This window comes from Mugil cephalus, chromosome 14 (assembly GCF_022458985.1).
Source record: "Mugil cephalus isolate CIBA_MC_2020 chromosome 14, CIBA_Mcephalus_1.1, whole genome shotgun sequence".
NCBI lineage: Eukaryota > Metazoa > Chordata > Actinopteri > Mugiliformes > Mugilidae > Mugil > Mugil cephalus.
The window spans coordinates 6,729,097-6,873,275 of record NC_061783.1 but is presented as its reverse complement, the minus strand read 5'-3'; the positions used below and the strand labels follow the sequence as shown (position 1 = coordinate 6,873,275).

At 41.2% G+C, this 144,179-nt stretch overlaps 1 protein-coding gene across 3 annotated transcripts; it reads left to right on the top strand.

The window, feature by feature from the left end:
• The first annotated feature begins 72,194 nt into the window (after positions 1-72,194).
• Positions 72,195-138,851, top strand: phf14 (PHD finger protein 14). Of its 3 annotated transcripts, none has more exons than XM_047604954.1 (18): positions 72,195-72,306; positions 73,815-73,925; positions 74,382-75,121; positions 76,945-77,077; positions 86,255-86,414; positions 87,210-87,321; positions 87,762-87,899; positions 89,306-89,452; positions 89,599-89,869; positions 90,233-90,339; positions 92,609-92,704; positions 96,441-96,547; positions 98,306-98,437; positions 100,984-101,134; positions 106,925-106,987; positions 107,445-107,566; positions 120,442-120,559; positions 137,394-138,851. In XM_047604954.1, coding segments are annotated over exons 1-18 (2,790 nt in total). In that variant the 5' UTR covers positions 72,195-72,305; the 3' UTR covers positions 137,475-138,851. The 3 variants fall into 3 exon arrangements, with proteins under 3 accessions (XP_047460910.1, XP_047460909.1, XP_047460911.1); XM_047604953.1 differs by having other exon boundaries at positions 100,984-101,146; XM_047604955.1 differs by lacking the exons at positions 120,442-120,559; positions 137,394-138,851 and adding an exon at positions 109,168-111,386 and having other exon boundaries at positions 100,984-101,146.
• The last annotated feature ends 5,328 nt before the right edge of the window (positions 138,852-144,179 follow it).

Below are 144,179 nucleotides of genomic sequence, written 5' to 3'. Positions count from 1 at the left end.
GCTCAGTTGTGTGTGATGTCTTGTACCACGGAATTTATAATGCGTGTAACAGCCTCACAATTGAGTTCTGAGAGGTTGGGAGTTGGGAGACCTATTATGTTGCCAACACTGTTGTTTATGTGCACAGGTGTAGTTTACACTAATCGGACGTAACATTATGACCACCTTCCTAATGCTGTGTAGGTCTCCCTTGTGCCTTCTGAGGGCTTCTTGTGGTGTCTGGAAACAGGATGTTGTTAGTGGGGGTTGGGTCCTATGAGTTGAGGAGAGGGGCCTCTTTGGATCAGGCTTGTTCCAGGCCAGTTCCAGTTGTCAGTGCCACTGCTAGAGTGGGGGTACCTGGTGTAGGTGGGTGGTACATGTTTAAGTGACATCCACATGAATGGCAGTAAAACATTGTAATGTCACAAGATGGTCAATGTTATTTAATTCTCCTGTCTGTGGTCATAATGTTATGTCTGGTTGGTGTATACTAAGTGAACTCCTGAAAGACTTGGAAGCTAGTTGATTAAATGTTACTTGTTATTTTGTGTTATTTTGCTGTTTGTGTCCCAACCTTGCTAATGCTCTATATCAGACCAAAAAAATGAAGAAGGTCCCTTTTAGCTCTGGGAACCTGTAATGGGGATATTCAGTCATTTTTAATTCAACTTTATTTTCTCTCAACAGATTCATAGAAAATAAAATAAAAAATACTCAAACACACTATTAAGCCCTAACTATTCTTCTTCTGTGGGACTTGAGTCAATCAGAGTGGTCAGATCATTTATCACCGATCACTTACAGTGTATTTTAAAACTAGTTTTGGTCACAGTGAACTGTAGAATATAACTAGACACAAAGGAAAATGTGCGAATAAACAGTTGGACAATAGTTTGCTTTGGTTCAAAATAACTTTCCTTCTTCTTTGCTACGTGCAGACAGCTCATGGTATCATGACTTGGTTTCTAAATAAAATCTTCACCGTGAAAATGCGTGCTTCAAACCTGTGATTTATTCATACCAAACATTTTTTTTTTTCCTTTCAGGGGCTTGAAGCAGCGCTCCATTTGTTTATCAAAAGCTGATAGAAAAAGCGTAATTCATCCTGGAATGAAGCTGCTCATTGCAGTCAGTGAACATGAAAATTGGATTCAGGTAGATAAGTCAATCTGTGGGTTGGATCCTTTTACTGCTGACCTGAGAGAGCGAGAGTGAGAAAGTAGAGGGAGAATGCTGCTACAGCGTTTCCATACCGTATCAGTCCATAAATGTTTATTTACTTCACGAGAATTTGTTTTATAGTGAGAGATGCTTTCCCACATACTGAGTCTATGCTTGTGCTTTCCGTCTATACTGTCCCTTCAAATATATGGTAAATATTCTCTCCATTTAAAACCATGGCACAGTTTGATTTATGCTCTGAAATACATGCAGTCATTTTGTATAAGAGAGATGTATTTCTGATCAGATATGAGCATGATCTGTTGCATCCAAGTGGCCAAACTCCAGGTGTTAGAATTTGTTTATGGAAAAATGTCTTTTACCGAAAGCAACCCATTCTTTGTTATGTGTTAATAACACAAATGTGCTCCCAGGACACGTTCATACGCTCAATATTTATCTAAAAATACCTTCTAGAGATGTCTATGAAATACTTTGTTTAAAAGTAGAATTTTGATTTTGTGCATGTGTCTAATACAAATCACATATCAAACCTGTTACAGGAGAAACATAACATAGGCTCTCTGCAGAAAGATTAAAAACTCTCAAATGGAGAGATGAATGTAAAATTCAGCCACCGTCGCCGTCTTTATCTCACAGATGTGCTGCAACAGCAGTTCCTACCCAGACGGTGTGTTTTGACCCGCTGCAAGTGGAAAAATAAATTTAAAAAAAGAAGCTATCCAAATGAGACAGATTACAGAATTTATCACTTTGGTTGCACAGACAGATTTTAATAGGTATTATTTTTTTTTCTCGTGAGATTGTAAGTCTGCAGTAAAAATGGCATTGCATCCTGCATTGGCTGCGTTCCTTCATATAGCATCAGTGCTTGCATGTTAACCTGCAAAGCATTGGCGGTTTTACACAGGGGCCAGTGCCCCTGTAAAATTGCTCCTGGCCCCCGTTGTGGCCCCCACGCTGAACGGATAATAGATTTATTAATTTTTTACGACACATGCGGTGTCTCGAAGATCGGAACTGACGCGACGGAGCGTTCTACACGGACTCCATGAGGTGCTACACACACAGTGTTACACGCTTCTGAAAGACCGGCAGCGCGAATATGGAACTGTGGATGTGAAAGCGAACAGTCAGCAACCCTGCATGGACTACTGCAAAGAGGATAAGGTTGGAAAACGATTCAGTTTCGCAACGTCAGTGACGAAATAACGCCTCAAATTCGTGTTTTACTGTTGTTCACTACAATGATAAAATCCGTTTTATTGCACTTAATCACGGTTTGGTCTTGTTATGTTTGTAAATAAGGAAAGCTGTTGAAGTCAGTAAACATGATGTCATGCTTGGGAAATGGGTGAAATAACCAACAGAACATGTCTTTCTGGGAGTAGATGCTACAATCCTCTCCAGTTTCTATTTAGTATGCTATCATCATGAAACAGAGCAAGAAGGACATTATGTCCTTTTTTCTTTTTTCTTTCTATTTTTCCTCCTTAATGTACATAAAGAAAGAGTGAGATGATGAGTGAGATATAGATAAGGATGGTGTGATTGTACATTTAAGTCTCATGCTGTGAAAAATTACTGTTTGGCTAAATGCTTAGATTAAAGGTGTCATTGTGCAGAGAAGTTTTATTTTGAAAAAACACTGGCCCCACCTCGGCCCCCCTGGTAATTTTGGTCTAGAACTGCCAAAGTGATTTTGCGAATTGTAGCATTTCCAGTGGTTGGCAATTCAAGTATAGATTTCCAGTAACTTTCTAGCATGTCTGACCACCAGCAGTAGGATTGTGAGAGTACAGTTCTACATTGTTGTATTGTAATTACTACTGGACGAAGTTGCTATTTTGTTTTGAGCCTCATGTGGCATTTCCAGTAGCTCACTCGCTCGATGTCGGAGGTAACAAGCAGTCAGGTAGTGCAAATAATTACTGTAATTTCTATGGGAGAATCAACAAGTGTCCTTTAAAAGTTTAAAGCTATAATAGTTGGTATCTATTGGCTGCAGTCTGTAAACACGCATTTAAACTTGACCCAGATGCACAGGGAAAAAACAAATCTGAGATACAACGCATTACCTTCTGATTGTTTCATGTTGGTTGCATTGTAAAACACAAATAAACACACACATTTTATTTTTTATTCCCCATAAATACTTTGAATAAGTAGTGATTTACTATCATGGTTTGCTTGCCCAGGCTTCAATACTGACGCCTGGGTTATGACTTTATACCAGATCATTTTATTTTATTCAGTCACGGCAAATTCAGAAGTGTTAATTCAACTACCGGGGAGTTAAATTCAACACTTTGAAAGCGTCTATATTGGTCCATTGTGCCAATAGATGGCATGACACATGACATCCTAGGTCTTTTATCAGCCTGACGGTAGAAGAAACCACAAATCCTCCGCATCCCACTTCAGCGGGATAGATCTTTGCGTTCCATCCTCGTTGTTGTCCATCTTTTTTTTGTGCTCATAGGCTTCTTGAACTGAATTCTCCCACAGGACTGTGAGCTCTACGATGTAGACATCCTTCAGTGAAGGGGACCAGAGGTGGTAGCTGAAATCTCTGGTGGGACGATTAGCTGTTGGCCAATATCAATTAGCATCTTCCAGTCACGGGCCCTGTCCAATTGTCCAGTTTCTTGCTTGGAAAGAGGATATTTGGGCTTTTCCTGTCCCTCCCAGACAATTGTTGGTGCTTTGATGGAATTCGATGCTCTCAGGGGAAAGGAGTACGTCCTCTTGCTTTCAAGAGCTGCTGCCAGGCTCTTGAGGACCTGGTTATGCCTCCAGGTGTAGCGGCCTTGTGGGAAGTCATAATGTGTTTGAGAGACGCTGGCATTGAAAGTGTCTATACTGGTCCACTCTAGATCGAGATAAAATAGCACTTTTGAACACACTCAATAGTTGAAACACTATCAACACTATTAATGTGTTATTTTTAACACTGAATAAGGTTCAAATTATATTAACACTATGGAGAGTGTTAATGTTAAACAGAACTCGACATAGAAATCCTTTATAGTTGATTTCATTTAAAAAACAAATACTACTGGGAGTCAGTTACTAATGACAGATTTCACTCCCTAAAACAATACATGTCACTTGAATTTACAAAGAAAACCACACGAGTTGCAGTTTGAATCAACTTGTATTTCAAACGAGTACACCGCATAAAAGACAGCACTGGAATAACCACAACACAACATGACAATGTGGCACCATGTGTGTTTTTTCACACATCTCATTAGAAAACAGTTTGTCATAGGTTCTGCAATAAATCAACTCCTTCATTGGAAAAAAACAAACAAACAGAAAATGAATCTGCTCTCTCATTGACACAGTATGCTGTGAAATGATCATCAAAATAAAGAGTGTCCACTCTGAGAGTCAAAATGAAAGATTGCTCATCATGTATAATGATGCTGGTGACCTTTCAGAAAATAGGAACTTCCGTATTTGTTCCAGCACAAACAAACATACCAATTTGATACTCTGTTCTATAGTTCTTCACCCAATTAGTGGTTGACACTTCACAGCATGCATTTATATTAAAAACAGAACTCAAAACCTCGCCTCCCTCCAAGCCATCAATGATTTCTTTCTTCACTGGACCAAACTCAAATCCTCCAAATGGTAAACTAGCTATGTCTGGTGTTTTTTTACCAATGCTTTTGTCATATCTTTTTGAAATGTTTTACTGATCTTGAAAATAAATTACATTTGACCTCAAACCATACGTGCACCATACGTGAAGGGGTGGACCTATTTTTCTAATACAACGTGGATGATGTAGCACTTTGGATTTCATTTTTCATGTGAAAACAAATATCTAAATAGCTTTACATGATATGTCGTATCATTAGTTGCAATAGGTAAAAACAATATTCACAAACTGAATCAAGAGGAGGAGCAGATTCCAGTAACAGCTATTTCTGTCCAATACATCACCAAAAAATAAGAGGAGCATTTCCCACAAGACACCATGACTGAATTGGATTTAGTCAAAGATCCCTGCTAGCCTCATCCGTTGTCAACCCACTTGGCCTATTTTTTTTCCTCAATAACCGTAGCTGAAACTTTGGATCCTCTGTCACAGTGATTCCAAAGACTTATGGTTGACAAGGTTTTGAAAGACAAGTTTGAGTTCGTACTGTACTCTGTCTTCAAGTAAATTGTTCATTAGGTGAACTGCATAGCTGTCAGAGGTGTGGAAAAAAGGCAATGTATTGAGAAAGCATGTCTTTTTGTCACCAAATGTTGAACCCAACATAGGATTTTTCTGTAGCGGTGCAGGCAGGGATCATCTTCAGCAAAGACAGACTGTGACTCATCCTTACCTCTCAAACAAAATCTTCAGAAATATGTAGCGCTTAAAAACACAACAAAACAGGTGACAGCCATGATTGTGTGCTGAGAAACAATAGGTAATTGAGACTGTAGACTGTGTAATAGTTATTACATTTGTTTTTATTTTACTAAATTTACTCACATTTACTTCACTTCAAAATCACTGTATTTCTATGCACGTCCACACACACGTGAGCGTCCCTAACAGACGTATGTTTCCGCGCATAATACAAAAGTTTTCTGTTAACAGTTACTTAAAAACACAGACCACATTACAAACCCAAAACTATTTTTTCACTCACAGCACTTAGTTAAAACACACAACACAAATTAGTTTAAGTGCTGCTGTGCATTTTAGCATAGCCAGTTTTTACAATTACACATTAGCTAAGGTTCCGACTTGACTTGTTAGCTTGCTAACATGACTCACTTTGTCTGTGTATGAACACTTTCAAATTCAAGACAAATATTTCTTTTCATGTTTAATACTTAGATTTAATCCAATGGCGCTGAAACTTGACAGAAAATGAATAAACTCAAATTACAGAAACTCAAATGGCCGTCCTCTCTGTGGGGTTGCGTCTTTCACCTCAGGTGACCCGAGCAGCTCCACGCAGGCAGCACAGGAAACGGACGCAAACATTTCAAAATAAAAGCGCGTGGACACTTCCGGTGCAAGTGAGTTTGTCTTGATTTATATTTAATGTGGATGCCCAGAGGGCATTGTTATTCATTAATATTTTATTTAATATATTTAATTAATTAGTCAACAAAATTATTCATTCTTAACAATCAATATATTGATTTTCGCCTATTCACATGACACATGCCACATGCTATTGATTTGTTTGGTCAAAATAGGATATATATGATGTCAAAACTGAAAAGTAACTATGACGTTATCATTTTAAGTAGTTGTTACATTATCTGTGGAAAAGTTCACATTAGTCAAAAAATATCAGTTTAGTAGACTCAAAACAGGAAAAAAGTTACCAGCACTTGTTCAAGTCAACATGTTCAAGTTAGTATAACTTCTTAACAAATTTTAAGTAAGCATTTCTTAATACAATTAATTTGGGTTTACGGTGTAGGTTGTTGCTCTGACAGTGACTGTAATCTGTTCTAACCAACTGTGCTGGCCGGGCTGAATGAACGGTGTACACTGAAGCAAACGTGACTCTGAATAAGGCAACGTGGGATCAAAGTTGTCAACCACTGTATCTGTATTGTTGGATGAAATGAAGCAGTTAAGTGTTGAGTCTTCATAAAGGAGGATTATCATTCAACATTTGGCACACATTTTGGAAAAGTGCTGAGGAGTGGTAGTGGTGCTTGTAGTGGTGGAATTGCGATGGAAAACACTCGAGCCCGGGCTCACACAAAGACGATTTGTCCCAGCAGGGAGGAAAGCTTGTTTATCAAAGGCTTGACGCTGCATATTTTGTTATCAGCTCTATGCACCGACGCTTTCCCGTTGGTGGGAAGTTGCGGAAGAACTGGCAGCCCCTCCATTCCTCTCCACTGGAGAGCGGAGCTGCACACCAGCCTACAGCGGCTTTTCTTCTCATTCCAGCATGGGGCTTTACTGGGGGCTTCTCTGTCAATGCTGAGAATTAACTCATAAAGAAACCTAGTATAATGGCACAGAATAGCATTCTACTATAAAGAAACAAAAGCACTGAATGCAGTTATTACATCTCAGAAAACATTGTTTAGAAGCCAAATTAAATTGACTGTAGATATTTTATGCTAGAAGGACTGTATGCTCATTCTATTTTAGCTCTTCATCCTCTGATACTCGTGGACACTGACTTACACTGTACTTTATGTATTACAGTTTCTACAGACTCTATTAACATTTACAATATCATATTAAACACACAATAGGACAGTTCTATTGCTTAGGTGTAAGAAACATTCAGTGAGTAGAATTCCCATTCATGCCAATACACTGGGTTCACCTCATGGACTGCATATAAAGATGGATGCTGCATCACTACTTTCTCCCTCTGTACATACTGAAACCACAATATTGACCTACGGTGAATAAAACCATATTGAAAATTCAGATTTTAAAAACCCAGTTTCTGGGTAGTCCCATGTGAACTCAGATTTTTCTAACAGTTTGGTTGCACTCTTAGTTTGGTAGCTCAACATTAGCATTGATTTACAAAATAGGTAAGATTTCAAGATGCAAACTTAAACAAAGCCAGCATTCACTGCAGGATAACCCAATGATACATCACAGGAATCAGGAAGGGAACGGTCATTCACGATATGGACTGATTATTTCATACTAGCAATAATGACATTTCTGCAAAGATGTTGCCACAGATGCTCAGTTAGAGTGACATGGACCGTGGTCCTTGCACGTGCAGTATTCCTGTTTCTCACTAAAGTGCGTCCTAAACCTCTGCATCTCTCCGTTCGTCTCAGTTCTCAATGCTCACCCTGCCTATCTCCCTCTTTTGTTGTCTTCCTTTTCCACAATCTCATTAGGAACCAGGGGAAAAAGTTCCTGAGATGTGCCCCAACCCTCAATCCCTGGGTTCCTCTACCATCATCTGTTTTCAAGCAAGTTTCCAAGGATCTCAATTTTCTGAGACCCACCCTCACCCTACTTCTGATTGGCGAGTGATGTTAGTTTGGAGAAGGAAAGCTGCTACTCATTCCATTGGTAGGTGAACTCATTTGACTGCTCAAACCTGACACTATCCCGCATCAACACAGTTTTTTTTCTTAATGTTGATCACTTTTCATCTCAGCCCCTCTGACCCTTTCATCCCATCTCCAACACTTTTCATCCATCCTCAACCCTTTTCCATCCCATCCTCTCAACCCCCTTTTCATCCCATCTAACTGACCCCTTTAACCCCTTTTCATCCCATCCCCTCAACCCCCTTTTCATCCCATCTAACTGACCCCTTTAACCCCTTTTCATCCCATCCCCTCAACCCCTTTTCATCCCATCCCCTCAACCCCTTTGACCCCTTTTCATCCCATCCCTTCGAATCCCTTTAACCCCTTTTCATCCCATTCCCTTAACCATTTATATCTCATTCCCTCTACCCCTTCTCATCCCTCTAGCCGTTTATTTTACTGTCTACCAATAAAGGTATTTACATAAATTAAGGCATGATCTTCGTAGGTGTACATATATTTTCAGTAGGCCTGGTCAACTTTGTGTTACCTCTTGTAGTGTTAGATTATAATGACTTAATACTAAATGAAAATCTTTAAGATTGTGATCTGAATCTGACTGAGGCCATACCTTGGAACCTATATTCAAAGCTTGCAATGAATGGGGGACTTGAAATGGAGATATGCTGTAATCTGTGATATATCACCATTTTGACATCATCATAAATTGTTTTGAATAGTAAAGATTAGCGCAGCTATATTTATGTTTATGTCTGTGCAACTAGATGGTGAGATGTGCTTGGCGGGAGTCCTGTTGTCATCGTTCACACATATTGCATGATCTTGACCTTGTTTGAGCTTTCCCACCTGGTACATTAGTTTAGCTTGAGGAGAAAGGAGGAGAAAGGATGAGCGTGACTGCACTGGCATGCCATGTTCATCTGATAGTTATGTTACCACGAGAACAGAACTGTATGATGATGAACTATATAAGCACACGTAAATCCTGCTGAAACAGTGGATATCGTTCATTTTGTTTGCATTATACATAGAACAAATTGAAAAATCAACCAGTCATCGTGATTTTAAATACTAAACATTTGGCAATTTTTGCAAAACAGATTTCCAAGTAACAAAATATATCCTCAGAGAAAATTCATTGACGGGTTTCTTTCACATTATGACCATCTTAAACTTCAGATACAAAATGCCAACAGCAGCAGTAGCAGCAGCAGCAGCAGCAGCAGGGAAAATATCGCTTATTTGCAATCCTTTGATCAAATACCAGACTATCGAACATGGTGACGAGGACGTGTCAGTCTCCCTCTACCTCCTAAATGTCGACACGGCCGCTCAATGACAGACATCCCCTGCATGGAAGCATCTGTGGCCTAGCCTCACATTTGTCCAGCCCTCTATTTGGCAACGCCTTATTCCGGTTCCAGTTGAAGGGTTTATTCATTGCCAAGAGTTAATGGATCATGTGACGTAACCTCAAGACACCTGCTTTTCTTTCCATGAATCGCCCTCCTGGCTTTGACATTTCATCAAGCGGATCCTCTGTATGTATGTATTGAATCATTTCTTTAATGCTCCCATCGAGGGAGAAACCGCCAGCCAATTCTAACTTTTGCTATATTTACAGACTGTCCAATTGAATTCAAGAGCTGGCCTACATTTCCACACTTAATAGTGTCATTATAACACTAGCAACAGATGCACTAAGCTGATTGAACTAATTTCCTGCCTTCCTCTTTGTGCTGTTTTATTGTGCAGCTTAAGATAGCCGAGGGAATTTCCTACAGCAGGTCTAGAATGCAGATTTGTTCGTCATCCCTTCGCCAAACTGATCCCAGTGGCTTTGTCTACAGCCTTGTTGTGAACCACTGAAATTGCAGCGGTAGGATTGAGAACGATGTGGTTCTCCGTTTTAGCAGTTCGCCCCGTGACAAGCTTTTGAAAAAAAAACCTGTTCACAATAAGCAGCTGGCTGGAGACGTTCTCCGTCCGTGGCTGGCATACTCAGACGTTCCCAGGATGCGTCTCCTGGCCTTCCTCCCCATAAAACACTCTCGGTCACTTGTGTAAAAAGCCGCATTTAGCATAATGAAATGTAGGAAGCAATCAGTGAGAACACTGACCGAATGCAGGCTGACACCCAGGATATTTCCTGCTTGGGAGAAGTCTAATGTGGTTTATACTCACATCTACTCTCATAACTACATAAATAGAGGCAGGACAGCTATGCAGATGCTACCCATCCGCGCTGCTTCGCTTCACCGGCTGCTCTGACACACACACACACACACACACACACACACACACACACACACTGAGCGCTCACACACAGACACACACCACAAAGCAAATTAGCTTTATTTACATTTTCAAAGCTTACTCGGTCATGCATTCTGTCTATTCAGTCTTTTGCTTTGTTCTTCTTTGCTTCTTTGCTTTTTTCCCCTGTTTTCCTGTCTTATTTTGAAGGCTTTGATTATTTGTTTTAGAATAGGATTCTAGTATGCAGCGACTTAAAGGTAATTTACTTTATTTTCAGAGCTTACTCTTGGCCTCAGAAACAGCAGTGGACTATACAGTCTCAGCACTGGGGCCAGTTAGCTACTATTCTGATCCTTTTGATGTATCACACCTTATCCAGCAGATTGGCTTTAAAGTTTGGGGTCAATGTCACGGAAATGTACTTCAGATTTTGATATGCCCTTTAAAGACATATAAACTGTCTTTGGCACATAAGCACATATGGAATGATCTCTAAAACAGCAACTAAACTGATTGAAACAAATGTTGCTGACTTAGTCTCTCAAAATCAGATTTCACATTTCCGCAGTCATATCCTGTTTTGGCACATAGTACTAAGACGAGGATAATTTGACCTCATCCAGAGCTATCTCAGGGTAATTTCTGCTGCCCTAAACACTACAGAGGTAGCCTAAAGAGAAATCTGGATCAGGAGAGGAGATCAGACTACCTGAACACAAGCTGTGGCATGATGGGCTAGGTTGCCTGGGTGACGGTATCTGATTCTAAAAAAGTCAAAATATCCAATGCTCCCACGAAACACTGATGAGTAAGGTTAGATTAACCTTAGGAGTTGCTGGGCCCCTTGATTTAATGCCACATTTGTACTTGAAACTGCTACAATAGTATTACATCTTTTGCAAATGATTCACTCCAAAAATATTTAATAAATCCATTCAGTTCATTTGAGGTCTCGGTGACTCGTGAGTGAATATAAAGGAACACAAGGAGTGAGTGAGTGATTCAAGTCATTGATTCGAAGGTGAGAATATCACATTTACAGGCACACGCGTGTTCTCCATGTGATTCAAGTTATTCATTCTCAGGGATACCTGAAGGCCATTCTCTTCTCCCGGCTACCAACTAACGAAACACAACATGGCCTAATTACTCATATGATACGCTTACAGAAATGCATGAGAACAAACACAAACCTTCAAGTTCCCCGGTGGTTTTAACACACTATGACTTTTTAAAAGAAGACTGGAGCGTAGACACTCGCTGGAGCTGCTGCAGCCGACTCGAGGGAACGAAGCCAGCTCAGTGATTTATTCACTGAACTGACTGAACGACTCTGTGAATGAATCTTCTGAACGAATGTCTTTCATGAACGTTTTGTTGTGATTTCGGACACTGAAAGAAAATGCTTTGCACATAGTTCCTTGCAGTCAGACTTTGCTTGTACATAGCAGCTTCATTAAACACAGTTTTCAGGGACAGCCTCTTCAGCTTCACACTAAGGTCGCTTTCACACCTGTGTTATGACCCAGGGTCATTGTGTAATATTTGTTTTTGGATGTATGACTTGTCTGTGCTGTTTTTTTTTTTTTTTTTCCCTTTTCCATGTGCTGTTCCTCCCTGCCTGAGGGTGGTGCCACCTCTGTTGGTCTCCAGGTGCTGGCTGGCAATTGGTGAATGGGCGGGAGGAAACCCTATAAAATGGCCGTCATTTTGGAGTTCTTCCTCTCCTCTTGACCCTCCTCCCAACTGAACCAGGCATTTGTGTGTGATTTGGCAATTTGTATTTGTTAGCAGACCAGGTAGTGGTAAGGGTGAGTAGCTCTTTTTGTTGGGACCTTTTTCTCCTGTTTATTTTTATAGGGAGTCAGGTTAGAAACCTGTATTTTGATTTCCTTTATTTTTGATTAGGTAAGTCAGCTTGGGGGCGCAGTGTTTTTTTGTTTGTTGTTTTGGGCCATGCTCACCCTGAAGCCTATCACTACCATTGTTGATTAAATAAATAATTATTTGTTGGTCTGCAGCTCTGTTGTATGGTCTTCCTTGGGAGTGGGAGAGAGAGGGGGGCATCCTTTCCATGTTACATTCGGTTCCCCTAGGTCGGACGTAACACCTGACCAAGAGGACTCGGTTCGATTAGGGGGGATTTTGATTTCACAATCAAAAGAAAGTTGACAGTCGGCGGCGCTGAGCAGCATTTAAAGTTAACTGTTTGGGGGATTGTGTTTCTTTTCTTTATGGAATGGCCATGGCTCATCAAACCGCACAATATGACCATCATGTAAGGCAGCGTGGCAGAGAGCATTTTGCTCTTAATGCAATTAACGTTGCACGCATGAAAGAGAAACGGCACTGGAGGAAAAACATGGTGAGACTGGTGCATTTGGTTCTGTGTTTACTCCGGTGAGCATTCACACTGCCTATGAAGTACATCAGAGTCCAGTTGGAAGCAGGGCCGGCTCTGGGCATATATCATGTAGGCGGCCGCCTAGAGCGCCATCTGCTGGAGGGGCGCCGCCAGGCACCCTTGGCCTCGAGGAAAAAACAAAAAAAAATTAAAAACAATAAAAATTATTTTCTATGCCCAGTCGCCCTCCTTTGTGTGTTCTCTCTTGAAAATGATACATATTAACAAATAAATAAACAATGATGTTCCTTAAATGTGGTGCTGCTGAGTCACATGACCGGTGCGCACCTCAGGGTCAGAGGGATCAGAGCTCAGGTCACAGACAGGAGATGGTTTTGTTATTTACGAGATGAAAAGGTCGTCCAAGCCCTCGGGTGCGCACAACCGAAAGAGAAGAAAAGGGGGGGAGAGAGAAAGTTGCAATATAATGGTAACATTAGGCTGTACCGTTTTTTTTTTTGTTTTTTTTTTAATTGTGATGTTTTAGTTGTGCTAGCTTGCTAGCACATATTTCTGCTTCCCTGATATTGTGCTGAAATTCAGTAGCCAAGTGATGAAAATGCAAGTTGCAGCAGGTTGTTTTACTTTTTATTTTTTTCTTATTATTACTTGTTTTTGCTTGTAATGTAATACGTTTACTCTGTCGCACTCAGAAAATGTTTACAGACACCTCAAACAGCTTCTGGAGAGGGGCCTTCTGATCACACATCCACAGAAACATCACTCTCTGAAGCATGTAAATTTATCCAATTTTTTTGTGGGGTGCCAGAGAGTAACCTCGCCTAGGGCACTAAATTAGGTAGAGCCGGCCCTGCTTGGAAGCGAACCCAGACCCTCGTTTCCAAGTGGACCAGACCCCTGGCCAAACGAAGCGGAAGTGAACCAAACAGCTCTGGTGTGAAAGTGACCTAAGAGTGATGTGACCCATCACATCTTCTCCCTACTCCCTCACTACTTACTTTACTCATGGGCCAGTGTTCTGTATATGAATAACATGTTCAGTTTAATCATACCGCACCCCGTTCACCCAGCAATTTCTCCTCCAACAACGCATCAGGTAAATTGCTTGGTTATATAATTCAGAGCTTATAAAAAGTAGGTGGTATCGGTCTGCCTGTAATGTGTTCTCACTGCAAACGGAACGTTCCGGGTAGCGATTGCAGGCACCTTCCCGAACTGATTAGTTCTGGAACGAAGCAGGATTGTTATGTTGTTATGTTCGAGCCCAAATGAACCGATCTGAGTGGAAAATGCTCCCGGAACAACAAACTGGGTGTGAAAGCACCCTACGTAACACATTGTGTCTCGCTTAATCTGTACACAGCCGCATTGAACGATGAGTTTTATTTTTATAACAAGCCGTGCCGGAATGTTTCGTGCAGTGACAACGTGTTGCGTTGAAATCTCTTTAGGAAGCCAGCAATACCTGCCACAGTTTAGTTGCCTCCTGAGTAAGAAGAATCCTGTTTTATTATACATCTCCAGCTAATCGCTGTGTAAAATGGACAAATAGATTGTCTATCTATTACTGCTTGGGGTGCAATTCATGGGTTTCACGGTGACGTGACACCGTCTCAACAGCGCCATCTTTAGGACTGTTAGATACTGTAAGTACGCTGTCAATATGCCGTCTATCTGTTGTGCGGTCGGCTGTGATAGAGCTAAGGCTAAAAATACAGGACTTATGTTTTACAATATCCCCAAAAACAATGAAAGAAGACAGAGGTGGGTCGCTGCCATTAAAAGGGATCGCTGGACTCCCACAGACTCCAGACTCAGTGCTGAGCACTTCATCTCAGGTAAGTTATGTTTACGTACGTAGCTAAGCTTTAGCATGCTAACAATCGCAGTATTAGTCACAGAATAAAAATAGCCGCAATAAATCAACGCTTCAGTATTGTTTCAGATAAATAAGATTACTTCGTTGTGTTTAATTTTGATTGAATTACTAGTTAGTTACCCAAAAACAAGCGAACAAATGTAACGTACGTGGTAGTTTTAATCGGCCAGAAAGCTCGTAGTCATAAAGAAGTAAATAAATACATAACTTACCTTTCCCATGATCAAAAACATTTTTTGGTCCTCCAGGTGATAAAGTTTTACCTCAGTGACCCAACCTGAGGTGAAGTACCGGTAGGCTTCGGTGCTCTTGTAAGCCTTCAGGGACTCGCCGGTGTAGGGGGATGGATTATGAATTAGATACATATATATGTCAGCAAAGGACAAATTTGGCAAATTTAAGGCAGATTGAAGGGGAATTAGCATTTCAAGGGCAATTAAGTAGGGATCGAAACCCAAAATACCAATTTTCTTTAAATAGCGTTGTTTTTCGGGAGGTGAAAGATGCGCTTTTGCCTTTTCTCCATTTTTCTCCGGGACCGGGTGGTGGCCTAAATGGCCTTTTAATGGCAGAGACCCACCTCTGTCTTCTTTCATTGTTTTTGGAGATATTGTAAAATGTCCTGTATTTTTAGCCTTAGCTCTATCACAGCCGACCGCACAGCAGATAGACGGCATATTGACAGCATACTTCCGGTATCTGACGGTCCTAAAGATGGCGCCGTTGAGACGGTGTGACGTCACTGTGAAACCAATGAATATGTCGGTTCGCTGGACACCTGTGCGTCAACCTACGGAGGTAATACATCCCATTCCTGCATGTACAAAGCACTTCTAGCCGCTCCTTTGCCATTACCCCCCTCCACTACATCCCTGGTTACTGTGACCGCTCACAATAGTAACGATTTGCAACACGGCTACTGATTTTGGGGGGTGAATGGTACATCTGTCCTGGGAAGTCCTGGGAAGTGCGGGACAAAGAGCTGGTTTTGTCACAGATAGTCCTCCTCTCTATAGCTGTCTCCATATAGCCAGAGCCAAAGCAGTCCCCACTGGCAGGAGGGGGGTGGGGGGGGACGACACAATTGCAGCACCGGAGCTGTCAGTCAAAGCTCCGGGGAAGCAGAACCAAAGGAAGGTCTCATGTGGCCTGCAATTTTCTTGAGGCCATTAAACCCACCCTTTTTAATTCCCTTCCTACCACTCATGCTATTCTCACTGTAAAGTGGTCTTTCAGCGCTCAGCTTCCCATCCAGAGCTGAAAGACAGGGATGTGAAAGCACTTTGCAGAACAATGCTGAACACATCTGCTAATTTCTCAGGCTAAAAGGGAATGTAATGGAGGACATGCTCATTCAGTCGGGGCTCTGTGAAGATTCTCAGGCATTATAATGTAATTTGATTTCTAATCTTTCAGCAAAGACTCAAGGCAACACCACATCTTACACAACTCAGTATCAGTCATTTAACAATATGCTTGCATAAAACGTGTTTATGTGCTTCATCGTGAATTAATTAATGACTCCAGCTTGTCTAAAGCAAAGACAGAAGCAATGTAACGTTATACACCCGCTTAACCAGAAGGAGGATGTCGGGGTGGATAGATAGCTCAATAAGTGTGGTTACTTTTCACTTTCAGACTGCTTCTCCTTCTGTTGATTTCACTTTACTGAGACCACAAAGTATACCTAACATTAAACCAGATAATGTTGGTTGAAAGGGAAGTTTTTATTGCTCAAAGGCAAACAGCACTGAAACTAAACGATATTTGTTTCTCAAAAACGAAAACCCAAAAGAAAAACCGACTCCCGAACCATCAGCACCATCAAAAGCTATGAAAAGTGTGCATGTGTCTAATTGCGAGGCACAGCTCTTCAGGTCAGTATTGAATTAATTTTTTATTCTTCTGGACCTGGCATTCATGTGCATGATACTTAGACATGCACCACCCATCCAGACCATACCAGGAACCCCCACCCCATAGCAATGACAGAAGTCCTGATCCACAGAGGTTCCTACCTTCAGCCCATACGATCCAAAGGTCCCCACTAACAACAATCTGCTGCCACACACCATCCTCTGATGAGTCAAGGTAGTGTGTAGGTTTCCCTTGTGCCTCCCTTGGAAGGTCTATGCCTGTAGCTGGAGCATTGAGCATCAGGCGTAAACGCAAAAGCAAATAGTATTTATGCATTTGAGTTTATTGGTTTTCCAAATGAAGACAAAAAAATATTTGGACAGCCATACTTAATTCCAGATCACAGTTAAAAGGTTGTTGTTTTCACCTGACTCAGCTGCTTGACTCTGTATCAACTTCAATTCAACCAGATTCTCTTATAAGAGATATTTTTTCACGGAGCCATCCTAGGCGCCCTGTGAGATTTAAGGGGTGTTATGTTCACAAACAGCACTAGCCCTGTCCTTTACAACAAAAGTTGTAGTGAAGCATCGTGTCAATAAAACAACGGCTCTTTGGTACAAATGAAAATAACCGAGTTGTACTTGCTGAGAGCCTTTCCTTTTATTGTTGTGTACAAATGTCAACGATGTTTTGGGACTAGCGGGTCGCTGGATTGTATCACCTCTACATTTGTTGCTGAAGGGCCCTAGAGCAAAGTCGAAACCAATCACAAGGTTGACATTTACATGTATATTATTTACACGTCTATAAGTAAATGAAATGAAACCCTCTGTAATTTCAGAGAACTGGGTGAAATCGGGGTTTTTCCTCCCAAAACACGTGTTAAGACTTCTAAAGGCAGATGAGCAGAAAAAAAAAATCAGAAATCTCTATATGTCATCTCAAAAGTCATGGAAACTTTGTCTCCTTTGTATTTGTTACACTGCAGATTCATTTGCATCGCTGTGACAGCATAAATGCCAGTCTGAAAGCATAATGGGTGAAAAAAAAGAAAGAAGAAGAAGTTCAATCATGATCATATATTTTGTTCAGACTAGAGCTGCTGTCTGTATTGATCAGTTGTGGCAGGATGGTTTGGACCACATTCAGACAGATGACTACAGTCAGAAACAGTTCTGTCCATGCTCACAGAGAAGTTTCACACACTGCGTAAGTGTGTGTCTCATTTTGAGTCGCTTTAGTTACAAAAAAGAACAAATAGAACAGTAGGTTCAGCAGTGCCTAAAGGCTGTTGCATCCTAATGAAACCCTTAAGTGGTAGGAAGGATGTGGCCTTTTCTGTGGCATCGACCTTAAGGAGTTGACTTTTAATTTTACACATCTTTATCTCAGTACATTTACGTGCATATGAAAAAAACGCATTTGGGGGCAGTAGGTAAAGCGGGTTATCCACGAACTGAAGGGTTAGCAGTTCGATCCCTGCAATGTGCCACATGCCGAAGTGTCCTTAAGCAAAACACTGAACCCCAAGTTGCTCCCAGTGTGTGAGTGTGTGTGTGCTTGTGTGAGAGAATGGGTAGATGTGTCTGCGACTGTAAAAGCACTTTGAGTACCAGTAGGTAGAAAAGCGCTATATAAAAGCAAGACCATTTACCATTATTGCCTTAATCCGACTTTAACTGAACAATTTAAGCACATGTAAAGTAGTCTGACTAAACTCGTGTGAGCATGCGCCACAACCACTGCGCTGGCGTAGGCCCCCGGAACAAAAACGTCCAAGAAAGACGGTCGAAGAAGAAGAAGGTAAATAGAGCCAGTAGAAGAACCACCTGAGGGATAGCGCCATCTTATCTGCACCATAAGTAGCGCAGACATTACATACGAGATTAAAAAAGCTGTACTATTATCAATGTGGTTATTGTTTAAAAAGCTGGTCTGTCGCATGAATGACTCTTGTTTAATAGGTCAACAGGAAAGGGAGTCGTATTAACATGGTATTAACCCGCTGACAAGACACATAACACCACCTGGTGCGGAGGAGGAGGACATGTTCCTGTCAGTTATTTGATTTTCTCCATTGCATGTAAACTGGGACAATGACTAGTCAGAAAGTCAAATTTTGAGCATAGCTTGATTGAGCTCTGCATCTAAACACACTCCATTTCTATGACTTGATTGAATTTAGAGTAAAGTATAAGCCTTATGTAGCAAATACTATGACAATGGATCAGCACCTACAAGTAACACGTTACATTAAGTGGCTTAGTATGAGACCATCTTCATAGCTTATTATCAATGGGTATTGGGTATTATGTCCATAATATGGTTATTATCAATGGGTGTTTTAGTGGTCAGATTGTCTTGTCAAGTGCTGTTTGCATTTTCATTGTCAACATGTTTGCTTAGTAACCGACACTTTTCAGTAATGGGTTAATGATGGTACTAAGTATGGAGCGTGTTTCAACAATGTAGAGAAAAAAATACCTGCAATACGATCATACGGAAAAAATGGCCAGAGACATTTTATTGTAAACAAACTGAACCAAAATGAGATGACATAAAGCCCGTCAAAATGATTTGATCGGCCCAGCAGGTCTTTGATAGAGCATAGTCAGCTCCCAACGAAGGGACTCCAGACCAGCTTTCTGCTGTAGAAAAATATTGTGAGCCAGGGAAATTAATCTGGCTTCCGGGCTAACGTTCATAATGTCAGGCCTAAAAAGCCTTTTGGTGAAATTTAAACAAATGGGCAAAATGACTAATTACTGTTTTAATGTAAAGTCTTATTCAGTGTCCTCGTCTGTTGAATCTTGATAATGAGTATCCTGATGTTCAGAAGCGAATTTTGCCTTTTTTTGTGTGTGTTTTTCTGGCGCTCATGAGTTCAACTGTTTCCTTTGCCTCTTCCTATCCTTTCACGATGAAGGTCAATATCTTGGCTCGCGGGGTCCACTGTCTTGGTGTGACACGGCAGATATAAAAGCTTCCGTCCGACTCCGCTTACATTCATAGGCGTTTTAGTTGGAATGCTGCCCTGACCGTGACATTTTGACGACAGCTAGGCTAGCTAGGTAATTTATTCTGAATTCAACTGGACTGTCTGTTTGCGCAGAGAGCAGGTGTGCAGATGCCCCCTTGAATCGCGTTGTGTCTTGCCAGGTTGGGATGACAGATGGGTCGAAATTGTATGTGGATTTTGGGCGTAGACTGTGATTCATGCACAATCTGGCAACTTAGTTAACTGTCCTGCAGGGATTTAGCGTCTCCTCTTGAGCTGGAGACAAACCGTTCTTGAGTCTCATCGAGGCCGTGAAGAAGACGTTACCTAAATGAGACTAAAATAAGAAATTCCAAATTCTTTTAGTTTTTCTCGACTGTAACTGAGCTGTCGAGTTGATGGAACTTGACTTCCTGTGTCTTAATAGGAAGACAAACCCATGACCAAGTCCTGCAAAAAGAACAAACAACCGGCCTGCTCTGCCTGCATCAACATACAGGTAATGTAGACTGAATAAATAACTTGTTAAACTCCTGAAATGCGGCTTACCTTTTATTTCCCTCCCTCCCTCTCCACATAAGTGTGCCGTACTCAATTTCCAGCTTCAGTGAGAATGAAGAAAGATAGGGGGAGAAAATTGGAAGTTTGGTTTAAAATGCAGACAGCCCTGGCTTTCTGCTTGACAGCCTGTGACATCTCCCCGCACCACACTTTGCATGGCAGAATAGGAGCTTGTAATAGAATTTCCCCCACCGAGGAGGTTAATTACATTCTTTCTCCCCCCCGCCCCCCCACCCTCCTCCACCACCCGTCCCTCCCACCCTCGCTGCAAAATAAAATAAAATAAAATGCGCATGCACATCGCCCGTAAGACTCTCTGACAGCTGTAAATCCTTGTCGCCATCTCACTTTTAAGATTTAATTCCAGGTTAATGTCGACCGTCCTGTCACATTATAGCGGGAGCCTGGAGCGGGGCTCGAGGGGCCAAAATGACTGACATGACCGCTTATGGCAAAGAGGAGAGAAGTAAAGGGGGGAAAAAAAAACGTCTGTATGAAGAGAGTTCATCATCTAGTTTGAATAAGAGGGTTCGGAAAGGGCTGAGGCACTGGGGTTGCTGGCAGGAAACGTGGCTAAACAGAGGCTGTTTTACTACCATCGGGTTGAAATAAAGTCATCAAATAAGAAATGTTGCCAATGAAATTCCTTTAATTAATTTATAATCACATTATTATCCCGATCATTAAACAAAAGTGACACAGAGGTAGCGTCAAAGCTTGGGATGGGGAGGCAACAAACTCGCTAGAAGCCCCTGTTTGGCACCTCAGGAATAATGATGATCGACACTGTGTTCCAGCTCAGCCTGAAACGTATTCTTTTGTGCCCAAAAGTGTAAATTCAAAACGGGCCTTTCACGAAGACTGATGAGAGTTTTTCTTTAATGTTTGATCCCTCACAGTAATGACAGAAGTGACCCCCTCTTGATCAGTGTTTCCCATAAATTGTAGCATGAGTGGACATGCTCAGGTTGGACCTGAAGATTAATGTCATAACCATCATTAAAAAATAAAAAAATTAAATGTGCCTTCAAAAGTGGTTGCAAAGAGAAAAACCTCCGACCAAAGGTGGCTTGGATAGTATTTTGGAGCTCGTCCCTTTGAAGAAATAAACGTATCTCCAGTATCTATTTACTGATACAGGGATTAGAACAGGCATCCTGGTGCAGGAAAAAGACTTTGTGGGTGAGGGATCTGGGGGTAGAGATCTCTGAGGAGGCCTGGCAAGACAGTTTGACCCTCATACAGACACGGTCTAATTCAGTTTAAGGTGCGTCATCGCCTTCACTGCTCAGGGGATAAGCTGGCTAAAGTCCTTCCCTGCTTGTCTGAGATGTAAGCACAGTCGTTGTTGCTTTTGTTCTGTTTTGCTTTGTATCCTATGTTCACTAGACAATAAGTTGAAAACAGAAAAGTAAAGTTTTCAAAAGAGATCACAGCTCATAATTAACCTTAGTCAGTGTCAGTTTTGTTTACTTCCGTTTATATTTTCTTAGATTTTAAAGAAATAATAATGCATTGGTTTATATTGCGCTTTTCCATTTTTAGATGCTCAAAGCGATTACAATTGGTAAACTACCTGGTGCTGGTAAACTACCTCAGTAGTCAGTAACCTACTTTCTGTTTTGGTTATTATACAACCGCTCTACCTCCTGAGCTACTTCCGCCCCACATGTTGTATATTTGTAGGTGGAACCACTGCACTGTGACTTGAAAATATTTGCCAACTGTTTGCCTGGACCTGGTTGCAGCTATGAACATGACAATAGCACAGAAATCAATGAAAATCTCTCAGGAAAACTGTTCATTATTTGAACTCACAAGAGACTGATAAAATAAATAAATAAATAAAATACAGTTTATTCAGTTGATTCACTTTACCTGATGAAACGGATCGCACAATAGCCCTAAACAAGACCGCAATACTTGTACGACTTGACTGTGATTCATTTATTACTCTTACTCTGTTCCCCCGGCAAAACAGAAAATACACCTGACATTTAAAATTACTGATACCCAGACATGAGGATTCATTGTTAACGCAGCTTGAATACAATCGAGTGTTATGAACAGAACCCCTGGAGATTAAAGGGTTTTCACGCTTACATTTTCACACTTATATTTTCTTAAATAAGGGAGTAAGTGTAGCAATGTTGCATTTAACCGTGTTTTGGTTAAACTGAGATATATATATATATATAAAAAATCACTTGCATTTGTTGCTGTTATGTGGTTCGTGAACCAGTGTGCAATGAACATGTTCAGTTTGATCAAGCTTGTGCTATTCATAAATATATATTATTATTATTATTAACATTTTGCATTAAATATTAAGCTGTAAAAATAATTCACAGGTTTCAGATATTCACTTATATACTGTGTATATATATGTAGCTGCACTGTTAACTTCTCTTCTGCTAATATTGCAACTAAGGCTGGGCGTATCGATCTAAATATCGATAGTACCGATACGAAGGCCAGTATTGGTAACGGATTGATAATGGCGCGCTGAGATCGATACTTTTGTGAGGGTTTCTCTTCTGTAAGTCCAGTAAATTACTCCTCACACAGGTGCGAGCGCTGCTTCTCTCCGAGTCTGTGCGCTGCAGGAGCTTCTCCATCCTCGCATGTAGTGAAAGGTGGATATGGACAGAGTTTGACTTTCACATCCTAGCATCACAGCAGCATCACACACACACTGATGCCGTTATTGAAATGCGTCAGTACTCGGAAGAGAAGACAACTACACGGGATACAGACTCACTTCTGTGGTGGAAAGTTAATGAGCCAACATTTCCCTCTCTGAGCAGTTTTTATATTTATTATTACACTGTTGCTTTTGTTTACTTATGTTGCTCAAATGACTACTGTTACTGATGTTGTTTTCCATTATTGTTGTGCTGTTGAAAAATTGCTATATTTATATTTTTATTTTTATCTATATCTATCTTTATCTATCTCAATAGTCTTTTGGCCAATAACAGGGAACCTGACAGTCAGGGTGTATTATGTAATATGTGGCATATGATTGGCTCAACAGCAATAGGGGCGGAGCCTACTGTGTACAGGAGGCTTAGATTGGATCTGAACTAGTGCCGCGCCCTGTATCAAGCGGTGTCTGTTGAGACAGATCCTGTATCGCTGAATAAGCGAAGTGCTCACTGAAACATAACGTCTTCTGCCTCCATTTATCCCTTTACTAAGATATGTTGTATTCATGTTAATGTGTATTTAAAGAAAATTAAAAAATATATAAAAAATGTCTAATCAACCAAAGATTTTGTGACCCCCCTGCTTTACTCCCTGTTGAAGACCTATGCTCTAAAACATTTTTCAGACGTATCAATATAACAGTGTATCGCAAAAGTGCAACGGAAACACCTTTTTCGCATTTCCCCGTCACTGGAGATGACGCAGGGAATCACGTAACCAATTCATTTGAAGTCCATCTTCCTCAAAGTGAAGTCTCTTTGCAAGAATTTAAGTGAATTATGGGATATCACCAGACGAGACTTTACGAGAGTTACACCTCATCCGCAAAACACCTTTCAGTGGAAACATGAATAAAGTGAAATTTATTGAATTTTCAGAAATATCGCTTTTATTTTGTGGAAAAAACGAATGGAAGTGCAGCTGGTGATGAGAAAGTTTCTGCTGCTAGACAACACTGTCAGGTACACAGTTCTGCAGGGGGCGCACTCTTTCAAAGATGCATCATCTAAATTGCCTGGTTTTCTAATTACAAAACCAGGCAATTAATCTGGCATCTTGGGCCGCTAGGCTTCACGAATGAACTTGGGAGCACCTCTGTGCTGGACAGCTTGCAACAGCTGCGCATCCGACAGTTTCTCTTCCAAAGATGCATCAGGTAAAGTGCTTGCGGTGGTGACGTCCGTTTCCTCTGCGAATGCATCGCTGCGGGGAGCAGTTGCGAGAAGCAGACTGAGAGCACCCTCTTTAACCTGTCTCAGCTCAGTTGATTTGTTGTGGACCACGGAGCCACTGCTGTGTTCACACCAGACCAAAACCACCAACCCCGGAGGAGAAACGCTCACGGTTTTGGAACAACAACCTCGGTGTGAAAGCGCCCCAAGCTACGTGAGTTTAAAGGCACAACACTGGATAAACAACCTGAAATATTTATGTCATTTTCCGAGAAGAAACAGAAATGGAAACATGGACAGTATTTTATATATTGATCATAATGGTTGGTTTGTGTGCAGCCTGTCTACCTCTGAAATTTGTTTCCGCTTGATCAGAAGCAGTTCTAAATGCACTGTAGCAATGAGCATTTGTGGGGTTTAAGTACAAAGCATTGAATATGCATGGTTGATAAGTGATAAGTTAGTAAGTGTTAAGTACAAAGCCATTTTAGCAACCCGTGGAGCCTGGAGAATATTAATTTCACAACACTTAAGTGTAGGATGAAGCAAACACACATAATTATTCCAAGAGCCTTACCATTAGCCAGGCTAGAACTGGAAGCACTGACTGGGCCAATTTCAATAACTGCTTCCAAATGTAAAGTCTGGATCTTAAGCTAGTTAAGCTCCGAGTTACTCATGGGGTGACTCACAGTGATCGTCAGTTCGTCTTACTGAAATCAGAAGAGTTGTGTTCAGCACTGAGCCAGCAGAGATCAACATCTGAACAAATGTTGTAGACCACAGTGATATTGAGCTGCAACAAAACAGACAAATAAACTGGTGAGAACTGATCACAAACGATGTAGTCACAAAATGAAATGACCAGATTCAGAACGTGGAGGCACTGCTGGAAAAGTTGGTCAACATGCCTGGTCGTATTATCACTGTTGCAACTGCAACATACACCGATCATGCATAACATTATGACCTCCTGAGGGTGTCCTGTGGCCTTTGGGTCCTATGTTCCTAAACCGTTTTGTCAGCTGCTGCCATCAAGGAGTGTCATTGCTATGGGGTGGGGGTTCCTTTTCTGGTCTAGGTGGGTGATACATGTCTAAGTAATATCCACATAAATGCCTGGTCCAAACGTTTCCCAATAGAACATTATGTTGTCACAAGATCACCAATGTTATTTATTTCTCCTGTCAGTAGTTATAATGTTGTGGCTGATCGGAGTATATAACCAACATGGCAACGGTGAGAGCAGCAAATAAAACAGCCAGGTTCGGTTCAAAGTAGAGTTTGGCTTACACTCAGTTTTATTGGAAAGTTCCTAAACAATTCCTGTTGCTCAGCACAGAGACGACAGTTTCATCACTTTGACACAGATAATCAAGTCCCAGGGATTCCTGCCTTTGATCCTCTGCTCCTGCTGCTGTCGGAGGCGGCTGACACGCTGCCGCCAAACACACTGGTTCATGCATCAGCAAGGCAGGGTCAGAATCCCACCACAGGCCTCAGTGCTGCAGGAGGCTGGTGGCAACGAGTGGGAGTCTGTCACCTCCAGTTATATGGCCGACTGCCCATCCTCACATGGACACTTAGTGAGAATGCAGGTCCTGGACCGGTTCCTCTGTGGTGCACTCAATCCCGTTCATATTCACATCATATATCAGCGCTGTGTCGACCTTTTCCCAAATCTCTTTGTACAGCTCTGAGGAGAATCCTTAAGTAGTGAATATATTGTGTTTTCACACATCTAATCACAGAAATCATTGCAGCTTGTTGTTGGGGGATTTATCCCAAAACTCTTTGTCTAGAAATTCATAAGTTGGGCTTTTAGTGGAACATTATATTGTCCCGTGATAGTTTTAAACACAGTTCCGGAGGCATTACACTCCCAAATAGCACTAAAAGTTATTACTGTATCCATAAAAACACAAAAATCTACAGACACAAATTGTGTACTTGGTATACTGACCAGCCACAGCTTCATCAAGGGGTGTTGTATAACCGCAGAACAGGATGCTCTGGGATGTTTGCTTAAAATAGTCCGCTTTATTGATATCCGCCCAAGCTTCCAGTTTTGCATAGCCACGCTTACCCTGGCATAAGGTTTTGTAATCATTCATGTGTTTTCAGTTTGAGGTGTTCCTGAAAGAGTTGTGCCCAGGAATCCCGTAGACCCCTTTAAGGTGAGGCAAACGTGTTGCTTCATCATTGTTGTGTCGGACAGTAATAACTATGCAGTTGATCCACTGAGCTGTATTTTTCAAAATGCACATTTGAAGTAATTCCTTCATTCAAACAGGCAGACGAATTAAGTAGATTAGGCTCCACAGACTAAAGTCAGGAGGTAGTTTTCAGACACAATGAGTAGAAGAAGCTCAGAGGTCTTACCGTAAAGTGTGGAGTGACAGTGAGTGGTGTAAACTGTGGACATAAACAGAGTCAAAAAACTCACTGAGATGAACTGTTTGTACAGGAAGATGTTTCAGGAACTTCCTCTACAATCAGAAGACTGATGCAAACTGATGCAAATACAAGTAGCTTCTTTTTGGCTTCTTACAGGCTGTTGGCACCCTCACCTGACCTGAAAGCAAAACCAGCCAAGACACGCCAAAATTGGAAAAAAAACAAAACAAAACCCTCATATAGTATGCTCCTACAAAGATACTACAATTTGAAAGCCAAATGTTTTCTAAGTAAGGCACATGTTGCACCTATCAGCCACAACATTAAAATCACTGACAGGAGAAGTGAATAACTTTGTGATCATCTTGTAATAATTCAGATTTCTCTTGGGAAACAGGTTAGACATGTACCACCCACCTAGACCAGACCAGACGCCCCCACCCCATAGCAATGACACTCCTTGATGGCAGCAGACATCCCCAGCAGGAAGCAGCCTGACACAGACATACACACACACAAAAACTGTTTAGGAAAAACTCAAACAAAAACATGAAGAACAGTACAAGGTGTTGACCTGCCCTCCAAATTCATTAGATCCCAAACTGATCAAGTATCTGTGTATCCTCAGTGGCCTCTCACCTCAACCCACCTCAACAAAGACCACCACTAACAATATTCTGTTGCCAGACACCACAGGACACCCTCAGAAGACCCATGTCCATTCTGATGGACTCTGACAACTGTTTTGGAGACAAAAGGGAGACCTGCACAATATTAGGGTCATAATGTTATGTCCGATTGGTGTATTTTTGCAGTTGAGGTGGTAAACTTCATTTATCCCCTGAATGCGTTCAGTCACAGTAACGCTACACAACAAGGAGCCCTGGGACATATTCAGTAGTCCAGTCAGTCCGTGACAGATGTATGGCTACGTGTGCCTCATTCGGTTCCTCATCTTAAATACTGTGCAGAGCTTTGTGTAATCCACTGCAGATGATCACTGTTGGGGTCGTCAAATCCAGTGTTCCTGCTCTGACCACAGAGCAGCAAACAATGACAAGATTACATTTTATATTGAAATATTCAGTTGAGCTCAGACATAATCCCGCGATTAATCAAGCCTCTCTGAGAGCTTACATTGATGTTTAAAGAATAACATTTTTTTTTCTGGGGTAAGAAAAGCAATAATGCATCAAAATAAGGTTTTTCTGTAGGTTGGGAACATTTTATGCTAAGTCCACAGAGCTATTTATTATTTTGTTGATGTAGGTTCCTTGTAGATAAAGCTTTTCGATGAAGAAAATTGGAAAGAAAAGTCCCGGCTTTATTTTTTGGCTCGACTTAATTATATTTCTAAATGCTTCAGTGAGGTTTTCAAGAGCAGCTATCTGTAATGAGTAATATTTCATATTTATGAAGCATCTGCATAATAAAGATAAGGTATTCAATTAACCGAGCCATAAAAAGTCCATGTTATTAAATATTAATCATTCCGCGTATTGCTTTGATTTCTAACTACTTAATTACAAACACGCGGCATTGCTGTGGCACCGTGAGTTGGGCATTTTGTCTCTTTAAGCGGACTATAAAGTGTTTAGCAAAGCACTTCGCACTCAGTAATGAAAGCATTTGTGAGCTCAGCGAGGGCCACCCGGTCCCACTCACACCACCTGCTGCTTCACAGCCTCAGAATGTCGCCTTTTCGCTTTTTTTCTTTTTATTACTCCTTTGAAATATGAAAGCAACATGCAGCTGCTTTTGTCATTTCGTGAAGCAGCTCCCCTCCCCCACCTCTCTCACGTCCCTCCCGTTGCTGCAACATGATCCAGTCTAAATCCAGTGTTCTCAGGGGTCCTGGTATCACAATCAGATGTTTTATTATTGACTCGGTCCACCTTAAATTGCTCTCTTTTGTGTAGCGTCACTCCAAGGTTCCCTGCCAGTTTAACGCAACTCCATTGTTATGTTTCACTGTGAAGTGAAATCGCGTAGGTGGAAAGTCATTTATCGTGTCAGTACTTTGCAGTTAGGTGCTGTCCAGTGACTCATTTCAAGTCCTGTCATTCAAAAAATTCATGACACCGTCCATGACTAGTATTTGTCTGACTCAGATGCAGATTCAGAAAACCTTATTCGTCCCAGGGAAGGTGATTTAAGGCACATGTGAGAAACATGACATGGAAAACACATTTAAAGAAAAAAAAAAATAGAACACTGCACAGTATGTACAAAAACTGTTCTAGAAATGTTTGAAACTATTTAAACCGTCCATACTGGATGTAAACATGGATGTATGAATGAAGTGGACACAGTGCAGACAGGGTAAGTATCTGCAGGTGCGTAAAAAAGGTGTAAGACTGGAATAACCATAAAGAACTACAGTGCCACTTGGGTTAACTGGGAAACAGTGTTAGCATGCAGGAATTGTATCGCTAAATTGGGCTTGCAAAGTGACAAATCTTCTTTGGACTGAATACTTTTAGTTCCTGTAGGTTCTGAAATCAAGAACTTCAACTATACAGTTCATGTTATCTTGGCCCCTTAGTTCCAGTGACTCAGTGCATTTACATACACAGCTTAATGGAGCTGTGCTCAAAATCCAACTCTCTGAATGCGGTCCTTGTCCCAGTTTACATGCAGCAAAATTGAATAGCTTACGGGAACATGTCCTCCTCCTCCACACTAGGTGGCGATTTGTGTCTTTTCAGCAGGTTAACAGGCCACCTTTCCGGTTGACCTATTAAGTCAGTTGGACTTGTTCATGCAGCAGTGTCTGGGTGAGTATCCAGATGATGTCACAATGTACTGGATGTTGATGTCCTGTTTTATAATTAGTTGAACAACAGGCAGAAGCAGAAGAGAGGTTTTAGCGGTTAGCAGTTGTTATCAAGCAGAGCAACTTAATGTTCTTGTTTTGTCCTTTTATTCTTTGGATAAATTGACAAAAGCTGTATTTTTGTTAATTCTTTTTCTGGATAAAACAACTCGTGTTGTCTAACCACAAACCGATCTCGCAGTCCTAGCCGAATGAAGCCGAAATGATGAATATAGTCGACGTCATCTGGAAGTACCTACACCGGGATTTCAAACAATAAGATGAATAACAATAAAGCTTTTTTAATCGCCTACGTAATGTGTGCGCTACTTATGGTGCAGATAAAATGTGCGCTCTTCCTCGGGTGGTACTTCTACCGGCTTTGTTTACCTTCTTCTTCTGTGACTTCTGTTGGTCTGTTTTTATTCCGGGGACTTACGCCAGCGCAGCTGTTGTGGAGCATGCGCACACTTGTTGTCTAGTTTTACTCTGATTAACTCTGACATGCCAGAAAAAATCCATTTCCAATTGCATTATCTGTCTTAACTGGATAAGGAGAACTCCTTATTTAGTCGGAGTCACATGTTTACATGCACTTAAATTGTCCAGTTAAAGTTGGATTAAGGCAATAATTTGTTTTGTTTTTCCACATGCATGTAAACGTACTGTATGAGGACCAATAACGTTTGAGTATTATATGGGGAAAAAATTAATAGAGTTAAAATACTTTATTTTATGTGATTCCACTGGAGTTACATTTAAGGAAAGACCACCAAATCACTCTTGTGGTTATTTCTGTCCATATTCGGGTATGTTGTTGTTTGTTGAAGGCAGTAAAATGGTTGCTGGAGTTTTCTTAACCTTAAGAGAGTTGTAGGGCACATTCATATTACCCATTAGGTAATTTAGAAGCACTTGAAACGGCTGTGTGCGCATCGACGGACCTCCATTGGCAGCTTCCGTGAGCAGGTAGCAGCTGGTTGCTAATAATTTTTTAGTTTTTGACTGCTATCATTTTGTATGGTGATAGTCAGTTTGTCATGCCATTTACTTTGTGCATTTATCTAGAAAAACAGTATTTGTGTTTTGCTATAAATGCACTCTGAAAAAACTGCTGTGGAAGAAAGACCACCATTTCTCCTCATATTCAGGGATGTAACACATGAAAGCAAAGCGTTACACTGTCCAACATTAACAGCAAGCATTTCAAACTCCATGTATTTAGCCTGAACCGTTGGCTGAAGGTCTCATTAAATCAGAACAACAATTGTGACGTCTTTATATGAAAAAGCGTCCTATTAGAAATCCATCAAAGAGTTTAGATGGACACACCAATGGGAAATTTATGGAGAACATCTGTTCTTTATGATTATGACAATTTCTTTTAATCCATACACCTGTCAAGAGATCTTTTACTAAATAATACATGCATATTTTATAAAGTGTATTAATTTATTTTAATGTTTTTGACACTGAAATGGGTGCATCATGTTCTGCACTTCCTAATAAAACCCAAAGGTGACTGTACTGAAGGTAGACCGGTGTGTTCCTGTGAGACAACCTGCATATTTTCCGTAATCCATAAGAGTGCACACGCATGAGTTTGTGTGTGAGGAGGAGAGTGAGTGAAGGTCAGACGCCCACCAGATGCAGTAAAAGGTCACGACGAAAAGGCCTTGTAACATTTTAGCTGCTTGCCTGTTGATCAAAGGCATTAGCATATATAGACTGATGTCGATTAAGTATAAATTCATCATGCTCAATCAATCGAGGAGTCAGAAAGCGCTTTTGAAATAACCTTTTGCTTATGACACTGTGACCTCTTCAGGGCCTGCGCCTCAGCTGTTCCACTGGCTGCCTCATTGATAAATTCTATTGACAAATAAAAGGAGAGCCTCGAAAATTGCTGTTTTTTTCACACACACACACACGCACACACTCACACAGTCTCGTGAGCTGAATAGGTGTCGTCTCAGCCGTGTGTGTGTGTGTGTGTGTGTGTGTGTGTGTGTGTGTGTGTGTGTGTGTGTGTGTGTGTTTGAAACTACAATACACAAAAACAGGTCAGGCAGACTGGGGTAGGAATCAGCTCTTTAGCCTGCCAGCCATGGAGGTTGCAGACCAAGCCCCCCTCAACTCTGCAGCATGAAATCCAGGGCTGTAGAGGGGGATTTGGCTTCTTGGTCTAAAGCCAAGCAGGGAATTGCATGACTGACCATCACTGGCAGCTACACCCGCACCCGGCGACGCTTCCCTTCTTATCTGCCCCTCACCATCATGCTGCTGCAGCTCCCACCTCGTGGCGCATAAGCAATATTTCCTCCGGCGTCCTCCCCAAACCCTCCCGAGAGATTTATCTGGCTGTTGAAGTAGAAAATGAATATTTTACAGTTCACTTGCCTGATCAATTACCTACAAGCTGTTGCTGTATTTTGTGGCTGGTCGGAAGCAACGCTTCTAGGTAGTGATAGAGGGGTCCGTGGGGAGCCTTCTCCTCTTCCACAATAACAGCAAAACCAAAATAAAAAGCAGAGGAGTTGTGAATGGGAAGGTCTCTGGCGGGCCACTGCATTTTGTGTGCACACAGCTCTGGAATTGTTGCAAAACAAATTAAAGCTTTTTAGGCGATAATTAGCGCAGGCTAATTTCTAGAGGTTACAGACACACTGGGCTGATTAGAAGATGCCAAGTGCTCCTTGATTCACGGCCAATTTGAATATTTAATAAATAAATATTTAAAGTCATCAGTGTTCACTGATTAACATCTATCTGCGAGGAGCATCTTCAAGGGATTTCTCTCTGATATGCTGCTAACTGCTTGATGTTGACGGAGCTGCTCTCGTGTTATGCCATGCTCACAGGAGAACACAATATTGTGTTGTAATATTGTCGCAGCCTGTTAGGGCATGGTTAGCATGGAGTCCATACAACCTCGCTGAAAGGGTCAGCCGAAAGCGTGAGAGACTGTCTGAAGTGACTCGAGGCTTCAGTGGGCCAACATTAGTAATCATTTGTGCCATCTATTCACACTCCTCAACAGTAGGTGGCGATAATGCCCTGTAATGCTAACTGCCATTTCACAGCATAGAAGAAGATCCACAGTCCTCTGATACAGGGTCTTCACAGCCACAGTTACAATACATGGAATATTCTTGCAACCTGGTTCACCTAAGATGCACTTTTTAATTGCAATTAAAATGCAGCTAACTGAGTGTATCAGTGGAAGATTTCCATCTCTAGCATCGCCACTTGCTGCTTGTTTTGGTTTCACTTCGTTCAACTTGGTTTTATGTGTGTGTCGGCATACAGGGATATTCTGTCCCATCTCAAGTTCTAACTGCACCATGTTTTCATTAAGTACATTTGAGAAGTTGACTATTTTCCTCGATTTGGGCCGGTGGCAGTCCCGAAGCCAGACCAGCTGAGAACCACTGGGCTAAACTGCTGCGTTTACTGTGCATGCGATAATAACTATCTCGAATCTTACCGAGTACATCCGTTTTGACATATAATAAACTCAGTCCCAGCTTTCGACATTCGTTGAAGGCGACGTGGCACATTGTACAAAGAAGACACTTTCTATTGCTATGACTAAAATTAACACGGTGGTATAGTCGCAGTGGAGAACTTTCAGAATAAATCTAGAAACTTCAGTGTCTCAAAGCAGTCACTCAGTTGCTACAGTTTTGATTAGGAACAATTAGAAACAGGTGGAGATGGTCAGAGACATTTTAAGATACTTCAAGTGTATCTTGTACCTTTTGGCCAACAGTTGTGGACATCTTACTGTCTTCTATTTTTTTTTTTTTTTTTTAATGAGGCAAAAATACTCATAACAGGTAGACTGCAGATACCACCCATTTTGCTTTATATCATACTTGTCATCAGGAGCAAGTGAATGTATGACGTGTGTGCTATGTATGCCATGTTGTGTGGTATTGTGCACTGGTACTTGTACTCATTGTTTAGGCCTATGTTGAGTGTGTATGTAAGGATATGTTGTAGGCGTTTTGTTTTTATATGGTTTTGTCTATTTATTGTTTTATGTAGGACTACAGATGCTAAATCTTTCTCTTTTCTTTAGAAATATAATGCAGTTTAGTGGCCATTCTACACAGCTAACTTGTGTTTTTACCTACATTAAGATCCAAAACCAACATTAATTGATTGATTTGTGTTGACGAAACATTTTTTTTTTTGGAAGCTAAAATGACGTTCCATAATATGAGCTATTTTGTGTCACTCCTCATTTCCCTGAATGTCTGCAACACAGGTCGGGAGTGCAAAATCAGCATGGCCCATAGAGACACAATAGCCATATTAATGAGAAATACAGTACAGAGGGTTGAAGTAAACTGATTTGATTATTCAAGGACGCAAGTGTGCTCAGAAAGTTCCAGAAGCTGAACATGAAATGACACAAAAAGTCAAGTGTACACGGTATCAGGAACATGCTTCACCAATAACACACACACTCTGTCGGTTCACTTTTTAACTGCCCGTAAAGATCCCAGTGCATGTTGAGGCATAAAAGACAAAATTCCAGGTGAAGAAGCCCACATCTGTTTTTAAATGTTTTCTGAAATACCTTTTAGAAGCGTTGTCATCTTTAGAAAAAGCTTGCACTATGAACTAAACTTTGGGAGGTGTGACTTGACCACAGTTGCTTACAGACTGCTTTGACCTCATTAGAAGAAGGACCGCTGTGTGATTTTTACCTCATGTCTGCATGCTGCTGATTTTCCTTTGAAGTCGAATTAGTGAAGTGTCTGATTATGTCTCAATCAAACACATCCATTGTCCTGCAATCAATGCCCTGATTGCAACAGAGACAGAAAATGTGCTTGGTAGTTTTAATAATGGAGTACTATTCATCAGCCGTGGAAGTTGGCAAACCCTGCAATCCCTCCGAGCCGCAATCTCACACTGATCACAACCGCCGCATTTCGCAATACATGGACCAGCAGGATCAGTGTGAAGTCGGAATTGGCGAACAGCAAAAGCAGAGGAAATAAGCGAGGGGTTTGTCTGTGAACAGCATGGCGAAAGATAAAATCCAAATGCAAAGGCGCATGTAAATTGAAGTATAGATGTAAAATAAGAACAAGAACAAACACAATAATAAGGCTGATTTCATGTATTTTAAATTGGCTCCTGTTTTAATGGCAGCTGTTTCTTCGTCATTAAAGACATTCAGTGATGGAGTCGTTATCATTAAAGCCAAAAGACGACAAAAGGAGAGCACCCACTGTTTAATATGTCCAATACACAGATTATGCAGTGTTTCCAGATGAAAATGAGAATTGTTTTAGTCGTGGTAACAGGAAGAACAGAAGGGAACTAACAAATGAAATGTTACCAGAGGGCATGACACACTGAAGCACTATAGCATTATGACCACAGGATGTAATAATCGTGATAGTGGTACCAAGAAGTATTTGTGAATTCCAGTAAATAAGGGCAGCAAACACTGTAAGAGTTATTACAAATGGGTTAGATAATCTTCACCATTCACCCAATGCCTTGCCTGCTGATGAAATACCACAGAGTTACACAGTTATATCCTGTCTATGCAGTGACTTTAAGATGCTCAGGGACACATTGTACCTTTGCAAATTTAAAGTCTTTGCATGCAAAACTTCTATATTTTGTTAATAACCAAAACAAACCTGCCTCTAAACAGTGACTTAAAAACAATTAATAGTTATCTAAGCCAACTAAGAGCTTTTCCTTCCTGGCTTAACAATTCCAGATTTAGGCTGTCTTGACACAACAGTCAAAACAAAAATCTCAATTGTATTTTCAGCTCTGATTTGTCCTCTACAATCCTGCCTCTTTTTGCCTTCCCGGCAGAATTGCTGATCACAACCACTAGCTGTCAAACAGCCCCTAGTCAGACTGTTTCCACCTTCGATCTGAACAGTTGTCAAAGAGTTCTCTATTTTTCCAAACAGACATTTTAGATTTTTAGCCAGAAGTCTATCCACAGCTCTTGATCTAGATGTTGCTTTGCAGATTTAAGGTGCTGACCTTTGTTATCCAGTGATAGGGGAGGTTTCCTTTTGATGGCTCTTCCATATTCACCAGTGTATCACCATTCCAGTGGTCCTTCTGATCCTGGTCTTAACATCATTAACTTCCCTTAAAATATTCCTTTAGGACATTTCAGATGTGAAAGATAATAATATTGACAAAAGTATTCACTCATCCTTTCCATCCATAACTGAATTCCAATCATTTCCATGGCCGCAAGTGTATAAAATTAAGCACCTAGGCATGCAGGCTGCTTCTACAAACATTTGTGAAAGAAGGGGTGGCTCTCAGGAGCTCGTGAAGTCCAGCATGATACTGCGATAGGATGCCACCTGTGCAAGGAGTCAACTACTAATTATTCCACAGTCAACTGTCTGTGGTATTATAAGTGGAAGCGATTGAATTGTCAGGCCATGGCAGAACAGGGTCAGTGGATGCTGAAGCTCATAGTCCACAGAGGTCACCAACTTCCTGCAGAGTCAATCTCTACAGACCTCCAAACATTGTGTGGCCTTCAGATTAGCTCAAGAACAGTGTGTAGAGAGCTTCATGGAATGGGTTTCCATTGACAAGGAGCTGCATCAAAGCCAAATGTCACCAAGTGCAAAGTGATGGATGCAGTGGTGTAAAGCACAACACCACTGGACTCTAGAGCAGTGGGGACATTCTCTGGAGTGACCAATCACGCTTCTACATCTGGAAATCTGATGGACCAATCTGGGTTTGGTGGTTGCCATGAGAGTGGTATTTGTCTGACTGCATTGTGAAGTTTGGTGGAGGGATTATGGTGTGGGGTTGTTTTTCTGGAGTTGGGCTTGTCCCCTTAGTTCTAGTTAAAGGAACTCTGAATGCTTCAGCTTTGGACAACTCCATGCTCCCAACTTCATGCTCCCAAGGTCTCCCCCTACCCTCAGGTTAAGAGTCTGGGTGTCATCCTTGACAGCACTCTTTCATTCAAATCCCACATCAGTATGAGCTGCCTATCGACCAACTCCATCCCGCCCTCACCCTGAACACTGCCTCCATTCTTGTCCGCAGTCTCGTCACCTCCTGTCTTAATTACTGTAACTCTCTCCTGTTCGGTCTCCCTCATAAGTCCCTCCATACTGGTCCAGAACTCTTCACTGGCTCCCGATCAGAAAGAAAGAATTCAATTTAAAATCCTTATGTACACCTTCAAACCTTTCCACAACCTCGCCCCTCCATACCTGTCTGACCTCCTCCACATCGTCATTCCGGCACGCTCCCTCGGATCCTCATCCTCCCTCCTCCCCCCTCCACCTCACTGTGCCCCCTGTTCACCTCTGCACCATGGGGAGCAGAGGATTCAGCCACTCTGCTCCCAAGCTCTGGAACTCTTTACCCTCCGACATCCTTAATATTGACGACAAAATACTGGACTCCATATCCGCTAGTTTAGAATTGCTTACTCACTCCACCACCCTTAACTCCAACACTGCCCTACTTCTCCCTTCTGCATTCCCAAAGTTTTATTATATTCATGCTGTTGTATTAAATGCTCTCGTTTTTTGTTTGTCAGTGCTTGAATGTTGCTTATTGTGTTGCTATTATGTTTTTTGTATTGGGATGTTTGAATGCTGTTTTTATTTTTTGTGTCCATTGATGTTTCTGTCCATTGTTCTATTCGTCTGTTCCTTTCTGTAAAGTGTCCTTGGGTGACTTAAAAGGTGTTTCTTAAATTAATTATCATTATTATTATTGCTATCATTATTATAAAGACTGTGAGCCAGACCTTCTCATCAAACAACAGTGTCTGACCTCACAAATGCGCTTGTGGAAGAATGGTCAAAAATTCCCATAAACACACTCATAAACCTTGTGGAAAGCCTTCCCAGAAGAGTTGAAGCTGTTACAGCAGCCAAGGGTGGGCCAACGTCATATTGAACTCTATTGATTAAGAATGGGATGTCACTTAAGTTCATATGCGTGTAAAGGCAGGTGAGTCAATACTTTTAGCAATACAGTGTATAATACATATCATGGCCTTTATGCTAGTGGGACAAAGAGTTAAGCGAAATCCATTTGGCAAAAACTGGGGAATGAACCCAGAATCACAAATGATTTACTGGGGATGGAGTGATTATTTCTGGCACGGACGGTGTAAATGAAATCTCACATTTGCCTCTGTTTATCACGAGTCAGATGATAAAATAATCCGGATTGTGGAAATTGCTGGATTACACAGAAACTAATCACAATGGGACTGATTGAGACTTTGCAAAGCGCCCCTCTGTCTGGCAGAAAGTTGACGCAAGTACAGATCACCGCATCAGATATGTGGAGGGAAAAAAGTAATTTAGGCTTTTGTGAATTTCGCCAGTTATTCTCTGCTAAGAACTGCAACAAAGGTTTGGTAATCCTCAACCCTTCATTCAACATGCAATTCATACATGATTGAAAAGATTATGGTGGAAGTTATTTGATGAAAACTGCTGCCGTGTGTCTGTTGGAGAGCACCAAGTTTGCTCATGTACCGGCACAGGAAGTGAATGTGCTTTCACTAGAACCCAGAACCTTGAATTATGAACAGAAATCATCTCCATTATCAGCGCTCCTTTTATCTGTCAGCACCAACAGAATCCATTCCATCTCATGCTCATCAACTCATTTGTGAAATGCTGGAAATTAATTTCAGTCCGGTCTTGCTGACAGTGACAGGGAGCACATTCACTAATTATAATGTTACCATAGTGACAGTATGGGACAAAGCATTGCACCGCATTTTAAATTTCTAAAGACCTATTTTTCCTTTCTACTGATATCTTTACCATCTGATTCATTCAGCATTATTCAATTCTATGAGCTCCAGTGTCCATGTCTATGTCTCCGCATTGTTTGTATTGACATTTCAAGTCTCCACAAGGAAAACAGGTGAAAACTTGCTTCACATGCAATATATAAAAAGAAGTTAACCCCTATTGACTTTTGAAGACGCAAATAGTAAACAATACGCCCCCAACAAAGCATCCCCTGTGCTGTTTCATCACAGGGCGGTTTTCAATTTTAATCCTTGCTAAGAGTCTACAAGGTTCAAGGTGAAAGTGTGAATGTGAGTATCAGGAAGGAGGTGTGCGTATGTGGTGGGTAATGGTCATGATGTGGTATGTTAACCATCTACGTATAATGTGCTAACATTAGCTAATTATCTTTTAGTTTTGCAGATATTTGGAAATGAACTATAATAAGTTAGAGGATCTCCACTGATACATTTCAATCTAAAGGATGGGTAAAGAAGACTGTATATAAAGACAGCTGCTCAAAAGTGAAGCCAAAAGCAAGTAGAGCTCCGCCTGGTGACTGGCTCCAGTATAGGTCCTAAGCTTGGTGCCAAACTAAAACATTTAACTACATGAAAAATAATTAATGTCCAAGTGTCTGTTTTTCTGGAAAGTTTCGCTCTAGTTAAACATTACATTCGCTATGGAAACAGGATGTGACATCATGATGACGAACAGTTACCATGACAACCGCTTCGTAAAGTGGTCCCGTAGGACCGTGATAATAGGAAATTATAGAGAAATAAGTTTACATTTCTTTGTAACTCTCTTTGTGGAGGTAGATCAGAGCACAGGAATATTAAACAAAAATATCTAGCAAGTCTAGCCGGTGGTCTGGCTAATCGATAACACCCAAACTTGGACAGTACTGTGCGCAGACTTTGGCTCCAAACTCTCAAGATGGCATCGCCCATATCCCTGGAATTCTAACATCAGTTCAACCAGTGGAAGGAAGAGGGGATGTGTTGTCCATGTTTTATACAGTCTATACAACTATTATGCTCTGCTGTATAGTGCAAAAATAACCTATACCTGAGGTAGTCTGATGTTTAGTCAGAAGTATCTAAAGAAATATACTTGTGACCCTATATTCACACTCTCTTAAACATAGGGTAATGACACACTTCTGCTGCCTTTAAAATACTTAACAACAAACCTCATTTTCTCTCGCAAGTATTTTGAGTCTGAGTGATTTAACAGCTTCACCGGCTGACAAGGTTTAATACCGCTGATTAGCAGATCCTCCTACCATATCCCACTTTTCTAGACCAAAACATAATAGTTTAATAGTGGCATCATAAAATCATAATTACATTTCAGAAAATATACAAACTTCTTAGTTCTATATGGTCTATGGTCCAAATCTAAATCTACATTTAAGCGCTCCAGGTGTTGGTAAATTGACTAGCCTTGACTGAAGTGAGGTTTTGGTCAGGTCACTAGTATAAAATTTGGTCTGATAAGGTCAATAAGAATTAATTGACTGACTCCAAAACATGCAGCGGACATTTCTTATGGATTCATTTTTATCCTTACCATCCTACAATGTTTTACTCTAAAATTTTAATCAACAGTCAATAACAACCCGCTTGTTTTTTTAGTCCAGTGCTAAAGGTTATTCTTGTCTCCAGCTCATAGGAAATATCATTTTTATCCAACCCCTAACATACACACATACACAACATGACACTGAGTATTAAACTGGCGTAACGCCTCCTGTGTTTTCTTGGTGTTCATGTTAATCAGCAACAGTGAAGGCAACGGCTGTGGCGGTTAATCGATCGCGCTATCAGGTTGTGCTGTTGGTCAGATAATGATGTGATAAAATAAGATGATAAAATAAGATGATTAAGGACGGTGCACACAGGAGTTAAAACAAATACTGTGTTAAATACAATAGAAGTAATGCTCACAGATGGCAACTTACCTGATCACTGGAGCACTTTCCAGATTGTTTTACCGAACGCGAAGCTTGTGGTGTAACCCATAGATACGTACAGTCTTTCTTTTTCTCTGTTTGTCATAACACAGCAAAATTACTGGGACACTCGGCCAGAAGCATGCTTCAGTCTGTCCGTTTGCTCATCACTGATCTAGACATATAGTATGTAGATATAGGGTATGTACTGTCGGTCCATACACGCTTCATTACGACCTTTCCTACAATATTACTAGGTAAAGCCTCAGTTGCTCTCAAACTGCCTCAGTTAGTCGGTTTCACTGTTTTCTGTCTCTGTGCGTAATCCTGACTCCATGATGTGGAGGGAGGACATTATGTACAGAAATATTCAGGCCGTGGGGGGCACATTTTGAAGTCACAGCTAGCTATAGCCTTGTTTAATGGAAATTCCTCACTGTGGTATGTTCTGGGCCAGATATTTTTATTAAGTTTAATAATTACACTTGTTTCCTGATATACAGTAGCACGCCAAAACACCCTCCTGTTCCTATTTGTATTGCAACCACTATTGCCAGTTTTCACTTTAGAGGACAAATTCTGAATTGTTTTTAATTATTATCTTTTACTGAACTGAAAAAGCTACGGAACAGGACCTAATTAAAGCAGAGGGGCCCCTCCAGTTCGCACCAGCATCTGCGACGCATAAACTAGAATTTCACACTTATTCTCGCATTTTATGTTCAGTCATACGTCTGTTTTTTTGTGTCTGCAGCTGTGAATTCACTGAAGTCTCTCTCTCTATCTCTGAGGAAAGCAGACCTCTTTATTTTAATGACGAATGAGCACTAAGTATTAAAATTGCAATTATTTACAAGTCAGAGATTTATTTGTCAGAACACTTTTGACAGCCATGTAAGGCTGAAAACATTTTCTAAAATGTGCTCCCAGACAAATTTTTGCCATATTATACACATCTGCATGCATATTATCGCTCTTTTTTTATTTTTTTTATTTACACCCTGCCCTTTATCCAAAGCTTGATAAAATCTGCTAAGGTCTTCTTGTGTCATACCCTGGTGCAGAGAAGGAGGTTGCCCGGAAGCCCGACCAACTTCCACACCCACAAATTATTTGTGCGTAACGTTGGTCTGGATTCCTTCTGTTGAGAACTGATTATGTTCTGGCAAAGATCAAATCGTTCTTATGGACGGAAGAGTAACAGCAATGCAGTCATACATCATCCAAGCATGAAAGAGTTGGTGTTTTTTTTGCTGTCAGCATCCTGTCCCATGATGAAATTACCAGACTAGTGTCTTGCAACACCCAGCTCCTATGCCAGAGTGTCCTCCGTGAAAATATGACCACCTGAAACTAGCTTAAATGTGGACTGGTTCTTCATTCATTTTGTAACTGCTTGTCGTCTGGAGGGTCGCTGGGAAGCTGAATCCTGTCCCATCTGTCACTGGGCGAGAGGCACGGTACACTGGACAGGTCACCAGTCTATCACAGGGCTGACTGGACCGGTTCTTTGGTAGCGTTCTAAGATATTTGTAATTTTTCGTGTGTGAAGGACCAGGTTATGCCTGCTAGCTTAGCACACAGATGATCCATCTAATATCTAGTAGGAGTGGACCTTGCAGAGTGGAAGCTGAAATTGAAATGGGGTGTTTTTTTGGAACTAGCGCTTCTTAGGAAGCCCTCGTGGACAGCTTTTCTGGGGCAGCGAGGAGGGCAGATAAACAGAGCAGCCTGGGGCATGTTAGGGGGGGAAAAAAAAGCTTTGTAATAGCAGAGCATATCCTCCTGTCCTCAAGTGGAGCTTACCATATTTGCATCTCAGCTGCAAGTGCTTTGAAGATTCAAGGATTTTTCTGGGTCTGGACATGTAGCTGGATTTCTATTCCTTCGCTGTCAGACAGTGTAGCATGTACAGTACATGTCTACCATGATCTGTATGTGATATGTAGTAAAAGCATGAGTGATGACTCAGGAGTAAAAGCCTATTTTGCATAATCCTCCCTCCACCTTGTGTTTTTACTGTACATAGTCACACACCGTGTGCACTTGAGGATAATTGGAGCACTGTTTGTTTATTTGCTGTATCTGTGATAAATATAATGACAGCAGAGATTTAGCCATTGAGTAATTAGAATGATTAAGTGCTGAAAGGCTCATCGTGAGCCATTACAATGACAAATCTCTAAACTTGAGGAAAAAGCAAAATTTAAGTACCTTCATGAATAGTGCAAAAAAAAAAAAAAAAAAAATCAAAGCAGTAAAATGAAGAATGTTACCACCATGCAGAAAATGTGCACATTTCATGTGCGCAAGTTAATTATGCCACTTCAGAGGAGCTTGTGAAAGGATAAGGAAAGCTGCATAAATTTAGCTGTAATCCAGGCAGGCAGAACTCATTTGCAGGGATGGTCTTATCTGGGCACTGCAGCTTTCTCACAAAATTAACCTTGGATATTTGGGCCCAATTCAGCCAGCGTTTGATTCTCTCTCACTCTCTCCCTCCCTCTCTCTCTCCCTCTCTCTCTTTCTCCCCTTCGCTCACACACATTCTCTGCATACAACCCCTCCCCCTATAAGCCACTACATCCCCCCACCCCTTCACTCTCCTTCTGTTTGTCTAGCTCTCTGTGAGCATTACAATGTGTGACTTGAAAGTTTATCTTTGCAGTTGATGCAGCGATGAAGTAAATCCTCACATAAAAACAGATAGATAGATAGATAGATAGATAGATAGATAGATAGATAGATAGATAGATGTGTTTTTATATCTCTTATATAAAAGGGGGTCCCACTGCTTTAAATAGTATTAATATTCAGTCCATAATAAAACTACTATACTTACACAACAACATGCCACATGAAGCTGATACTGTAGTATTTTTTATTTTGATTCCCTCCCTCCCTTTTCTGAATATGTATTTAAAGACAAAATTAAAATATATATATATATAAAAAATATGTAATCAACCAAAGGTTTGTGACCCCCTGTTGAAGACCTATGATTAAATTCTTCCAGCTAGACTGAGCCTCGCTGAGGTTGTGTTGGGGGCAGTTGCAGTGTCCTGTATACTAGGGGGTTTATGGGGTTCATCACAATAGTATGTCCCCCCCCCCCATTATGTTGACCTTGCTTGTGACCACCACTGTATCAAAGTACAGTCCTCTCTCGTGCCTCAGGACTACTGGCTCCTGAACTGCCGCCGAGCAGTCCTCCTACTGTGTTGGATTCCTTTTTTTTTTTTATGACTTTAATTTTCCCTACATATCACCGCTCCTAAGTGAAGTGTTCAAACTTGCATTGGCAGCCACAGATAGAATTCCTTTCTGTCTTTGTTTTAGTGATTTGTGAATCATCATTTATGTCCTCCCGCTGACAGGAATAGTTTCCCGTTGGAATATATCTGCCCTGAGCTTTCAAACTGTCCTTTCACACAGTACTGTGCTGTATGGTGTCAACTGTATTTAGTGCCAAAGTGATAGTAATCATAAAGTATAATAGGCCATGAATAAGTCATAAGCTCCCATGATGCGATAAATCTTGTCAGCATCTGGGCATGTACCCAGTGAACTTATATTAGTTGCCTTTTTCACTGTAATTGAGTTCTGCAAGAGACAGACACTTTCAAGGCATTCAAAATTATTGAATTGTCATTTGTCTTGCTGCAGGAGTGTTTTTTTCCTCTGATGCTGACAAGGTAATCTTCCACTAGGTGCTCTGAAAGTGAGTAGTGCAGCTGCAAAAGCTTTTTTTTTTTCTCCCCCCAACTTTGACGCTACCCATAATCCTCACTGCCTCCTCCTTTCACATCATTTTGGCAGTGCGTCACCTGGAGACGGATGGTCCTGACAACGTCACCTGTCCCCATCTGTAACACTAATGTCCCTGTCAGGTGATGCCAACAGAAAACATAAATCAGCCCCTCTGCCGTGCCGCTAATGGGACAACTCCTAATGTATGTATATCCCCCCTCGGATTCGTTCTGTATGCTGGGAACATATGCTAATCGCGAACCCCAGTGTCCGTGAGGCATGAGTCTTCAAAGTCAGCCACAAATCTAAAATTAAGACATTTTCTCTTTTTTATTTGAATCTTTAATGTGGTAACATTCACTGTAAATTGCGGTACAGCTGAGGTTTGATGTGTGTTCGGACTGCACAGAAAGAACAAAGAGGTGAGCTCCACTGGCCTCGGTCAGGATGGGAAGGATTAAATGTTTGTTGAATGTCATAATCACTGACATCTCTAAAACCTTATAGCATACTTGCACAAACAGAACAAACCTGTATATATTCCATGTCACACATCAATTTGTAGATGGATTTTTCTTATTTGTTCTTCTAATATTAATTAAATGCCAAAGTGTGTGTTTAAGAAACTTATTTAGTAGGGCTGTCGCGGTATACTATGCATTGACGATAATCATGGTATTAAAAAATCTAATTTCAACATTGTGTTAAAAATGTGCATGTGTAAATGAGTTGTGTAAATGTGTTTTACATCTATCCATTTATCTGTTTTCTTCCATTCTACTGTTATTTTCAATATAACTCATCATCAAAACAACATAAAGTTAAAAATGCATATCCTGAATTTTGCAACTATTGTTCACATTTTTGTTGATATCGCGATAATATCGTTATCGTGACATTTTTTGCCCACGATAATCATGACGCGAAAATCTTATATGGTGACAGCCCTATTATTTAGTAAAATTAAGAGGATTTCTCCATTTTCCATGCTTTTATACCTTATATTGACATAACTATACTTCTACATTGGCCTGCAGTTGGAGCATGGCTTCTCACTAATCTGTGCTACACAAGATGTAACATGAAATTAAGTCATAAATGCAACCATGAATACAACAGAGGAATGAACCAAACAGTATCAGAATGGTGTTTTATTTATCCCACTCTGCAAATACAGTTATGTAATGATTCTTAATACCATGAGACATCTACTTGACTACATTTTTGGTCAGCTGCTAACGGACCAAGAAGTTAGATCATTAACATCAACATCCAGATGTTGTGTTACGACTGTAGCCGTATCCCCTGTGGTCTATGCTTGCTTTCCAATGATCTGTTTGCATTCTATGAATCGTCTGAACAAAGTGCAGGTAAAGCTCGCGATTGGTTGACAGATTCTATCTTAATTTTTGAATGTAGGAAGTGTGCAGGAAGGATATTGGAGGACCGGTCTACTCACAGCTGACTGGTTTCCCTCTCTGTGATCCGCCCCCTTATCAGGAGCCCGGATGGTGCTGCAGACGTGGGACTTATTTGTTGTTTTGACCTTTGCCCACCCTGAAGATAAGACTGACCCAGTAGATCTGCGTGACAAGCTGTCAGCAAATGATTCATGTCACGCCTTTTCGGAAAAATCAGGAAGATGAATTATTTCATGCTGTGTCACGGCCACCACTAGACAGGCACATTACGTTTGTCAGGAGGAGGTAATTCTTTGTACACCATAATAAAAAGCATCTGGAGAAAGCCACCTAGTTCTAACAGCATACTTTACTATTTAGAAATTTGCTTTGTAGTTTTCAGATATTGTATGCAATTCATAAAATAGTTGGAAATTGATAGAATCGTGTTAGATAGAAGAACGTGTTAGGTTATTAGATTTTTTGGAAATTTCAATTTCAGCTCTGTCTCTGTTTGCAATGTCACACGGGGTAGACAAGACTAACTATCATTACATCAAAGAATATGGACATCAAACCTCACAAACGTGTTTCCGATTTTTCAGATAATCAGACTGAACTGACATTTTAGTAACCCCTAATCAGCTCATTTGCGCTGTCTTTCAGCTTCACAATCATGCATCATTTTACACTCCATCAGTAGTTCTTAATGTAACATTGGTTGCTTGATTTGTCACAAAGCTGTAAGTAAGCTTTCGTTCGTAGACATGTTGACCTTTGACTTTGCCTTCCTGAAACAAATTGCTGACTTCATTAGCCTGCTGCCTAGCTAACTAATATCTGAATATCAAACTTTGTCTCTGGCTCAGTTTTGGATTTTTTTCTGCTGGTGTGATGACTTGACTCTCTGTGTGTCAATGATGTGTCCACAGCTTGGTCTTGTCTCCTCATAAAAAAAATCTATTCATGCTTCTTTAAAAATGTGCAATGCTACATATTATTAACAAAGATACACACAAATCATTTTCATTATTGGAAATAAGAACTGTCAAAATGCACCCATTAATAATACATTTAAGCTGTGGAAAGCAAAGAGAATCTGAAGTGCAATCATACTAAATCATTTTCCCCTGTGGAGGGCAGTACTACACTTTGTAGTGTCAAAACTCCCTAAAGTCCCAAAGAAAGAAGAAGAAGAAAAACAACTACAAACTAAGCAGAAACAAACAAGCAGAAATGGATAACAAATTTTGGTCTTTGACTGGCAAGTTTAGCTTCAAAGTCCTGCCAATGGGTTTACTTGAGAAGAATGATCAGTTACTGGCATTTTGTTGATGTGAGCTGATTTATGAACTGAGCAGTAGCTTTCTGAGCAGCTGAGATGTTTATAATAAGAGTAATGTGCATTTGGAAAATATCCCTGCCAGGTAAATTTGTAAACAAAATAATGAGATTAATTTGCTTTAACACATGCGAACTGAGTAAATCATGCGATTAATCGCAATTTATTTAATCGCGATTAATCTATTGACAACCACACTTAAAATTAATGTGTGGTTTTAAGGGGTTTTCTTACTTTGTCGTATTGCTTGGCTCAATAGTAAACAGTATAGCAAATATGAAGATACTGTCGTTTTGCTGGTAGACTTCTTCACACATATCTCATAGTGTTATACAGAAATCTGCTTGCAACTGCACTATATTCACTGCTACTGTCGACACAAGTCAGTCACCTTTAAGTGCTTTGACATTTCAGATTCCGGTTACGACAAAAAATGCAATGCACTGCTTTTGATCCTCTCAGACATTCCTACAGTAAACGTCATCCAAATAAGCAGAACTTAATTTGGCGGTACTTGAAAATTCACTGCCGAGAAAACGTGAAAGACGAAAAGTGTATTGTTTAGAACACAATTTTGCATTAAGAAACATTTGAACATCTCTGCGGAGCATGACTTCACGACACAATGAAAGCTTGACTGCAGATCCGCCCATTAAAGTTCTTTTCTACGGAGGTACGGCACGTGCATAGCAATGAAAGGAGGAAGACAGTTCCTCACTATTTTTTTCTCTAATTGGACTGAAATTAAGTGGAAGAAATTGCGAGACAATTAACTGTGCTTTTTTATCAGGGTTGCACAGTCTGAAGGAGGTTCAGTGGTGGCCCGCCTGCGCTGCCAGCCACAATCTTTCCCTCTGCTTTTCACAGCCTTTGTTTATCTCATTTTTCAATTAACCTCCACGATTTAACTCCCTTCATAAAGCCCGGCGCATGTTTGCTCCAAAGAACAAATAAAATGGTCTCTTTCCCTCTCCCTCTCCCTCTCCCTCTCTCTCACGCGTTATCTTTTCTTTTTCTGTTTCTCCGTCTATCCCTCTGACTCCCCTCTCTCTTGGCTGCGGTGTTCTTTCAGCCCAGGATGCTGAGCTTCACAGCGCCTTGCAGGGTTTTAGCAGGCATGAGGCTGTATGTGTCAGATTAAAGAGGGGAAATCTGTGGCGTGCAGGGAGAGCTTTGTAGATATGGCAATTTGGTGATAACTTCCTCTTCTCGGCACCCACCCTCCCACCTCCTCCACCCCTTCGTTGCTACCCCGTGCCTTCCATTTGGAAGAGACCACTGGAAGTAGGGAGGGAGGGGAAGAGGGAGAGCTGCCGCCGCCGCTGCTGCTGCTGGAAAGCCTGGACAATCTTTTCTCCAGATCTGGTCCATCATGCCAGTTATCAGAAGAGTTGGAATGTATGTTTGTTTTTTTGTTTTTTTTGTTTTTCTGACTTTACTTTCTAACTCAGCTGATCTTGTAGTTTAAATTTTAATTAAAACTCGCCTCCGAAAGACTGTCCTCAGGAAATGATTAAAAAGCGAAATTGGAACATGCCTCGTCTCCACACCTGAGAAACTTGTCAATGCCTTTAATCTAGCCTGTTTGTTTAAAGCGACTGCAAAAAAAAAAAAAAAAAAAATGGCTCGAGAGAGAAGAGATCACTCCGTGCTGTTCCACATTTCTCTAACACTAGTTAAAAGAAAAAAGACTAAACCCCAAGACATGCGTAGGCGACTCTGTGATTAATCATTACTAATGAGGAAGGAGGCCCAGGAAATACACAGCAAATCAAAATGAATTAACTGCCTGAAGAATATAGAGTAGTGGAGTAATTGCATTGCTTGTTTTCAGTGTCACAGGGGTGCCATTCCCTCTTCCCAATCAAAGGCCAGTTTCAAAAATCAAATACAATGCCATCTCGGGGCTGCTCTGCTTCTGACAAGGCTGATTGAATGAATGTATTACCCAGAGCCCAAAGAAAAGCGCATTATTTGCCAAAACCACCCCCCTCGCCTCCCTCTTCCTCTAGTGTTGGGGGAAGGTTTATCAGTGCCGCAGTTCCATGGTTATGGATGATCCAGGCGCGATGCAGTGAAGGTTGTCCCACCCCGAGGAGCCAGAGCCCTGCTTATATCAGCAGAAAGCTTCAGTGAGGAGCGGGCGTTTAGCAAGCATAAGCACGCGACATGGTGGATGCGATGTCAACACGGGGCCTCTAATAGATCAATCTGACCCTCCCAGATAAATCTGGGGTTTTATGATCTTGAACAGTGCACGAGTCCCGCTACCACTCAGCACTTCTGCGATTCTGGTGGAGATTGCTTCAAGAGTTAAATAAGAAGTGACTGGTGAACCTTGTCATATGAGCATTCATTCATTCTTGACAGAACCGTCTAATTTTACCAAAGAGAGTTTTACCAAATTCACCCGTAGCCGAGTGCCTACAATTGAGTTTTTTTTTTCTATCAAACCAAAGAATTTCATTGAGTAGCATAGCTGACATGTACTGAACTGATAGTAAGGAATGGTTGTGGAGACATCCCTGTAGACTAGGGATGGGCAGTATGATAAATTTTCCCATTCTGCCGCTAACAATAGAAATCACGATAAAAATATTCTAATTCCAATCCATGTTTTTGACTCTGTCTGTCACTGCATTCCGTCTTGAGAACTGTAAGATGATACTGACCAGTAATAGTCAAATAAGCTGCTTAACAACAGGATTAAGTAGGAAGTTGTGGAGAAAATTGTAGTGACTACAACCCCTTCGGTTCTATCTTTCCATTGCTGACTTTGCTTATTTATTTCTTTATTTTTAAATTTACCATAAGGTGACCAGATTTCTGGAATGAAATCCAAAGACATTTACAGTGGAACATAAAAAAGAATTAAATGTTATCGAGATGAAATGAAGAAACGGTTAATTATGGTTTATGTTGACATATTTAAAATGCTACGTCTGTAATGTCAATAGCAGCATGACCGACTACCGTAATAACTGTTGTTGTAGTCTGTGCGCAACTTTTTTTTTTTCTCATTCTTGAAACGTTAAAATCAGGGATATTTTTGGGGACAGCTTAAGTTACTAGAGGATTTACCTGACACTTTTGCTTGTTTTTGTAGCTCAGGTGGTGGAATAAATTTGTTGTGTTACTCTCCTTAGCTGTTATCTTTTTATTTATTTTTTTTTTGCAAACCTTGCATATAGGACAAGTGTGTTTCACATCCACCTTATGATATCTGAACCAGTGTTGAGACGTTTATCACATTTATCGTGAGATGACAAATTGTTTTGGGTGGTATCATGTGTGTTATCGCCCATTCCTAATGTGGACCACGGGTGTAGTGAGCCAAATGAATCCCAGTTTGTCCACTCCATTTTATTTGTATTCCTTTTAGTGTTTAATACCTGGCTTGGTGGTGGTGCTGACCAAGGAGTTAGTGCTTCGATCTCAAGTACGTGGACCACGTGCCAGAGCTGGTGTATGAATGTGAATGTGAACAAGTGGGTACGGCTGTAAAATGCTCTGAGTATCAATAGGTAGAAAAGACACTAGGTGCTAGTAACCATTGATATTAACAAAAAAGGCAGCATGTATAATTTGTTGTTGTTAGGCATGACTAACAAGTAAATCACAATTTAAAGTCAGTTTCGCAATTCCAAAGTAAAGTAAATCTAAATATGTTGCGAGTTTCTTCTCCCTTTAAACAACTTTTCGACAAAAATAATAGGAAATAAACCTGTAAAGGATGTTTTATGGGTCTGTAAGTAAGGTCGTGAGGTGTGCGGCGTGGTGCTAATTTCAAGAGAAACTCTGATAAAAATACAAATAGCACAAATTGCAGACGTTTACAGACTATATAGTTAGAAGCTGATAACACAGATCTTGACTTTGCAGGCTAAAGGTCCCCGGTTAAATGTGCTCCTCTTGACCCCTGTGATTAAAGTCATCACAGTCGTCCTCCTCTTTGTCCGCACAGATTCTGCTCACGCACAGCTGGGGGAAGAAAAAAAAATAGAAGTTAGAGACTGATTACCACTCAGGCATCATCCCTTTTCTCTGATCTCCCCCGATTTCTGGTTTAATATACATATATAACAGGAAGGAATTATTCAAATAAAACTGCTCAGTGGAAGTCTGTTCATACCTGCAGGCGCTGGAGAGAGGCAGGGGGAGAGAGACGAGGGAGATAAATTGGAGAAAAGTATTAAAATGGCCTCCAAGGTTTCTCTCCGTGATATTTTTTCCTCTCCCTCTCTTCTCTTACACGCTCCCTCTTGCCTTCCCTCTCTCAGCCTTTCGGTCGGTGGACATCTTAGCCGTAGCTCATATCCTAGCTAAGCCTGGTAATTGACTCTGGGCTGTTTGGGCTGATCTTTTAAATCAGAGGCTAGAGCAGAGACCTTCAGCTCGCCGAGCTCACGTCCCGGCTTTGAAGTAATAACTGATGGGTGGCTGATAGTCATTCAGTGAGGTTGGCATTCGTTTGTAGGCGCACTCAGCTGACAGTAAATATGTAGGTACGGGTACAGAAATAAATAAATGTTACATGTGACCACGAACAATACTGTCCTCCATTAAAAAAAAACCTCATAGGTATAGGTAATGGCAGCCTGAGGTGGGGGAGGATGGTGGGTCAATAAAACATTGGACATGGGAGACAACAGTGATTTCTTATTTTAGACCAAGAGTTCACATCAGTTTTAACCACATTGTTGATCCCATTATTTTAACAACAGATTTTTTATTGTAGCTGTAATTGTAAATGACAGTGAATGTGTCTCTACTTTAAGCCAGAACCCTCATCCTTCCCTTAACCCATGAAAGGGTTCTGGGCCTAATGCTAAATATATTTTTTTCATGTATTCTGCATATACATATGTACTAAATGTACAGTATCTGGTGTATGCAGTCATATGTTATGGTATGCATAGGTATGCAAGTAAAGTATGTATATTACCTCAGCCACAACATTAAAACCACTGACGTGAAGTGAATAACACTGACAATGTTGTGCCAATTCAAAGTTCTGCTGGGAAACTTTTGGACCTGACATTCATGTAGATGTTACTTAAACATGTACCACCCACCTAGACCAGACCAGGCACCCCCACCCCATCGCAATGACACTCCGTGATGGCAGCAGCCATCCACAGCAGGATGCAGCATCCTAGGTTTCTGATCTATTCTATCCAGCCATTCATCTCGATTCATTGATTAATTCTACTGTGTCTGTAGTTGCAAAGAAATCATGTCACTTGTTTGTTTTTTTAGTGAAACCTGCAGGCTGGTGGTATGTGGGTGCTGGTGATGATACTGGCAGACAGGTATAGTGATGGTACACTGGAGACTTTCATAATCCCTCAGCGTGCAAAGCCTTGCCACCGGCAGCTCATTTCGCTTCTGTGCTATCAGTTTGTGCTGCACCTTTCTGCAAATCGCAAACTGTCCCTCCAAAGCTGTTTGTAAAGCGAGGGACAACGCAACCAAGTAAGTTCTGGACTGATGCAACTTAGCTAAAGGCATGAGTGTTATATCCTTTGATTGAGTTTTGACTGTGTTTTATTAAGTATGTGTCAGGAAACCCAGTCATGTCCGACATCTGTTTTATTACTGTGAAAGTTATTCATTTATAACCTGGCTTTATATGTCCACAACAATATGAAATGTTTAATACCTGTAATACTCCAAGACATACACCTATCAGGCATAACATTATAACCACCTTCCTAATATTGTGTAGTTGTCCCTTGTGCCTCCAAAACAATTGTGACTCATCAGAGAATGGACATGGGTCTTCAGAGAGTGTCCTGTAGTGTCTGGTAACAGGATGTTGTTAGTGGGGGTTTTTGGGTCCTATGTGTCGAGGGGAGGGGCCTCTGTGGATCATCCAAACATACTTGATCAGTTCGGGATCTAGTGAATTTGGAGGCCATGTCAACACTTTGTTTCCCAGCAGAACACTGAATTGTCACAATATGGTCTATGTTATTCATTTCACATGTGAGTGGTTTTAATGTTGTGGCAGTGTATACAACTTGTGAATTTGCTACAGTGGTATTGATAAGACAACTGTGATTGGCAACAACTGTCTGGGCTCCAGTTGTGGACATGTACACCCATTATATGTGCAGCCTGGACGTCATGCTTCATACTGAGTAGAAGACTATTATGTTGTGCCAGTCATAACATGGGAAAGTTGTTTTGTTTGTCTGATTAATCCATCATAAAAAAATAATAATTTCCACCCACTATTGGAAGCAGTCCACAAGAGACATCAAACATGCATGGATCTCTCTTTTGTTGCAAACGGATCACGGTGGAGGTCTCACTGTCGCTGACTCATCACGTCAGCTGACTTCCTCAGTTATACTAATAAGATTTTCCTACAACCTATCAATCAGCCCTTCGTGTCACTGCTGTCATTTTTAACTGTTCTGCGCTGCTGTCAGCTGTCATTTCAGTGGCAGATCAATCCAACCTGCCTCCACCCCGTCCACTTTCAATTTTGATTCGGACCATTGTCCACTGACTCTTCTGCTGAGATCCTCACCAGTCCACCTACATTGTCTCTCTGTCTGTCCAGATCAGATTAGTCTCTGACTCAGTTCTCCCCTTGAGGAGAGATGCTTCTTAATCCCACCTACTATGCTCTAATTTTGACCCATGATTTGCCCATTGATGACCTTGTCACGGGAGCTGCATATCATATTTGAAGCAAGAAAATCCTTTTTTTATACTATTGATGAACATTACAATATAATTTTTTACCTACAACTACTGTGAATAAAATCTGTTGTAATAAATTGGTGGAACTGCAGGAAATCAGATTTCATGTTTTTAGAGGTTTTAGTTTTCTAACTGAAAATGAGTTGGTAAATGTTCATGTCTTTATATTGTGCTTTTTTTTAACCTATTGGTATCCAAAGCACTTTGCAGTCACAGTGACACATCTAACCATTCCCTCACACGAGCACGCACACACATTCACACACCAGTGCCAACCACGGTTGAGCTATGGGAGTTGAACCACCGCGCTGTACACGCTAATTAGCAGGAACTATACAATACAATAGTTAAGATACACTGGCAGAGCTTCAGGAAATCATTCCATTATATGAGTACTAGAAAGCTAAATTATGTGCACATATTCACCCCCACACCACTGACTTAGAAACATATCTCAACCCCAGCTAACTGCTCATCATCATGGATGAGTGAAGTCTGAAATTTTGCCTCGTGGGCGGCTCACATCTCAACAACATGGCTTTAGAATGTGCGACTGAGGGCATGAATGTCATTGCTTTAGTAACAATAACAGGCAGGCATGTGCTGTTTTTCATGTTTTTCCAGTTGTTCCTAAACCATTTCACTGGTGGTTTTCCCTGTCAGTGGTCATAATATTGATCAGTAAAACTGAACGTTTTAGGCTAAAGGCTTCAATTGGGTTCTGGACAGGATTAGAGTGAATAACTAACTGTGGATGACTGTGCTGGACTGGTTGCAACCACTCTATGATGTGCAGTGGACAGATGAAACCTAAAACAAAGGTGATGGAAAGGCAAAAGTGTGGAGAAAAACAAGAAGTGTTCTTGAGTCAAACCATCAAGCTCACCAGAGGAACATGGAGGGGTCACATCATTAGCCAAGACATATTTGGGTCCTACATTCATTCTTAGTAATAGTAGTGATTTTTAAATAAAAATATTGCAATGTCAATCATTATCCTGCAACAACAAAATAGTTCGGGCAAATTCACTCAACCAAAGCCTTCATCAGTGGCAAAAATAGGAAAGTTCCCACCACTGGGAATTGGCCACTGGTAACCAGATATCCAAAGAACAAGGTTCTATGGTGTTTTTTTAAAGACGTTTTGCCATTCACCCAAGTAGCTTCTTGAGCTGTAAAAGACTGATTGAGTTTAATTGGGGACAACAAGTGTGTAGCCCATCAGAAGCTCACATCACTAGGAATTCGTTCGAGAAGAAAAACTAAATCAAAGCAGCTTCTTCCAACTGCAGGTAAGTATCTCGTCGTTAACGAACTGCAGTCATGCAGTTTTCTGATGTTCAACACCAACAGATGCTTCTACCCCAACTCCCATCAGCCTTTATTTGAGAACAGAAGAATCTACTTGGATGAAACATCTTCAGGAAACTTTACAAATCATGTGTTCTTGTTTTAGATTGTTTTTTTTGTTGTTGTTGTTTTTTCTGATATACTTCACTGAGTTTTTACCATTTGAAAAGAAGAATTTAAAAGTTTGTTTCATCAGGACTCTGTGTGTGTGTGTGTGTGTGAGTTCCTTGTCAATAAATGGCGGTAAAATGTGACAGGAATGGACCCTCCCATCTCACACTCATTTGCAGCTAGTTTTATTTTACATTACATTTTGTTTACAACCTTTTACTGACCTGTTATGAAAATGCACTTGCACAGTTTATGTTTTTTTGTATTTCTTATTATTTTGTCAGTCTGTGGCGAACAGGCGAGACGGTAACTGATTGTCAATGCCTGTTTTCGTGTTCTGAAAAGAGGCATGTGGCCATCTGAAGGCTAACGTGTCGTGTCCGAGTAATTTTTCACTTTTTTACCTTTATCCTTTTACCCGGCATAGGGGCGTAACAGCATCACCATTACCTGACTGAACCACCAATATCCTTAAACCCGGTTACAAGAGCACAGAGGGAAAAGAGGGGAGAAAAAAAAAAGTGCTTGCCATTGGGTGGCAGATGAAACCCTCAGTGCAAAACAACCAACGCAATTCTACTTGGGCAGAATATAATGTGTTCAGTGAGGAGCTGATTGAGAAAATTAGTTTCCGAGGGCCTTAAGCTGTGTGGGGGCAAAATCAGTTCTGCGGAGGAAACTAGAAAGGGTTTGGAACAGCACCGTCTATTATACGGGAGAAAACTATTGGGACCGCAGATCACAGGGGGAATGACACAGTATTTTACGATATTCCATGCTCTGTTTGCATGTTTTTGCATTTTAATATTAGGCGCGTTTGCTTTTGAGTCACTGCGCCTTCCCTCAGCTGTGTTTGCTGTTTTACTGCCCTCTGCAGGGAACACCACACACAAGCGCAGGTGCATGTGTTCTCTCGGATGCCTTTTTACCATATCAGGAAAATGATATGGTATACGTGCATCCTCTGCAGGGTGCTTGTTATTAGATGGCAGATAAAGTGCAATCACTTGCATTAGGACATGATGGCCCGCTGCCTATCCTCTTACTGCCGCATAGATTAATAAAGCAATCAACACAAGCAGCACTTCCACACTCATCACACACACACACACTCAAAATACATTCTCCCAACCCCCCTCGATTCAAAGTTCCACGCACAGCCATGACAATTAATCAAACAATGCAACACAACACACCCTGCGTGGCATTCCTTGGACCTCTAAATGGGGTAAATAACCCCGGCACTCACCATGCAGGAAGACATTTTGTCAAACAAATATGATCAAAACAAAACTAATGACGTGTAAATTGTTTATGATGTATTCCGAAATGAGCGGGCCCAGCGCCCTGTCTGGGAGTAATCAGAGACACGAGAAAGACATAATCAGGAGGAAATGAATATGAACATAGCCGGAGCGCACTTTGACACTCTCTGCGCTGTGCTTTGGAGTGGTCTGAAGGTGCGTGTGATAGAAATGTGTCACGTCTGGCGGCAGCCAAACATGTGGTCCCTGCCATTTGTGCTCGCCGAGAAAAAGGCTGTTTGAACGGTGAATGACTGACACTGATATGAAAAGTGTTCCTCCATTTCATAAAAGAGCAATCACAATGCTGAATGGAGTGTTATTTGTAAGAGAGGGAGCTGTATTGAATTTCCTGAACCAGCCTGCTATTGTGCAGTGACTCAATAAATGAACTCAAAGGGCATCATTACAATACACTTCACAGTTCAATTAGCCAACAAAAAATTGTAATAATTTACAAATTTGCGCATTGTACTTACAGGCATGTATAGTCAGAAACAACTCCAACGGTCTACATATTAAATGCAAACATTGTCTCGATTAAAGCTGAACTAATTAATCATTTCAGAAGTAGAACAATTGAAAGCGAGTTGGCTCGCTGGTTTTCTCAACTTTATTCCCAACAGCAGCAAGAAGCTGTTTCCTGATAAAAAAAAAAAGAATAATAATAATAACAAAACCCTGCATAAACTGCTCGACTGTGAGCAGCAGACAGACCCAGTTAGTGTCTTGCTGCTGATCATAGTGAAGCATTTATCTATATATACACTGAGGATTCTGTGCAGCGTCTTAGTAGTACCTAAGGCTCTGGAAAGAGACTTCAGATATATTTCCTGATGTCCTCTGAAGCAACTCCTCACAGAGCCCCAAATGCTCCTATTTCCACTAGAACCACTGCACAAATCACCTTCCTCAACTACACTAGTTGTTCCTTTGCTTGTGGTACTTTTTATCTTCTTGTGCTTCTTTTTCCTGATGGTACTGTTAGCTGGGATCGCCACATCTACTGTATAGTATTGGAGAACTAATTCTCATCTGTAACTCACCAGTTGGATTTCATTATGGAGCATGATCCAACTGATACAGAAGGAAACAACTTCTGCAGTCAACTACAACCAATCAGAACCGCTGCGTTTGAAACCAATTCAATTCCATGGTGCTCAGATGACATGTTTGACTACATACCTGCTTAGTTGCTGCTACGTTGAGTTCGTATCTATGGCATAAAGTGTAAGTGTAAATACAGTGAGATCAGGAAAAATGTAGGACTAGATCAAATTAAGGACACTTGGACTCGACAACGATCCACACGAACTAGTATGGTTTTGGAAAAGTGGATTAGCCTCAGTTTCAGTTAGTTTAAGTTTTAGGTCATTTTAGCTACGATAAATGTAGCTAAATAAAAAATGCTAACGTTAAGAGCTTTACTGAGAAGTAACATTAGCCACACAATACTGTAGCGTTAAAAGTGTTCTGCTTGTTATTTTCTTTAAATAGTTACTGTCGGCCATAACTACGCCAAAACAACTACACACATCATAAATGAATATTAACTGACACTAAATGTGAACCACAACACCAGGTTTCTGTGCCTGGATTCCAGTTGTTTCTTCGTGCAGCGATCCATTTACTTCTCTTTTCTTTGGCAGTCGGAGATATCTGTAAAAATATATCTAACTGCTTTTCAAATCTTTTGGTACAGTCAATGGCTCCACAGCTCTTTGCGTTTTCTTTTAAATTCATTTTACATTTTAGACAGTATTTAGACAGTATTAGAACCTATGATTCAAGCTAATGCTGCTAATCTCCATGTTCATCTGTCACTTTTTGCCACTCAGTGGCTGTAACAATGGAGACTTCGCTTGCTGTGACGTCACGTGCATACCCTCTATAGACGTAGATATGTAGTTGCTTTTGTGAGTAGCTCCATACGTGTACCATACGTAGGCTACGTTGTGCCTGACAATAAGGTTTTGTTTTATTGTTGTTGTTTTATGCACTGTAGAACAAAACCGAAATACAATGCAATGTATTAGAGTGAACAAAGAAGGGCTCATTTTTTAGATGATTAAAAGTAGAAACTCTTTGCTGCAATGACAAGTTTTTGCAGGCAACATTTAACCAGTTTTAGGAGCTTGTCCCGCGAATGCTCTTGTGATATCAGTTGAAAGCTGTACAAACCATAACTGGTTTTTAATTTCTTTCACTCTTAATGAATTTGAGGCCATTCATGCGTTAAGGCATTGCTGGAACTCTTTCCCATTATCCAGTACCTACAGGAAAGGCGTCGCCCTCGAGCCGACGTTTCTTTCTGCAGCATCTCCACAATAATGTATCTCTTGTCTGAGACTCAGATGTGTTCCACACATTGTGTTACATTCTGTGTGGTGTAGAAACACACAGAAACGTGAGAGACAGATGCAGACCACTGAAACACACAATTCAAAATGAAGGCACTTGTCCACTCAAGACATGCACTGGTTAAATTAAGTCCATGATAAATTAAGTTCCATGATTAAGTCTTCTGTAGGTGCCTCTGAATGACGTTTTAGAAAGTTCTGAATGTAAATGGACCTGAGATGTTTAATTTGAGCCGCTCAAGCCCCTAAAGCTCCCATTACCAATGGATACACTGCAGCATAAAACCTGTTTTGCCATAAACCTGCAAAACCTCATCACAGCATCAGATTTTCATCTGGTATGCAATGCAGTTCACAGCGGGAACTTTCAATAAGGTGGTAATATATTTTTGGTTTTATATAAGAATTAGGTTTAGGAAACACTTTTGTGGTTTGTGTTTATCTGCAGACTGTATGTTCAACCTCTGGCAATAAAAAATTGTGAAAAATTGTACATAGTTTCCTGATCGTGCCAGGAGCTGTATGGCTGGTTGTGGTATTTGCCAGAAATCATGTCCAGCCGGTGCCTCCGCCGCGGGACCCCTGCCACCACCAAAGCGGTGTGCTGCTGGCGCCGCTGTGCGCCATGCAAAAACCAAAGCCAACCCCCTGCCAAGGCAGTGATTTATCAGTGCTAATCCCGCAGGCCAAAGCTGAGCATCTTACGTCAGAGAACAAAAGCTCTGTTTCCACAGCCTGACGGAGGCGCAGACGCAGCAGAGATTTAGCAGGGTCCTTGGGGTACGGCCGAAGAGGGTTTAGGACTGCATCAAGGTAAAGAGGCGCGAAATGGTTTGTGAGGACAGTTTGTAAGGAGGGAAAACAAAAGCAGGTGATGTAGAAGTTTGGAAAAACTGGAGAGACTGGTCAAATACGAAATGTTTTAGACAAAAACTGGAGGCAAGGTAAGATGTCTAGCGTCAATTAAAAGGGAAAAAATACAAAAGTGAGTTTTTTTGTCATTTTAGACCAGAATTGCAAACAGTTTCTTTTAACGAGTGGTCAAGCTTTCAGATTCATGGTATGAATTTGAATTAACATGCTGTTTCGGTATGCTTGTTTTTTTTTTTTTAATTCAGCCTGTACAGAAAAAAAATAAACTCTTACGACAGGGCCTATTCAGTGGAGTTACATAGTTACATAGTGTTTGATTACAGACCTAACTTCCTGAGACCCTGCGCCCTCATATGGGGACATTAAGTTTTAAGTTTGTGGCAGATTATTCTGCACAATTTACAGTAAACTTAACCTCTAGATACTAGTTGGTGTAAAAATATGATAGTGGGCACTTCAGCTGACACATAACAAAAGTGGTCAAGTTACAAAGCCTCATCATATTTTACAGTTGGAACTTGTTTATTTATGCTTATAAGCTTTTCTAGCTTAATATGGCACACAAATTCTATCAATAGCAAGAAGCTGTAACTTGGTTAATTATCAAGTATTCGATTGAAGACATTGAGACTTCATTATTTGCGCAGCAATCTCCACATCTGAAAATTAACATATTTTGTTACACATTGTTGACTTCATTATAATATCAAGTGAAATAATCCCCATGTCCACACATGAGGACATATTTTTTTTATCTATAAACTACTAACTACTAATCCCAAATAAAGAGAAATGGAGAAATTAAAGATGCATACCAAACAAAAGCTCAGGTCTCAGGAGGATAATGAAGTAACGGATAGACAGATAAATATAATATTTGTCAGAAGATAGATCCAACTAATAACTCTAACTAAAATATTAAACAAGATTTGATCAAAGATTACAGTGAAGCTTAAAGGGTTATTTTTCAGATTGTGTTGACTTTTGTTTTATAAATTTATAAAATAAAGAAGATTTATAAATAGCCCTGTGATAGGCTGGCGACCTGTCCAGGTTGTACCCCGCCTTTGCTCGATGCCAGCTGAGATAACTCCAGCAACCCCCCACGATCTTAGTGAGGATTAAGCGGTATGGAAGATGAGATTTATAAATATGGACCCAGTGGATGTGCTTACATTCACAACTGTACTGGCTGCTTCCACATTATTTGCTTGTGTTTTATATCTAATGTACATACTTGGATGAGGAAGAACACTAAATCTATAGCAGTTTAGAGAAAAAAGAGTGCATGTTTGTGTTTATTGCATTTATAGCGTAGATCAGGGGTCCAAACTGATGAGGGATTAAGTAGGGACCCCCTACCTACTATATGTGCTCTATACTAACCTTGGCCTAGTGCTGTTTATAAATATAAATTATTATAATAATTTTGGGCATAATATGCGGCCTCGTGATTGGCTCAGCTTAGATTGACAGGTCTAGTGTGCTGTGTGTGAAACAGTGCGCTGTTGAGACAGCTCCTATATCGCTGAATAAGTGAAGTGCTCACTGTAATCTGTCCCTTTACTAAAATATGTTTGATTCGTGTTAATGTGCATTTAAAGTAATTTAAATTTTGGGGAGAAAATTGAAAAAATATATGAAAAATGTCTAATCATCCAAAGATTTTGCAGCCCCCCTGCAGAGCCCCTAGGGTTCATGGACCCCCCATTGACGGCCTATGGCGTAGATTGTAAATATTACAATTTGTTTCTTTTTATCATGACAACTTTTCATGCTTCTCCTGACAGCATGTCCCTGACACATACCACTCCCCCGTTATGCTCTTGAGCATGAATGGACAGGTGAGATGAACATGTAAAGCGTTCATCATCACACACAATCCCAGGATTCATCAACATGTACTTCAGTGAATTAGTTCACACTATTCCAGAAATGGCCGACAAGGCCCATTTCCTACTTTCACTGTGTGAAGCCCTTGTTTGTGTGGCAGGGACTGCGACTGTCCACCCAGCTCATGCTGCTGCTTTGATTTTACTCCTCATTTCTTCCAGAGTTTTTTTTTTCTATTATTATTATCAGCCTTACAGAAAAGCCACTGTGTTACTAGATGGTTCTCAGAAAACTGGAACCAACATCTTTTTATTAGATCGTATTTATGAAAAAAACTCCCCCTTTTCAAAACTGTATAATAGAACATCCACCTTGCTGTATTTCAGAGGAAATGTATCACGTGTGGCGTTGCCAGAAGTTAATTTACCATGGCGCAGATATCCCGCGCTGCTGTACCTGTTTTGATATCGATGTAAATGGCTGCGTTTGAGGGCTTGAGGAAACATGATTTCTCCATACTATCTCTGAGCGCAACAGATGGATTTTCCCCTCCAGGAGCTGAATAAAGCAAAAGAACATTCAATATGTAATTACCTTCCACAGACATCATCACGGTGTTGTCAGGAATTCAATATGCACCCATGACACTGGCAGTGTAACGCAAAGGAAATAAATGTTTGTTTGGCTTACTGGAGGAGGGGGAGAACCACCTCGGCTGTTCATCACGAGTTGCTGTTCGAACTCTCACCATGCCAACGAGTTCCTGTCTATGCACACACGGCACGCAACTCCCCCCCCTCCCACCAGTCACTTTTTTATGAGGTATTTGTAATGGCTGTGTGAGACTTTGTCGCACTACATTTTTTATTTTTTTTTTTATTCTTATTAACTGCATGGGTGCAATTTATTTTCCTCTCGGGCGACGGAGGTGGTTGTAAGTGAGGGCAACTCTGGTTGGAGCTGATAAGCTGGTGCTCACACGCAGGCCTGCTGGAGGGACCAGATTTACTGAGAAGACAATGTCCACCAGGTCAGACGCACACACGCCCCAGAACGCGCACACAGACAGACAGACACGTACGCACTCATTTGAATAACTATGCTCAAGTTGACATCAGTTACATTTCCGCCACACACTCTAAGCTTTACATTAAAGCAGTGTTGGAGTGTTTTATTTAAACCGGGTATTGCATAGCAAACGTACAACACAGCAGCTGTAGTGCAACGATTTTGGCCGTGAAGGCTTGTAACTTGGAAATAAAATGAAAACTATGAAGAAACAGAAAGGGGAAATAAGTGAAGAGTTGTATAGTTGTATATCATGGCAGTATACAGATGAAGAAGCCCAGTCACAAACTTTAAGCTGCCCCGCCTTGTATTTATTTTTATTTTGTTTTTTACGGTTACACTCTCTCATTCACACAAGTGCACACATTTGCACGTACCTACCGAGCCACAGCTACCCCTGGGCTGTTATTTCAGGCTGACAAGACTGAATGGAGAGGGAGTCACGACTGAAATTTCAATGTTCTCATAAAATGGGAGATAGAAGCTACTCCAAGGAGGATCACACGTCGAATCTGATGAAGGAAGCAGCTTCAAACGTAAGGATTCGAGTGTTGTGATGTAATCTTGAACAAATGTCATGCTTTTGTTTTGTTGGCCTGCAGACAATTAGCCTTTTGAGCAGAGGGGCAGGAAATACTGTATATCAGAAAACTGTCACCTGTAGCTCTCATGGACTGTGAAAAAAAAAAAAAAGGAAACCATGAAAGCTCCTCAAAATTCAAGCCAAAACATGTGGAGTGCCCCCTGGTGGCAGGCTGCAGTAGGGACGGGAATAACCCCACGTGACTGGTAAGGTCACGCCCCCTTATAGGTGAAAATTAAGGAGAAGTTGCTGTGTTGTGTATTGTTCTTCAAACCATTTACAAAAATAAACTGAGATTTTCTCTGCTCCCCTCAAGAGAGAGGGATAAAAACCAAATAGATGTATGTCTCCAGGACATAAAATGGGTGGACAAAGATGGAAAGCCGGTGGTGAATGTTGATGCTGAACTGAAATGACAGTAGGTAACGAAAGAGCACAGAGTTATGTTACTGTAAAACTTTTTTTTTTTTTAACAAAAGGGTTAACATTGGCTACGCTTCATACTCTGTTTAAGTCATGATTAATAAATCTAACATTATGGAATGATTATGAATTGATGACATACAGCATTTTTTTAAATTTTTCTATTTAACATTGCAGATCATGGGTCGGCAAAGATATTATGCATCTACCTGATTAACAGTAGCCATTTCGCCCACTTTCCAGCTGACGAATGCTAGCTACACTAAATATACACTGCCTATAGATCCTAAGCTCTGCTTCTCAGCGTTAGTGGATGAGGCTTGGCCTAAACTAAAACACTAAAGGACATGTCATGTGTTGCAGGTTTTTAGGTAGTTAGTATAATGCTCATATATGTGTCTATTGTCTGACAAGTTCCATTTTAATTATTTTTGAATTTCCCCAATGGGGATCAATAAATATAAAAACACGATGCGACAACATGTTGTTTGACAATTGCCATGGAAACCACTATGTGAAGCAGCATGGTAGGATTGTAAGAGTAGGTAAAAAACAACAAAACAAGCTCATTGTATAATCCAGCATTTATTGGTAGCTGGTGGAAGTAGAGGAGGTTGACTGTCCTTTAATCTGGATTCCTCTTGAACAAAGTCATGGACATGTTACCAGGAAAGAAAATCTGACTCTACTCTACTTTTTTGACAGGATGTCATGACATGCTCCAGATGCAATGCTGTTTGTCATCAACTGCTCTATGATACAGCAGATTGCTAAAACAATCAAACCTCAATTTCAATCTGGTCGTCTGACTGTAGCGTCAAGCATTAGTGTTGTTTTCACAAAATCTTGAAGTTAGCTCAAGAAACTTTTTCTTTGTGTGTTATTTCTGCTATTTTTGTGTTATTGCAGCCTTTTCGTGTTTTTTGAAATTTGAGCCAAGTTGATATAGTGACAGCATACATGTTAGACTGAATAGTACCTCTAAAATGCAGGCAAACCTTCCATGAATGACATGAGCGTTGTTTTGAATGTTTTCAGTCTCTAATCCTAGTCTAATCCTTAATCAAATTTCCAATTTAAACCTAGTTAATATATATATAGACATCTGCCTTCCAAAATCAACATGGAGCTAATTAATAGTTGTGATGAGGTAATGGGTTATATTGATTAACGTACATAGCACACACGGACTGTCACCCAAGCTAAATCCTCCCAAAGTTATTCAGTTGGACATTGCGTTTGTTTATATGAGCAGGCCGCAAGCAGCAGGGTAACGATAAGGGAGAAAAACTACAGCTTGCAGTTCACAGGCAGGAGCCAAGAGATGTCTATAAAGTGAAAGAAGCACTGCGCTGTTGGAATATGACAGCCAATCCATCAGAGAAATGGAGGCTGTGTCTAAAGCGCCAAGGAAAAAGTGCCTGGAAGTATTATAAATAGTTGCGCCTTTTAAAGGAAATTGGAAGTTGTCAGACACATGCCATCTGCATTTTTTGAGTATATGGCCAATAGAGGCACTCTTTGAACATGACTGAAACATCGTAATATACAAAGTGGCGGAGCTGAAAGCCTATCTGGAAACGACTGGATCTCCTGCTGCACGGAGAGAAGTCTGTTCCCAGTGCAGTCACAGTGTCAAGGTGCCAAGGCTAATGAATGAGTTCGCATGGCATCTATTAACCTTGCTTATACTTATGCTGTTTGTGTGCTTGTGTGTGTGTGCGTGTGTGTGTGTGATTGCGTTTCGCAAATGTCCATCTTTGAGAGGACAGCTTAAAACAAGAAGCCCTCTAAAACTTAAAATGAGCCATTTTAGGGTTTAGGTTTTGGTGTTGCAATCCAGGACAGCTTACGTAAAGCTGGTTACGGTGATCTTAGTGTCATACGACATATGGCTTTAGCAGCAGTTGCTCGGACTCACACTTTTCAGGGCAGATGTTAAATGTCTTTCATTTACACTGTTCCAGTTTACCTGATGTCACACTACACTTATTCATATGAAAATATTACCAACTTGACTGACTCACCGGCTAAGTGGCTAAAGGTACGCTAATCCTAGCAGCCAGGGAGTTAGCTTCTAATCAACTGATTGGAACATGAAGTATGCACTGTATGTTATTTACAATTATATTTTGTTTCTGGCTAATCATAATCTTTGTAGCTGCAACTATATTAATCCCGGTTTGATCTATAAAATCTGACTTTAGTCCCAAAATATAGGGTAGAAGACAGAGCAGACGCTTGTTTATCCTTGGCTTCTATCACTGCATCTTATCCTCTGACAAATGTAAAATATATCCTTTGCATTGTGCAATTAACATTTATAAAATTATGATCGGGTGAAGCAGGAAGAAAAATGTGTCTCGCCACTTTAAGTTGAATGTTGGCAATAAATATACCTGCAAATTCTGTGAAGGCCTCGGCTGTCCCTGATGGAAACAGCAACTATCATTAGCCGGTGTCTAATCAGAACCAGCGGCGGTGTTATTATCATCATCCATCACGCTGGAAGATGTGAGGAAGACTTTTTACACCTTTTACACATTTACAATAGAGACAATAAAACTTGTCATTCTTATCTTCTGTCTTTATTTTAAATATGAACACCCATCATCCACTGTTCTCCCTGCTGGCCTCTTAGAAGGGAATTTGTTGCATTCAGAGCAGAACAATTCACTCAGTGGCAGCTTTATCCCACAAGTCCCCAGAGTCTTGAACTCCGTTTATACAAATATATCTATAAATAATCATTTGATCCTTTTTTTTTTTGACTTAAGTTTAAGTGAAATGTGCAATGCTGGTGTGTAGCCTGGATGGAAATAAAACAGCCTGAGAATTAAAAATGAAAAGTACAACATGCTTCACATAAACAAGATCTCAAATAAAACAATGTAGCACAGATGAAATACGACTCCTAGAAGTGAAATATGGCAACTGGTTTTGTACTAGGGGTTGCATGAGTTCAGACATTTTTTTTTTTTTTTTTAAATCAGCTGTTATGTTGAAACTGATTAGTTGGTGATGACCTCACTAGTAATAGCAGAAAATAAAGCTTCGCAACAATGAACTCTATTGAAATCCTTGACCTGAATACATGTGCTGAGAACAGACAGCTCACATGCTACATAGCGTGCGCTGGAGATGTGTATAGCCTGTATAAAAACGGGCTGTAACTCAGCACCATCAGTAGCATTTAACAGCATTCCACTGTGTGCTGTCAGATAGCACTGGATGACCCACTGGGCTTCTCACCTGTCCTCGTCTCCTCTTCCCTGGGGTGTATGTTGCTATCGTCACGTGATGAGTGAGCAGAGGACATGATGCTTCAAGCGTCATCACGCAGTAGCATAATTATTTATTTATCTGTTTATTGTCTGTGCCTGTGCTGGACACGTGAGGACACGTACCGGCCGGATACATCACGTATCGTGGCCGTATTTTCATTATGACTCTTGCGATTGTTAACAGGACACAATGCTGCCGTCTAACGTCTTGCACTGCCAATGCCTTTATCCACATTTTCACAAAAGCTACTTTATTTCTTACTGATGGCGCCCTTCTAAAATTCCTACATGTGTCTGATATTTATAGGTTCCTTCTATTCTGGACACAAAGCAGGTGTTTAATTAATTAAGTCTAATCAGATTCATGACCACTCCCAAATAATGTAGTCGTTTTAAAACGGCCCTGTCTCTGTATTATACGGTCATTCGTAGAGTTCTTGAAACTACGGTTAATTGAAATTATCACAGCAAGGGAAATCTTCCTCAGGAGCCGGTGAGCCATATGATATGCGAAACATTTTACACTGTGTACATCAAATGACATTATCAGATTTATTTAAGTGAGAGATGAAAATGACTCCTCCTTAAATACAATTTGTTCTGCATGCCTCCGAAGCAATTGGTTACTGGCGAACATTTTATTGCATTAAGACACCGTCGGACGCCGCCAGTGGGGTGGCAGCGCGATCCACTTTCTCCAGATCTGAAATGAAATGTAAAGGCAGTCTCGTGAAAAGATAAATGCAGAACACGGTGTCACATGATTTACATCATATGGGTGAATAAATATTTCAATTTAAATGCAAAATCCTGAGGCGGACGGAGGCTGTAGATCAGACAGACATTTTGGTGTTTTACCTCAAGAATCATAAATAACATCCAATGCAATTACTCCTCTTCAAATGAGGTTTTAAACCTTACTTGTCACGGCGCATCCTTACATTAATGTTTTTATTTCCTAAACCCTGTGTTATTCTTACTCTCGGAGTAATTGCTTCTGTCCTCTGGCTCATCAAGCTGACTGATATCTGCGGGAAGACGCTTTCTCAACATCTCAGCTCTCTCCACAGGGCCCGCAAAAAGCCACTGCTCCTCTTAAATCAAAGTTAAACCTGAGTCTATCGACCCTCCACCTTCATCGAACGCCACATTTCATTCTGCCCCTCAGCTTAAGGTGTTCAGCTTTAATTATCAGTGTGTGCACTGTGTTTGTGCGCCTTCCCCTTTGAAAAGACTCCCATTGTCCCAAATAAACATCGGAGCCCATATTTTATCTTTTTTTTTATATATATATATATACTAAGTAATTTAATTTCCCGAAGACCCGGTGGACCACTGAAGTCTGTTTTATTTCTAAAACAGCTCTAACACTTTTCCACCATGGAGGATCCCGCACTGGAGCATGCTGTATCTGTTATTAAATTCAACCCGCCGCCCTTCCAGCGGATTACGCTGGATGTAGAATTGTTGCGTTTCATTTCGTGTTGCATCGAGTTTGGTAGAGCTGCAGTTGGGATTTTTTTTTTTTTTATTTATGTTCATTAACATCAGTGTCGCCGACACTGTTACGAGGCTGTTATCTACTTTTTAACTGGCTTTTCTTTTCATCTGGGGAAAGTTAAAAGAAGTTCGCTCCAGCCTTGTGATGGGGATCATAAGACTTTTGTTTCATGGAGTGCACAAATCCACTTAAAATCCACTTAATTCTTGCGCATGCACGTGCATTGATATGGTTATTCAAGTGTATTTATTCCATGTAGTTATTGTGTTGCTGGTCTTGCCACACTGAATTGATTTGGTTATTCTTTATACTAACACAAGCGTCCTCCATGATCACAAACATGGGCTTTACATGTAACCACAAATGAAAGGAACTCAAATTTCCCACTTCACAGACCCCTTTGTTCTGACCGAATGTAGCCGCTTTGAGAGAGTCAATCCGACACCATATATGCGGATTTATTTCACGCTAAAAAAAACACATGCACACACACCAAAAAAAAGCAGAGAGCAAGAGGCAGTGAGTGACACAGTAACAGCAGGCTCTCTCCGGTTCCCGGTCACAAGCGCTGCGTACCTTTAAACGTAAATTACCAAAGACGGACGCAGCATATGTGTTCCAGGTGTGCCACACTAATTAAAGACCCCTCCCCAGGACAACAGCGGCTACACAGGGACTGTACACACACCACGTTTAGCCCAAAATGACCCCAATAACTAGCACAAATGATACGCAAAATACTTGGTACCATGAAGTTTTGAGAACGTTCACAAACATATGCACACAGTGCTATGTGGGCAGGACAAAGCAATGCAGATTATTTCTGGTACACACCCGTCTCACTCACTCACTTTTTACTTCAGTACATTTATTTACAAAGATTGTATACTGTGTGTTTTAGATCCTTTTGAATACGTACTATTATGTTGATCCATCTGAAGTTTGCACAAGAGTGAAAGGGAACAAATCTGCCTTTAACAGCTACTATTATGGTTAATGTAAGTCGTGATTGGTCTACCAATTAGATCATTTAGTTTACAGCTTATGAGACGGATCTGAATAAATATCCCTGTAGTATAGTTTATTTACATTACATTTCCATCTTTGTGTTTTTATTAAGCCTTTTGCTTTTGACTTGATGCAACATGGCTCTCAACATACAGTTTTAACCACTGTATTCTTAAAACGATGATTCATTCCAAAGGGATCCAACAGAAGAACAATTAAATACAAAAGAAATACCAGACAGAGGACGTTGTAAACTGCTAGAATGAGATACTGAAACTGTTGCAAGTACTCTTGACCAGGGATGCCCACACTTCTTATTACCTGGGGGGCTACTTTTACAATGATCAAGTCAAAGTGATCTACCTACATGTCATATATGTGTGTGTGTGTGTGTGTGTGTGTACTGTTGTCACACTGTTGAAAGCTTTGTTTTTATTATACTAAGAAAAATTCAGAGAAATAGCGCCCTGTCCCTTTAAGAAAGTCTTGAGTTGTTGTTGTTGTGCAGCTGTGGACGTGTGCTGCTGATCTGAGGGCATATTGCAATAAAACTGTTGAGACAGATAAATGATAGACTAGCGGCTAAAACATTTTTCAATGGCACACTATTGACCCGCACTACCTTTGCGATCTATCGGCATGTTGGGCATCCCGGGTCCTGACAAATCCAGTGAGCCCCCCTCTCCCCAGACTCGGAGTCTTTACTTGACTATATCCATTTGTACTACTCAAGCGTTGTATAAATTTTGTAACTGTTAAATTTACACCTGGTGTGGCTGTCATTATCACATTGATTCCAGTGTCAGACCCACTATCCATCATATTCCCGTAGTCCCAAGCTCCGTGTTGACCAAAGCAGGGCATGAAAGAAAGCGACGAGGGCCCTGATAGCGATGATGACAATGATGGCTACCGTGATATCCACAAAGTGTTTTGATGCAAGCTGATAAAAAAACACCCTTTTTTTTCCTGCACAACACAGGGCCATTTGTCATCATGCAAGGACAGTTGTAATCATCCCTTTTGCTTGCCTGCACCATCAGTCTTCCCCTTACCATGTATCAGGATCAATCGAGGCTCATTTATTTTAATCATCTCTTATTTGCTAAACTGGCAAAGTCAAAGGAGGACAATGGAAACAAATCTTGTTTTTGAGATGAGCCTCCAAATTTGTACTTTTATGCAACTTTCAAGCGGCCGCATCCTTTGGAATAATAGAACGTGAATTAAAAAACAAAATGATTGCATGTTTTTGAAATACATTGTCATAGGTTATTTAAACAAAGAGAAAATACAGTAATACCCTTTATTTTTGCATGAAAAATTTGTATATCACAATTTTAGCGTGTGTCAGAAATACACTATCCAGAGGTGTCTGAGATAACAAGCGAGAATTATTTTCTTTTGCATTTCTTTTCAATTTTATGCAAAATGTTACATTCCAGATGGTAATATTACTTGAGTCATTTTGAGTGAAAAGTTGAATAAGCGTCAAAAAATTAAATTGAGGTCTGTGCGGAGTACGATGCAAGACAGCAACAATCAGGCTCATATTATACTAGTGTGACTTGACAAAACATGTTCTTACAACAGAAAGACCGAGTTTAGGTGTCTATGAATGAACGTCCACGACGGTGAGTACTTCTTGATCTTCTGATTTTGTGTCCCTGTCCCTGACTGCCGTGCTATGTCCACAGAGGCTGATTCATTTTTCTTGGCTCGCCAGCAACATTGCATGGCCACACTTTCCCAGGCCAAGCCTTTTCACCAGTGCCAGCCTCATAATGCACATCCATGCTGACGTGTCAATCTCCATGACAATCTATAGGTTGGCACTTTGGAGTTGTTGTGGAAATCACCCTCCATGGAAGCCACTTATGTACTCTAGCTGTACTCGTTGTACCAGGTACTTATGTATTGCTGGTGGATGTCAAGCACACTGCTTGATCACTGCTGTCAGCGTCTGCTGCATGTATGTACTCTCAGCAGAGTGGACCCCACCAGACCGTCACTGACTTTTCATCTCGGCTGCCAAGCATGGGCTAGATCACCCAAGAGTCCCCGGCCCATCAGAAATGCTCACCAAGGTCCAGTCTGAGAATATGGAGCCCCTTTATATAATTCAGCACTTAACTCTAACTTAACTAATGTCCGACCTGTCGCCAAAATTCTTTTTGCATACTTGGTGCAAAACTGTTTCCAAACTGGACTTGGTTTCACAAAATGTTGGTGTTTACCATTTTGGACCATACAAGTTCCTGTTCATGCATTTAGACCTGAAGAACTCGTGTGCCGTGGGGGCTGCCCTTCATTTTTTGTTTATCTAGCTGACAACCTTGTCAACATTGTCACCCCCACCAACTTCCCTGGACACCAGGCTACTAAAGATATGGCGGCACAGCTCCCATTGAAAGCCATTACAAAGCTCCCCCATCCACTCATTGCCAAGTACCAGCAGTTCCTCAGCATGGTAAACTTTTGCTATCTCTTTCTCCCCTGACTCACACGAGAAAGCAAAATGAGAAAATGCAGGGAAAATATGCCTCTTTTAGCAGTTTGGGTTTCTCTGTACATGCACCCTACAGTATATTTCTGTGAGAACATTAGGGCATGACACTGAGACATAGTGAGGTTGGACTGACAAGTCAACCAGCACTTTCACTACAAAAAAAAAAAAAAAAAGAGCACTAAAGTGGGGGGCACAAGGTGGACTAACACGTAGCTCAGACTCTTCTTCTGAAGAGAGCTGGACTCTCCTGTCGATTACTCACAAACTTGTACAGGACCAAAATAAAACCTGTCCTGTGTCTCAGGCTTCATATCATTTTTTATTTTTTTTTTTTGTCTATCTATCAATCTTTTTTTTTGTTTTACCTTGGCCTACATTTTGAGGTTTAAAATGTGTGATGTCATGATCCCCCTGCCCCTTTGCACTCCCTCCATCCTCCCCCCACCCACGCCATGCTGACTTATGTATACATCTGTACAGGTCTATTTTGTATTTTGTTCTACTACTTTTTATATATTTGCAATACTTTAGCCAGGAGCTCCCACCCAAACTTTCGATATGTACACACATAATGACAGTAAATGATTCTTGAATCTTGAATTGGCCCAGGCAGCAGCTGATGAGATAGTTGTAACTGAAGCACTCAGTCTGATACAAACAACTACATGTCCATTCACTGTTTCTTTTACCGACCAGGCTATTCAATATACAGATGCAGTTAATTTATGAAATAAATAAATATCTGTACTCAAGTGATGGACTAGGTAGGAGGTTAACTAACCTGTTTCCATTTAGCCGTTTTGACCAACCGGATGTTCCTATCTATCCCCATGGCAACAACATCCAGTCGTCAGTACGTCACTACTCCTCGTCCTTTCTCCATTGTCCACATAACATGCTGCTAAAAGGAGACCTACCTTGATGCTTGTAGTGAATACAAACTACAAAGTGAGTTTTCTGCGTGCCGTTGTTTCTTTTCTGACATTCGTTGTGCTTTTGGTCAGTTGCATTTGCCACCACGGCGTTTTAGCGTCGTTATTTGCCAGTTCGAGCTGCTGCTAGTTAGCAGCTAAACGGCTAAGAAGCTCGGCTATAGTTTGTGGACTGTCACTGATAATATCGCTTATGCGGGTTTATCTTACTGCCGAATTGCGTGTCGTCGCCTAGCTGACACCCCAATCGCCCTGTTTTTTTAAAATACATGTACACACATCCGGTTACAATGTGGTTACTTGACGTGGATGCTAACGCTAAGGCTAACCGCTATTGGCTATCACGCTCGGTGGATGGGGGTGTGAAGTGGAGTCGGGGCTGCGTTAAATGTGTCAACGGCGTTGGTTGTCTTGTCGGTTTGACTGAAACACTCGAGCGTGTTTTGTTAAAAAGAGTTTATGTTGCTGTCTGCTTGCAGGAAGAGCAAGTCTTGTGCAGACTCTGTTAGCTTCATCGGTGCTCTTTGTTTGCTAATAGCAATGCAGCTTGCACACGATGGACGTTCGTGTACATTGTAGGTGTCCAATTTCCACCATAAGACATTCTTTTTGGGCTATACGAGACACTTTTAGAGTTTCTGCATAGATTAGTCACAATGGGTTGTGCACAGGTTCGTGAACAAATATCAATACTTTCTCCAAATCCCGAATTTACCCCTATAATTTACCCATATTTTTGTTTCCTCAGTTGTGCAGGTTCTAGGACAAGTAGTAACATTGCATAGAAACGTAAACAGTTAAATAATAGATACAGCCCTTTTACCATATAATGATAGGAATGTTTGGCCACTAAATTTTGGGTACAGTGTGCATTGTCAATGTCACTTCGGGCTTAGAAAAGCTCACAAGACATGCAGCAGTTCAGTTATCTGAAAACATAAAATCAAAGAGGAGACTTGGATAAACTGAGGTAGAGCTGTTGGTTGATGCACCGATACCACTTTGTGTCAGAGCGTGTAAATACACAGTCTCAGTCACACCCATATTTTCATTATTTTCCACATTGTAGATTAATACTGAATACATCAAAACTATGAAGGCATACAAACAAACATCTCATAAGACCTAAATCCAGATATCCAGTAATCTTATGTCCTTAACGTTTCTTGGCCTGAGCATTTCTCCTCTTCCCGTTGTTCTTCTTCAGAAGTGGATTCTTTTTAGCAGTTCAGCAGCTGCTCCTCCGAACAGCTGATGTTGAGATTTATCATCCAGTTGAACTCTGTGGAGCATTTGTGTTGACTCTAACCTGTGGTGCTGGTATTTTGTGTTAATTTGTGATTTCTGTGGCTGGCAGCTCGTTATTATACACGTTCAGAGTAACACGAATCTCAGATTTCCTGTTTTGAATAGGTAGTTTTTAAAAAATCAATTCAAGAAATCAGTTGGCTTCTCCTGCTGGTCGTGCCTTATTTAAACTTTGTATCAAACTTTGTATTATTCTGTGCAACTCTCATTTGTCAGTGGACCGCAGTTTGAAGCGACGTCAGGTGAAGCCTCTTGCTGCCTCTCTCTTGGATGCCTTGGATTACGACAGCTCAGATGACAGTGACTTTGAAGTTGGAGATGCCTCAGGTAAGCATCGTCTTCATCTCTGTAAATGTCCTCAAAACTTCGAAAAAAAAAAAAAAAAAAATAAATAAAGACAGGTCACAACAAACAAACAGTGATGCACTGCACATTGTAGGACTGTAATCAATCTAAGAAAATCTTGGTTAATTGAAACTGTACCTACTCTTCCACTAATTGATTGGTTATTGGATGAAAAAGAAAGTCATGTTCATTCATTTTCAGTCAAACATTACAAAGCATTAAGTCACTGGATCTGGTAACATTTTTATCCTGAATAACAATTCAGTTAGACATTGTGTCCTATTTGGAAGACCAGTATATTGAAATGTACTGTGTATATCTTTGTTTGAATTTTATCATGCCTGTATTCAGGTTTGTCAAACAATAGAACAGTAACCAAGCCTTCAGAGTGGTAACATCATTGCTCCTTTCTCTGTTTTTATTGCTGTGCTCTGGTAGGGTCAGATGGTACAGGCAATGGCAGCGATGAGGAAGGGTCTAAAGCGAGCGCCGCAGGATCAGAAAGCGAATCGGACAATGCTGCGTCTGCAGAGGATGGTATAGATGAGGAGGAGGCTAAAGACCTGGCTGCTGAGGACAACTTAACCGAGGATGAGGACAAGAACAAACAGCAGCCGTCCTCGGACAGTTCCACCAAAGACACACCCACTGTCACCCCGGCAAAAGGCAAACGCAAAAGCAAGAAGACTCCCGAGCCAGAACCGGCAGCCGATCCTGCGGCTGAATCTACCTTGACGTCCGAACCTAGCAATGTGAATGCTGAAGAGTCTCAAGCCGAGCCTAAGAAATGGAATTTCCGCAGGAATCGCCCCCTGCTTGACTTCACTACCATGGAAGAACTGAATGAAATGGACGACTATGACAGTGAAGATGACAACGACTGGAGGCCCACAGCTGGGAAGAAGAAAAGCAAAGCAGCTGCTCAGAAAGGAGGCCCCGAGGAAGAGGATGGGGGCAGCGCCAGTGACGACGAAGACGACGATAACGACGATGACGACGACGACGATGATGACGACGACGATGACGACGACGACAAGGAAGATGGTGATGACAACAACAACAACAGTAGCAGTGATAGTGAAAAAGAGGTGAAAAAGCCTAAGAAGAAGACGAAGAGTGGCAGTGCTTTTGATGAGGAGCTGACAAATGATAGCATGTCCCAAGGAAAGGGCAACGAGGTGAGTGCAACTCTCGCCTTACAAGGTCTGATTAACGATGTGTTTCATAAAGCTAGATAACACTTGTTATCTCCGTTTACTTCAAAAGCAAATGAGAAACGGGTCTTATGGGTATGTGTAATGTGATGGGTCACTTTTAGCGCCTTCATTTTTAGCTCATTTAAAATATCAATAGTACCAGAATCAGAATTACTTTATTAATCCCAAAGGGAAATTACTTTTGTAGCTTCTACTCAAAGTGTAACAGTGTTCAGAACAAAGAGCAATGTAGGCAATAAGAATAAGTTAGAGTAAGTAGCCAATTATAATAAGAATACACACATCAGTGTAAAAAAAACTTATGTTCCAAGTTGTTGCTCTATAACAACATTGGATATGGGGTATTGCACAGTGGGAAATTATTGCACACGGTGAGTCCAGAATCCAATCATATATAAAGAAATATGTACAAGTATATGAAAATAAAGTGAACATGAGTTATTGCACGATATCAGTATAAATGTGGTTATAAATATGGGTTATAGTATGGGTTACAGTGCCAGTGGTGACTGAAAAACAGTTTCCACTCTAATCACACCTCATCCCCTACATCAATGCCAACACAGTTTGTACTTTAGACTGAATCAATGGAAAACTTTTCTGAACTTCAGCTTCTAAATAAACAATACATTGTATGCATTAGTATTTCTAACTGGTTTAATGTGAAGCTGTATCTCACACATTCTTTTTTGAATTACTCACACTGGTCTTTAGGGCTGGGTTTAAATAATCTCTCTTCATTTGAACAATTCCAATATCCTCTCATGAAATCCTTGCATCAGTTTTTAAATAAATGCCATTTCCAGCATCCTCTCATTAGAGTTCTCAGTGGAGTCTCACTGGGCTGGTTTTATGCAGTCTAGTCTCACAAGGCCGTGCATTGAGTTTAGTGAAGCTACAGCACTGAAAGCTTTATAAAAAAGGCTTATAAAACAACTAAACTCACCAGTTTGTTGGGGTCTTTGAAGCCAGGTTTTTCATTTTAAGTTGCTCAGGCTTTTTATGAAAAACCTCTGGTCCACACAGTCTGCTCACTTTTTCATAGCCCAGAAAACAGTGTTCACACAACAAAGCTGTCACAGCAGACACAACCAAACAATTACTGAGTTGTGAGAACTATGTAATCCCTTCTTGAAAGATTAAGTTTGAAACAGTAACTGCAGCTCAAGATGTTGAATTGCTGTACTGTTTGAATATTATGTGGCAGTTCATATTATCATAAGCATTATTACTGGACATGTAGCTGAGAACTGAATTCCTGGACAGCGTCGTTTAGTTTTTCTTGTTTAAAATAATGGAACTTCCTGAGCCTTAACAGCTAAAGTTGTCCCTTGGAATTGACTAATTGTGATAAAATGCTTGTTCATTAAGGTTTATGTTTGAGATGGTTCTTGTGGGTCAGGCTTTATTAATAAAACGCCGATGTAAAGGGGCTTCCAACAAGCTACTGAACATTAGAGCAAATTTATTCTTCCACCTTTTCCTAGTTATCTAGACCACTGCAGGCAAATTAGACAGCTCGCCTGCACATTGCTGGCTATGGCACTGCATAATAAAAACAAAATATAAGTCACTAATTCAACACATAATCCAATGAGAGGTTTAGATGTTATCAGGGTGAATCCAGGAGAGTGCCTCTGGTTTTGCTATAATCAACTTAGCACAGTGTCCATAAGCATTGTATATAGGATTTACCGAGTGCCAGTCACTGGATCTGCGGTCAGAACAGAGGGATGGGACGTCGATAAGTGGCTTTACTGTGGATTTGTATCCTAATTCCCCAGGACGCTTTGCTCGACCGGTCCCAGACCTGGAGCACTCAGCACATCCTCATCTGCTGCGTTTGTCTGGGAGACAACAGTGAGGATGCAGATGAAATCATCCAGTGCGATAACTGTGGGGTCACTGTGCACGAAGGTAAGTTACTGATGAACTTCAGTAAAACTGTAACGTAAACTTTAACTTTGACATCAACCAACCCGCTTTCCCACGGTCGCTTTTTGAACAAGCTGTTGGGACAATAGTTGCTCCCATGCTGTGCATCAGTCACTGCCCTAAAACTCCACCAGATAAAAGTGTTTTTGTGCTTCATTAATCTTTTGTAACGTTTAATGATTACAAAAGATGAAAGATTAGCGCATTGTAGATCTACTAATGACGCCCATTCTGAAGCCTGTGAAGCCTGTAACTGATGAGTTACAGGCTTCACAGACTTCAAATGATTTCCTTGGATGTGTTTTTCATCCACAGCACATCACATGCTTTCCTGTTTTGGAAGGGAGACGTGTGTGTGAAACAATTTTTCCAACTTTCCAAAAGCAGTTTATACAGCAATTGGTCATTTGTGTGATGTGAAAACAGCGTTTGAACTTCTCTCCCAAGGTCTGTGTTGATACGACCAAGTACAACACACTATTCATTCATTACTTAGGAATATGAGCGCTTGCCTGTTCTGATAAACATTTACATTTCGTCTTTGCCCTCTCTTTATACTTTGAAAGCAGACTATACTTGGGCCTGCTGTTTTCATATTGGAGCTGAAAAACCAAACCTAAACATACTGGGATGTATTCAAATGAAGAATGTTCTACATTTGAAAGCGCAGGTTATTTTCCAGGTGTTCCAGCAGAAAAGAACTGAATGAACATTTACATTAAGATGAACTTGTTTGTAGTGCTTCATTTACTTCATTTATTTAATCTTATTTTGATTGTAGTTTTGCTATGTGTGAATTATTTCTTTTTCATTCTTTTGTCAGTTTCATGTTGAGTCAGGAACACGGGGGTAAATTAACAGCAGAGCTCACACCAGCACATTTATACTGACATTTCAAAATGTCAGTGTTGAATAATATGCACTGTCCTCTATAAATAAGCCAAGGGGGGGAAAAAAAAAACACATTTGGAAGATTCTGTACACTGGCTTCCTGGAACACTTAATGCTGTGGAGCCGGTTTTAATGATTTCAGCAACACCCATGCTTTTCCTGTTACGACAAGTCAACGTGTCTAATTCTTTCAGCGTCAGCCCAACATGTCCGTTCTTAAAACGCAGGTGAAATGGCTCAGTTGTGTTTTATAATTTTCACTTGTGCTTTACATGCATAGCTGCATTGTTGATGGCAGGAAGGAAGGAAAAGATTTGGTGCTTGCTAACATACATGCTATCCTACCCACTGAAGTGCTTTATTTATATTATTGCCCAAAAGATATTTAGAGTTCTGTGAAAACTCTCTCTCAATGTTTTCACTGAAAAGAAAATGTGCTTGTGTGTCCACATGGAACTTATCCTGTACAGATACGCTGTTGTTTGAGTAACTGCAGAAAGAACATTTGTAAATGTAAATATAATTTGGTAAGGTTCAAAATATCACCATATTCCTCTTTCAGTCTTCTCTTGTAAAATTCTATACTTACTTGTGTTGTTACTTTGTTAGATTAGATTAGAACGTCTTGTTTCGGCTTCATCAGCTGAGTGAGTCTGACTGCCTGGAGACAAAATCGATTACTTTGTGAGTCATCTCTTTTGGATTGGAGCCCTCTCAAACACCCACAGTTAAGGCTGACCACTCAAGGTGGATCAATTTGACACCAGTTATTTTCATCCACTTTATTTATTCAGTTATTTCCTCTCTTCCTGTATTTTTAACAAAGGAATGTTAATATAAATTCAATAAACCAGTCTAAATATGACTGTGCCATCAAAACTCACTGTGCATCATGGAACACTATGGAATCTGATTTTAGAGGATGGAAAAACATCCATGTTTCCACACGTGTTTTCCCTATTCTGTTTTAAAAAATATATGATTCGGTATTTCAAATAATGAAAGGATCATACAAGCTGTCGTTCTAATGTTCTAATCACTCAAGGCAAGAAGTACAGAGTGTGACTGAACACATACTACTAAGCAGAGATGTGCCTGTCTGAAACACTTCCTGGTAAATACCAAATCTAGTCCCCAATTACCAAATTTATTAAAAGCAAATAAAAAATGCGCCAATATCTTTCAATTTCATATATACTGTAGATGACATGACAAATAACCAAATATTAAGCAGGTGTGACGATTTAGATGGAACATTAAACTATTATTAAATAGACTAAAAATATGTGAAGTGTGTCAATATTATTTATAAAGTGTGTTTAAGTGAAAATGTACGGAGTGGACCAGTCACAAGATTCAAGGCTGAATAAATAAAAGAAATATAAAATGTAGAAAGAACAAATTATCGGCCTAGAGTGCCTTACCTTTTAACAGCTATTTGGAAACATCATACCAAACATAGTTGAAATGCAACACACGTTTTACTGGCATGTGTTTTACGTGGCTGTATCAGATCAAACATGGTCTTAGGTCTTGATCTTACTATGTGCCCTGAGATAACAACATAACTTGGATAAAATTGAACTGAATGAATTCAATCCTACTCGGCTGTGGGCTGAGCTTTAGAGTTTTTCCTCATCACACAGTCCAAGAAATACAATATGTGTGTCCTCACTGCAGAGTGTTGTGTGGGCAGATATTACACTGATCTACGTTACTTAACCCTCACCTTTGTGTGAGATCTGCTTTGTAAATTGTCCTAGTTACTAGGATGGTTTTGTAGCCTAGCTGACGCTTTAAATTCACTGTCATATTTTGTGGCTTGCCTGTAGTCTCCATTTAATAGTTATGCCCGATGCTCCGTGGCAACATAAGGTTTTATTGGGGGATTTCCTCCCCTGATGTCATTAGAATATTGAGCAGTGAAAATAATAACAGACCTTCATTAGATTATATAATTAGCTGCCATTTTCACATGCGTGTAATCACACGCTGCACACCCACAACTTGCACTGCACTGGCACAGTCCCTATCTCTGTGCTTAGCTGAACTACATCTTGTAACCGCAAGCACCTCGGAGGTAAAGGCAGGACTGCTTCGATTATCTCAGACTCTTTTATGACATGTGCGCGCGCGCAGACACACGGCAGCGAAGAGGGAGGACAGTCCTAATCGCCAATTCTCCATACGCAGACACAAAGATATTACGAGCAGGTCTTAAATTTATCTTGTTCGTTTGGTTGGTTGATATTTTCTTCCTCTGAGACACGTTTAATCTCCCTGAAAAGAAACAGAAGGGAGACTAAGTGGTTTGCAGTGGAGGCTTCAGAGAGAAGAGCCAGTGGCAGCTCTTGCGGCCAGTTCTTATCTTCCTCTCCAAGGACATGAATGGCGTTCCTTTCTCTGGAGCTGTGGAATATTCAACTTAATTTTACCAATCAGTTTGGTGCTCCTGTGTACTTGTACAGTAGATATATCAATTGTGCTGTTAGAGGTTTAAATCGATAGATGAGCTACTTTCTGCTGAGATGTACTAATTGTTCTAATTTGTTATTTACAAACCAAAACATCGTTTCCATCTCTTCCCCTCTTCCCCATCCCCTCATCACTTACATGCTATACCTACCAAGGGTTTTTACATGGTGTGTTTAGAAATTTATATATAGAAATGTCTATATAATATATAAAATATGATTTTTTTGTTTTTCTTTTTTTTTTTTTTTTTTTGTATTGTTGTAGCGTTTGGGTTATCCGTTCTAGGCTATTGCTGAAACACAGAAGTATGACGCGTCCTTTGCCAGCTCATTTACGGCTTGACTTGATCATGTTGTATTGTCCACACCACCAGTAAATCCTTCTTTTACAGTATTACTCATTGTAACACTTCAGTCACTCCTTTTAAGAAGATGAGAGAAGAAAAGCAGACTGAATAAGCTTAGAGAGGGAGAGAGAGAGAGAGAGAGAGCAGTGGTGGTTGCAAATGAGACAATTCAAACGTTATTTTGTGATTGTTTCATAACAGTAAAAAGCACAAATAAGTTTCGCCGCAATTCTTCGCAACGCTGCAGGGATTTGTGGTTCTGTGTGAATGCGGCTGTCAGTGTGTTTCTGAGAGGCTTTTGTGATGTGTTCATCGTTTCAGGTCAGCTCTACTTTACATACACCATGTAAGGACGACATAGCGTCGTCCTTAACAGTCCTTAACTTGTTTCTGTCTCCTGATAGAACTGGTGTGTAGAGTTTCAAGGCGTTCTGGTTTGCACCTGCATTTTCATTTCTGCCCACACATGTTCTGTTGGATTTTGCAATTCAGTTCAACGTTGAATTGTGAGGTCGTTGCTTACAAATGGTTAAAACAATGTATCTGTGAAGCATTTTATAAATAAAGTTAGTGTTCAGACCGATTGGCCAAAACATCCAGACCTGAAATGGGCAGGTCTGGTTAAAATCTTATATATATATATATATATAGATATAGATATATAGATAGATATAGATAGATATAGATAGATATAGATATAGATATAGATATAGATATAGATATATATAGAGAGAGAGAGAGATGTAAATGTTCAGTATAACCTGTGAGTATTCCTGATAGGTTAGACTGAAAGCACAAAGTCATTTATGTTTGTCTTTGGCTTTTATATTTATTTTTCCTTTAAACATTTATTTTTTTATGCTTACTTTTTCAGTTACGTTATTTCATTGCTGTTAACAAAATGGGTACTACACAGATTTGAATATATCATAAATGACCCATCGGTTCATTATTGCTATCTTGCTTTGCCGCTGAGCCCTAATAATGTGTAAAGCTGCTAACATGATAGAGCGTCTTGTGTAGCTTAACTTCTTGTCATTTATTGATGGAACACTAATTTATTCATAGTTTTCTGTAATGTACTACAAATAAGCAGACTAGAGTTCGGCATCACTTTGTCACCTCCTCATATGTCATTTTCTGATGAAAAAAGCTGCAGCAATAGTTTGGTTTTCTTGACACCTCTCTTCAGTTGTGGAGAGTCCTGGGAGAACAGAGTGTGTATTTGTGTGTCTGTCTGTGGGGATACAGGATTCTGTCCAATTATCCATTAAGCTCGCACTTACACAGAGAGGTGTACATTTGAATTTAAATTATAACATGACTGTTGACATTGGGCCTTTGGGCCTCTGATGAAAGATGCAACATTTAATTTGAGGGACACAAGTTAACTTTTATTGTTCAGTAAATTCGATGTGCTTAAGCTCTTACTGCAGGGTTTCTACTGGACGGCTTGACCAACTCCTTCTATCGCTTCGCGCTGCTGTTGCTGTGTAGTGCATCATAAAACCACATCATGGTCACTCGCAAAATGATGCCTAACTTCTTAATTAAAATGAGAATAGTTTTCTGTAGTGTCACACCGCATTTGTTATTGCCACAAGTAACGCCAGTAGCTGCTCCGTTTAACGAGATTCTGGTGCCGTCGTTGACATATGGTAATTCTAATGAAACATTTCACTCTAAAAAAAAATGTAAAAGGCCGCTTTTACATTTTTTAGAGTGAAATACTTCATTAGAATCCCTCATTCTGCCTTGGAAATTGTGTGAAGATAATATGCTGTAAAGGTGTAGTACTCATAGAATACTTGCTCATTTTAGTGGTCATAAAATTCCTCGCTTGAGGTTAGACAAGGTGAAACGAGGAAGAAGTTTAAGTCTGCGTTGAGATGTCGGTATCTGCAGCCAATATTAGTCAGTCTTGGTGCTTGACTGCACTGCTTCTCTTTGTTCTGGCGTTCTCACACTGTCCGGACACCATCGCTCCGTCTCAGACAAGAAGGGAGTTTGACATGAAAGGTGGGCGCGCAAGACCTGTGTGAGGGATCAAAAGCCGGAATGAGCTGGGCTCCACAAAGCAAGTAGCTACACAGAGCGCATAAAGGACGCCTGTTCTTACTGGTCTGCCTTTTGATTATCTGTCTCTCATCAGTCATATAGGAAGACGTCAGCACCACAGCGCAAGCTCTCCTTCTGCTTTTATTCGGCAGCTTATTTGCCAAAGACGGCCCCCTTTGTTCCACGTTCTTGTGTTGTGGTGTCTTGTGATAACATGTACGATATTCTCCAAAATTGCAGTTTACGGTAACGCGTGCCAGCCATAATGGTTTGTCACCAACATTTTGTTCACTAAAAGACATACCACCGCCGACAATGTGAGTACATGTTATTCACGGGGTTGTTGTGAAGGACCTTTGGCTTCATATCGTCTCACACCAATTTAAAAGAAAAATCTAAATCCAACAGTTTTCATTTTCATTTCATTTTCCTCCCTAGACTCTGTCTTTTCTTCCCTATTTATGGCTCAAAAATAAATAGTTGCATGTAGTTTCATATGACTTTTGTTGGTTCATTAAGAAATTAAAAATAAGTTTTTAATTGAAAAGTTTTTAATTGAGCAAATTATTTGGTATTTGTTGCAGTGATTAGTATTTAAAGCAGCAGAAGATTCGATATGAAATAACATAAAATAGGGGTGAAAACATGAGTGTTGTATAATATTAAAAATGGGTAATTCACTTATCCCGGCCTGCTTATGTATTGTTAAACCTAACCATAGTGACAACTGCTGTGGTACGGATTAGGGGCCTTTTAAGACACATTATCAGTTGTATCAGCCTTAAAAAAGGTTGATCCTAGCGTAGCATGGTTTTGGGTTAAAAAAAAAAAGAAAGAAAGAAAGAAAAAAAAAGAAGCTAATTTGTATTAATGTCTCACACAATTTATAACCTGTCAAGTGTTTCCTGTGTTATGCACAGAAAAATACTATAACGCTTCCCAAAAGCCCAAAGCTACATACAGTATTTAGATCTTCACGGGTTTTCATACACATGGGATTTCATTTGCGCTCCTGGATACATATATATTTAATCGGTCAGCCTTTGTTAAAGGTAAACAAACTATTTAACCCTCCATCTCAGAACAGTTCTCTTGGTTCTGTTAACTTTACCTCCTTTTTTTTTTTTCTTTCCTGCCAACCTCGTCATTTCTAAAAAGGATAATCTCTCCTTCAGGGATTATGAAGCTATCCTGTAGTCATCACTTTTTGTCAGCTTAGCTCATATTAGCCAGCAACCCATGGCTTAACGGTCTGAGCTTTGTATCTCAGTTCAAAAGGAACACCGAAGATTTGTGCCATGGTTGAGCAATAAGTCGGTTAAACCAGTATGGTGGTCGTTCGCAACCCCCAGTTCTACGGTTCAAAGCCCAATCAGTGCCGATGAAACTCCCAACTGTTGCTAGAGGTATTTCAGTAATACCTTTCTTGAAGAAAATAAACCTCGAGTAGATCTGTATTGGAGCTAGCAGGTGTAGCCGCGTGCCCTTTTCACAGACTATGGGGGAAAATCGAGGTAGAAATAGGCGGCAGTTTTGTTCACATCTTGGATAGTTAGATTCAAAATACGTCTTCCCTTTTGAAGGTCATGGCACACTCCACAATGACTTAATTGACAGAGTGAGTTGATGTTCAGAAGAAAAAATAGACTGCAAAAATCTGAAGATACAGCCTCTGCAGTCACTAAAGAGCAGAGTTCAGAATTAGTGATTCAGTTTGACAGACAGCAAATGGTCTCTCAATCAGAAGAGGACATGCGCCCACCAAACAAAGTGTAGAGCTGAATAAACAACTCTGTCTGCCCTCGTGTTTGCTTTTGATGGGCTGCCCAACTCCCCAGTGTGGCATCCAGTGACAGGCCTGCAGAACACTGAGCTTTTGATTTGTGAGCCCTTCCCATTGCTTAAAAAGCCTGAAGGCTGCTTGACTGAATTAGGAGTTGGAGTGTTATCTCCCAAACAGAGGCAGAGGACTGATTGCCGCTCTCATTGGTAGTGAAGAGCACGTTTGCCTGGTGTAATAGCTGCCATAGAAACCACATCAGCCAAGTAATTGTTTCGGCAACCTCAGAAAATTAAGAAGACGACATTAAAATGCGTTTGTGTGGCTGGTTCTTGCTTCTCTGGGGCTACATTTTTTTCTATCAAATGTTCAATTTGTGGTGCTGCGACGCCACGGAAGATTGACAGCTTTAGACCGGAGAGCAATGGGATGTATTTTTTCCTACTTTGTATCCTGTTTGTTCAGGATTGCAGATTTGACTTCACGTTGTGAATCAATGACTGTAGGTAACGATAAATACAGCTTGATTCCAAGTCGGGTCTTATTTTTGTAGTTTATGATCAGTAGGAATATTGATATTATATCAGTACAACATTGATATTAACTCTAGTTATTAGTTGGATGTGGTTTGGTCCGAGCTACGATTAGGAGGATGTTGTATTTGGGTGCTAGTTTGGTCCGCATGTGCAGGGCGACCGCAAGACCATTTGTAGGTTAATTTCATCCCCCATTCACTACCCGAACCAGGGTCTGTATCCTCACCCTGCCCCTTCCCATCCCGGGGAGAGAGATAGCTTGGACACCCGGCCGACACAATTTATTGAACGTAAGATAATGTGTCGGTGGCTGAAAGTCACTTAATGCAGGGAAAACGGGGTTGTGCGGTGACAGCATGGAGGGGTGTGACTCCCAGACGCTGGAACTCACTGTTAAGCCTTCTTGAGGTGTCGTGGGCCTAACTTAACAAAACGCTGGTGAAGGGAGGTGCCCACTTTAAAACCCCAGTGATGTGCGGCGTACTGGCTACTGTCATTGTCTAGGCTAGTTAGCTGGTGTATTCTGGTTGGTTGCTAGCTGGTAGCTCACTGCTAACCTGCTGGTCTGTTTTTCAGTCGGACTGGGCTTCTAAATGCGTTTTACCTTTGATTTTGGCACAAGGGATTGTAACATCCCATCCTCTGTAATAATGAATTCACCAAGCGAATAGCTACAGCTTAAAAACACAGCAGCGTTATGAGAACAGGGTCCAGCAGGTCTCAGGCAGACAGATGGTCCGCGGCGCCCAACACATGCGGCCTTTCCTCACTCCTCTTCAGTTCAGTCGCTGCCCTCCTTTGATTCATTTGTACATTGATTCATTCCAAACCGCTGCACAGTACAGCTTGAAACCGCGGTCCTCGCTCTCAGCCGCATGCGATGCAGCTTCCTTCCCCATTCAAGCAGCTTTTATGACGTGCCACTTAGTCTTCTGAGGGCACTGACATTATGTGATGTTCATGTTGCTGCCCTTTATGGAGCCAGTCACGTGGAAAACAGGATGATTGATGTTATCTTTAATGAACAATGTAATTGATATTGCCTCAACGGCAATGCTGTCCTGTGTTTCCAGGGTGTTACGGCGTGGATGGCGAGAGCGACTCGATTATGAGCTCGGCCTCCGAGAATTCGACGGAGCCGTGGTTCTGTGACGCCTGTAAGAACGGAGTGACTCCCAGCTGTGAGCTGTGCCCAAACCAGGATGGAATCTTCAAAGAGACAGATGCTGGAAGGTAAGAGACAGCAGCACTTTGACCCGATGGTCAGTCGTTATTTATGAGAGCCAGCGAGTGGATCGTGTTCAGAAACAAATAACTCCTAATGGCCTGAAATGGTCAAAATGCCGCAGGCAGCCAAAAGGCTATCGAAATTGTACATATATGCAGTGCTGGGGAGAAAAAGGAAGTTGGATTAAGGAGGAGAGAGAGAACTGGTGGAGGAATGAGAGAGGGGGATGGAGGGAAGGGAAGAGATAGAGGAAGAAAAGAAGTGAGAGAAAAGAGTGTGTTATGTGAAGCGTGGAGACTTCAGCCACGTTATCGCTGATAGTGCTCCTCAGCCAGGCTGCACCCGAATTTACTACTTCAGTAGAGCATGAAAAACACAGCAAATTAAACTGTGAAGCGGTTGCTTGCTAGAGATGGATATCTTTATATTGGACTTTGGATTCTCTTCCCTAAAGTCCACATTTGAAATTGTGTCACACCAAACTGTAGCCAGAGTCTGGGGCCACATAAATCTGTGAATCCTTTCTGAAGTGTCTAAGAAACTCATTGCAGCCCATTTAATATTAAGTTTCTTGTTGTCTGCAGTAATTCTCTCCACTAAATGCAAAAATAAACCACAATAGATTTAATCAGTTTTATTGCATTCCTTGAAATCCGCATTAAGAAATCAATACATTTCAAATGCCACCTTATAGAACCAGCTTTTTAATCTTTTCAAGGCAGACTAACGTGTAGCGTGTTGTCACTCTTCATGAAAACGGTTTATCGCCCGGTTTGATTGTGTGTGTTAATTTCTTTCAGATGGGTGCATGTGGTTTGTGCTCTTTACGTTCCTGGAGTAGCGTTCGGGGACATCGATAAACTGCGACCAGTGACACTGACGGAGATGAATTATTCAAAATACGGAGCCAAGGCAAGTTCTCTCTTTACATGCTGATGTCGGTTGGGTTGGATGTTCATAGAGATTTACTGACGTATTTAATGTTTTGCCGAAGCCGGCGCTTGGATTTTCTTTTTGATGAGTGTAACCTGACTGTATATCCAAATCTCTCATATTTCCATAGTTATTTTTGAATTATTATTGAGGAGCGACCACATTTTTGCTTGAGCTGTACTGTAGATTTTTAGCATACCACTAGGTTTGCTTACGTGGCCGGCAGATTTTAAGGTTTTAACAAGTTACCCACCATTATTTCATTATTACACCTTGATAACAATTATGTGCATGCCTTCTCTGACTACCCCATGAAGAAAACCTCCATAATGCATGTAGAACAGAAAGCATGATTATGATGGACTCAGAGAATCCAGTCGTCACTTGAACCTAATTCCTGTTGTATTTGTTCTCCTTAGGAGTGCAGTTTCTGCGAGGACGCCCGCTTCGCCAGGACCGGTGTATGCATCAGCTGTGATGCAGGAATGTGTCGTTCCTACTTCCATGTCACCTGTGCACAGAGGGAAGGACTTCTCTCTGAGGCTGCAGCAGAAGAGGTGGGGAGAGCACTCTGCGTGTTTTAACACACAGAGCTATATTATTAGTGAATATAACAACTCTGCGGCCAGTTGTTTTAATGACAAACCATCATGAAGCGAGTTTGCATTTTATTACGTAGGCACAAATGAGACACTAGCAAACCCCCAGGAGAAGGCCTTCCAGTACCATTTTCCGCGTGGTTGAGAGGCTTTAGGCTGTCACTCCTAACCAAAGGTTTTGTCACTGGCTTTACATGCGACTTTCAGCGTAACTAATTACAAAGATATTTTTTTGTGTCACCAATTAAACAAAAATAATTATTTCAAGATTCCCCTCAGACATGTTCACAGATTTAAAAATACTGCATACTAAATCCACTGAATAATTGCTCTGAATAATAATGAGTTTCTATTTTTTTCTTTTTTTTTGTAAAACGCTTCAATTACCTGGTTAGAAATTCTTAAAATGACACATACGTCTCCTCCCTCACTGAGGAATCCAGGGGCCATGAATATGCAAATATTTCGAAAGTTATTTGAAAAAAGAAATTGCTTCACTGAGTGCAGCTTTCTCAGCGTACAGTTTACATTATGTACATCAGTCAAAAGTAGAGATCGACCGATATGGATTTTTTAGGGTCGATGCCATATTTTTATTGGCTGATGGCCAATATGTGCTGTCGATTTTTCTGATATTTCCGATATTTGGAGCCAATACTGCTTATTCTCCCTCCATTTACATGATAAAAATGACACAGTGGTAACAAATGTTACAAGTCTCAAGTCTCAACCAAAAACATAAACATTTATTGTATTGAGCTCAATGAATTTTAGGGTCAGACCCCCCCCATGATGAAGAAAAAGATCTGAAGGCCAATAAAGATTGACAATCCTGCCCGATCATTCTATCCTTTCTTCTATCCTTTGTCTCTTCTTTTGGACTGAACGGACCCTGCAGTCTATTCCACCTCACCTTGAGAGAGGCAAATCCGTCAGTTACTTTTTCTTGCTTGACTCATCTCAATCACCTGCTTCTCAATGGACATCACATCTAGGTGATGCTTTGGCCTGTTGTCCTTCTCAGCCAAGTATGTTTAGCTTAAAGGCAGCATTAGTCTTAAACCTTTGCTTTAATATCAACACATATGCCGACCAAAAGCTTGTATCGGCGAACGCACTCGTGCATCGGCCAATATCGATGCAATACCAGTAAAAAATGGAAATATCGGCCGAATATATCAGCCGGCTGATGTATCGTAACTAGTTTTGATGTGACAAGTCCTAAAGGCAGTCTGTCAGATACAAATGATAAATGTCAATGATTGTCCACAGTTAGACATATTTAATAACGACGTCACATTAAAGCTGTTATATTTTAACATCTTTGGTGAGTTAATGCTTTCACTGTGTTTGTGCCTCTTCAGGATATTGCAGATCCATTTTTTGCGTACTGTAAACAGCACGCAGACCGCTTTGACAGGAAGTGGAAAAGGAAGAATTACCTGGCTTTACAGTCGTATTGTAAGGTCTCTCTGCAGGAGAGGGAGAAACAGCTCACTCCTGAGGCTCAGGTAAGATATCACATGTTTGGAATTCCAGTTTCAAGTAGAGACTGTTAGTGTCTGTCAATGGTTTTCATTTACTTGGTTTCAAGTTCTCTATAAAGTTGGCATTATTTCTCTTAACGACAAGCTGAACTTTCTGTGTCTAACATCAGGCCCGAATCACCACCCGCCTGCAGCAGTACCGGGCAAAAGCAGAGCTGTCCAGGAACACCCGGCCTCAGGCGTGGGTTCCCCGAGAGAAACTGCCGCGACCTCTAACCTCTAGTGCCTCAGCCATCAGGAAGTTGATGAGAAAGGCAGAACTGATGGGCATCAGCACCGACATTTTCCCCGTGGACACGTCCGATGCCAACGCCAGCATGGACGGACGCAGGAAACACAAGCAGCCCGCTCTCACAGCTGACTTCGTCAACTACTACCTGGGTGAGGAAAGACACAGTCAATTCAGTCACTGCTATCACGGTATCATTTGATGGTAATAGGATTTGTTAAATCTAATGCGCATGAATAATGTTGGGTATCATAATTGTAATTTTAAAGAAGCTAAAAGCATTTTACTATTTATTTTCCTACTGAATAGGTTTCACTATGGTTCAGTTATTGTGTGAGTGCTGCGTAAAGATGTTTTCTCCTCAAATAGATGGCACCATGTCAGTAACCTTGAGAGTTCACTCCATTAGCTCGCAGCAGAGAGCCTATCTGCCATCAGTACACCCTCTCATGTGCTTTTTCCTGTATATAGATTGTGATCGTGGTACTATTGATTTTTGTCCCATTGATATTCAGAGCGGAACATGCGAATGATCCAGATCCAGGACAACATCTCAGAGCAGAAGAACCTAAAAGACAAGCTGGAGAGCGAGCAAGAAAAACTGCATGTGGAGTACAACAAGGTGAGAAGTGCGACTGAAACCCAGGACCCACAGTCCTCATTTCTGAGTAATGAGTCAAGTGCTCGAACACACAAACATTTTTACATTTTGTTTGTGCTAATCCTTTCATAAGAGATTATTAGGCTGTTGAAATGATTCCACTAACAGTAACTGCATGAATAAAAATGAATCACATATTGTAGCCGTGTCATTTATGATTTGTAGTAATAAGCTGCTTTTAGTAATCAAATTGAGCACAAATTGAATACTTGTAAATGATTTTTCAGGGTTATTATTTCCAGCTGTGTGTGTGGAAACAGAATTTGATTTTAAATCCATTTAAAGCTGTCAGTGATATAAACATTTAGAAACTGTAACTACCTACCTGTAAGCTTGACGCTGTGAGCCCTGTCTAGCTGACATTAGGCAAGTGAAGTGGTACTTCGTTGTAGATAACCATTATCTGCTAAACGTTATCATTTGTATGTTGACAGCTGTTGTGTCAGTCTGCTTAGATTAAGTCCAACACGTTGCCTGTATACTATATGTTAATTTGAAGGTTAAAGATTAGGGCAAATAATTTGGACATAGCCATGTTCAATGTGAATTTCAAGTATTGTAAGAAGGATCGACATTGTTGTATTAATATTATTATTATTATTATTATTGTTGTGTTCAGTGTCCATTAACAGATGTTTCATTTTTGATATTCATAGCTTGTGCAACTATTTCACCGCGTATCATTCAAAATGTTTTGATTCGATTCCTCGGTTTCAACATTGGTTCTAGAACGATACTTTTTCGATACCAGATGCTTTAAAACCAACTTAAACAACAACAAAAATACACTGGTATTACAGTAAATATAGAGAGCTACAAGATGTAGCTAACGTTAGGTTAAAACAATATTTCTTATAGACTCACGTTACTTCTCGACCCAACGTTCAAGCCAGTCACCGATGTTCTGTTTGTGCTGGATGTGCTGGATGACGGAGAAGCTGCTGATGGGGGAGAGAATTTAAAAGTCTGCTTTTAAATTGATGCCGTGCATCGTCAAGTGTTTCATTAAGTTTGTCGTATTCCCGTCCCTTGCTGCTACATCCTTGGCACAAATGTTGCATTTTGCCTTATTTTAATCCATCCTAACAAAGGGGAGCCACACTTTAGATTTCTTTGGGATGACGCTAATTTTGACTCTAATGTAAACAATTGACAGTTTATTAGTGTCTTGCTTCTATAGTTTGAAGTTTGAATGATTATTTGCTTGCAGACACTAAGATTTACTTACTTGGATATTGGAATTTGGCGCCAAAAGATGATTTATTTTTTGACATCCGATAGAATCGGCGATTACGTTCTGTGCTAGAAATGTATCAAAGTTCGATACCCAGCCCTAGATGGGTTCATTAGCTTTAGTGTGCAACGTGAACTTACTAAATCCTACATGTGCCTTTCTTTCATCTCTCTACTAATATGCGACCTCTGCGGAGGCTGCCACTCCATCTGTCAACACATGAAGGGGAATACAATGGGCAAATGAGTAAAAAGGGACAAGAGTTAATGTTGCGTTCAGTCTTCTGCCGTGCGTGTTAAGCGTTATTAATGGAGTGTGTGTTGCTAATTGCACCGCCTGAGTTGCTCTTACATGACTTTGGAGACCGTGGAGAAAATGCTGGTGGAGGAGTATCACTGCACGATTGGCTTTGATTGATTTATACCAGTAGTAGAAACCAGTGCGAGGTTTTCTCATTGCACGATCCAGCTCTTGAAGTTCTAATAAAGTCACAATATTAAGTAGTTACGCCAACTGCAAAATGAATTGAATGGTTACCTGCTGCCTCAACATTGACCGTGTTCACATTATCTTTTATTAGGCAGTAGTCAGTTTTACGCAACCTGTGACCCTTTCTGCTGTCCAGCCCCTGTGACCATGAATCCATGGAATAAAAGCTAGGAAGTCATTTGTTTTATCAAATAAGCTGCGGTGAGGTCGGCTGTCTGTAATGTGTAAACCAGAGGGATTTAATCTCAGGCTTCAGTGCTGCTTCAAGTCTGGTAAATTTAAATGTAAAAAATTATAACTATTGACTTGCTATTTAATAGTGAAAATGAGCATTCATTCACCATGTATATTACTTTATATTTATTGTATAGTCTCTGTTCAAGCTGAGTATTTTGCAATTTTGCTGTGTCATTTACTTAATTTGCAAACATATACTCACTCAAGAAAACGGACTCGGTACAATCATTAATGCCCTTGCCTCATGTTTTCTTCTGTCTCCCGCTGTAGCTCTGCGAGTTCCTGGAGGAGCTGCTGAATGTGAATGGGGAGCTGCGGAGTGAAGGCCAGGCCATCTGGACTCTGCTGGGGGGCATCCTGGGCCAGGTACTATCACATGGTTGTCTTTTAAATGTCGTCTTCCCCCTCCCTGCAGCGCTGACAACTTATTAAAAATAAGTTTGCAGTTACAGATTCGTAGCGTAGCAGTGATTTGTGATGGATGGTTTTTGACATTTCGGTGGGTGATACTGCAGCCTGCTGTTTATGAAGTCCTTTCATTTTACACTAACTGATTGTCCTGTCATTTGCCGTGAAGTCGCACCTGACCGTGTAGGTAACAATCTGCCTCCTGTTCCTATGGCAACCGCGACCCAAGATGTGCCTGCGTTGCTGATGTGTTGTTTAATGAATGTGAATTGAAAACTGTTTGTTTTTGTTGTTGCTGCTGGAATAATGAATAATGACAGACAGGAAAAACTTGAAATTGCACAAAATCATTGAGAGGGTGTAAAAATGAAGGAGCAACATTTCTTAAAACTCCAACAGACCTTATAAACAGACAATTGAATTACTAAATCATATCAAATGAATGGTCAGTATGAATTTTTAGTTCAGTAAAATATTGTTGTTTGAGCTTCCCCTCCTTTTTCATTCAGTTTACTCTTATGTTATTATATGTTATAGTCTTACTGTTATTGATTTTTTTTTCAGGTTTTTTCTTAGTCATTCTCCCAGTCACCTTGTTAGCACTAGTAACACTAAATAAGTAAGAAGTTCTCTTTTTATTTAGTCTTTTGTGGATACACATGCTACCTAGCAAGCTGGCTAACTAGCTTATGATAACTGTAAATGACAAACTAAACGGAAATAACTCCCTATGTTTTGTTCTCAGTTTGACTCAATCACAAGGCACAAACACACCCCCAGACACAAATACATCATTGGCACATGTATTACTTGAATCACCTGAGACTTCACCTCAGAGAAAACAACTAAGTCTGGTATTTAATGTAAGATTATTGAAGATTGGAGATTAATAACATATCCATTTTATGGCCTGGGACAACGTACTCGCTCCCTTTGGCTTTTATGTATAAGTACCAGCTGAATCCATAAAGTACTTTATTAAAAGTGTGGTCATTGAGAGCAAGGGCCGTGTAGATAAATGGTCAAATGATGTTAATGTGGTGGCGAGGCAGCAGAATGGACAGAAACTTGGGAGACTGTCAGTGCATCGGCAATGACCACCATAAATCACCTAATTATGAACATCCACGGTTTAAGTAGCAACATCAGTCACAGTACCGCATGCTTTTGTGTCATCTATCTGCCACATTTTCGTCTCCTATTTGTCATCCTGCCTGTGCATTTGCAGAAATTATTGATGTCCCCAACTGGGACTCTCATCATTCTTCCAGTACACAGTCAGTGCTTTTGTTCCTGATGCCCCTTAAAGTTTAACAGTCCTGGCAACTTCACAAGAAAACACTCAAAAGACATTTTCCACAAATCTCTATAAAAACAGCATGCTGTTTAAACGGCTACCGCGCTGCAGATATCATAACAGGGATACGTGTTACCACTTTCTCAAAAAGCAAACAATAAAAACTGGGGAGCAGAAACAGAAAAAAAAGAAGCATCGATTCATCTACTAGTTATTTACATTTCCTACATTGTACCATTTTTGACAAGTGAACAAAATACCTCTGTGAAGTTTAGCTCAAAAGTAAAACTCAAATCCATAATTTAAATGGTGACAAGAATATTTCATTACAGTCTGAACATAGCATGTTGTGCACTTAATGTGGCAAAAGCTACCATTAGTGCGCACACAAGGCACGCCATTAAACATACATGAATTTTCCTGTTGAATCCCTTTGTGTTTGCTCTTGCATCCTACAACAGAACATTTGGCGTCTTTGCGTAGAAGCACCTCTACGTTGCTTCACTCTCTGCCTGTATCTCAGCGAGGGTTGCACACAGAATTTTTTGAGCCTTCTGCCATTATTGCTGCCAAGCACACACATCCTCAGAAAGCAGTGGAGAGATTCTTGCATCCCAGAGTCTAGTATTAGATCAGAGAACTTCAGATAACAGGGGCTTTAGGGTCCAAAGATGACGGTGTCTGTGGATTAGTCTTCCAGCAGAAGCGCACAACTTGGAGAGATACTTACGCAGGAGCCTATTTGCTTGTTCCGAGCTGTTTTCAAATACGTTTTGAACCACTGTTTGATATGTATTATTTTACTCAACTTTCAATATGATGAAAACGCTCTCAGCCACAGAAAATACCCAGTTTACTCCTGCACTATGATGTTGGAATGAGTGGTCCCCGAGGATACGACAATTTGGCAGGAAGCCAGACAACCTAAAGCCAGTCTGTTTACCTTAGTGTTCCAACTCACTATTTATAGCCTGAACCTTTCAACTTCTTCATCTGTCTGATAAAGCGTGTTAACAATGCTGAAACTACACCATATCAGCAGCGGAGACACTTTTTTCACCGGTTAGATGCTGACGGACTGCAATCCAGGTTAAAGAGATAGCCTCGGAAGGCCCTTGTGCTTTGGTCACCCATTTCCCATCTATCAGGTTTTCCCTGCGGGGACGATCCCTCGGTGCTGCAGGCAGAGCGAGCAAGCTCAGATTAGAGCTTCCTGAGGGAAAACCTTGTCTGTTTAGCGACAGAATCAGTCCCTACGAGATAAGTTTTCTAATTAACCTGCGTGGCAGCACCTGAGATGGTGGGAAAAAGTAACTGGCTATCTGCTGCTGCCTTTTACCTGCCACATTCAACAGGCTCCGTTCTTCACAACTCTGCTGTGAGCGGACCTTTACAGCAGTGCGAACATTATTTAGACAGCCAATCTCACAGGCAACATAAAGTAGACGCTCAGTAAACCGTCACTTGGCTCTTTGTTGCATCTTTATCAAATCAGCCTGACCAACCTGACCTTACCAACACCAGTCTACAATTTGCCTTTGAGGCTATTCAGTGTGTTTGCCCACTTAAGAATAACTAGTTTGGACAAATTAAAAATTTCTGTGATTTCACTGGTCCATTGACCAGTTAATTTAAAGGCCTATTTCAACCAACATACAAAATAATAATCCTTTCTGAAGATATACTGTATATATTTATTAATACATTATATGTAAAATGCAATTACTCTTATTGAATCAATTAAGTCAGTAACTACCAAATCACAGCTTCTGATCATGTAAGGAATTTGCTTTCAGCTTTTAACCCATTCAAGCAAGCAGACTTAGAGCAGTGGGCAGCCATGCAGTGCACCCAATGAGCTGTCTGGTGGGGTGTTAGGTGCTTGCTCAAGGCACTTTGGTCATAAACACAGAAAGGATCCAACCACTGACCTCACAGCCCAAAGGCTGCTTCTGTAACCACAGCCCTCCATGTACACCAACTAATGCTACATCAGAAAACCAATGAGCATTGTTCATTGGTGCAACTGTACCATGCATTTGTCTTGAACAACGTTAAATTAGATTCTCCTACCGTTACTGCACATGAAAATAAAAATTATGGCATATATGTCAACCGCTACTGATTGGCTACCCACCTAATAATGGACTTCCATGAACAAACTGAAGTTTGCTGTCTTCAACACAATGAGAGATGACATTTAAAGTTCAACAGAAACTTACATGTCCAGCAATGGAGTCCTCTTTACTCTCCAACCCCTTCTATTGACTGTTCTATAGAAGAAACGGTTCTTAAGTAATCAATAAGCTGTTACTGATTCCACCACTGTTTGTCTGAAGTTATATACATGGGGTTAAATCTCTGACATGTTTTTTCTTTTCTTTCTTGTTTTGGTAGAAACTAAATACCCCAGCAATCCTGAAAGCCCCCAAAGAGAGGAAGCCCAACAAGAAGGAGGGAGGATCCCCAGGGAAGTCAGCAAGCCTGCCAGCTATCCTCTACAGGTGAATGCATAATGTCTTGAGAGATGCTAGGGCAGGGAAAGAGAGGATTAAAGAAAAAATGTCAAATGATGAAGTATGATAGTCAAATCAGACTGTGCTTAAATATCATAAAATGCCAGAGGCAGAAGCAACGTGCCCTGCTGCATATGTCCATCATTGTTTTTAGACTAATTAGGTGAGAATTTGCATTTGACTTAATCTCTCCTTATATTACATACAGATGGTTTTCAGACCCTTTTGAGTTTTACGCATTTTGTTATAATTCAGACTTATCTTCAATGTGTGTTGAATTCTTTTGAAATGTACATTTATTAAAAATATTCCATGACCTTAACTATTCTTAACTGTTGGAGAAAGGTGTGGCTTTTAGTGTATAGAACTTTATTAGACCAACGAACAAAACGTTACATGCACTCAGCTGACTTTGCATTTTAAACAGTCTGAGACTTTAGAAGCTTCTATGTCATTTGGAGGTGTACCTGTGGATGTATTTTTAGGCCTAGCTTTAAAATGGTGAGAAAATCATGCGATGTCAGGCAAGACATCAGAATAAACAAGCGCAGATCTCACCGTGTCTGGTTCAGGATTGCCTGAAGGTACCATTTTCACCAATAACAATGATTCTGTTCAAATATAGACTCCCTGGAAGGTGACAATCTCCTAGACTAAACTTATTTTGGTACAAAATGTGCAAATCAATATCAGAACAATTGAAAAGAACCTTGTGGAGAAAAGGACAAACAAATCTATATCCACACTACAATGATTCCTACATCAACATAACCTGAATGGATGCTCAACCAATAAGAACTTCTGCTTCAAAACCACCACGCCAGACAACTGTTTGCTCATGGGATCAAATATCTTGCTTAAAGACCTTACTAGAAATGTCATCTGGTGTGTTTAAAACAACAAAAGGGAGGACAGCATGAGTAAGAACACCATCCCTACTGTGAAGCACGCAAGTGGAAGCATCATGTTGTGTGGTAGCTTTACAGCAGGATGGCCTGGTGCACTTCAGGCAATAGATGTCATCATTATTAAGCAATATCAGCTTCATATCTTAAATCTAAACATCTTAAATCTTTTCCAAAGAATATATTGAGAGAGAAATAGCTGAAGTGCAACAGTCAGGTCATTGGAGCTGCAGTCACAAAAGCCTGACCTTCATTTAGTGGAGGATTTATGTGCAAAATTAAGAGCATGTGCGAGCAAGGAACCTGCCTATAAACCCGACTAAGTTAAAACATTTCTGTTACAAGAAATAGGCTAAAATTTCTGCAACTTATTGCAAGAAGCTTGTGGAAGGCCATCAGAATCATTTTGGAGACCTGAACATGGCTGTGCACCAGACGTCCTTTTCTAATCTGAACTAGAACTTGAATGATTCTGCCAAGTATTGTCAGTTGGTATTGTTCGGGTTCAAGAAGAATATGGCTTTCTGAAAGAAAGACGTGCTAATTTGGTAAGATCATTCCAGTAAGACTTGAGGATGGTGTTGCTGCCAGTGGTCTTTGACAAAGTACTACTGTAGGTGAAGCTTCTGAGTACCTATTGTATATAAATGGTATGTGTATAAAAGTAAACACATCAGTGTAAAACAGCAAAAATATGGAAAACTTGCACCTAAAAGCACCAAAAAACCTTTTTATTTTTGCAGCATATGGAAAACCACCCCATTTGCTTGGTTCCAACATCATGACTAAGAGTACCAGTCTTTTCTAACATATGTATTTTTTTTATTACCTATTCCTTCAGTTGTGGCATCTGTAAGAAAAACCAGGACCAACATCTGCTGGTGCTGTGCGACACATGCAAGCTCTACTATCACCTGGGCTGCCTGGAGCCACCGCTAACACGAATGCCGAAGAAGACAAAGAATAGCTACTGGTAAGAGGCAGGGAGACGCACGGCTCATGTGTTTGAGGCGTGTGATTTACATGGGAAAGGTACTATGTGGGAGCACAGGAAGTATTTCACTGTAAGTCTTTGGCATTCAGCCTCTCCACACAACATCATTTGGTTCAGACATAACAAGTACAACAGCATGTGTTATTAGAAATCATACAGGCTGTTCGGTTACTACGTGAATAAATCAGGTCGTGGAGAGGAGCCAGCAATCGTTAACTCGGAGAAAACACTAGCGTATCAGCGCAGTGCTCTTGGAGGTCTGAGACTATTCTTCGTAACACGTTTCACAAGGAACACAGCAGAGACAGTACAGAGAGTCATTATGAGGTATATGGATGTATGTTCTTTACTGTTAATTTGGGTATGATAGTTACTTATTCACTGAGCAGTAGTATATGACTTTTTGATGGGGTAGTTTGTGAAACCCTAGTTTGCAGCGTGAGCTGATGTAAGCACATTTTAGTTTGTTTATGTTTTGATGTCTGTCTGCTTTCAGTGTATACAATGGCACTTAACATTTCTGCATGAAAATGATTCAAAACATCAGCAGATTTTCACAAGTCCTGAAAGCAGACGGAGAGAAGCCAGTCAAACAAATAACACTAAAACATTACACTTGTGTATAAATTAGTCAGTACGACATATCTGTGAGTGCGTTACTAGGATTACGAGTTAATGTCAAGGCCAGGTTAGAGTTCTGCTCTTCATAAGTGTTCTTAATGTTGTTTGTGTAAGTGTAGGGACGGACAAAGGAGTTCTACAGGAAAATATCAGGACATCTGTCTGTGAGTTGAATCTTAAAAAGAACCAGGTTGGGCAGCAAGAGGAAGAGCCCAAGTGCACATGTTGTTAATGGTTAAAGAAGAACAAAATTAGGAATGGGCTTAAATTCCTCCAGACAACAGATCAACAGCTACCAGAATGTTTTAGTTGCTGTGTTCTTTGTCTACTTCCAGCACTCATGTGATCTGATCTGAGTCATTATTTCCGTAGAAATGTAGAAAATTCTGAAAGACATAGAAATATTAGACATGAGCAACACTGTGTGCTTTTTCCTTTATGGAACGTCTGCCCTTTGTCCTTAACCGTGGAAGGAAGTAGGTTCATCCACATCCAAACCTCATCCACAACAAACAGAGCGTCGTCTGTTTCCATTTTGGACAAATGTCTTATGTTGTTTCCAGTGTTTTAGGCCCAGCTTCGTCAAATTAAAGTCCTCATAAGGATCATGTGACAGGAGTCTCTGTTGTACGGGTTTTTAAGTTACTGTTGTGGAAAAGCAGCTACAAAGAGCAGACGAGTAGGGTGTGTATTCGTTCCATCTTGGAAAAGCAGTAATACATTAGGGTCCAGAGTTTGTTTATTCATATTAGTCCTGACATTTGAGGCCAGCCGGTGGCAGCAGGATTATCAGATGAGGGATGCAGAGATGTTGGAAATGTCACAGTCTCTTCTCTCAACTACTGCAGTTCCTTATCTAGAAAGGAAACGAATACATCTATTTATTTTTTTCACATTTCATAGTTCCAGGATATTTCTACATTTAGCTCATAAACTACTTCCACAGTTTGAAGTGAGGAGCAGAGCTTTCTCATTCTTTCTAAATTAAAAAATGAAGGGGTGCAGCTGCTGGTACAATATAGGACATGTTTGTGTTCTGTCTGTCACTGGAGTCATTCACTTAATTTCTGAATAAAATGAAGCTCTTTTCTTTATTGGTTGAAAATTAGAAACCACTTGAATGATAAAAAGCGAGTGCAGTACAAAGTCGGATTTAATTGCGGTGTTGTGCATGTACAGAAAGCCAGAGATTACAGTCTGCTATGTGAATTCTCACAACAAAAACAAGACAGAAGCTGGGTATTTTTGGAAGCTGATTGTAAAACAGTCTGTTTGTTCCTTTAACTTTCACTTCACGCAGTAAATATCTGGATTTTGTCATTAACTTTGAGACGAGACATTCAAATACCTGAACCGTATATGTTTAGTTTTTATTGACACTCTTCTACACAGAACTTTTGTGTGTTATTAGTTCATGCACAGTGTTTCATGGTAGTTTTCTCATAAATTGAGTTTGTGTGTCTGTGTGTTTTGTATGCCTCTGTACACAATATGATCCAGATGGAGAGAAGGGATCGAGTCCACCTTAATTTCTTTATTGTTGTTTTCTTTCTATTGATTAAAGCTGTACTGCCAGATGGGCAGTTATATATATTGATGTCCATGTATTTACATCTCTCCCCTCTCTAGTGCTAAAACATTTTTTTCTGCTGTGAATTAATATTGTATTTTATATATTTCATTAAGACTGTGATTGTTTTTGCTGGGCTGATCTACATTCACATGCCTAAACTAAATATATTCATTTAAGGACAAAAAGTGTCAAATAGCACTTATATTTGCCGTAAAGATTTGTCTGACACTGAGCAACATTACAAAAAGCCATTTTTTTTTACAGTAAAGACTAAAGATTTGGGTCTGTGATAATAAAATCAATACAGACAAGCTCTGTTCCTTCTCCTCAGGCAATGCTCTGAGTGCGACCAGGCCAGCAGCGATGAAGCCGATATCGCTATGGAGACGTTACCTGACGGCACCAAGAGGTCCAGGAGGCAGATCAAAGGACCAATCAAATTCATCCCACAGGAGATGTCGCCGGAGCCCAAGAAACATCAAGTGAGAGGCACGGTGTGTACAGGCACACTGTAAATTTAAATACGATCAGCAGACATGACGGAAACGAAAATTCATGAACGAGTTTGTATGCTCGCCTCCTCCTCTGCTCTAATTTGAGTGTAACTGATGTCACAGTTGGCTAATTGATAGATCTGTATTGATTACAAATAATTAACTTGAGTTCTCATTAGTCCCACGCTCTTCTTAAAGGTTATCTCAAAGTCGCACAGGGTGACTGTGTGTGTGGTCCCCCGAGCACAAGATCAACAATTGTTACAGACCTCCGTGTGACTGCATACAAAAGTCTTCACGAAAACACAAACAGATTTTCTCCTGGTGGAACTGAGGCCAGATGCATTTATTTTTACTTACTAAATGAAATTAAACATTTGAAACCTTTTTTGAAACAGACTTTTTACTGAGAGGCTGTTGCAAAGGTAAACTTTGGTTTCCATCAAAAACTCTGCTCAGTAGATCAAAAGTTAATGAATGGAAAAACAAGAAGAAAGAAAACAAGTTCATACACGTGTGAGAAGTCACATATGCAGGTAAATCCACAGTCATTCCTGTGTAGACTGTCAGCTTATTTAAGGCAAACTTAATGAAATCAGTGAATAGTTTCCAAACTTGGAAGAAGAAGTGAAAAACCGTACTGCATACACACATCTACAGAATGGTTGTTCTGGTTCTGATGGTTTTAGAAGCATAATGCTCTAATAATAATAATAATAACAATAATAATAATAAGAGTTCTAATGGTCGAACAAAGCTCAAGATCCAGTGCCTGAAATCTGCAGGGGTTCCCGAAGTTATTCAACCGTGGCCAAGCATTTGTGATGGTGGTGGCAGCTCAGCACTTACACCCCCTGCAGGGATGGGCTGTTTTCACTATCATTATCATTAGTAAAAATAAATAATGGGAAAACTTTTGCCAAAGTTACGTCGAACGCAATGTTCAAACATCATCATCTAATTTTAGTTTCTGACGATAATGTAAATGTGTAGCAACAAGAAACTATCGTTACTCCTTTTCACTTTTTATTTTATCTTTTCGTCTCAGCGGTGTTGTTTTATTCCCAGACAATTTATTTCCCCCCGTTTCCTTATCTGGTTCGGTTCTTAAATGTCACTTCCATTTGATGCAACACAACTAGTTTATTCCCGCTCCTGGTTCTGGTAGCTTTTAGCGCTACAGCAGAAATCTGCTTGTAGTTGTAAGCACAATGTGATCACAGTTAACTGCGCAAAAAAATCACTGGACCAAATAGTCAGGAAAAAAGTTGTTTTAGAGCATATTTATGTTTGTGTTTCTGTGGTTTTAAGTCCATTTTGTTTGTATAGCAGATCCAACTAATAATAATGTTTTGTTTCACACACGAGACAGATTTATAAGACTCATGCTGCTGTGCTATTATTACATACAGGCTGCCCCAGTGTCGGTGTTGTGCCAATGACGCCATAATTCCTCTGGCTGTATTGTGTTGTGTCTTTGGTCATATAAAACCAACAGAATGCAGACTGTGTCAGCTGTGTGGGAGCAGTCTTTCTGCCCCTCCCGGATCCCACTTATCTGAGGCGGCCATGCTCTGATCCCCCGATACAGAGCCGCCTCTCCTCTCACTCAAGAAACCCTCCAGATTGATATCTGACAGCTCGCTGGAGGAGGAGGAGGAGGAGGAGGAGGGGTGGTGTCTTCACTCCCTTTTTGTTTTCCCACTGTCAATCTGCGACCCGGAGCCCCTCGCCGGGGACTTGAGGGAATTTTTCCTCCCGCGACCGTGGACGCTCTATACACTGGAGCCAATACCGCTGACAGCGGTCTCCGTTACAAATAGAGAAACGAACAAAGGAAAAAGAGGAGTCCCTCAGCCACTTCTCTGCACTCTGTCTGTCTGGGAAACGGCCGAGTGTTGGAGCGCAGTGGCAGCCTGGGTTAATGTGTTTTTCTGTTCAGGTTTGGAAACCCCGGGCCCAGACATGTGCCGAGGACCCTGCTGGAGCTCTCAGGGATTAAGCAGCCTTCTGATTTTTTTTTTTTTTTTTCTCGCAGTCACAACCACTCGGGCGAGGCACTTCAGTGTAGCATTTATCTTCAAATGCAAGGCGTGCTATGGCAGCCTCTAAAGGGCCCTGCTTTGCATGTTTAATGCTTTTACCAGGGCACCCGAGCGCTGGCACTTCTCTAAAGCCATGTTTCAATTTATCAGGACTGGCTAATCGACCTCCCGCTGGCCCCCAAGGCTGCAGTGTGTCTGTGCGTGCGTGTGTGTGTGTGTGTGCGCGCGTCTGGGAATTCGTATATCAAGACAGACCTTTGGCCAAAAGGCCAAACAGAGCCCAGTGTTACGTTTTATGAAGCTGAAACTCTCCTGGCTGTTATTCATTGCTTGTGGAGAATAGTGTCGATCGGAGGAAAACATTTTTAAAATAATTGTAAAATAAATGCTGCATTAACACTCTGCTGAAGAGAGAGACCATGCCAAACATTCCTATTCAGAGTGGACGCACGCAAGGACATTTAGTGAAAACGCACTCGGTTCTCCAACGTGGGACCTAAACAGACACAGATTTTGTTTAACTCCAACATTTCTTTTTTTTTTTTTTTCAATGCAGAGTAGTTCACGCTGTCAGACCCTGTCAGCGTGTTTCTTTCCCCCCTCCCCGATGCTCCTTCTGAATTAATCAGCGCACTAATTAACTGAAGGTGATTATGTGAAACGGTGTGCTAAACCACAAGTAGATCATTCTGAAGGAGTAAGCGTTTATGAAAATTTGATGATTCACATAAGGCTATTATTTATTCTGATATATTTCCTGCCTTCAAAAAAAAAAAAAAAAATTCAAGACGATACGTAACTTGAGACGTATCTGAAACGTCATCAAGGATTTTTAATTCTACAATTAAAACAGCGCTGGAAGCTTATAATTAAAAGGTCGAAGGATTCAAACTTTCCAACATGCTGGAATTCATTCCATTTATGGCGATTATAGCTTTTCTCAAATCCTTAACCATACATACAGAGCTCTAATAACAAGCCTCCTGTTTTCAATTACTGGCCCGAGCCCTATGCAGTGAAGAATTTTAAAATCAATCCGCCAGATAAGTGCCGAAGAAAAACCTTTTTATAACAAAAGCCGTGAACAATGCTGTCAAATTGCTGACATTATTTAAATCAGCGTGTCAGAGTTTCACACTTTGCCATGTAGCATTCTCTCCTTCTGTCCAGACATCTTCATTTTTTTTTCCTGTTGAATTTTTAAAAATAGTCCGCAGAAAAATACAGTGGACTGAACACATGCTGTACATATTCCTTTGATGTGGACGTTAAAGCCACTTTCTACCTATAGAAAATTAGCAAGAAATGTCAGGGAGTCCGAGAGGCCAAGCGAAGGTGGTGATGAAAGGCTCCTTCTAATGGAACGTAGACGTCGCTGCCCGCGACTCACCACGGCGCCCAACATTAAAACCCCCCACGTCAACGTATGCCATTAATCAGCTAAAAATTAAGAGTATTAACTTAATATATCTTGTTACCACCTTTTCCTATGCTCTGTTAATTTCCCTAATCCTGTGTGAAATGATTCATGCTTGTTAAAGATGCGCCGATGTAATTAATTAAAAGATTGATTTTGCTGGGGACGTATAAACTGTTGGCACTTTTAATTTCCTCACCTGCGCGGGGTGTGAGATTAGATATGCTGAGTGGCTGAGTGGTTTTTTTTTTTTTTTTTTTGCAGCTACCGAACTGCGCTCCGTCCTCTCCGGCCTCACGGATTACTTTAAGAGAGTCCACTCTAATGCAGGAATTATTAAACGACGTCAGGCCTTTTGTTTGATGCCGCGGTTGCAGGAGAAATGGAGGTCTGGAGGAGCCAATTGGCAGCATTCTTGCAGTTAGCATTCTTAATGATAAGTGCTCCATCTGTTGAGCGGTGGCGAGCCAAAGGCGACAGATGGAATTGTTTTCACAATCTGTTTAAATATGTTGTCGATTTTTCTTCCCCTTTTAAACCCTCCCCAGTAGAGACGCTCGCTTGCTAGCGACAGGGAGGTGCTTGATTTGTGCTTTTCTTTCATGCTGTATTCAAAAAAACGGGAGCACGCGTTCGACCTCTGTAGAAGACGGGAGCATTGTCCATCCTTGTGTTTTTCAGCTCTGCATGGGGAGAATGATCAGCCCTCGTATTTAGTCAGGTTGGAGGTCATCAGTATGGCAGGGTGCCAGCCCGACCGGTGTGTTTATGTGTTGATGTGGAGACATTAGCGGTTAGCAAACATGAAGGAACTAGACTTTAGCTGCCACAAAGTCTAAATCATATCAGTTGATTAGAATATTTGTATCCATATAATAATAATGTAACGGTGCAAATGATTTTGGTACTAAAAGTCAATTGGCAGTAGTCTAAAAAAAAAATAATAATTTACCAATTTTTAATAACGTAGGAAGTGAATGTTTGAAGCGCGTCTCCCTCGGCGTCTTCCGTCTCATCGTCTAATTGCAGATATGGCGGATGTTTGAGCTCGTTGCCATGTGTCACTGTGATCAATAATAATGGTTATTTAGCTTGGGTGCCAGGTGGTTGTGTTCTAAAACTGGCTGGGCATGTTTGGCTTGTCACGAGTCCCTCCACTTCACTAAAACCACAGTTCCGACTAAAGAAAAGCAGCCCCAGAGCGTGAGGCCGTTGCCACCACGTTTCATGGCTTTATTCTGTATCTTCTTCCTTCACACACCAAACAAGCTTCCTAAACTTTTCCTTAAACTCAGCAGATCACAACACACTTCTCCACAAGATATTTGGAGATTTGGCTTTAAAACAAAATGTACTGTTGTGTTTTCCGTCACATTTCTGGGGAGGCGCGTGTCGAGCCGCGCCACTAGGCTGCGCGTACGGTCTGGACTGTCGCCATAGCTACGGCATCAAATTGACGCAGGAGCCTAAACCGCCCGTAATGAAGAGAGGGCTGAGGAGGAGAAGGATTAAGTGTGTAGTCCACATGAAGGATACGTCACACCAGAGTTCCAGTCAGGGAGATGATAGAGAGGCTTAAACAAAGACCATGGTTAATGGTGCTTTCTGTTCTTTATAGGCTTTGGGGGGTTCCCATAGTGAAGCTTACAGGCCACATACAGGCCTCTTGCACATATGTATGGTGGAAATATGTGACATCATTACTGGTGAATATTTAGAATCCAGCACACTTTGCAGCCATCTTCATTTGTTGGGTGTCATCCTTTTTGACAGATCTTACCACTACCATTATTATCATACATGACACACGAAGCCAATGCTAAAATGCTGCTCCATAGCACTGCTGGTGGTCAAAAACTGTAGCTACATTTATTTATTTTTTTTGACACAAAATAACTTTTCGTTGGAGAAATGCATGTCAATTAAAATATATGGTTCAATTGTACGTAATATTTAATGTTTCAGTTGTTTTTAGGAAACCATGCAGATAATATTAAGTGCTTTATGAAGATTCAGTCCAATCCAGTGAAGAGGTAGTGCAGCCTGTTTGTTGCCTGAGAGGCAGTTAAACGTCACAATCAACTCCTTCTAACTTGTAAAACTCATTCCTGCGAGTGAATTGTAATAATTGAGGGAAATTACTTTTTTTTTTCTCTCGGTTGACAGCGGGTCAGAGCGGACCCTCTGCAGATATTTTAGTCGGTAAATCAAACAACAGATAAGCTTTTGACCCGTGCAAAGGGAAATTAAGCGAGACGACTTGTAGTGCTCCGTGATTTTACCACTACTTAAAAGTGAAATGTCCATGTTTCACAGAGAACCAGAGGTCAGAAGAGGAAGCGAGTTCCCATCTGTGAAGACAGAGACGATAAAATCGAGGTTTGTCATGTCATTCTGCTGTAAGAAAGTGTTGCTATGTGCTAGCGTACGCTCTGCTAATGTTTAAGTTGCTCATGAACCACTTCATTCTGCTCTGCTATCTTCTCTGAAATTAGATTTTAAACGATTTTTAATACAGATATATATGTTTGTTTTATACATTTTATATCCATCTGAACATCTCATTCTTTGAAAGATGCGTAGTTGCAATATTATAATTTTGGTGTTAGACAGTTGCTACGCGCTCCTCCTCTAATCCGCACATTTCTCCTATAATCCTGTACTTGTTTAAGTCCTAAAACGAACGTTAGGTGAGAAGACGTTACACCGGCCTAGTGTCAATTGTGTGCGTTTTACTCCCCGCCGCTCCTCAGTTTAACGTGTCATTCCTTTCACCATCTCGACCAACGACGTGCATCCGTAAAGCTCTCGTTTCTAATCAGCCGTGTTTCCATAGGAACCACTGCCACGTGAACGCCGACAGCGCCAGTCTGCAATGCAGAAAAAACCCAAAGCAGACGACACGAGGACTGAGTGTACAACCTGCAAAGGACCGGGCGACAACGAAAACCTCGTGAGGTGAGGCACCGTGTGTGTGTGTGTGTGTGTGTGTGTGTGTGTGTGTGTGTCTCAGAGGAAGAGCAGGAGCATGAGGTTATTACACATGCTCCCTATGTGTGTGTGTTTGTGTGTGTGTGTGTGTCATGAGGCAGCCATATCCTCCTGATGATTAAAGTTCAGTCTTCATTAGTGTCCGGCCGCCTGGGCTGTGCAGAATAAAGGGGCCGGGGGTATCTCCTCCATAGGGCCCCTATATTGACCTGCCACATACATTTGCACAGTTCATTAAGGCGTAATGAATAGCACAATTTATTCCACTCCTTTCGTGGGATTTCAAGTGTCAGACATCTAATAAACAGGATTCTTCTTTGGCATTGGGTTAAAAAAAAAAAAAAAAAAAATAAATCTAGATGGCAGCAGGCACCTTGTCAGCACGTCGCTGTGTGACGAATCCCTTCCATAAATATTTTCTCCGATTTAATCAGACTTCTGATTGAGCAGAATCCTCATTTTGCGTCATCGTTACATGAAACACCTCATGGGTCTCTAACTGTAGCCGTTGTGAGTGTGTCACTATTTTCCATACTACTAGTTGCCGAAGTAAATTGCCAATCAATGGCAGTAAGCCTTTATTTGAAAAAGGCTTTCTTGTATTCCTGCCCTAATCTGCTTCAGGTTTAATTAGGTTTTTAGGCAAGCTCAACAGTTCCAGCGTCTTAATATAATTCACCAACTTACCGTACAGATGGTTCTGCAGGAAATACTATGGTCACTCTGTTCTGACTGTGTGTTACTGCTCTCAACGTAACGTAACACTTACGTGTTTACATTCCCGCAATTTAGAAATCGCAAATCCTCTGCAGCGTTAACAATTAATCAGATAAAAAGATGCTTCCCAATTTCTTTAATTTTTATATTTTCAATTACAAATGCTGAGTATTTAGTGCGTTCATCTTATCATTACGAGATGTTGCTGACTTTATGTGTTTCAAATCATTGTGCACCAGGTATCTTTGAGTTTAGAGGGTCAATTTCGGGAGAAAAGACCTTTACGCCAAAAAATTTTTCACTTAAAAAAAAAAAACATATTTTAGGCGAGCAGTTCATTATGTCAAAAACTATTAGACTCCAGGTATGAATATTAAAACGAACAGAGAAGTACTTTTCCACCATGTGGTATTTTAAAAGACTCAATAACATTAGAAGAAATTCCTCCTGTTATAATTCATTTTATTAATAAGTCCCATGTTATGAACAGGTTGTTAGCCTCAAATTATTAGTTCTTTTTATTATTATTCAAGAATTAGCATTTGTAATGTATTTGCGTTTGCACTACTTTCTTGCGAGTGTTTGTGGACTGAAGCCACAAAAAGAGGTTGTAAAATAATAGCCGCTCGCTCTGCTTATTCATTTACATTTACGTCGTGCCATTTGTGCTGCCTTACGAAAACGATTCGGTCCTCAAGACAAGGCCATTATCACTGCGATAGACGAGGGGAAAAACCAAAGTGATTGTGTCTGATTTGTGGTGATGCCGAGGCAGCGTTTTGAGTTTTAAGGGTTGCTGGTCGGGGTATGAGGTGTGCTGCCCTGACTCTTTCTATCTTTGCATTGCACAGGTTGTGAGAACCGGGGCAGCCACCTCACCTCCCATAAAAACTGGGGACAGATGACCGTTGGCTTAGAGACAGAGAGAGGCAAATTGAGGCATTTGAAGAATGACGCTCGGGTCAGGCTGAAGACCGTCACACCGTCACACCGCCCCGCGACCACCTCTGATCCAAACTGGACCGGCAACTGTCCAACGAAAATTGAGCAGAGCTGTCTGAGTCTAAACACGGAACACTAAATGCTGAAGTGCGGCTGGAGCACTTGAATCCTTTTTTTTCTTCTTCTTCTTTTTTTTGTTAAATTGAATTGCTTTTCCATACTACCCGTAACTTGATTGATTGTTTGTGTGCTTTGGGTGCAAGTTTTTGACAAACTTATTTATACAATTCATGTTTCAAAACACAGTATCTTTCTTAGGTTGAAAACAATATTAAATACAGAATAAATCTAGAGCTTACCACTAGGGGAACTGATGGATGTACAATTTATCTGTAAGACATTCAAAAAATACCACACAGTCCTGTCATTACTTCTTTATTGTAAAGTGTTTCCTTTAGAACCAGGATGTTGCTGGTGGACATTAGACACATAAGGACGTATCAGACACAAAGGCTGAAAGGTGGCACCTTTCACCTAAAAGTTTCTGGTGATTTCTGAGTTTATTAGTTGCAGTATTCCCACTGATGACACATGAACACGACTGTCTGCGCTGCAACTTTGAGTGAAGCTGGAGGACGTATTTCATGGGATCTTTAGGATTGTTTTCAAATATAATAAGTCCATCCGAAGCCCACGAGGTCCTTGAACGTCCGCGTGTCAGCTGAGTTTGTTCGGCCGCTTGCTTCAAAACTGCACTCTTTTTTTATTTGATTATTATTATTTTTTTATTTGATTTTATTTTTGCATCTTCTGACTTTGGACTCAAATAAACACAAATAAATCCTCTCTATGCCTCTAGGTGCTCACCTGCATCCACTAACACGTGAATTCTTTCAGAGCAACAGAGTTTTTTTTTTTTTTTTTTCTCTCCGAGGCTGGTGTTCTGCACTTTTGCCCTCTATAAATGACTTCTCGTCAGAACCGATCAGTATTATTGATTGAAGTCATCTACTACCCAATCACTCTGAGCTTTTCAGTGTAAATCTGATTAATTGCAGACACACTTGAACCTAGACTAGAGTATTGTGTTGTTTTTTTTTTTTAAGTATGTGGAGGACCAAACTTATTCAGAGAAGTCACGTTATGCGTAGAAAAATAAGTAAACACTTTACTTTCTGTTGTATCACGTATAGCAGTGAAGTAATGCTAACATAAAGTGTCTGTAGTAGAAGCAAACTAGCGTAGTTAGCGGTAATAGCATTTAAATATTAGTCCGAATGTCTTAGGTTCCATTAGGGACTTAGAAGTCTTCCTCTGTTTCTGTATCTGGAAGTGACAGTCAAACTGACGCGTCCTCAGAAAGAAGCCCAGCTTCGTCTCCTCGTCCCCGGTCGCCCATATTTCTGTCAAAACAACAGCTGCATGCTGCTCTGTCAGGGCGCATGACGAGTGTCACATCCTGCCCTCACATGTCACTCCGTTGCCTACCCGGGGTCCTGTGTGCATGCTTTTGGGAGCAGTCGAACCGGTGGAGTTTGCTGCTGGTTTGGTCTCCGTAAGGTCCCGGTGCAGAAATGACTCGCTGACTCCCGTCCAGCCCCCCCCCCCCCCCCCGTCTTTCCCATCATTCGCAGACGGGATGGGCCAGTCTCAGAAAGTGTGCGTCCCTCCTACAATGCATGGATATATCTATTTACCCAGATCTGTACAAAATTTTAAAACCGAAAATAAGTCGTGTGGTCTTGTAGAATTTGAATGCCGGGTAGCGTCGTAGCGTGATAGTGTGTACAGTATTTATTGATGAGGCCATACATGCATATATGTGTTTCTGTTGTGTGCCTAGATACTTGATTATATCATAAGCCTGTGTTGTGAACAGAGTTGAACTCTGATTTGTGGTGCAGTCGTGAACCGACTGCGTCATTTTCTTTATTTGCCAAACATTTGTTTACCGAGGTATGTTTAAGGGAACATTTTCTGATAAATTGTGTGCTGTAATACTGTGGTTGTGTATGAAGTAAGAATGTGAATGTTGCTGCTGTTGTGTATTTGAAGTGTCTCAGCCTCTGGCCTATAGCTCTTGGAAAATTAAGCAGAGCTTTAATAAACTCTTGACTTTTTCACCTTATTGCCGCAGTGATAAATGAGTGTCAGACAGCTAATTAATTGTTCTAAAGGTACGGCATCGGCGGCCCGTTTGTGCGTGTAATGCCCTCTGTCATCTGTGATTTATCACCTGGGAAGTGGCCTTCTTGTTGCAGCGGGCGGCTCAGACGAAACGCTGCTTCTTAGTCCACAGAGGCTAACGTCTCAAACACATCTGCTTGATTCTCTTATTGTCGTCACGTACTGGTTTCTTTCTGAAAACGGTAAAGTGCAGATGCTGATGTAGCCAATGTAGTCATAAGTGTTTGGAGGATGAGATTCTGAGGTTGACAAAGAAACCAATTAAACGCTGATGAGTGATTCTAATAATGAAAGCATTAATATGTGTTGTGACATGGCATGCACATTAATAAGCGGACTGATGCGTCTTTCATTTCCATATGCAATTAAATTATAGAATGGTGAAGTGTTGTAGACCTTTATGTTGGCAGGTACCTAACAAGAAATTAAATGATAATGACTGAATACATAGACTGTAAGCAGAACTGCTCCTCTAAAATGAAGCCAAAGCAAGTAGAGCTCCCCCTGGTGACTGGCTGCAGTATAGCTCCACCTCCTCCATGTTAGTGGATGTGACTTGGGCCAAACAAAAACACTAAACTGCTCGTCATTTATTTTTTACCGAGGATGATTTCTGTCAACAGTTAATATAATGATGACACATGTTCAAGTGTCAAATTTTGGGATACGTTCTGGTTTAGTTATTTGACGCTATAGAAACAAGTTATGACATTATGGCGACCACCAGTTGCCATGCCAACCACTCCGTAAAGCGGTGAGAGTTGTAAATAATAATAATAATAATAATAATAATAATAATAATAATAATGAAATAAATACCGTGTATAATCCAACATTTCTTTGTCACTGGTGGAGGTAGAGCAGAGGGCAGTATTTGTTAGTGAGTCTGGTGGGTCATCGATATCTCAGCTCTATATAACTCCACTCTAAAGTTGCAAGATGGCACTCCTGTATCTTTGTGAAAATAGCATCAGTTTTGCCGATGCAAGGAAGTAGGGACGCAACGTCCATATTTATAATATAACCAATGCAGTTTTGCTGTATCATTCAGTAGACATGGCTTATTTTAAAAGGCAAAATAATAAAATAAGAGAGATTTCAGAACAAAGCAAAAAATAAATAAATCATTCCACTGCAATAAATATGTACAGTATCTTCTCTGCAGTATTCATATTAGTTTGTTTAGCATTCTGAGATTGAGGTAAATTTGCAATAAGATGACAAAAATTGAAGAGTGAACAATACTCACCAGTTTTCTGATTTAAGTAGTAGTGATTAGTGAGTATTAATGAGTTCTAATGTCGAAACAAATGTGAAATAAATCACTGAGCTACTCTGTATGTGTATTGCATTTAATCACTTCAGTTAGGGTTCAAGTGAACTTCAGTTTGAGGAGAAGATGAAAAGGGGACATTTTTGGTTTTCAACGCGGCGGCTGCATCATTTTGTGGCGTCTCCACGAGATGGAACTGACTCACTGTGGCGAACTGCTGCCGCCCCAATCTATTATCTTTAACCATGACGTCTTTGAGGACACAACAACAGCTGGCGGAGCACAGGTTGCAGCTGGTTTTTGGTACGGGCCCGAGTCGGGAGGCCTGGAGGTGCGGGAAGGGGCGGGGCCGGGGGATAAAGAGAGAGGAAAGCCGGCGCGAAGGTTCTGGAAAGCAGTAACCTTTCAGATGATGAGTGCATTTCCCATTACTGCTCTGACACCAGATCCGGGGAGATGATTTAATGGCGGCATTTTGTTTTTGCTGACTTCGCCCTTTTTTCCCCCTATTAAAACAGAAAACACAAGAGCTGGGACTGGCGCTGTGTGGGAAGTGTGGCCAAGCAGCTAAAATCTATTACTCCCCAGCTTCTTCCCCTGTCTCTTTATCCCAGTGATTCTGCCAATGTGTGGGTCCGCTCGAATGCTCCCTGAGGTACAGGCTCTTCCTTCTGCTCCTCTTTAACTGGTTTCTTTCTCACCCACATTTAACTTCACTGTTTCCCTCCTCCATTTTTTAATCATTACACGCAGAACATGAACCCCAAAGCCCTATGGCTGCCTTATATCTTAATTGATTACTTAATCATAGCCCCTGCTTGAAAGGAGTTGTAGTGAGCTAAAAGCTCCCCGTAGCAAGTTTCTGGCTAGGTCAGATCCTACAGGGCTCGAGTTTGTCCCGCAGAGGTGAGGGCACAGATCTGCTGCCCAGATCAGCTCTTTTCAAGTGCGCTACCCAGTTTACTGGGGCCCCCTGCTGGAAAACACGAACAACGTCACCACAGAGCACCAGGTGAGCGATGTAAAGAGCACTCCCGGTCCCTTCCCTTTAGCATCCTATCTGTGAATAGGTCGCGTCCAGATAAGCTCATAAACGTGGCCGACTTGGCTCCTCCCGCCCGGTGCGACTTCAGCAGTCCATTCATTACTTCCCCATCTTGTAAAACAATGGCTCTTTTATAATGTTGCAGTCAACCAACAGTAGATCAAAAGTAGGGGGCTCACAAAGCCCAATAATTCACTCCTTTCTATGGAAAGACAGCGGCACACTTTGTCATGGTTGAGAGTCAATGGCTGGGCGCTTTGTGTCATATTGATTTCTGTCACGTGGCCACTCCCAAGGTAATTGCATTGGCCACTTGTGATAAATTCCCTGCCTTGTTTCAGCCGCTTGGACTCAGGTGCCAGAGCTGTCGCAGAGAAAAGAAGTTTTTTTTGAGGCCGAAAACCTCTTGTCGATACATGAACCTGTGACTGGGTACAAAGCAGTGGTGAGAATACCACCACACGTTCTCTGTTTCGTCTGTAAGACCTGGCTCAGCGCTTCATTAATGTCATTTTGTCATTGATTCGCTGTGGCACACGTCTTGGGGTCCAGCCACCAGGTCAGAGCTAGGGATCAACCGGTACTTAGCAGAAAACATCTTTTGATGTTGCTGCTGGCCTCCCTCACCGGTTTTCTCATTGCATACATTTTGGATGGACGTCCTGATTTTGCTAATGTCCCTGTATGTTTCTTCCTGCCTTTACTGTGTCCACTGGTCCAATTTGTAATGCTTAAAGTTTTTGTGGCTGTCATCGGACCAATACCTTTCAACACTGAAATCCTGTATAATCTTTATAAGCTCCTTTAGGCCCGTGGCTCTTGCAGTAGCTCGCAACCAAGACACGATGACAAGTGTTTGCTGTTTCGCATGGGCTTGACGGGAATTCGATACTGAACATAGCTGCATACGCAACTCAAAATGGGTGTGCACGTTTATACAGTTAATTTTTCTAGTTGTGTCTTTTTTTTTCTTAAGTTATTTAACTGTTTTTTTTGTTTTTTTTTGCAGCTAAAAGGCATGTAGAGAATTTTTATGTTATGTCATAATTGTCGTATTTGGGTCATGTGACAAGTGGGTCAGAGTTAGGGTTAGGAGTTGCATAGGTTTGCTTTGATTGCATTTGTCTTGTTTTCTACAGTGCCGTCAAAACACAGCATGTTTCGTGCTCATGAACTGACAGTCAGAATGGATAGAATAGAAAAAACACAATATACTCTGTACACAATATTTACAGAATTATAAAATAAGCGATTTAAAAGCTCCTATTTCTAAAGTAACATTTCATTTAGTTTATCCCATATTCGAAGCTGCACTTTTTCACGAGACAATAACAGTGATCAACAGTAACAGTCAGCAACATAATAAACATCTCATAACAGCATGACAAACAGGTCGTCTTCAAAAAAAATATGTAAAATTAAACCTTGGGTCAATTTAACTTAAAAGCTCGAACTTTCTGCAAACTTTTTTATTTTCTAATTATACAAAAGTTTCCAGTCTTTGTGCAGGGCATAAATCAGTCTGAAAAGTAGACGAATAGCTTCATCTGTAGGATGTGAGCTCTCTAACCATTGAAGTAGCTAAACAAAAAAAATTTTGCAGATGTAATTGTTTGGGTTCCTGCTACGTTGGTGAGGGTAGATGAAGAGTGACTACATCCCATACCCGGACACGTACGCAACAGACGGCGCCGTTCGTGGTTCTGATACAGTTGTAGTGATCCGGTAGAAGCTTTAGCTTTAGCTTTAGCTTTCTTTAACGTTCTGATCTTAGACTTTATTTGCATACATAGCAGAAAACTGTGACTGGACCGTGAGTGCTGGCTCAAGATGCATTTAATGCCGGTTGTGGACATATGTACTTAAAACGGGACACATGTGATCTGATCACTCAGGACGTACGTTTGTAGGTCTGTCCAGGGCCAGTGAGTTTTGAAGACATGCATGAGATCAAACAAAATCAGCCAAGTTTTTCTTTGAACCTATTAACCCTACCCAACAAGGACTAGTCCCTTGGCGACACCGGAGAGGAGGGAGGGCTGTGAGAACTTCACACAGAGATTAAACACCAGATGAAAGTGGACACGAATCGCCCACTGAGAGCAACACATGTAGCAGACAAAAGCAATCAATCATGTCCCCTCCAACGCCTCACCTCCAATAAGATTACATCAATCAATAACCTCTCTTATGAGTGATTGGATTTTGTCGGCTTCCAAAGTACAAGGGAGGAGGGGGTGCTCAATTTTCCCAATGATTAAAGCGGGGCCAAATTGCTTTGATAACATCAAGGACCTTGCTGTGGCTGGGTGTGTAAGGGCAGTGTTGGGAGCAGATAAAGGCCGGTGGCAGCAGGTGACTGTGGCAGTGAAGAGACTCAGAACAACACTACGCAGATCGGCCAGAGAGGCTCTGAATTGACCATCCTCTGGCGTGAACCCCAAACTATGGGAAACATTGATCATGTGTCTGTGGCGTCAACCCTAGGTTTCTGGTGGTTGTTTGAATGATTTAACTGACAGCTGCTGAACCCGGAACTCACAAGGGGTTTACTCCATGGAGCTGAGACGGGAATAGCAAGTAGTGACCATCAATGCTGCATGTGGAGGGCCACTGAGCTATTAACTGTGCTTGTATATGTTCAGTTGTTCACAAAGACGAATAAATAAATGGAGACAAAAGCTATATAGCGACGCAACAAACTGAACAAAGTTGATTCTTGACTTCTCCCTCCACTACCGAAGTTCAGGATTTTCTCCAGCATCAACCCAAAGTTGGATCGCCATACCTTCTGGATTCAACTTGCCAGATTAAAATTATTATAAAATTACATCATGCTACCAAAAGTATAACTAGCTAAAAAATGTTCAAATGTTCCTGGCAATGTGAAGTCATTTACATGCCCTGTGTAATGACTGGTACTCTGAGCTCAGAGTTGCTAGTTTGGCTAGCTGCCGTGACCACCCATTACCATGTTAGCGATCTTCGGTCACAGTAACTCACCAGGTGCCACAAAACCTGTTGAGTTCATACGAGATACAGCGTGTCCACACAACTGGCTGCAAAACCATCCCTCATTTATGGAACAGTTCCTCCCCAGGCATTTCAAACACAAGAGTGTGACACAACTGGCTAATAAATACTCCACCTGATTTGTCCATTGCAAACTTTCTGTTCTGCCAAATGCGAACTGTGTGCAAAATCAGAAATGAAAGCATCATGTTGATGTAGTCTGTCATCGCAATTGGTTTTGATGGCTGCAACAATAGATTTCAGTCCGAACGCTCTTACAACTGGGCCATTACAGTAGTAGACCGTGGTTATGATGGTCATCTCACAGAGCGAGGGAGTTTGTTTGGACTGTCTGAATGTGAGGCTCAATTTTCTTCCCGAGCAGATAATGAAGTTTTGCCCACCTTCCGCGGATAAATGAAGGCTAGAAACCACGCCGGGCCACCACAGACGTACAGAAAAACCACGCATCAGAATCAGCAAGCAGTGCTTTAATTCAAAGATCAGCCCCGACGAAAGCCGGCAAACATCACAAAAGGTTCATTGAGGTAAAGTAATTAGGGAAGCATGTGTGCAGTCGTCACAGTCTTGCTAAATAAAAAGAGCCCTCCTGTGAATTTGAAAGGGTTTTCAAGGGTCTCCGGCAGTGAAACGGAACAGTTTGCTCCTTCCCTTTTTTTTTTTTTTTTTCGCCTTAGTCTGAGATTTGTGTGAAATCAATTGGCGGTTTGTGTGCAACAATGGGAGTGTGCTCATTAGTGGAGCGCACACACTTTGGTCATTTGTCTTCTATTCACTAGGTGGCCGGAGGGCACTTTAAATTCCCATCGTTTCCCAGGCAGATATGCCTGCTCAGCCCATCACGCACACTGGGTATGTGTGTGGGCGTGTGAGTGAAAGAGTGAAAGAGAGCGAGGGAGATCCACCTGCCTCGGCATATTTGTGCTAATGTGCAGCAGCTGTTGGCTTATGCCCTTACAACTCATAAGTTGCCAATTATCCATGCCAATTAAATTTCTGCTCTGGTTTTACTAAATATGCTGTGCTTAATGAGTAAACACCACACTGTATTATTACACCTATTTCACAGGTTTCCTTAGTCCAGTGCCAGAGGGCAGCAATCCATAACTTAACGCTTATTAGAGTTTGGCTAGTCTCGGTTTAACTGGATCCTGGGACTCTGTTTTGCGCTATTGGTGGCTCACGGGTTTATTTACTGCTTCATCACAGCTCGGGTCATCATTCCCAGTGATAATGTGACACCGAGCTATTTGCCGAGACCCGGGATCACGACTGGGATCAGCCAAACCTTCCTCACTCTCATTTGCCATCGCATGGGAGTTTTGCCTCTCTGTGCAGCACACTTTTACAGTTTTATCTGAAAGTTTTCTCATGCTTCCTGATCTTGTCACAACTGCCATTTCTTAACGTCATGTCAGACGGATGAACCTGCCAGCCAGGAGCGCTGTCATATATTTTCATAGTCTTAGCTGTCCCTGCTTTTTAGGCATCAGTTTCACTCTCAGGTCATCAGTCAGTTACTTAACAGCCATGTTGGATGTTACCACAAGTCTTTGAGAGTGAGTGAATTCGCTGGCGCGTCTGGAGCCGACGTCAGCTGGCAGATACTGATACCGTATTTATTCACGTATACATTAAATACAAACTGTAACCTGCTACACTTGTCCCAGTGAGTCAAGCTTTTGAAGATATTTAGGAGGGTTTAGTAGTGGATGGGAGCTCATCAACATTTTATATATATATATATATATTTTTTTTTTTTTTTTGACTTTTTTTAATTAGAATCTTATATTTTTTTAATGAAAAATTTTCCACGGTAAATGTTTGCTCACATTCGCTGCCCTCATTGACACGGTTTCAGAGTGACCAGAGCGAAGTAGAATGACCCTTAACAGACTGAAAGTGTCCAAACTCGCGTTATGCATTATCAGTCCAAGCCCGAGGCGTTCTCGCCATCCACCATATTGCGTTTGCTTGTAAAGCCATCACATTAGATACTATCAAACTGCCTAATTCCCCTCAGCACACACATCCAGCACAAAGCTGGCTTCATTGCCGGGGACTAGTAATTGATTTCCAAACACTGGCTGCCATAAATCATGCACAGACAGCTTTTTGGATAGAGCATATAATGTGATTTCATAATATTTGTGCTGGAACAACAGCATGACAAGACTGAAGTAGTCCAACTATTGAAAAAAAATAACAAAAGATAAAAAAAAAAGAAAAAAAAAGAAATAGAATGAGTTACTTTTAAAGGCGAAGGGTAACTGAGGAGGAGATTGAGCAGCTTCCTGAATGTTTCAAATCTATGCAAGTGGTTGTGAGGGCTTAGGAGAAAATATATCTATATTATACTGTATATCCAAATGTATTCAATCCTTGGGTCCAAATAATTATAGAACATGTAGCTGTAGAAACACTAATGCCTAACACCTATAGCTATAACTTTGACATTGATCAGCCACAACTTTAAAATCACTGACAGGAGTAGTAAATAAAATTGATCATCTTGTGACAATTCAGTGTTCTGCTGTGAACCTTTTGGACCTGGTGTTCATGTGGATGTTACTCACGCATGTACCACCCACCTAGACCAGACCAGACACCCCCCACACTCCTTGATGGCAGGATGCAGCCTGAAACAGACACACACACAAAAACAGTTTTAGTCCATATTAAGTTACAGCTCACAGAGGATGAAGCTTAATAGCACTGACGGATCCTCGGGTCAGGATTCCATTTTATTTAGCACACCCTGCAGTACCACTGGAGACACTGCACAAAAGTGGAGGTGGTCAGGTACAGTTTGTCAAGGAGTAAATTGATCCAGCTCACCAAACCCTTTAAAATTTTTCTTTTTTTTTTGTGATGTATTTTATTATTATTATTTTTTCTTTTAATTTCTGAATTCTGAGCCCGGCAACACATTTTCCAGTTAGGCTTGGTACATCTACCCCTTTACTTAATAGTAATAGCAGTTAACCAATATATTTTTTCATGCTTGCGTTCCACCTGCAGTGTGATGTTTCTATACATATTCTTATTTTCTCGCAGCAGCGTATTCTGTATGCAAGTGTGATGGTATGGTACCATTACCCTGAAGGTTTTAGTAAAGTGTTAAATTTCTTAGTGAGAATTCACATTTTAGGAAATGAACTGTCATTGGCTAATATTTCTCATTACTGATATATACTATTCTTCCACCCACCCACAAACCATCCACTATTAATCAGACTTTTTATGCCCCAGCCCAACCCAGCGTGCAGATTATCTATGGTGCAGGTGGATATAACCGCAGACCATGAACCAGTGTCCCACAGCGTCTGAACTGCATGTAGCCTGACTCTTGTTTCTTCACCTGAGAGTCAGTCCGGCCTGAGGCCAGCAGGGATTTATCTGACACTAACAAGGCCCGTATTTATCTGGACACTGATACGAACCATTGGACAGTCAATGGCTGCTTAAGGTCAAGGCAGTGGAGTGATTAGAGGTGCTTTGGAATACCTTAACAAAGTCTCATCTCTGACAACTAGCTGCCTTGTCATCATCCATCATCCCCCCTGAGCTGGCCTCATCACTGAACGCAGGCGACGGCTTTATTTATGTGAGAGGTAACACGTGCCCTTCCTATCTGCGCTTCAGGTGTGACGAGTGCAGGCTCTGCTATCACTTCGGGTGTCTGGACCCCCCGCTGAAGAAATCTCCCAAGCAGACAGGATATGGCTGGATCTGCCAGGAGTGTGACACATCATCATCCAAGGTGAGTGTCTGTGCTGTCTAAGCAGTGGAGGGAGGGGGTGGCCTGCTTTAACATTTCTTCAACAATCTTTATGTAGACTATATCCTTGGGGCATTTTGGAGCTGAGAGCTTATTTTTAAGTTACCAAAAAGAAAATATGTAAATACTTGTGCTGCCATAGATAGAGTGCTGTAGATATGGGTTTTGAATAACTGCTACCGTGCAGGATTTCACAACAGAAGCAATCAGTAAATCAGTGAAAAACAAATGACATTAATAATATGGAGCAAACATTTTACATTCTCTATCCTTCCCCATTCAACATGTACGACCCCTTTGGGTTTATACTGTGACCGTTAGGAGAGGTTAAACCTTTGTTTGGAAACCTGACAAGCTAACTTAGCTTCCACGGCCTGACCTTCACAACAGAACTGTTCCTCCAAAGCCCAATATTGTTGTTAATACTGTGCAGGGACACACAGATTAAATCTAACTAAATCTAGGTAACTCATCATTGAAAATAAAAAATAAAAGAGGATAATAATAACAATAATTGAGGGTACTAATTGCTGCAGTGTGATTTGTGAAACAAGTGACCTCTTAGCTTAATGTAATTCTGAGTAATTTGATAGCTTGGTGGTAAAGTCAAATCCACTTCCAATGATTGGCCATCTCAAAGCTAGAATGCTAAAAGCACCATTTCATTTTCATTTTAAAACACAAAAAAATTTTGTACTCCTTGCGCAACCATGTTTGTCCCCTCTTGCTTAGCTGTTTGTTTTTATTGTATTAGGGTAGCATTCGGTTGCCTCTCCATCTAGCCGCTGATTTTTCATGCGTCTAGAGGCTAGGACTCTGTCCTGCTGGGCTCCATCTAGCCTGATTGATGCTGGAATTATAAAAGCCATAATGGAAACGTTGAATGACAAGAATGAAACATTCAATTATGTCACAAACCTAAAGGTTATAGCTCTCAAATGTTAAGTGGTCCCTGTATAAAATTCTACCGGAATCAAATTTGCTTTAAAATGTACCATTTGTACAATTTTTCCCATTCAATGTCGAATGTGTGTACAAAGCCGAAATGTTTGGTGAGTAACCGGCCGCTGACTGATTTAGGTAAGTTGCTGATTGTATATGTGCTTTTTGGGATAATTTGACTCCATTTTTTATACTGATAAAGAAAAGCTGAACACGTCCATCAGTCCAAGCAGCGTGTTTCCAGTAATGTTTGGCTTTATTGAATCTAGGGTTAGCTCCCATCGCAGTATTCTGACAGTTCTGTTGAGAAAAATAAGCCGTATGTTTCCAGGTACCTTGATGTGCCTTTCATTTAATTTAACTATTAATTCGATCAACAGAAAATGACTGGAAATGAGTCAGACCTACAGGCTAATTTCTATCTGTTGTCTGTGGTTGGTTCCCAAACAGCGAATCATTTATCTTAAGTGTAACACACACATAGTACGTACCCAGTAACACCTTTATTCTTACACTGACTTGTAATCTACATTCTCAGTGTACAGCACAAGGCCACACCATGTTCCAGACTCAGGATACTTTTATGAGCGTGCTGTACCAAAACAACACAATTAAAATAAATCAATGTCAATCAATGTCGTTTGCTGTTTGAATTACACTGATGGACCAACATGCTACTTACTAATGATTAGCTCAGGCAAAACAAACCCACCAGCTCACATGGACATTATGTCATTCAAAAATAAATGAAGCGAAATGAAATGACGCGTCGGCTTGATCTTCAGCCGCGGGGGTTTAGACCTTAATGCCTCTTCCGCAGATTATTCCCACCACGACAGAAAGGAAAATTGAGATCCACTTGAGAACGTGTTGTGGAAGAAAAGAGTGACTGCAGTAAAGGGAAACCGCCTGCGTATTTTCTCTGGATCAGTATTAGGTGAAAAAAAACAAACATTGTCTTACATCAACACAGTTTCACATTTTTGTGTTGGTTCATTGGCTATGAGTGAATCTATCAAATAACACTGTACCACCAACATAGGCTCCTAATTCCTTCCCACTGAACCAACAAGTGATACATGGACCCTATTTTTAGAATGTTCACATAACATCAAAAAACATATTTGGCTTAATTTCTTTATTTTTTTTATAAGCTGTCATTATAACTCCTAGACAGTGTCTACGATCCCCCCCACACATTTAAATTTCTTTAAATAAACATTAACACGAATCCAGCATATTTCAGTAAAGGGATAAGTGGAGGCAGAAGAAGTTATCTCTCAGTCAGCGATACAGTCAACAGTGTACTGTTTGACACAGAGCGCGGCACTAGCGAGACCTGTACACAGTAGGCCCCTCCCCTATCGCTGCTGAGCCAATCATGAGGCTGCATATTACACGCTGACTCTGTCAGGTTCCCCACAATTGGTCGAGAGCCTGTTCAGTCCCCATATGAGATATAAGCCGAAGACAAGCTAACAGTGCAGCTCATTCAGACAACTACTGAGGCCAGAATGACTGGTTCCCTAGTTAGGGAGCTGAAGGAAGACGTGTATCTTTAAACCTTACCTGAGAGGCAAGACTGACATGTGACATACACAGTTTTGTCTGTCAGGGTTTTATGTCTGACTCTTCCCTGTTCATTTAACATTTTGACAGTGAGAACTGCAGCAGTTCAGCTCGCCCCCGGTATATTTCTGGTACTGAAATGCATTGTCATGAGATAATCAACATAATATTGTTAACTAGACCTGGTGTGAAGAAGTGTGGATGCGTTGTTTTTTCCACAAATACTGCGAAGATTAACAAATCTTAAACGGTGCTTTACACAGCTAACGCCCTTGTCCTCGTTTTGCAGAGCCACAGATTACCCAGGTACATATGCAAATGTTTAACACTTTAAAAATGTTTTTGACTAGTTCAGACTGACTTGAAACTGAAACGAAACGAAACAAAATGAACTAACTCCTCTGAGTTCTCTAACACCATTCTTGAAAAGTTTGCCGAACTGAGCGTTTGAAGTCTCGGCCAGTGCGCTTGTTTTTGCACACCCTTCTGCAAAAATGTTGATGTCAGATGACAATTTTTTTTTTTTTACTTTATTTTTCCCCTTAGACGTATAATTATAATTTATACATTGTTATTCATTGCATCCCTTTACAGTAAAGACAAATAGTGACCGTTAAGTGGGTCGCTATGGCTTTCTGCTTCCCAAATCTCCGTTCCGCCTCCTCTCAGACCGCCGTGCCTCATTCCCTCTGGACCATCTTGTCCCTGTGAAGTCGCTCCCTTCCTCCTCCCCCTCCCTCCCACTTGTTTACATCAAATGGGATAAGCTCCAGGCTTCAGGTCTCTCTGCCCCCACAGCAGGGTGACATTTCACTTGGTGACAGGAGAATAGCGTTTGCTTTGTTGAAGTGACAAATTAATGTGAACTACTTCCCCTCTATTCTTTTAGCAGGACCGTTGTGTACAGTGTGTGCTCGAAGCGTCGGCTATGACAGTTTGTTCACTTCTAATTTGGAAAGCCGCTCGTCCGAATACGCGGGGATTAAACGGTTTGTGATTCTGGAGAATTTTACTGTTCGCTTTGAGTTCATCCAGCACACTGAAGAGGGATGTTTAAGCAACAAATGGATGAAAGAAGCAAACACGTGTGTGCCATTTCTAATATTGCAGGGGGCTACATTTTGAGAGGCAGTTCAGATTGTGACATTTTTGAAAAAGCATGGTGTACAGACCTTTTAAGGCGCAAGGTGCTCAGAGTGTCTCAGTAATAGCAAGTGTGGGGAGATAATTGACTCCACTAAGGGCATCTAAAAAGCACTCTGAGATGAGAGCTGTATTTAAGGAAAGTTTTATCATCTGCTTTTAAATGCCAAGCCATGCACGGTTTTTGCCTGTGGGGGGAGACTGTTTCTTAAATGCCAGAATTAAGTGCAGAATATTACCTGATCGGTGCGTTTGAGATTCAGCTGCTGGCAGAAACAGGGGGGTGGTCTACCCCTCCACCTAAAAGTCTGCTACAAAGAATGGCACAGGAGAGATTTATCTGAGCTCCCAGCAGCCACTGCTCTTATCTGAGAGGAAGATATGTGCCATCTGAAGGTACACAGGAAGAGACAGAGTGCCTTACAGTTTGTGATGTTGACCGCAGGTTTGGTTGACAGCAACTTTTTGTGTGCGTTCCACAATATACCATGAAAGCGTAGTTCACAGAGAGAGTTTCATACGTTAAGATGTCACACGTCCACTTCTGAATGCAAGAAGGTTGAAACGTGTGTTGCTTCGTTAAGTTGCATTATCAGAAGTAGGATGGGAGGTTTACTGCCGTAAATAGAGACGAGATGCTGTGACTGATACAGCCTGTGATTGTGGGTAATTTAAATCAATATCAATAGAAATGATTTTGGGTCTTTCAGAAACACCTTCAGAGAACTTGACCACTTTGATGCAAAAATCCAATTAGAACCAAAATCGTCTGTTTTAGTCATTAATTAATCAGTCTGTTAGACCAAACCATTCGTTGTTTAAACAAGAATCTAATGCACAGGTGAATTAGCTGCGGAATACAAACATAATTTACATCCCAAATGGCCAGAAGTCCTACGTGGTGATCTGTAACAGGGGAGAGACATTAAAAACAGATGAAATCTGTCCTGTTTTCACACCTATGTAACCCAGGTCGGTTTATGTTGTTTTATGACCCTGTATTTTATTATTTTTTTGCACGTACAAAAAAAAAAAGAAAAAGATATCTTAAAAGTGTACAAAATGTGACCAAAATGTGCAGTTTATAAATTAACATAAAATTAACTTTAACTTTATCACACAAAATATAAAACTCTTTTGTAAATTGTTCCTACTTTGTCATTTTTACATATCACATCATGGTCAAAGGATGCATTCAAAAATATTTGCATTACTGAATTTATTAATTGCAACATGATGAAGTCATTGAACACGTCTGGTACGTCACACGAGACGGGAATCTCAGCTTAAAAACATATAAAGTACAGTCAGAAAAGGATCCTCAAAGACTGTAAGCATAAACATAGACTCTGTGTAACCTTCTGTCTACTCACGCTGCTCTAACTCGTGTCCATTTCCAAGCCTTCTTTGGTAAACTGTGGCCATAGCAGCCCTAAACAAGATGACCCCCTTGAATCCATTATATTATTATTATTATTATTATTATAATTTGCTTGTCAATTTAGTGTGACATGGGTGATGTGAAAAATTACCTTCCACCCAGGGAGAATGAAGAAGTTCAATATATAGGTTAGCCTAATTTATACGTCATGATACATGATAGATGTTACGGTAGTATGTAACTGTGCAAGTAGGGGGTCATTAAACCCTCGATAGTGGTCCCAGGTTAAGTGACCTGTTCTTATTATCCTTGTAGGCTCGTTTAGGGAACTACGTGACATAAACGCTGAAACCTACACACGTTATGGTTGGGGTTATAGTCATGGTTATGGTTATGGTTATGGTTAGGGTTAGAGTACATCAGTGATGTATGCAGTGATATTCACAGAGCCCCATCAGTCTGTCTCACTCTCTAACAACGCCACCCAAATGTTAGTTGGCGCTGTGTCTTTTTTTTGCCAGTCAGGTTCATTTTTGTTTCTACGTCCTGCTTCATTTTCAATAATGCCGACTGAAAGTTTCGCCAAAATTTTGCCGAAGACCTGAGCAGCTGGAAATACTAAACACCTTACTACCAAGTGCACCAATCTTGTGGTCTGTGCTACTGCAACGCATCGTTACATTTCTGGGAAGGTGCATGTCAGCTACAATGTTGGGGTCTGTGCAGGATCTGCACTGTTGTCTTGACACTGTCTTTACAAGTCTTTTTTGCCCTGACCAATCAGTAATGAGTAAGATACAGAATCTCTCTTATCACTGTATTGAATTCTGTCAAAATATGAAGTTCAGATTACAAGTTGACACAACAGGCTGTGCAGAAGGGGTCATTTCATCCCACATTTCTTTGAACATGCTCATAATGCCGTCTCCGTTCTTAACAGATTGGTTGTTCTCTTCCTCGGGGGGTCGTGTTGTCGTGTTTTTAATGAGGAAATTGGCTTGTCATGCACTGCGCTCCTATCCCGACTATTAGAAGTATTGGAATTCATCTTGTCTCTGCCTTCTGTCGTGCATTTGCGCAGCAAAGTTAATATTCACACTATAGCTTGTGCGAAAGAAAACAAACCCAGAGACGAGTCTTTTTGTTCCGTGCGTTTCTTATTGTCTCCTAAAGGTCACAGTAAATGGGTTTCTGTCTGTGAATCCCTGATTGATAACAAAATATCTTTTTGATGATGATTTGTCTCTCTGATTTGCTTGTATTGTCGAGGTATTTGCTGGGTGATAGTAATTACAGACGAGCTGCTGGTCGACAGTGTTTCAGGGAAATGTGAAGCCGAACCTCGGGGCCGCCGCACACTTGTTTCCCCCCGCGCGCAGCGACAATAAAAGGCTTTATTAAACACCCTTGAGTTCATTACAGACGCTGTGTTTCTCCCGGCCTGCTCGGCTTAGATAAACCTTGCTCCGACCGAGGCCACATCCCTCCCGCTGTTGCTCCAGGCCCTCCCCAAATTGATTTCGGTAGTAAAGTGACAGTCTTGCCATAATATACGGATGGCCTTTAATTCAGGCCCGTTACCATGCCAAAGGGCGCTTGTTTAAGGCTTTATTTACACCCTTGCAGCACTGCTCGGCACGCTGTGCTCCACGGTGAATCAGACCAGAAGATTTGGATAAAAGGTTTGAAATGCCAAAAGCTCTTAAAGTTGCTCAGACAGTGTTTAAAGTGCTCAACTGTGAACTTGTGTGGGATGCACTACTTTAGCTGCACTCAGACTTGTTGTCATCAAAAGGATTGCAACTGTTGAAATTACTGTCCGTAAAAGTTTCATTTTCTTCACTTCCTCTGCAGCCACAGGCCTCCTCCCACTCAGCGAGCAAAACCGTATTTGAAGTTCTGTTATGACCTCAGAGTATTCAGCTGTTTGTGTTATGTGTTTAAGGCTCGCGTTTCCATTTTACCACCGGGTGTTTTGGAGCTTAGTGTAAAGAAAGTGTAATGTTTGATGGGTTTTTAGTAGCTAACTTTTCTTTCTTTTTTTTTTTTTCTTTTTTTTCCAAAGGAAGATTACCTTTGGAAGCTGTGCCATCAATCAGAAGCTTCACGCTTGACCTGTGAATGGCTGTAATTAAGTTAGCCTAATTAACTTAATGAAGTGTCACACTCTGCTGCCTTTACTATATGGAGTAAATTGAAAGAAAAATAGGCATCATTACTCATCAGCTGGTCTGGTATTTAGAGAGAGGCACGGAGAAAGCATTTTTCTTTTTTTTTTTTTTTGCCGACTCCTTGTTCAGTGGCTGCCTATCTTAGTGGAACAATCTAACCTCTAACCTGTTTTTATTTTCTCAATGAGCCATTTTCCATTAGCAATCTGATTGGTTTAATCGGCATCATTGGTGTATTTATGGAATCAAGATGAATCCCTGAGCGGGATTTGAATTATTCTGCCTCCACATTTTCTTATCTGTTTTCAAGTTTAATTATAATGCCCTGCGGGGAGCGGAATCAATAAGCCCAACAGTCGAGGCTTTTACTCAAGCGTATGAGGTACTTAAGGTATGATAAACTCATCAATGATGGTTGTCTTTTGGACGTGGCCAAAGTTTAACCACAGTTTAATGTGATTTAAAGGCGAGCAGGGCCAGCTAAACTAGTCTGCAGGGAGCACTGAACATGGTCAAGGGTGGCCAGACGGGACGACGAAGACGAAGGGAAAATCAATGGCTAGGAGTCACCTCAATCACTTTAACTGGCCGCTACAGACGCCCATGCCCCTCTCAGGGGCCAATTTGTGGAGTAAACAGGAGTGTGTGATTGCTGTCGGGTTCCCCGGTGGCCCAGCAGTCCATTTCTCCGGACCTGGCTTCATTCTAATAACCCTCTTAGCAGAGAACGTACATGAGGCCACTTCTCAGAGCCCTCGGTATTTTATGGCTACAAACAGTGCAGCGGACACTGAGAAACAGCACCATCAGCCTTCGCTAAGATAGCATTCCCACAAGTCCTTGGCTCCTTCTGCATGGGCAGACAGCGTGCCATATTCTAATGGAATTCAGGAGAGAGATAGCTGCTCCATAAATATGCATAATGAAGTTTCTTTGTGCGCGCAACTTAGTAGAATAAACTCTAAATATATATTTTGACCTTAACTTGTTTGCGACTTATAGGTTATATGGTACACCGATCAGCCACAACATTAAAACCACAGACCGGAGAAGTAAAAAACATTGATCATCTCAGGACAATTCAGTGTTCTACTGGGAAACCTTTGAACCTGGCATTCATTCATGTGAATCTTACTTGGACATGTGGCACCCACCTAGACCAGACCAGACACCCCCACCACATATCAATGATACTCCTTGATGGCAGCAGCCATCCCCAGCAGCCTGACACAGACACACACAAAAACAACCTTAGGAAAAACTCATCAAGTACAGCACAAGGTGTTGACCTGGCCTCCAAATTCACTAGATCCAAACCGATCAAGTATCTGTGGGATGATCCTCAGAGGCCCCTCCCCTCAACCCACAGGACCCAAAGGCCCCTACTTACAACAGTGTGTTTCCAGACACCACAGGACACCGTCAGAAGACCCATGTCCATTCTCTGATGACTATTTTGCAGGCGCAATATTAAAAAAGTGGTCATGATATTATGCCTGGCTGGTGTGAGAGAGCTGTTATTGGCTGAAATCATAAAGAGCAAGTATAGAGAAAGGGTTCAATAAAAGCATTTGTCACCAGTGATCCAGAGCATATCTGTGTATTTCTGCTAAGATGTTATTCAACTTCTTCATGGAGCTTCTTTATTGAATATTAGCACATTCATAATCCCACGGTGTGGATAGGTGACCTGCAAGTGTTTGGACTTGGACAAAGTAGCTGGCATTTTTTGGACTGTATTTAATGGGCTCCGTACAGTAAATCACTCCAGTGGGCCACAGCAGGAACACTCTCGTAACAGGAAGGATTCCAGTTGGATCACTCACCATCACTAAGCCCCCAAATTTGCTTTACATAATTATGTGAATGCAGATGCCTCAAGCTGAAGAAAGCAGATTAACCGTTTGTTTTGGGGTTTGTTTGATTTGTTTTTTGGTTGTTGTTGTTGTTGTTGTTGTTTTTTTTTATTTTTTTTTATAAATATGTGTTGTTGCTGTTTTAAGTTTGGATTTCTAACAGCAAGCAACATGATGACATTTTCTTCAAATGTGATCTAAACTCATTTTGAGAAGTCACTTGTGGTCATCTGTGGGGGTAAGAGATTATCATTGTTTTTGTTTTGTTTTTAAATCAATTGCAATTAATAAGAGCTTGAATAAAGAGTACAGTGCAGGAGTAGGGTTGTGTTAGCTTAGCATAAAGACTGGAAGCAGCGAACATGATTTTGCCCCAAGTAAAGTTCACTAATTGAACACAGTGTTGTACACTGATCAGCCACAACATTAACACCACTGACAGAAATTAATTACATTGAGCATGTAGTGACAATTCAATGCTTCTACAGTGAAACCGTTTCTGTAGAGATCATCATTTTGTGTAAAACATGTTCACCATTTAGTCTCTGTGTTCTCAGTTAGCAAACCACCAGTTTTCCGACAATCTCTGTATACAGACAAGATTTGTATATGATTCTCTGCTTTATTTCAAACTGCTTCATATCGGAAACCCAGAGAAACAAGTCCTCCTCCCGACCTCCCCCTTTAGTAGGCGTCTGAAGTTATCTGACGAGGCGATAAAACGAAAAAATCTGCTTGTGCATTTTACCTCTGATTAAATTAGGCATCGCCTGGTAAGTTCATCTCGGCATCAGTCATGGCCCACTAAAATGGAAATTCATTTCTATGACGAACGAACAAGAAGAAGGCGGAAAAAAAAAAAAAAGATGGACATTAAACAATGCCCTTTGTAATAAATGAAATGGGAACTGCAAATATGCGCAGTCATGAAATTAATTGTGCTCTCTGGTGACTAGTTTGTGGGTGCCGAGGAGCAGGAGCGCGTGAGGAGCGCTGGGGGCAGAGGTGGTTAAATGTAGCGAGTAACGGACTGCCAGAACAGCCTAATGAAGCTGCTGTTTATGACCTACTGCAATTGTGTCGTCTCTTGAATGGCAAAAAGACGTGAGACACTGTTGGGCCGGTGAGCGTGTGTGTGGAGCTGTGCTTGAACACGCTCTCACGCGGAGCGTGCTGCTCCCCGTTACTCGCGTTTAGTGAGTTTTATCCACGTCTTAAAGTTTTTAGAGAAGAGAGGGGTAGGGGAAATTGCACAGCTGAATAATTACATTTGTTTATGAGTTCTGGAACGACGCCACAATGAAGCTAGTTGTGGGACAATATTTGGCTCACAATGTGATTATAGTGCACATGTCTGCTATAGTGTGTATCCCTGTTTGCTGATATGAGTTATAGATGGGAGGAACTGGTGGCTTTACAGTAATGTACTTCTTATTGATACTTTAATGTGCTGTTGCTACAGTACTGAATGGATTTAGAATAGAATCACCACAGCAGTTTTACAACTGTAGCAGTGATAAAATCCTATTAAAATGTAATTGATGAAATAAAATAGTGAAAAATGTCTTTTAAACCTATAGGTTTAGGTCGGGGCCATGTTTTAACATATGATATAGGAGGAATTCTAACATTTTGAACCAAGATGTCAATACTTCTTGTTTCATTTTGCAATTTAATGTGATAGTAATCAGTTCGTTTACACTGTGCAACGAAGTTCTGGTTCAAATCCGGTTTCGCCCGATCGTTCAGCTCGTCCAGTTGCGCCGGTGGCTGAAGATTTATCGGACCGTGAGAGGAGAGCGTCCCCCGGAGGTGAGAGGAAGCGGGGGCCCCTCCTGCACGCGCACGCTGTGGCTGTAAGACGCTCTCATAAATGAATACAGTGAAAGCAGAAAACATGATAAGAAAATCAATCCCGCTAATTAACCGCTAATTCTTTTGAGGACTGCATAGGCTTGATAAAGAACGGCAAAGCTTATTAAAGCACACACTGTGTTGTACATTATGATTTCTTTACGGCGCAATTTTAATCCGAGTTTATGAGGCTTTCTGTTTGCGCGTGTGCTCACATGTTGCAGTAAATGTGAGGCTGAGCGGTGTTGGAGCTGGACCGGTCTCTGTTGCCATCTAGGGCTCAGACTGAGCTCTCCTCCTCCTCCTCCTCCTCCTCCGCCTCCGCCTCCTCCTCCTCCTTCGCATCACATGACAAAGACACTCTGCTCGTGCCCTTTAAAACGCCGACCCCAACTTGGATAAAAAGCGGTGGCATTTCATTATCATATATGTATATGTTAGTGCCAGAGGGCCTGCCAGCCTATGGAAAGTGAACGCGTGCGACAAACCCGCCGTCCTCCTCTCTCTTCACTCATCTCCTCTGTCTGCCCAGAGGGATGGAGATATCCCACAAAGCCGGAGCCCGTCAGCTCCCGCTGGCGCCTCGCTCTCCACAAAGCAAATGTCTCCAGCCGAGGCCGCCGATGCAGAACGCGGCTCCACACCCCGGCCCCTGTGTTCCACAGTGAGACAACAGGAGGAGGTAGAACATCGCCGCTTCCAGTGCCCCTCTCCCCTCTGTCTCTGGATCGCTGGACGTCGCAGCGGTTTAAACGTGCTACGATTGTTGAACAGATCGAGAGCAACACGCGTCTTTTACAGCAACACGTATAATGTTAGGTTGAGACTAGTAATTATGGCCGTGCTTTTTAAAAACAGGAGCCTGGATATGTCATTCATCGCCGATGCGATGACATTCTAACTGATTACAGAGGTTAAAAGGGTTATTTAAAAAAAAAAGAAAAAAAAAGACCTTAGAATAGAAAGAAGATTGTAAAGAATTATACGTCTTATTTCTGAATGTTCTCTTATGTACGCCTTGGAGTGTCACCTGTAGTATTATTTTCAAACCAAAGTGTAGAACAATCATGTTAGAGCAAGAAAGTTTAATAAAGAAACATCCAGTTCTAAATAAAAAGCGTACACTCCTTTAATTCAAGTAGAACATCATTGCACATTCATTACAACATACGCCTCAGTATTACTGAGTATCGTTGATATGATATGAAGAAAAATAGCATAAATTACCCTTCAGTAAGTATAAGTAAATTAAATGCCATTCAAAATGCACGACCCCCTCAAATGTACATTACATCCAAATGTATGTAACAGTACAGTAAAATCTCTACATAAATGTCTTGGGTGTAAAAGAATAATGGAGACATCTGACCTCTTGTGCAGTTTTTTCTGCAATTAAAGTCAATAAGGGTCAAACATCTGGGATCCAATTTTTGTAAATTCATCTGTTTGAAATGTCCAATAAAATAAAAAAAATAAAAAAAACTCACTGCACAGGTATATCAATCAGACATAACATTATGACCACTTGTCTCCCTTGTGCCTTCAAACCTGAGGGTGTCCTGTGGTGTCTGGAAACAGAATGTTCTTAGTGGGGGCCTTTGGGTCCTATGTGTTGAGGGGGAGGGGCCTCTGTGGATCATCTCATAGATCCTTGATCAGTTTGGAATTTGGCCAGGTCAACACCTTGTGCTGTTCCTCACGTTTTTTGAGTTGTTCCTAAACCATTTTTGTGTGTGTCCATCCTGCTGGGGATGTGTGCTGCAATTCAAGGAGTGTCATGGCTATGGGGTGGAGGTGTCTGGTCTGAATACCAGATTCAAAAGTTCCCAGTAGAACGCTGAATTGCCACAAGATGATCATTATTATTTACTTCTCCCGTCAGTGGTCATAATGTTGTGGTTAATTATCGTAAACGCGGGCGCAAATTCTAAGGGGAACACATTTTAGCTTGAAACGTGAAACATTGTGGTTATTCATCTCTTTCCCTCGTGTGTCTTGTGTCTTTGTGTTGGAGCTATGTCGGTACCGCTCAATAACGCCGTGACACGTGAAGGAGTTGGTTTAGAGAATCGCAATCTGTTACGTGTGCTCTAACAGCAATTACACCCCTTCCCAAACAACTTGTCAGATGCTCCCCAGGCGATGCATGCATTTCAAATATGATTAACAGCTCGTCTTCTCCATCTCCCTGACACTTTAAATTGCGTGCTGCACCGGCAATTTCTCTAGACTCACTCCATGAGCCCGGCTATAAGTGCAGATAAATGAAGAGTGGGCTCCGTCGGAAGGTAATCTTCAGATGTGGTATCACTGCGAGCGCAGATTTACTGAAACTTACAGAAACACGAAAACAGGTGAAGACGGGGGGAAATGCGTCTCCCTCCTCCTGCACTGCTCGCTCTCTCTCGAGAGGGGGAGGCTCTGCAGGCGGAGAGACAGCAGGATAATACCAGCGCCGGGGAAGAGCGCGGGCATACGTTTGCTTTCCCACAGGCGGAGACAGGAGTGATAGGTGGCTGAAAGGTTGCAGCGTGGAGGATAAAGAGCCCATGAGAAATGCTGCGAAGGCCCTGAGAGGCCAGGAGGACCGGTGTCACCCTCCCCTCCCCAGGGACACACACTAAATCAGCACAGGAGGAGGCATGCAAGACACATCTCTGGCTTTATGAGATAGTTAGCATGCGCTGGCCCCTCCTCCCCTCTTGTTTCCCATTTAAGAGCTGACTGGCCCTCCGATAACGGATGGCGCCACAGGTAATTGGAAAATTGGCAGGCTTGTCAGAGAGATTTGGTGGATGGTACGAGTGTATACGATGGTGGAGTTCATGAGGTGTCATCCCGCCACTAGATTTATGTCAACCCTATGGACCGGCACCAGAAAGTATCCAGAGTTCAGGTAAAAGTAGCACATTTTTCTCCAGGGGAGGCTGCATATCAAGAGTTCTCCAGAGGCACCAAGGTTCCTGTTAGTAAGAGATGATTTATAGGCTGCGCATTTCATTAACCCTAACCTTAATTTACTGCAACCACACATGCCTTAACACAGACTGCAAGTAGCTCAGCAACATACGCCACAATTAATAATTTACAGCTGAGTCAAGGAAATACACCGTTTCTGTACATCTTTATCTATGGCCTAACTGATAATTAAATTCCGGTCTTCATTATTACACTGGGCTGATTCTGTTCTGCTGCCGGCCGTTCATTAGACCAATGGAATGTGTCTGTAAGACAATAGAAGTTGTCAGTCTACAAGGCTACATCTCAAGTATCAAAAGACGAGGCATGAGTCTTCTTTAAGAGTTTTAATGAGTGTTTTAACAACAGCTCCTTCAAACTGGCCGACAGTTGCTTAACCAGCCTCCTAATGATTCCATATAATTGGCTGAATAAAGAACTTTAAGACGGCAAAAATATCATAGCTCTGCTTGACCCATTGTTGATTCATACTGAATAATGATGGCTGGATATATGCAGTGTCTTTTCAGGTCAGACTCAACATGAGCAAGTCCTCTTGTCTCTCCAGAGTCACAGATTGAATATTATTACATTACCTGCAATTAAGATATATATATATATATATAAAGAAAAAACTGGGACTATATATATATAGTCCCATTTTTTTCTTTTATTATATATTTCAGAGTTGGAGCTTTTCATCATCTTGGACCAGCAGGAAACTCTCAGTATGCGAACCAAATGCGCTAGCTTATTTCTTTAAGAAAAGTTTACCACAAGTCCAAAAGCGCACACGTTCACCATCCAGTCCCAAGCACTGGGAGCAAACAGGGGTTCTGTGTCTTGCTCTAGGATACCACTGTATGTGGTCCAGTTGCCAAGGACCAAACTCATGGCTGTTCCTAACACAGCCTTTTCTGTATTATACAAAAAAAAGAAAAGAAAAGAAAAGATGTATTAAGTTGTTTTTCTTTTCTCTTCCAATACACCGTACACATGTCCAGTACATGTGTAAGAAACATCCCTGTTATTTAGACTATGCCAAATTGGTAAATGTTTTTACATAAAACGAAATGATGAACACAACATTATGGTGAAAACATTTCAGTAAGTACCATTGGCGATACAGGTTTTTAAGAAAAAATAAATAAATAAAGGAAGTACTGAGAAGCTTGTCTTTTCAAAGACTCGTGTTTTAATCAGCAGGCTACAGTGCAGTTTCACCTCCCCAGTGATTGTCCTTGACGGACAGTCGTTTTCTGGAAGAACTATTGAAGAACCAGGTGCAGATAATGCCAGAATGCGTTAAAGAAGGTTCTCTCTGTATGTATCTTCCAATGAGTACACAACATACACATTTGTGAGGTGCTGCGGACTGGCAATCACACATTCGGGTGTGTAGATGTGTTTATTAACCTCTGGAGGGGGGCGGGATAATTGTATCTGTCAGAGCTGCTTAATCACTGTTGCAGCTCCGACCACTGTCACTTTCAGTTTGTCTGAGGTACTAAATCAGCTGCCTCTCACCTTATTTTTTTGTTACTTTTAAAACCCGTTTGTGTCTTCATTATCGTCAGCTAATAGCCCGCTAACCTACTACAACCAGCTAACACCGTGTCAAGCTAGGCAGCGTTCAGTGGCAGCGTGTTTGATAGCTTTCTTTGGTTGCTGCGACCGTGCGACACTGAACTGCTGTTCTCATTTTCCAGCAGCGAGTTCCTCAACACTGTCCTTGTTCGGAGCTGCTTACTGCCAAACTTGTTCACCAGAGAAATCCAACTGTGTTTACTTATGAGACACTTCAGTGCTGGTGCGTTTCCCTTAAAACAGGTGTGTTTTGTACCCTGACCGATCCGTTCCAAAGTGAAGCTGTACCCTGAACATAAAGGACTTTGTTCAACTGATTATAAAAGTGCTCTGAAATCACTTTTCAATACAGGACCTTATTTCCCAGGCAGAGTAGGGATTTCATCCACTTTCTCTATCTTTAGAACAGGTACAGTACATCCTTCACTGTGAAGGGCAACAATACTTGTGGCTGAAGACCAAATTCCAGACACCACATCTTGAGTTTCCCATACGCTACTTAATAACAGCAGCGCTCTGCCACTCATCCAACCTAAGGTGGACCCTGCAATGGGATTGCAATTACATCCCTATGTTCTTAAAACCTTTGATTTGAAAGCGCATCCATTTCAACTGAAATGCTACTTGGTTTCTCCAGCTTAACCTCCACCTAGCCCACTATTCAGAGTGCAGTGTGGAACCTTTGTCTTCCTGTTCTGGCAATGAAATGAATGATACAAACTAGTTTGTTAGAAATGGTCTTGAACATGGTCTTTTAGAGTTCATCACTGTACAGAAAGAGCGCTGGTTAGTGTAACTATTCACTGGTTCGGACAACAGACTTTTCTCTATACGTGTCCTTCTAGATGGTAATACTGCATTTGACACCACTGACTGTAGTATTTTTCTCACCAAGGCTCCTCCTGGATTAAAGGAACCACATAAGACTGGTTTGAATCCCGTCTGACAAATCCCAGTTTGACCATGTCAGCTATGATTTTGCCACTCATACAAAATATTAGTCGTGGAGTTCCGCAGGGTTCTGTGCTAAGACCATGACCTTTGACAATGTGCATCACGTTCTACAGCCCAAGTCTTTTTCACCTCTCATTACTACAACTCTCTGAACTTCATTAACATACAGTACCATGGTGATGACAGATCATCCATGACTGCAGGCATCCAGACCAACCGGAAAACTCACTTACATTGTGCAGTGACGTGCAGATTAACATATTCTTCTCTGGAAAAGATAAGCTCTCATTTCCAGTACTCACTGCTACTCCTTGGTCTTAACTTCCATTTTTCATATCCACTGGTGAGGCTAATGTTCGTCAGACTGCCCTCTGTGACAGTGATATGTTGTGCCTTTACAGGAGGAAGAGGAGGAGCAGCAGCAGCTGGAGGAGGCGGAGTCTGTTAAAGAAGAAACGGCAGAGCAGGACTTTCCAAACTGAACCCGAGCAGGAGGATACAAGCATACCTGTTCCGTGGCGTTCACCTCCAATGTTAGCTGTTTCTGTTCAGACTATAGCACATGTAACTTTCTACTCTCCTCCTAAAGTTTGTAGACAGCCAGCACTTAGCTTCCACTCCCGAGAGTTTAGCTACCAGAGGTGTATTTTAGAAAACACGACTGAAAGGGTAATATTTTCGTCTGTTTCAATGATAGAGTTTGTACTTTTTATGGACAGGACTGGACGTCTTCATGAAGCAGCACCAAAAAGAATTAAGCTACAGGAGCGCGCGCGCGCACACACGCACACACACACACACACACACACACACACACACACACGCACACATGCACACACACACACACACACACCACTGTTACGTTCTATAACACTGATAGTCTTTCTAATACCCAGCCACCTGATGCAGTTATGACTTCCATTTCCATGCAATTTATTTTCCAACACTAATGATCATCAGACCATGATCAACACAGAGCGCATCCTCAGTGTCCTGTTTACAAGACGGAGCTAGCGGAGAGTGGCTGACCTTTTTTCTCAAAGCCCACGCATCAACATCTTCATCTTCCCTGCTGAGCACGCTCCCACTGGTCAGACGTCAGCACTGAAGTGCTTTCACTGTCTTCAAGCGTGTTTCACTTGACATTTGACTGGAGGATTTATTTTTGTATTTTATGCATATCTTCTTACTCCCCCTCCCCCCACATATGAGATATCGACTTATTTTCTCACTTGATTATTATTTACCGTTAATTGAAGTGCTAGGTTTTGTTTTTTCGTGTGGGGGGAAAAAACAACTTTTTTAAACTCTGAATTCAAGTGCTACATGCCAATCTATTTTGTCATTGGATTTATAATAAAATGCCATGTTTAGGAAATGTGAGAGATTGTATTTACATACTTCGTCCCGTAGCTGTAGTTTGGGGTTCTTTTACTACTTTTTCCTAGCCAGATGGTTGTTTGACCTGCTTGTGGTCTGAGGTTCAGACTAAGTCTCTGAGCCGCCGGGGAGTCATCACTCACTTCTCAGCAAAAGTTTAGCAAGTGAAAACATTTATTAATGTTAATTAACATTTATTGAAACCAAAGTGTTCCTAGTCTAATTATGTCAAATCAACTGGACCGTGTTTTTACCACATGAGATGGAAAACAAAGTTGATTTAAAGTGACGACTTTATTTAGTTTGTGTGACTGCGAACAGAGACCCAACGGATCATTAGGTTTGATCATGGACTTCTGTCGGGCTACAACAACCATCAGGCGTTCATTGTAAATTATAGTTATCCCTTGAAGTGCCAATAAATCAGAAATGCAAAAATGTCTCTTTGTCACACTGCGCATTAAACGTCTTAATCCCTCTGTCATCGTGGTTCTTTGCCTGTTACAATAGCAGAAGTTAATGGTTATAAAAAGCCAGAAATGTAGACGTTCTATTAAATGAGAATGACACCACAGTTGGCAAGAGGATCCAGATTACGTCTATGCATGGCAGGGATTTTAGTCAGGAGTCGTTATAGTATCAGTTCATTGGTTTCCTGATCCAAGGCTGTAGTAGTTGTTACCATCATAGGGACACGTCCCACTGCAGAAACGTCTTGATTTGATGTGGTATTTACATGGATATTTATATTCATAGCTGCTGAGTTTTAATCATATTTGGATTCTTTGGTTTTAACTGTGCTTTGGAGTAAGGATTGGAGGTTCTTGAGCTGCCTCGCATTGGTATAAAAGCTTTGAAAGGTTAGAAATTTAATAAAGAGGTTCGGCAAACTGGGAGCAGCATATTAAGGCTTGAAATTATTTCAGTATTTCTCTACCCTCTTTCAAATGTTTTCGCCGTTCCCTCAGTGTCTTCACTTGGACCTTAAAACTGCACATAGAAGCATGTCCGTGAAGGTTCTCAGTCATCCAGGTCAAGGTAATAGGGCTACCTATCACCTAATCCTAACCCTAACCCTAGCCCTAGCCCTAGCACAGTTTATTGACAAGAAAACGCAGCTATTTGCTCTGCAGGCTGCTGAGACAAGTCGAGCAAATGTGTTCATCAACCCCTGAAGATACGAATTAAAAACAGAACAAAACGCTGTACGGGATGCCTATTAGGCCACATTAAAAAAAAGACAAAAGGATCAGAACTAGTGCTGTGGGTCACATGTGTTTGTTGCTGTGATAAATAGCCCGACTGTCTCGTGAGATTATTCAGTCACTGTTTCATACGACCAAAGGGTTTCCCTCTGAACACTGAAAGATGAAACACTTCCAGCCTTCCTTCCATTTACACGGACCACACAGCACTGTGCCATTCAACGCTCAGCAGGGAGGGAGGGATATGCGTGTGCGGTGGAGAGTTGGGGGGGGGGTTCCTGCATATCTATACACCGCTCACACTGTCCTCCCCTTCATTGTGTTTCTCAGATCTTCATATTCCATCAGCAGTCAGACCTGGGACGTCAACGCTCTCGCTTTCTGACATTAAGGCATCGAGGGGTGTAATTCCAATTTGTTTCAAAGGAACTATTAATTTGCCCATTTCAAGGCCAGGCAGGAGGGAAGCCCTGTAAGACTGCTGAACCGTAAAAGACATTATCTGGAGGCTTCAGATTTTGGTGGAGAGACATGTGGAATTGATGACGGGAGGCGTCGGCGCCTGCAGACGTTTGAGCCGGGCTCCCCGCGGTCGAGCTCCCAGCATGCCATCTGAGAGCGATGTCATTAGGCGTGTGATAACAGCGATGGGCACATTAATGACGGAGTGGCCCGCTCTGCCACCCAGTGCCCCGCCAATCTCCCATTTACACCCGCGGAATACTAAACAGCTCCCGGTGCCGAGGATAAAACACAGAGCGTGGAGCAGTGTTTAACAGCCAGCACTCGCAGCAACAAAGGAAACACTGCTCACTTTGTTGTGTCTGCGTATCCTCAACGTGTCTACTTTATTTATACGGAACAGGCACACAACGGTGACCAAAGTGCTTCGCGGTGTCAACAGATGTAAAACACGAAGCTATTAAAACAATTAAGCGAGTAGAGGAACAGTTAAGCCATCACAGATGCTAGTGAGTGCAAATGCATTTGTCCGTCTTAATCGCAGCTGTTTCACACGTTCGCTGTCTACATTCACTATGGATCAAACTGCAGATGCTGGAATGCAGTCAGAAAGGGTTGCACATTACACTCATCAGGCATAACATTATGACCACCTCCCTAATGTTGTGTAGTTCTCCGATCACAAGATGGTCAATGATATTTCCTTCTCCTGTCAGTGGTTTTAATGTTGTGGCTCATATTTCATGTTATTGCCAAAGCGATGCTGCACTTTGCAGCCACTAGCTTTTTGCAGGCCTACATCTTTTTGTGATGTGATTACTTGCTAATAAAGGTATAGACTTTCTGTTCTGTAGATTTTGAGAACTGTGGTCTGAGACACACACACACACAAAATCCCTGCACAAAACTTATTTACTCTTACAAACTACGGCGCCAAAGTCAACGCATACAAAAACACAGAGGAGTGAAGACTAAGTGCCACAATTATCAGCAAGTGTTCACGTAATCAGTCAGTCGGGCACTGGTATCGATTTGAAATCAATAGCAGCTCATAAAGACACGGCGAATGACTGGCTATTCGTGAACAAGGACGGCGGAGACTAAAGCTTGGTTAATGCACTTTTAATAACGATGTTAATGTGAAACGGTGTTCCCTCGATCCAACAAGAACAACTTCTGCACAACTTTCCCAGCATCGTCCGCTGTTATCGGCTGGTTTGCTTTTCGCTGGTGCAAACTGTTCGCTGATGTCACTGATTGTGTTTGTTCTACTTGTGGCCGTAGTGAACTTCAGGTTTGGACTTCTGCTTGAATGAATCTGGGATGATCTGACCTCTCCTTGTTCAAAATCTTTAGACTATGAAGTTATGCTCCTTCGTCGTGAAGGCCATGTCTGTCACAGCTGCCCTCTCCTGGTCCTTGTCCACCACTGCTGGTATGTCTGGTTAATTGGTAGCTGCTTGTCTGCAAGTCCCAAAGGATTTTAGTCCTGTTATTTTCCCACACTTTTGTTGGTGTGTCCCATTGAGACGTGCACACTTCAAATCCATACTTGCCATCTGTAAAGAATCTTGAATGTTTTCTGTTTTTTTTCTTTTTTTCTATAGAATTCCTTCAGTTTTATTAGTCTACAAAGTAGAATAACTTAGTCAAATGTTTGGACACACTTTCCATACAGCAAACAGCCACAACATTAAAACCACTGAGAAAAAAAAAAAAAAAAAAAAAAAACAGGAGACGTTAATAACATTGATCATCTTGTGACAATTCATTGTTCTGCTGGGAAACTACGGATGTTTCTTAGACATGTAGCACGCACCAAGACCAGACCAGACATCCCCACCCCATAGCTATGACACTCCTCAATGGCCTTCCCCAGCAGGATGCAACTTCAGAACTTAAGAAGACGCTTGAGAGTAAATCAACTCCTGAAAAGTCAGCCGAATGGAAATAACAAGTTCTAAAGCTCTAAACAACCAAAAAACAAGACAGCGAAGCTTTTCAAAATGCACAGAAAGTTTCAGCCCAAGCCCAGCCCCCTGAGGTGATACAGTACGAGGAAGGAAGGAAGGAGGCAGAGGACTAGCGAGCTCAGGGCCACCATCCTGGATGAAACAACAAGATCTGGCAAGATAAACAAGATCCATAAATACATCTGGAAGATGTCCAGGGCTGATGAAGTGCTTAGTGAATACCTCAGGCAGCAAGAGTCTGAGAAGGAGTCTGATAAGAAAGAGCGGGGACTATCCTCTGCACGGTATGTAGACGTTAGAAGTCTGTCTCCCCAGAGATAACAACATCAGGCAGGGGGAAGATGAGAAGCTCAAGAAAGACTAATGGCCGAAAGAAGAGCTAGAAGAGGTGCGGAAGGTGAAGGCAACAGTGCTCCCTGTGGTAAATGGAAGAGACGCGGCCCCGTGACCCCCCCCCCCCAGAACGCAGCGGCTCCGGCAGATTCTCAGGAGCAGCATCAGAGGTATCTGTCCAGAGGAGCGTAGTACTAGGAACAGCTAAGATACTGGATAAGCCCCTCAAACTCCTGAAGGCTGTCCTCGGGGGCGAGCGAAGGTTTCCTTTTTTGTATGTGTGCCTGCAGTCTTGTAGATATGGAGATATAGCCTCTCATCAGACGACCAACCCATAATTCAGTCTGCTCCCGTACCTGCGGTTGTTATTATGACAGATCCGACGAGCAGCAATCAGACCTCTTATGCAGACAGCTTGATTGATGCAATCATTTTTGCTGGAATACCTTCCCACATTCAACGTATTTAATAACTGGTAAAGAAGAATATTAGTTTAATCACGGTTTTGCACGATTGCCAAAGGTCCTGTAGTCCGCTGTATGTGACCCCGGCTCGCTCAAATCTTTATCTGTTTTCCTGCTGTGTGTCTGTGCCGTGTGTGGCCATTTGAGCCAATACAAAAAGGAAACACATCTGGTGAGAGGCTTGTCCTTGGCACATATCAAATTTACACCCACATAAAAAGGTAAATACCCTGCAAGGCTGCACAGATACAAGCTGCTGATTGTCCTTCCTATTACAGCTTTATGGGAGGCGTAATTCATACGGACATCACCCGCCAGTGAGCCTTAACCGAGAATCGTCTCCCTTTTAAAAATTATCAGCCCATATACAGCACCACCAAAATATCCGAGCCAGTAAAAGGACCTATAGAAGAGTGGATGGATGCGGTGACGGAGAGTTATGCCGCTCGCTTTGTCGCGTTATCGCCGCAAGTGGAGGCGTCTTCTGCCTCTGAGTCTGTTACGCTGTTGGTTAGTCCTGTGTCTACATGCTCATGATTATTTTTTTTAATGAAACGCGTTTTACAGGTGTGATTAACTGGCTGCGTGTGACAGACGAACGTACAGCGGAGTGTGTTTTGGGGGGCCAGAGGCTTATGGCCGTGGGTCAGCCGCACCGTTTCTCCCTGTCACATAAAACATCCGCCTCAGAGGACACTGCTGCTGAGCACAGCAGACCACCTCCCGCCATTCTTCTCAATCCTCCAAGGGCACGCACATCACTTATGATGACCCCCTCCCACCACCATCCCCCCTCCACCACCACCATCACCACCACCTCCCCTCTGCTGTATGTTCAAGCACTTCACTGTTCAGAGAGTAGCACATCCACTAAAGTTGGGATCAAAAGAACAGTCACACATTACATGCTGACTCAATGTTAGCAGAAGAGACGCTAACAGTGCAGCTATATATATATGTATAAATGGATATTTGAACCTGTATATTATTATTTTCAGCTGATAATATAGAACACATATAGTAGGTAGCGGGTCCCTACTTCATCTCCCAACAGTTTGGGGGTCCCCTGATCTAGACAGTCCTGGCCTACAAACACGTGGACACAGATTTATTTTGTTCCAATCAAATAAATTCCCTGAATGGAATGAATTATCTCTGTTGTACATGAAACAAATAAATTATAATAAATCACAAAAAATGTACATGAAACAAATAAATGATAAAAAAAACAATGATAAATCAATTAATTCATTCATTAATATACAAGATTTGCATATGTACAAATGTACAAGAAGCAGAAATTAAAGTGAATATGCACTGTTTGCATAGGGAGGGTAAATAATAGGAACAACATGGAGTTCTCTCTTACA

Bases quoted from the DNA above. Each gene is read 5' to 3' on its own strand.
- phf14 (XM_047604953.1), top strand. The intron at 89,453-89,598 runs GTAAGATATCAC...GTCTAACATCAG, and splicing joins AGCTCACTCCTGAGGCTCAG to GCCCGAATCACCACCCGCCT. The intron at 90,340-92,608 runs GTGAGAAGTGCG...CTCCCGCTGTAG, and splicing joins TGCATGTGGAGTACAACAAG to CTCTGCGAGTTCCTGGAGGA.